General features: G+C 40.0%; 2 protein-coding genes and 1 pseudogene across 3 annotated transcripts; 1 reads left to right on the top strand and 2 right to left on the bottom strand.

The window, feature by feature from the left end:
- Positions 1-2,771: 2,771 nt before the first annotated feature.
- Positions 2,772-13,146, top strand: FAM8A1 (family with sequence similarity 8 member A1). The gene is made up of 5 exons (XM_028107473.2): positions 2,772-3,541; positions 4,752-4,872; positions 6,474-6,597; positions 7,112-7,251; positions 9,613-13,146. Exons 1-5 carry the CDS (start codon positions 2,827-2,829, stop codon positions 9,755-9,757), a joined length of 1,245 nt encoding a protein of 414 aa, XP_027963274.1. The 5' UTR covers positions 2,772-2,826; the 3' UTR covers positions 9,758-13,146.
- Positions 13,147-15,326: 2,180 nt separating this feature from the next.
- NUP153 (nucleoporin 153) lies at positions 15,327-88,759 on the bottom strand. Of its 2 annotated transcripts, none has more exons than XM_028107349.2 (22): positions 88,151-88,759; positions 75,229-75,454; positions 64,342-64,590; positions 64,085-64,224; positions 63,875-64,003; positions 57,302-57,418; positions 57,164-57,208; positions 56,997-57,053; positions 54,638-54,784; positions 51,174-51,226; positions 50,794-50,920; positions 43,124-43,261; positions 42,256-42,354; positions 41,169-41,259; positions 36,098-36,223; positions 33,118-33,735; positions 30,165-30,359; positions 26,184-27,068; positions 23,517-23,858; positions 22,603-22,875; positions 17,417-17,588; positions 15,327-16,693 (listed from the first exon to the last, which is right to left on the bottom strand). In XM_028107349.2, exons 1-22 carry the CDS (start codon positions 88,259-88,261, stop codon positions 16,609-16,611), a joined length of 4,425 nt encoding a protein of 1,474 aa, XP_027963150.1. In that variant the 5' UTR covers positions 88,262-88,759; the 3' UTR covers positions 15,327-16,608. The 2 variants fall into 2 exon arrangements, with proteins under 2 accessions (XP_027963150.1, XP_027963151.1); XM_028107350.2 differs by lacking the exon at positions 88,151-88,759 and adding an exon at positions 87,775-87,855.
- Positions 88,760-107,255: 18,496 nt separating this feature from the next.
- LOC114212536 (ATP synthase peripheral stalk subunit d, mitochondrial pseudogene) lies at positions 107,256-107,843 on the bottom strand (annotated as a pseudogene).
- Between the last annotated feature and the right edge of the window lie 10,769 nt (positions 107,844-118,612).

Raw genomic sequence — 118,612 nt, forward strand, 5'->3', positions numbered from 1 at the left:
CTGTTGTGTTTGTTTACTCCTGTGTTCCTCCAAGTTTTCTTTTCAGATATTTTTTTTTTTAATTTCTAATTCTTCCCCAAGTTCTATTACTTCATTTCTGAGTTCTTCTTACTCTGATTTATTTTGCTCTTTCATTTCTTTTATCATTTTAACATCTTTACAATTTTGATCCGATTTTTTTTGGCACTGACACTGTGCATGTTTTGCAATTGTGGTTTGACCTCATCCTCTTATATTTTGGGGTCTGTGGTATTACCTTTCAATTAGTTTTGCTGTAAATGTTTCATGCATTTTTGGTTCCACTATCTAGTCTGTTTCTTTGTAGGAATCCAGGGAGATTCAAAATTCACGTACTACCACCTTTCTAGAATCCATTTATATTTCTGAGTCATAAATACTTCTCTTTCTACATCCCTGAGACTTCAGTCCTTAGCTGAATGTCATGGAAAGGGGCTGGGGTTGATCAGTATGTTATTTGGATTGGCACAGGGCATTACATCACATCTTCATTCTTAACCAATTTTTTTTTAAAGATTTTATTTATTTATTTGAGAGAGAGAATGAGATAGAGAGAGAGCACGAGAGGGAAGAGGGTCAGAGGGAGAAGCAGACTCCCCGCCGAGCAGGGAGCCCGATGCGGGATTCGATCCTGGGACTCGAGGATCATGACCTGAGCCGAAGGCAGTCGCTTAACCAACTGAGCTACCCAGGCGCCCACATCTTCATTCTTGAGTGATTGTTTACTTGGTTATAACATTCTAGGTTGTAATTTCTCCTCAGTACTATATATATTCACTCTACTCTCTTCAGCACCTATTTTTACTTTTGGGAAACTTGGCTTCCAGGCTGAATGTCACTTCTTTGTCAACAGTTTATGTTTTGATACTATTAAGATCACTAAACTTTTCTCTGCTTAAATCCATCATGATGTATATGTTATTTTCTCAAGACTCGATATTCTTTCTCTCTAAAGCGTGACCTTTATATGCTTTAGATTTAGAATAATAAAGCCATTATTGCTTTGAATTTTGCCTCTCTTCTCTGTTTTGGGATGCCTATTAGATGTCCTGTTGAATATTCTCATATTATGTAGAACCCCTGAATTTGTTGATTTACATAGGCAAAAAAATTTTTTGTTCATGTCAGTTAGAATTCTTTTTTTAAATCACTGAAACAGAAACACTTTCCTCAAAAGGAAAGGAAAAAGAAACCAACAAAGAGGTGATTCCTGAAGTAATCACCTGTAACCAGATAGCCTTCAAAGCTAACCAACCCTCAACTTTTTTAGTTATGCAAGTCAATAAATTCACTTACTTTTTTCTCTCTTAAATCAGTTACAAGCCAACCGCAACCAAGAGTCCTGCTTACTATAAATGTCTACTATGTGGGTGGCACTGTGCCAGGTGCTACATAATCAATGACATTCAAAACAAAGTCCATGCCTGTAATAACTGCAATATTTCACACTCATTCCATATCATCTTCATTTCTTCCTGCTTCTCCTGCCACCCCACTCCCAGAACCTTCCAAACTTGGAATGCTTATTTGTTTAAATGTTACAACTTCCTCACAATTCTTAAAACCAAATTTGTTAAGGGCAACCTTGCTAGCTATAGACCCCCACGATGCTTCCCTTATTTTGGATTCTTATTATACTCATATTGTCTTAGATAGGTCTTCAAGCGTTTCATGAAACGTCCTTTAATCATATGAACTACTGAACTTCTTAAAGGCAAAAGTCACACCTTTTACTATTCTAGTTCCCAGAGAGAGGTCAAGAATGATTCTGGACATCGCTAGTAACAAGTGCAACCACAGTACTTAGCCCCTGAAGGTCTTCTGTATGGTACCGCGATACAAAAACATACTCCTATCACTTCATCAACTTTATGACATACGGAAGTATAGTAAAATATAAAAATATAAGGTGCTAATATAGTTCAGAGCGAGGGGAAATCATGCCTGGGCCGGAGCATTCAGACAAGGCTCCAAAGCCCTGGGATACGTACAGGCCTTGCCTTAACAGAAAATAAAGGAACAGACACCAAGGGCTGAGATGACGGCGTGAGGAAAGGCAGTTTTGCTAGAGCCTACAGCGGTGGAAAGCAAGATGTTAGCGACACAGATAAGGACAGAGTCTAGATCTTAAATCAACATAATCCCTGTAATCCCTCTTCCCGTCTTTTACACTGAAAATCCCTGCAGCTGAGCCATACTATCTTGATGTACGGCTCTGTGTAATTTGGTTATTAATTTCTTATCCCCTTAAAGGGACAGGTCTTGTGTCAGTCTCTTGAGTACATATGGCCAAGGACTAATTAACTGGAATGAAGGCAGGCGGAAATAAGCAACGAGCCCTGTGCCTGGGGACCCAACCAGTCGCGACTCGGTAATAGAAACCTGGGACCCGGGATCTCTCTCGGAAATCCTCTTCCTCCATCCGCAATTTCTCCTGGGACAGCCTGAGTCCACCTCCCAGGGGATGATGTGGGGAAGCCACGGGCCTTAGACTTCATTACGACCGTGAGAGGTGGCGGGGGGAGCGGGCAGCGTGGTCCCAACGACCGACAAGCCAAGGGCTCCCGGGAGCCGAGACCCCGAACGCGCGCCGCCCGCGCCGGAGCACGCAGCCCTGTCTTCCACGCCCCCCCATCCCCCGCTCCGCCCCGCGGCCGGCGACGCCGGGGAGAGGCGGGGTTTCCGCTTCCGGTGGCGGATTGTTGACGCCTGCGGCTGCTGCGGTGGCGACCGGGCCGTTGGGGAGGGGCTAGTGGGGCCTGGAGACGGCGCAGTGACAGGAGCGCCGAGGCTGCTGCTGAGGCGACGATGGCAGAGGGGCCGGAGGAAGTCCGAGGCCGCCCTCCTGGGCAGGACGACGGCGGAGGGGACCCCGAGCCCGTCCCTTCCCTGAGAGGCTCTCCCGCCGCCGCCCTACGCCCCCGGGACGGGCCGCAGGCGGAACCCCAGGCCCCGGGCCGGCCCCCCGCTCCGGGCCTCGCACCCCCCGCGGCCGCCGCTGAGGAGTCGGAGCCGCCCGGCGAGCCCGGGAAGCGCGGGGAGACGGGCCTCGGCTCCAGTGCGGGGCTGCAGGAGCCGGCAGGCGGCGAGGCGCCCGAGGCCGCCGCGCCGCGAGACAGGCCGGTGCGGCTGAGCGCCCGCGAGTATTCCCGGCAGGTGCACGAGTGGCTGTGGCAGTCCTACTGCGGCTACCTCACCTGGCACAGCGGCCTGGCCGCCTTCCCCGCCTATTGCAGCCCCCAGCCGCCCCCGCCGAGCTACCCCTCGGGCGGTGGCGCCCCCGCCCCCCAGGCCGCGGCGCCGCCGCCCCTCCAGCTGGGCTATTACAACCCCTTCTACTTCCTGAGCGCCGCGGCCGCCGGGCCTGACCTGGGAGCGGCCACCGGCATCACCCCCGCTGCTCCGGTCGCGGGCCTGGGAGGCCGGGCTCCGCACGCGCAGGGATCCGGCCGGGCAACCCCGGGGACCAGGGTGGGATCCGGCGCCCCTTCGCGAACCCCGAGCGAGACCGGGCGGCAGGCAGGTGAGAAGCGCGACGGAGAGGTGAGGCGGGGCGGAGCGGAAGGGTCTCAGGGGAGCTCCCTACCAGGTAGAGCAGCTACACTCTCTACTTCTGTAACCATGCCGCTGCGCAGATGGGGTGTTTCTCTGCGTCCTTCAGCTGTCGTTGGCCCAGGCCTTAAATTCTCCAAAGTGTGCGGCGAGGCTGTGCGGTTTCTTTTTCCTTTAGACCTGGCCCTCCGAACCGATCCCCTTACTCCTGGGACTAGTCGTCTCCACGTGTGAGGACATCGTTGCCCATCAGGCTAGCCTCTTGATCTCCATGCTGTGGAGACGGAGACCCAGAGCTTCCCCCTCACGTGGCAAACGCACTCTGACGGCCGGTTCGGCGTGGGGGCTGCCGGTAGTGCCGGGCATAATCCAGACGTGGATTTACTATGGATGATAGGATATATGATGATATATAATAGTATCTGTAGCATAGAATTGATAGGATAATTACACGTTATATATTAGGAACAATGCAACTGCCGGATGGAAAAGGAGATTTACGTGAAAGCAGGTGGAGTTAGGAACCTTTGAGCCCTAAGTGAATGTTCTTTGTAATATTGTCTGTTTACTTCTGGATGGGAATTAGAATATTTTGTTCTAGTTGCGCTTTTTAGTTTATTACACTTTTTGTTTACTTTGTTCAGCCACATATACGAGACAAGAACTAGTTTTCCTGTATTTGATCCCCTTCAGAACTTAAGAGGTCAGATTGATAATCATTGTGGATTTATTACGTAGAAAAGCAAGACAAACTAAGTGAAGAGGCGGTAAAATGAGGAACACAGGTTATTTACTTTGTACTAGTAATTGTCTATACTTAACCTTGGTTTTTCCTAAAAAATGTTTAATTTTGTGTCGTAGGCTTGTGATCACCCGGATACGTTTTTGAGTCCCTAGTGAAATGTATTGAGTGCTTTAAATAATTTAATATCTGTGAAATCATTTTTTAAACCGTAATTGGGTGAAAGCAAGCTTTAAACTGTTCAGTAAATAGTGGAATAAATACCATGTACTATTGATGGAGTCAATACCAGTAATTGTTGCACAGTTTTAACTTCTCTTTTTATTAGCAAGTTATACCTTCTCTTTGTGTTCTCCATTTATTACCTAGCTTGGGTTCCAAGGCTTATGTGAAATGAGTAGTTTTCCTAACTTTTTTTTTTTTTTTTTTTAATTTACAGGCAGAGAGTATGTTATTCCATCCTTGGCCCACAGATTTATGGCAGAGATGGTGGATTTCTTTATTCTCTTCTTTATAAAAGCAACCATTGTCTTAAGTATTATGCACCTCAGTGGAATAAAGTAAGTTAAGGCTATTTGCAGAAAGGTTTTAATGTGTACTGTATAGAGATCTTGTTTTCTGAAGTTCTCTTCATGCCTGCAAATGGACAGTGTGCCAGTGTCACGATTTCTCCTATCGGGAGCTCCTATAAGGACTTGGGCATATTTTATTTCTTTGTTTTAAGAAATAAATACAAAAAAAGAGAAAAACAAGTTGTGAAAGATCTGTGGGAATCTCACCTATCAGAAGTAGGTAAACGTTTGATTTTTTTGATTCAACCATTTTGTTAGACTAGGCGTTAATTTCCCTCTCACTATCCTGTTCGGAGTAAAAACAAAAACAGAGAGAGCTTTGGGTAGATGAACTGTTGATAATCAATTAGACGGGCATTTCCAAATGGGATTGCTTACACAACGAGGCAAGTCCCAAGTGAACTGCAAAGTGAGCTGTTTATTTGAATAATCCTCCTTTCATATTGATAATTATATAGCAGTTATCACTCGCTAAGCCCTTTCTATATGCTGAGTGCTGAGCTCACTTCATATGGATTCTTTTAATTGTACCACCAGTATGAGATGTAGAGGGTAATACCTCCTTTTTGTAGATTGAAGTTAGGGTTTACTTCAAGAAGTTAAGTTCAGAATTTATAAGTCAAAGGTCATAAGTGTCGGTGTCAAGATACAAACCCTTTGGTGAAATTTCAGGGCCTTTGCCAGGAACCCTAGTTTTACTGCGATTCCTCCCTGTGTCTCCCTTTCTCTCCCACCCCCCACACAGCCAACCAGGTACCAGCTCCTTACTTTTAGGCTCCTGAATAGCCTTCAACTCAGAACATTTCCCTTTTACTGTTTCATCGTCACTGCTTCTTCCTAGTCCAGTGATTGTCATCTCTCTTCTGGATCATAGCAAAAGTCTTCTAACTGGTGTCTCGGTCTCCCATCTCCTGTTCTATCTCAGTCCAGTCTCTGATCTAAAACCAAAGAGATCATAAATTCTGATTCTGCCCCTCTCCCACCTTAAAACTCTTCAGTGATTTCTTAACTGCCGTCGGGATAAAGTCTTGTCTTCATATCATTTAACAGATGCTCTTATTTCTTAATTGCTATGACCTTCTATACTTAATATTTGAGCCATGCCATACTGCTTACAGCTTCCATCACAGCCTCGTTCCAAGCCTTTCTCTCGTGCTAGTCTCTCCCTCCTGAAACTTCCCCCTTCTTAGTCTGGCTAACTTCTCTTCATCCACAAGATGGGATGGAGAGGGAAGGCTTCATTCCCTAGGTTAAATGTACCTGGTGTGTGTTTCCCTACTATCCTGCGGTTCTCTATCATCACCATCATCCCACTTTATTATTACTTAGTTGTTGTGCTTTGTCTAGTAGGTAAGAGTCTCCATGAAAGCAGAGATCAGGTTGAGTCCCCGGGGCTAGTACAGTGCCTGCTCACGATAGTGCTGCTTATTTGTTGAACAAGCTAATGAATGTTTTGTGAAACTAAATGGGTGGAAACCTAAAGATTAGTTTAGAATTTCAGTTAAAGTTTGTGACACTAATGGAAGAAATATCAATGCAATTGCTCTGTTAACTAATTCTTTATGTCCCAAAACTATTGTTTTGTGTAGGGATATCTCCAAGTTTGCTATGCATTATATAATAGAAGAAATAGATGAAGACACATCAATGGAAGATTTGCAGAAAATGATGATTGTGGCTCTCATATACAGATTGTTAGTTTGTTTCTATGAGGTAAGCTGCTGACTCAGCAAATATTCAAGTTTAACAATCTAATTTTAGATGATCAGCCCAACACAAAAAGTAATGGAAATTTATAAGTATTCATGTTTTTGTCAAATACCTCTGTGTTTTAATTTTTTCCAAATGTTCTTTGACATAATATTCTTCAAGTTAAAAAGTAGAACTTTCTGAGTGGTGACATTTTACAATTTCTTTGTACTATATTTCAGTCTTGTGGTCTAAAAATACACTTGTAAGTTGTTGTGGAACTTGAAATGTATTTTTCCATAGAAACAACTTGCTTAAAAAAAAAAGTGGGTCACAGAGAAATACTGTGGTAGACGTCTGGTGTATTGAGGGCATAAGAGACCTGCAGAGAAGGCTTACAGCGTTAACGTGTCAGTATTCTCTGAGATTCTTTCAACTTGAAAATTTTAAAACATGAATAACATGGCAAAAAAACTTCTCTTTAAAATTGGTAGAGTTGAGCTAGTGAATTATTTTTAAACTCTCCCTCTTTCCTTAGATAATTTGCATTTGGGGAGCAGGTGGAGCGACCCCAGGGAAGTTCCTGCTGGGCCTTCGAGTGGTGACGTGTGATACATCTGTGCTTATCGCGCCGAGTCGGGTTCTAGTGATTCCTTCCTCAAATGTGAGCATCACAACGTAAGTTCTTTTCTTGGCTTAATTTACTACATACTTATGGAAATAGTAAGTTTTAAGTGTAGAATTCAATATTATTCAGAAGTGATACCATTTGATATAGTATTTTTAGGATATTGGTATTTTTTTCTTCATGGCATGTAATAGACTTACCTTTGTTAACTTTAAAACTGAAAAGTTTGAGGTTTTCTTTTTTTTTTTTTTTTTTTTTTTACAGTACATCATTAATTTTTGACGTGGTGATCCATGATTCATTATTTACATATAACACCCAGTGCTCCATGCAGTACGTGCCCTCCTTAATACCCATCACCGGGCTAACCCATCCCCCCTCCCCCCTCCCCTCTCGAACCCTCAGTTGGTTTCTCAGAGTCCAGAGTCCATCGTCTCTCGTGGTTCGTCTCCCCCTCCGATTTCCCCCCCTTCATGTTTCCCTTCCTTCTCCTAATGTCCTCCACGCTGTTCCTTATGTTCCACAAATAAGTGAAACCATATGATAACTGACTTTCTCTGCTTGACTTACTTCACTTAGCATCATCTCCTCCAGTCCCATCCATGTTGATGTAAAAGTTGAGTATTCATCCTCTGTGACGGCTGAGTAATGTTCCATTGTATATTTGGAGCACTGAGGTTTTCAGTTGTTATAGAACTGTAGACCCCTCTTTAGTATACAATTTCAAGATAATCATTTTATAGAATAAAAGTCGTGAGAGGGTTTGGGCGGTGGTGCGGTCTGTATCAGCGCTTCGGTGCTCCATACCCAGTTCGATTATTGTCTGAATTGGTGGCTCTTGGGCCAGTTACTAATCTGCCTTGAGTCTCCAGCTTCTGTTTGGTAATAATACATGTCATTATCCCATCCTAAATGGGCAGTAAGAGTTTGGGCAGATACGCATGCATGCACCCGGCTCCGGCTCTTAAGCGATACGAGAGAGCTTGTCATGCTGCAGTACTCAGGGCTGGCTGTTGGCGTCTGGCTCTGTGGGGAGGTACAAATAGTGATAATGGGAGTTAAGTAGGTGGCAGTTAGTTGAGCAAAACAAGATACTGGCTGGAATGCTGCCTGAATGATTCAGAGCTGGGTCGTTAGAGAAAGAAATCTGAGAGACTCTGGAGACCTCGATTTTGCAGTTATCCTCAAATTTCCTTACAGTTTTGTGATTATTATAATCCTGGTTGCTACTTTTTTTTTTTTTTTAAGATTTTATTTATTTGACAGAGAGAGACGCAGTGAGAGAAGGAACACAAGCAGGGGGAGTGGGAGAGGGAGAAGCAGGCTTCCTGCCCAGCAGGGAGCCCGATGTGGGGCTCGATCACAGGGCCCTGGGATCATGACCTGAGCCAAAGGCAGGCGCTTAACGACTGAGCCACCCAGGCGCCCCTCCTGGTTGCTACTTTTAATGAGAGTCAATAAGGGCTGTTTATTGAGCACCTCTTATATAACAGGCCTTGTTTAAAACAATACGTATTGGGCGCCTGGGTGGCTCAGTTGGTTAAGCGACTGCCTTCGGCTCAGGTCATGATCCCGGAGTCCCGGGATCGAGTCCTGCATCGGGCTCCCTGCTCGGCAGGGAGTCTGCTTCTCCCTCTGACCCTCTTCCCTCTCGTGCTATCTCTCAATCTCTCTCTCTCAAATAAATAAATAAAATCTTTTAAAAAAAATAAAAATAAAACAATACATATTACCTAATAAGATAGGTACCATCGGTACCATTATCCCCTTTTTACGGTTGTGGAGCACGAGTGAGTGGTTGAAAATGGATCTGAAACCAACTAGTCTGCATTCAGAGCCACACTCAGCCACAGTGCTTTTTTTGTAGCCTTTCTGTGTGCGGAGAGGCAGAAATCTAACACTGGTAGGATAATTCTCCATTCTGAGCTACGGTTGGAAGCTTTTTAAAGCTTTCTTTAATCACAGCATCCCACAAAGAAAGAATACACAGTAATTTAAACTGTTAGAGCTTCACAGAAGGTAGAAAAGGGGACTACAGTAAGCATATTAGTGTAGAAGGTACTAAACACGAGTGACTATACAAAAGGTAAGTAAAGGGAACAGTTATTCTTTTAGCAAAATATCCGAGAAAATACTGTAAACCTTTAATTCACATTCTAGGAAATATTCATTAGTGCTTTTCATATGGAGGTTCTTTAGTCTTACTCTTACGTTGATGATATCTTTAGAACAATCCCAGGTGGTTTGATCAGAATATAATGCTACTTGAAAGTAACTCAGATATTGAAGGTAAAAACTCTCAATACTTTGAATGTATGTTTTAAATATATATTTTGAACTTGGTAGGATAGTATTAATCTCTAAGTGGTTGGTATATAATTTATCTGGTATTTTTTGCCTTAATTTTTTAGGTCTACTATACGAGCTTTGATCAAGAATTTTTCTATTGCTTCTTTTTTCCCGGCTTTCATCACATTGCTGTTTTTTCAGCATAATCGAACAGCCTATGACATTGTAGCAGGAACCATTGTGGTAAAGAGAAATGGGGTCAGATGATGCCCCAAAAAGCCCTGAATTTCATCCTCTCTGGAATAACGACAAGACTAAATTATGTATCAAGGCCATCGGTATCCCTGGGTTACACTAATTGATGATTTAGAAATTAAAGCAGTCACTCCAGTGTGATGCAGGTGACTATTCAGAAAGTATTGATTTTACTTGAATGCCAAAGAACTTTTCCAGAAGAAAAACCTGTTAAATTCAAGTGTTAAAAATTTTTAGATCGAAAAGAAGGCAAGTGGTTTTATAATCAACAACGGACAATACATACTTTCTTAAGATCTAAGGCTTTAGGATTTGCTGAAAGCATTTTCAGCTGTGAAATCTCCAGATGAAACTTTTAAGAAATTTATTTTGGTTTATCCCAAAATGATGGAAAAAGTCCAGTTGTGTTTTGTAAACACATTAACTCATCATTTAGTTAACACTTCTTGGGGAAATTGTTGTTTTTGCTTTTGGGGAGAAAGAGTGGGAACACAAATTTGGTAATCCATTTGTCTCCCGTCCTAGGAGGAGATGAGTTAGCAAGCTGCAAGAGTGGGGGCAGATGAGGCAGGCCTAGCAGTTCCCTCACCGGAAGTTTTCAGATCCGTACTGCAGTGTATTGTGGGAATGATGTCACTTCACAAGTATTGTTACTGTTTGAACATGTATTTGGGGGCAAGTTTTGCATGATGAAAAAGCATTAAGTGTTATTGCTATATTATCATTGATTATTTTTAAAGAAAAGGTAAGTTAGTGATTGCTTTGGGGGGGGAACCTAAATTTTCACCATAAATTTAAGTTGAAATTCATGTGCAAGTGTTTTTAGTGCCCTAAATCAAACTGTAAGTATGTGGGGGGAAAGGACTTCATCGGATCATTGCATATTTACTGTAGAACAATATTGCCAGTATGTGTGCAGCATGAGGAAAAGTGTTAGTGCTATTCAGTGTCCTGAATGTACCTTCTATTTCTACACCAGGTAGTCACATGCTAGCTAGTTTCCTTTTATATTTTATATAGTTCCATGACTTTTGAAACATCAAGGAGGTAAATATAATCTTAGTATTTCATGATAAAATACTAGTAGCCTGTGAAATATTAGCGTTTTTCCCATTATGAACTATTCTCTCTAAAACAAGGACAAGTACCATTTCCAGACATTTTTCTAAATTCTTTGGGGCAAAAGCTTATTTTGGGCCTGCCGGGGATGATGTTTTGACGGAATTGTTAAGTAACGTAACACTTTGTGTATGGCCATTTTAATTTATTCTTCTACTGAAGCAAAGCTTAGTGTTTTAAATGTGTGTGCATGCTTTTGTTAAATGGCCCAGTTAACAGTGTTGAGATATACCTGAAAAGTTTTATTTCTTAGGCATTTTTGCCAACCCTGACATTGTTTTCCCAAAAAACACTAAACTGTCTTGGACACTTTGTAATTAGATTGCTTAAAAGATCAATCTGGACTTTATTTTTGGTCTTTAATAGCAAATGCAAGACATGTCTATTAATCACTATCAGTTTTTAAAGTGGGTTTTTCTTTGACTTGAAAACTGAAAATATTCACATTTGATGGCTATAGAAACCTTAACAGTGTCCTTATTAATACCTTTTTATTGTAAAATTTCAAAAACCATGTTTTTCAAAATAATTTTATATTAAATCCAACGTCACTGAAAGCCTAAGTGTGTCAAAGTACTCAACAGATCATTCACTTGTAGCCCCTGGGAAGATATTTAAAGTGTTATGGCCCTTCGCAGTAGACAGGCACATTAGGAAAGGTTACATAAACTTACCACTTAGTAGTGTACACATTAGCATTAGTGGATACACTATTTTTGCGACTGATGGGGAATTCAAGTTGAAGTGTCCGTCAGCCATGTAGCTCTGGAATAGATCTTTAATGTAGAATTTCCTCTCAGATAATTGGAAGGTTCACCATCTAGGCTATTGTTATTTATATAGCCAAACAAAAGCAAATAAGTAGCCCAATTTAATTTCTTAGAATATTGCACATTTGCTCTATCAGTTATTCAGAATCCCATCTGTGTGTAGGTTCATTTAGATCCATCTAAGGATCCAAGTTATATAGCCCTATAAAATATAAGTATTATTACTACTTTGCCTTTACAACAAAATGCAAGTGTGTTTGTATTTTGAATTCGGCACTTAGGAAAAGAGAGTTTGATTTCCAAATCATTGGGAAGGAAATGACAAAACAATGGGGAAGAAGGGAGAGTCACTTTTTTTCTCTTAGGGTTGTGAGGGGTGGAGCCTCCGTCTTTTCAAAAACACTTTTCTGTTTAGTATATTTCATTTATAGAAATGCTGATTTTCCGTGTCAAAGTGTAATTCCCATGCTGAAGCTCTAGCCTAAAAAGGCAAAAAGAAAGTTGTTTTCATAGTACTACAAACATTATTTATCACTTTTACAAGATAAGTAACAAGGGAACAAAAATTAGAAGTCAAGCCAAGTAAAAAGACTGTTGCAGTGAATGCGCCCTGAATAAAACCACAGAGCAGGCAGTTAGCGTGGCATCTAGGGAACCTCGGGCCCCAGGACTACGGGGGGTCAGCTCGAGCGGCTGGGGCAGCTTGAGAAAGTCGGACGCACTCATGTCCATGCCGGGCTTAGGGAAGTCAGCGGGAGGATGGCAAGCCTTGATTTTTAGACTAAGCTGTGACTATAAAAATAAAGCAAGCACTTTTGGGGATAGTAAGGCTTTAAAGTCTTGCCTAGCTGCTGCTTGTGTCACACTGGTTCAGAAGTCATTTCTTTCCACCTAAACATTTCCCTTCCAGTTTTATCCAGATATTTAGGATTAGAAAAAAAGAAAAATTATACTTGAGGGCCCCTTTATCTAAATTGTAACACTAAGTCTCTAGTGCTGATTGCTTCAGATGACAAGTAGAAGTTGTTTTAACTCTGCTTTCAAAGGACTTGTTCCCTTAGGTGACTTGTGTGGGGGTCGCCTACGCATCAGTATTTCCAGCAAAATGAAAGGAGTTGAAACTACTTGCTACTTGGGAGTAGTGGGCTTTTTGAGAGAGAGAGAGAGGGGGTTATTAAATGTTTTCATTCCACACTTAGCCCTATTAAAACAGGCCGTTGTTTTCTTTTGAAGAACAGGCCCAAATAACAGCAGTCAGTATTCCTGAAATCTGACAAGTACTTGCCGTTCCCCATCCCCTGTACCAAAGGCCAAAATCTTTCCAATATGTGCTTGTCTGGGTGACGTTCCTCATTCCAAACTATGTATGTATATATCCTCGCAGTTCATTACAGTAGGGCTTGACCCACAAACAGTATCTGATGGCCTGCCTATAAATAAAATTCATTCTATTTTTAATAATTTGTATGCCACCAATTTGTATTCTTTGTCTCAATAAATACTTGGTCACCAGTGCTTTTGTTTTTTGACTGTTAATTTGAAATCTGCTCTGCAATCTCGTGCTTAAGGGAACCCTTGCTTCCAAATACAATTTTCTAGCGTTCCCCGCCTTTAGGAGAATGGCAGTCAACTAGAGTGCTTTCAGAAATAGAGGTCTAACCCTCCCCCAAAAAAGTCTACCTTTTGGGGTATATTCTTTAAGCAAGTCACTCAAAAGTTACCCATAGGCGACTCTGCTTAATGTTAAACTAATCCTGTCCTTAAAGTGGTTAACCATCCCAACTATTATGCAAGATACTAAGGACCCATCTTACACATGGGAAACCAGAAGTTCAAAGTCTCCTAGCTGGTAAATGACTGAGCTGGGCAATTTAAACCTAGTTCGGATCTTACAAGCATTTCCTGTTCTAGAGGAGGAAGACAGGAAACAAAACAGGTTCCTCAAGAAGAACACAGATAATAAACTAAATGTAGCTAAACAATGGCCTAGTCTGAGTTCTACAATGTGCTGTTCTGAGCCCAGGCACAAACTTCACGTTTCTGGAACTACGAACTACAGTGGATTAAGGGGTGCCCCATAGTACTAGTAAATTCAGTGGGCCTGTGTTGCTAGACCCAATACACTCATTTTCTCAATTTTACTATACGAAATGTCAGTTTCCATTAAGCACACAGGCTAACCTTTGTAAAATTTCCATTGAGTTTCAAACTTTAAATAGGCCCAGGAGACAAATGATGTCATGGGGATGAGAAGGACAACAGTAAGTAGTCAATAATTTTATAATCCCATATGGTGACCACACTTACGGTGGTGAGCACTGAGTAATGTACAGAATTGAATCACCCTGTATGCCTATAACTGTTAAAACATGGTGTAGGTCATCAATACTTGAATAATGAAAATTTTTTAATTAGCATTATTTGAAACTAAAGTGTTGGACTAATTTACAGCCTGGTTACAAACTTAAAATTATTCCAGCACTTTAATTTCAAATAATAAAGTCCTAAGTACATGAATAATTTCACGAGAGAATTTGTAACAAGCATTATTAAGCAGCTAGCTTGAAGACATTTTTCAATGGTCTAAATTATACTTTTTAATGCCCCAAATCATAAATTACTCAAAACACAACCTAGCACCTGAAGTGGCATCCTCATGCCTGGACCTCAGGCATTCGAAGTCTTCCAGCAGGAGAAGTGGGCTGGCTTTCTTTCCGTGATACCTCCCCTTCTTGCACAAACTGCCCTGTTTTCACTTGAGGGAACGTGGAACCGAGGCCCGCCCAAGACCGCGGTTACAGCCACAGAGACTGGCTGAGAAGTGTGTCTGCGGCCGGAGCCAGTCCACGGGGGCGATCCCTCTGCCGTGCCCCGACTGGGGATGGGCGGGGCGGGCAGGGTTGCGGATGGAGCTGCGCTCATGACTGTCTTCTGGAGACACCACCGCAGCGCACGAATGAAGGCTGTGGGACATGGAAAATCCAAGTTCCAAGTCCGGATTACAGCTCTGCAGACTGCAGCTTTGGGGCCAGATTTCATTTTTAAGCCACCTTAAGTATGATTTAAAGTCACTTGTTTTGAAGAATACTAAGTAAATATTTCTAACACATTTCTTATGAAAATCTTCCCCAGAGTAGAAAGCCTAATATTCCCGTTCATATGGGCCCAGAGAATGATAATGAACGAACCCGCCATTTACTTAGGCATGAACATCTCAGCATTAAAACCAGATTTCCAGCATTCATCATCATTTGCCCCCAAACAGGCCTGTGTCAAATGTGTATTATTAATAAAGTGAGAATTATAGAATGTCTCCCCCCACAAACCAGCATCTGATAATGGCCTAAGATGCTTTCAATATGAAAAATATCTTTTCAAAATTGGAAACATACAAAGAAAGCTCATTTTGAAGTTCTGAATTTGGACTTCAACCAGAAGTTTGGCAAAATAAAAGTCCGTGCAAAATAATTCTGTGCTCAAATTAAGTATAAAAATCAGCAAATGCTGTCCCAACAGGTCTTTTATGGACGACAGAAGAGATCTAGTTAGAAAAAATTTGGTCAAAGAATCCAAAAGGATTCCATACAAAAGAACCATGAAGTTTTTGTAGGCTGCTCTGGGCATGTGTCTCCAAGACTCGATCAATAAACACTGTCTAGTCGCCTCTCAAGGAAGATACAGATACAAATAGAAATGGTTACGTGTGTTTATTTTCAACTTTTAAAAAGGTATGTCAATTTATATGCAAAGTAGGCGTGATTCCTAGCACCAGACAAAAAAGCAGGGTACCTTCTCTATGTTTTACGTTCAGACACTTCCCCCTTCACTTAGGAGTTGTCCAAATCACTTAAATGTATTCTTTGGAATTTCTCTGACTGGCCATGGCAAACCTTTACAAAAAAAGGTTCCCTTCCATTAACACTGGTACCTTCATTATAAGTTAACACTAGAACAAAAAATATTTCATAATTTTTTATTGATGGCATTTATCCCATGGTTTAACATGTTAATTATACTGTAATAAACATGGCTTTAATATTAAACTTTTCCTTATTATCCAAAGTCACCACAGTCCATTTCAGTAAATATAAAAATATATGCTTAATACTTTGTACAATACTGGTTTTTGGTCCAAACAAAACTGGATCAGAAAAGCCAATAAATTCACTTTAAGAATCCCCAATTTTTTTTTAAAGATTTCCAAATGGATTTAGGCAACTTTGAATAATGGGATTTACATAATAAAATCTGAGACAAGACTAAACAAAGAACAAACAAATTTTCTAACACAAAATTAAAATTTCAAGTTCACAGATTTATGTTATGCCAAAAAAGTACAGAAACAAAATTGTATTTACACAAGTTTCATAATAAAATAATGAAAAAGGCAAGACAGGTGATAGGAGAATGAAAATATAGAAATAGCATATAATTATTAAATGGAGAACGCACTAGATCTAATAAGTCCTTAGCGTGGACCATTCTTTAATCAGGCTTCCTCTATCAGAAAATTTTAGTGCACAGTACACCCAACTCACTCACTTCACACATACACCAGCACAAACTCAGCATAGAAATCACTCACTTCCACATTCTCTAATCTATACAGAATTCCTCCGGTATGACTACAATTCCCACGCGTTCCCCAAGCGCGGACCGGCGCACCGCACGGCAGCCGGGGAGCGGGCTCTGACCCGGGGACCCGCCCGCCGACGCCGCATCAGGGAATAATGTGCTGGATCCTCTTTCTGCTGAAGAATCAGTCACCAATCTAGCTATTTTTTTTTTTTTTTTTTTTTTAAAGGGAGTGGGAGACTCAGGGCAGGGCTTCTGTAAAGAAAAAGGAGGGAGTCCCAGACGTAGAGAAGGCCTCGGGCAGCTCTGGCTTGAGGCGGCCCTCGCCCCGTCCGCTCCGGAAGCCGAGCAGCAGGGCCCCGGCCGCCGCGGAGCGCGGTGTGCGACGCACCGCCGCCTTCATTTGCGGCGCCTGACGGCAGTCTTTATCTTGCGGCCAGAAACGGAAGTTCCAGAAGAAGAGAACACATTTTTCCCGTTTGACCTGTGGAAAATAAAGACTGCATTCCGTGACCAGGTGCCCGGGAGATTTGAGAATCACCACAATCCTACCTGCGACCGGCGTCGGGGGGCATGGGGGGGAGGGTCGGGGCCGTGGGAGGCCGTGGGGGGGCCGTGGGGGGCCGTCGGGGGCCGTGGGGAGGCCGTGGGGGGGCCGTCGGGGCCGTGGGGAGGCCGTGGGGGGGGGCATCAGGGGCCGTGGGGGGGCCGTCGGGGTCGTGGGGAGGCCGTGGGGGGGGGCATCAGGGGCCGTGGGGGGGGCGTCGGGGCCGTGGGGGGGCCGTCGGGGGCCGTGGGGGGGCCGTCGGGGCCGTGGGGGGGCCGTCGGGGCCGTGGGGGGGCATCAGGGGCCGTGGGGGGGCATCAGGGGCCGTGGGGGGGGCCGTCGGGGCCGTGGGGGGGCCATGGGGGGGATCAGGGGCCGTGAGGGAGGCGTGGGGGGCCGTGGGGGGACCGTCGGGGGGCCGTGGGGGGCACCGTAAAAGTGAACTCAGGCCGCCAGCACGCGTGCGCGCCCCACCGGCCGCCGCGCCGAGGCCCAGCTCCTGCACAACTGCGCTGCGGGCAACCGACGCGGGAGAACATCCGGGTCTCGGCGCAGCTACACCGCACCCCTCCGGGACGCAAGAACACCACCGTCGCTCTGCGGCCCGCGCGCGCAGCCCCACCGTGCTGGGGCCCCCGTCCCCACGAGCCGCTGTCTCACCCCACTGTAAACGTCGCCGCAGACTGCGGAAACGGGAAGCCCGCTGAGCCGGAAGGCTGCGCCGAGGCCGCAGCGGGGCTGGGATTCGCCCTGAACGTGAATACTCCCGACGGGCTGGTGCTCGTGAAGTTGAAATTGGTGGTGCTGCCGCTGCCGAACTGGAAAACCGAACCTGTGGGTAGTTAAAGCAGAAAAACTTCACTGCGGGCAAGAGGGCAGTTTTTCTAGTAAGGGCTCTGACCTTTACATACAAAAACGTGGGAAGGATTCAGCTCTCTTATAATCATTTAATATAAAGAAAGAATTTTCTCCACTGACATACACAACATACTTAAAACACCCTTGGACAAGTGACCCAACTTACCCATGACCAAGGAGGAAAGAGCAGAAGAGACTTCCGGTTCAAGGCAGTGGAATCAACACACACATTTAGCGCTTACTTCAAAAATTATCTTAAAATAATAGTAAAGGGATTTTTACAAAGCCGGGGGAGAGAGGAGACAACAACAAAATGGAGACGCTGGGAGGCTGACTGGAACCAAGTACTAAGCTAGCAGCAGGGAAAGCACAGACGCAGTTCCATTTACACTAAACATACCCAAAGGCTTGGGTGCCAGGGGCCTCTGGAAGGGAGAATGAAGGTGTGACTATAAAAAACAAAACAAAAAAAACAAACAAACAAAAAAAGGAGGGGGATGGGAGAATGTCTGTATAAGAAGCAGGCACCCAGATCACTCCCATCCCAGTACCAAACAAGATGGTAGTTCTCTACCCCAACAGAACAGAACCTCAGTCTCTGCAGGGGTCTCTGGACAAGGGGATCACACACAAAGGCAAGGGCATCCTATCAAAACTAGAAGGGTTAAAAGTTGATGTAATGAGCAGGGAGAGCTGCAGCCTTCCTCCGTGACGAGCATGCGCAATCAGAAGTAGGAGTACCCTCCAGGCACGACCAGACTGGGAATAACCTCTGGGGAACCTGACCTTCTAGAAGGAAACACCTACTGATACTAACATCCAGGCCCTCCCAAGTGAGCAGGCCCGTCAGGTAAACCTACTGTGAGATTCAAGATCTATGAGCCTATCCATGCACAAAGAATTGTCAAGTGGTACTTAGGTGTCCCATGCTCATAAAATTATGAGTTGAACGGGAAAAAATATTTGCAGACCATATATCTGATAAAGAGCTGATATCCAAAATATGTAAATTAACTTCTACAACTTGATAGTCAAAAAAAAACAACCTGATTTAAAAATGGACAAAGGACTTGACCAGACATGTCTCCAAAGATGAACAAACAGGCCGACACACACATGAAAGGACGCTCAACATCACTCATCACTGGGCACATGCAGATCAGAACCACAATGAGGTGCCACCTCACACCTGTTAGAAGGGCTAAAAATCAAAAAGACAAGCGATAACAGGTCGGCGAGCACGTAAAGAAAAGGAACCCTGTGCTCTGTTGGTGGAAATGCAAACTGGTGCAACTAGAAAACAGTATGGAGGCGCCTCAAAAAAATTAAAAATAGAAATACCCTATGATCCAGCAGTCCCATTCTAGGTATTTCTCCAAAAGATTTGAAATCAGGATCTCGAAGAGATATCTGGACTCTCGAGTTCACCGCAGCATTATTTATAACAGCCAAGACGTGGACACAACCTAAATGTCCACTGACAGATGAAGAGATGAAAACAACGTATATATTACACACAATGGAATACTATTCAGCCTTTAAAATGAATCATGCCAAGTGAAATAAGCCAGTCACAGGACAAGTACTGCAGGATTTCTCTTATATGAGAAACCTAAAATAGCCAAACCATAGAAGCATAGAGAAGGGCAGCTGCTGGTGTGTGTGTGTGTGTGTGTGTGTGTGTGTGCGCGTGTGTGTGTGCATGCGCGTGCGCGCACGCGCGTGCGCATGAGAGAGAGAGAAATGAAAGGAATGGAGAGGTGCTCTTCATCGGGTATGAAGTGTAGTTACACAAGATGAGGGAGTACTAGCAATTAGTACGACAGGGCGCCTGTAGTTAACAACACTGTATTATACGCTTAATTTGCTGAAAGGATGGATCTCATGTTAATTCTTACAATTAAAAAAAAAACAACTGTGAGTAGATAGCCAAGAAGCACCAAACATTTGAGGAAAGTATTTCATAAGAAACACCAAGACTCAAACAATAATAGAGAAAAGCAATTTGTAGAAAATGGACTAGAACGATAGCTTAAAGGGGAAAAAATGAAAACCCACACCTCATCATTAATATCCTCAAGAGAGCAACAGGTAACAATTCTGAAACAAGAACAGAAGGATATATAAAAAGGACAGATCCGCAGAACAAAAAAGAACATTTGAAATTAGCAAAAGTAAAATCTTGACCAAGGGGAAGTAAAAGATAAATGTAAGAAATCTTCCCAGAAAGGACAAAAAGGAAAAAAGAACAGAAGTTAAAGAGTGAGGCACAAAAATCTTCAAAGAAGTAATTCCAGAAAGTTCCCAAGAATGGACGTTCACAAAAGGACAGACTAAATTCCTCACTGTCAGTGGGTAAAAACGGATCCAGATCAAGGAACATCCTCCTGGTAAGTCAGAACACTGGAGGCAAAAGAAAAGATCCAGTGAGATTCCAGAAAGAAGAAATGGGTCCAAAAGCAAAGATCAAGAAAGACTTCCAGAGCAACTCTGAGGGAGCCAGAAAGTCCAGCATGCAGAAATCCTTTCAAAACTATGAAAATTATTTCCAATCTAAATCTGTATTCAACCGAAATCTTACCAAACACAGGCACAGAATAAAGATACTTCCAGAAATGTAAGGTCTCAAAATTTTCTTCCCTGAGGACTTAAGAAACCACTCGAAGATCTGCTCTATCAAAACAAAGGAATAAAAAAGAACAAGACACTGACATCATCCAGGAAAGAGAGGAAGCTAAGGGCAATCCCAAGAGAATGGTAAAAAGTGGTACCAAGACCACAGTTAAATAGCAGGCCTAGAAAGCCTGGTAAAAGGAACAGGTCAGATGATTCTGTGAAAAATTTCCTTCAAGATACTAAATAACAAGCAGGCAATGTATTTGAAAATACTGAGAAGCGATCTCTAAGGAAGGGAGAAGAGCTAAAGTTGTAACTAAAGATAGGTACAAAGAAATTATTAACACAGAGAGGGATCACTGATGCCGGAGAAAACAGAATTCTGTATAGAAAAGAAAAGCACACTATACCACACAGCATCTGCATCCTGGACACACTCATCTGAGCACACAATGGCCACTCGAGGAGGGGAGACAGGAGGAGGGAAATGGCACCTGTGTGAAAAGCTACACTCTGCAATTCACGTGCTGAGAAGAATCAATAAATCTTGATTAAAATGGTTTACATCCCAGCGGAAATTCTGCTCCCTGTACTGACAAAATACTAATATCCAGAATACATAAAAATATTCCTGCACATCAGTAAGCAAAAGTGAAACCACCAAACGGCCAAAAAAAAAAAAAAATCCTTATAGAAACAATTAACAGAAAATGAAATCCAGCAGAATCCAAATATGAGAATCCTCATACACCACAGTAAGATCTGAATGGGCACAATCCATCAGAACAAGCTTGCATTATTTTCTGGAGTATAAGATATGCACGCATACCTTTTAATTTGGCAAGCCCTCTCCTGGGTATATACCCTAGAAGAATATGCATGTGTGCCCCAAGCACATACACAAGAATAAGCAGAGGTGCATTTCTTTTTTTTTTTTTTTTAGTTTTATTTATTTATTTGACAGAGAGAGACACAGCAAGAGAGGGAACACAAAATTCAGAAACATGCTATCTGCAGACAAGCAGACCCAAGGTGCAGACACCAGGAGAGGGAGAAGCAGACTCCCCGCAGAGCAGGGAGCCCGATGCGAGGCTCGATCCCAGGACCCTGGGACCATGACCTGAGCCAAAGGCAAACGCTTAACAACTGAGCCACCCAGGCGCCCTGCAAAGGTGAATTTCCTAATTGCTAAACACAACTCCAACACATTCATCAACAGTGTATGGATAAATTGTGCTATGTTCATAAACTGACTTACTCTACAGCAGTGAAAATGAACAAACAGTACGCAATAACATGGAGGAACTTTACAAGTAAGAGTAAAAGATGCAAGAAGAGAGAGACTGAATACAGTGAGATTTCCATTTATATATAGTTAAAAATAAGGCAAAACGTTATTTTGTCGAGCTTCACGTATCAGCAGTTAACTTTAAATAAAACCCCAGACACATTAGACTAAGGAAAGAGAGGCACGTGAGCAAACAGGGAGCAGGGGGGGCTGCTGGCGGTGGGCTAGCCACACGTCTGCTCCAACACCACACTGCTCAGTTCTGTCCCATGCTTTTCTATAGGAAGTCATATTTTACAGTTAGAAAAGTACACATCCTACAGTTTTGAGGAAATATACCCTCATAGTACAATGTGATTAGCCATATTAAACATACACACACACACACACACACACACACACACACACACACACACACGAACGTTCGTTTAAAAATGCAAGTCAAGCATCATCAAACAAAGTGTCCTGGGCGCCTGGGCAGTTTTGGCCCAGGAGAGAACTGGAGCGGGGGCATAACCTCCTGAAGTAAATCCAATCACAACGAGGATTAGAAAATGCGGGCTGAAATCTAGGCTGGAGTGCTCCAGAACTCAGATGGGGGGAAATGGGAGTGAATCAGTGCTGCACCTCAAAGAGAAAGAAATAACTACATTTTAATCACATGCTTTAATGCCTTAAAGTGCTTTACTGTATGAAAGTTGGGAATGTTGTTTCTAGGGAAGTCCGAGCATTTACTTTTCTATTCCGAGTACAATAGACATTTAAAGAAATAATAAGACAGGGGGCGCCTGGGTGGCTCAGTCAGTTAAGCCTCTGCCCTGGGCTCAGGGATGGAGCCCCAGGTCAGACTCCCTGCTCAGCGGGGAGTCTGCTTCTCCCTCTCCCTCTGCCGCTCCCCCCGCTTGTGTGTGCTCCCTCTCTCTCAAATAAATAAAATCTTAAAAAAAAATAAAATAAAGAAATAAGACATAGGCATGGTTTCAAAATTCAGAAACATGCTATCTGCAGACAAGCAGAGCCAAGGTACAGACACCAGGCTACTTGCAGACAAGCAGACCCGAGGTACAGAGCAGAGCACACTCACCGGAACTCGGAGCTGCCGCAGAGCCAAACGCAGACTGCCTGGGCTGCGGTCCGAACGCAGGAGGCTGGCTACTGCTTGACACAGTCCCAAAGGTAGGCGGTGCGGGCTGAGATGCCGCAGAAAACAGCGCTGCTGCCGGGGACAGAGCTCCAAACCCCGGGGGATTAGGCTGGCTGGCACCTTGACTCTGTCCAAATGTCGGAGTTTGGTTAACCCCAAATGCTGGACTGGCAGATGGTGCTGAAGGCCCAGTGCCAAATACAAAGGAGGATCCTAGAGGCCCAGAGAAATATTGGTGTCACTTAATAGCTACCATGAGATAAACCCCAAGAAACATCTATAAACTCAGCAGCAAACTTCAAGCTTCTTTTCGGACATTTACCTTGCTGAACAGATCCCATCAAGGCACGGTATGAATAATATTTAAGAATATAATTCTTTCCATTATTTAGTGAAACCATATAGAATTCACATCAACAAAATGGTCTTTAGCAAGAGTCCCCACCTTCGCAGCCAGATTTTTTCAGGTAGACGGACTGATCTAAGAAGCCCCGCAACCTCTCAGCAGATGATCTACCACACCGCAGAGACCGGCTAGCACTGTCCTCACGTATATGCTACGTACTGGGGACGCGTGTCGGATGAAGAAGTCCCCAGTTTCTGGTTACCTAACAACCTAACATCTCAAAAAGAACACTTGGAAAAACTAAAGATGACACTGAGACTAGAGAAATTCCTCCCAAGAGTTACTTATATTAAACCGAACCCAATATACACATGATTCCACGCAGTGCACGGTTACAACACCCTGCGTAAAGCCGGCCTAGCGGCGCCGGGCCGTTCTCTGGTCACCTGCTACGTTACCTGCAGAGACGCCCAGCCAGCACATGCACGTCTCTCCTCTGTCACCGTACCTGCAGAGCTGGATGTGGTCGTAGCTCCGAAGCTGAAGCCAGAGGCCGTGGTGCTGTTGCTGCCGGCTCCCGGCCCAAAGACGAACGGGGTGACGGCCGCACTCGACGTGGTCGCTGGTTTGCTCTCTGGAGAAAACAGCAAAGACTGAGGCGCACCTGATTCGGCCGAGTTCCCGAAGGCAGAGCTGGCCCCGGGGTTGCTGGCCTGTCCAAACACAAAGGCGGGCGCGGGCGCGCTGGAGGCGGTGGGGCTTCGGAACACAGCCCCCGCGGCGGCCGGTGCGCTGCCTGTGGGAGCGCCGCTGCTCAGGAAGGCGAACGCCGGCTTCGCTGCCCCTGGATCTGCAGACATGAACGACAGGACACACAAGACCTCTGAGCGCAAGCAACCACAAAGCACTCTCTGCTACGCTGCAGTCTAGTCATTCGTGAGAACACAGAATACTCACGTCTTGTTAAATACATTCATGTAGCACACGGACATGTTCTATCATATTTTGAGGTGAGCCAATATATCCGTCTTTTCTTTTATGGCACCTTAGATCAGGCAACTTTCAGCATTCAGATTAGTAAGAACAAAAAGTATCCCTCAATCCCACACATCGAACTGGAGCTACGTCTGGATAACTGTTCAGATAGCGGAAGACCGCTCACCTCTCGAGTTTGCGACCGGCGTTAGCAGGTTCCTAGTCCCCCCAACTGCATCACTGGCTGCCCGGTGCAGCCTCCACGTATTCATGTGCAACTCCACACTTAGGACATGGTAAATTTCCACATCTGTGTGCATCTGTTCCCTCTACAGTTACTGTTCCTAGAGTGTTGAATTACCATGGCTTTGCAGTTCAGTTTGACGTTAGCGGAGCAAACCTTTTTGTGTGCCTGCCCTTCCCTGCAAAACTGCTGGGGCATTTGCCCTTCCAGGTGCATTTTAACTTGAGCTTAGCTTGTCACACCCCACAAAAGTTCCTCTCTAAACGGAAACGGGAGGCTTCCAGCTCTGGAAGGCGTCAGTCACAGGACAAAAGGCCCAGCCCTGGGAAGACCGTCTGCAGGGCTGTCCTGGCCCTGTGCGGGGACAGAGGGAGCGACCCCGGCAGTGGGCCCAGCGGGTCACATGCAGCAGCGCAATCATTACGCTACACACCTGAAGCTAACGTGATGGGTGTGTCAACCACACTCAACTAGACACAAACCTGAGACGATGCTGGGGGTGCTGGGAGGGAGAATGCGCTCACTCAGGAACAGGTATGAAAAGAGGTCATTTGTCCAGCTATTTCTTGCTGATTTAGAGGAAAGCTACTGGTTTTTATATGGTGAGCCTGAAACCACCCACCTTCCTGAAGACACTTTTTTTTTTTTTTAACCGTCCCAACGATGTCTCAGTTCCAATACTGTCTCTAGACAGGCTGCTCGCAATATGATATGGGCATTAGTGTGATTTACAGAAAGTGGAGCATGTTGGCTCACTTTCAAGTTGGTTAACGGGAGGTTAAGAAAAGTGTAGTGATACCATGATTACATCTGATTAGACCCAACCTTATTTTTTATTCCTTTCCAAATCGTATATAATTTAGTATTTCTTTTTTTTTTTTTTTTTGGTGGATGTTTTGAATGTCCAGACAGACAACAGACAAAAAAACATCCACTGAATTCCATTCTTTTTTTTTTTTAGGTTAATTTTTCATTTCGTGTTTCCAATGTATTATTCTGAAGTATTCGTGGGTGTTCTATTTTTTTGCCTGTCTGAAAACATCTCTATTTTGAATTCAACTGGATATAAAATTGTAGGATCAAGACCATTTTCACTTTGAGGACACTGCTCTACTGTTTCAAGCACAAACTCAAAGTCTGATGGCAACCAGCTTTCTCTCTCTGAAAGCATTCAGGATTTTGGCTTTGGTGTCCTAAAATCTCACTGGTCTTTGCCAGTGAGTAGGCCATTTCCATTTTTAAGGCCAGGGTCTTTCTCTACACATCGGAAACGGTCTTCTGTCACCACTTTGATATTTCGTCCACCCTGCTCTCATCTGCTATGTGCTCCTCCTGCAATGGCACTTGTGAGCTAGCTGGACTCAGTCTCCCTGCACTTCTGCACCGGGCTCTAGGAAATCCCAGTTCACTAATCCATCATCTATGTTTTTTCTGCTCCTCAACCCACATAATGATTTTATTTCACCAACCACATTTTTAAGTTTTTTAAATGCTTTCATTTTTCCTTCAGGATATTAGTTTTCATAATTGCCTATTTCAGGGACTAGTTATATTTGTTGTCTATGCTCCTTAAATGCCTGATGATGACTGGTTATTAGCTCTATTTGTGAATGAAGGCCTGTACATAAAGACTGAGTTAGAAAATATTTCATGAGCTTACGAAGGCAGGCCTATTCTCCTGAATAGTATGCCAATTCCAATTTTAAGAGCTCAAACAGAAGGGAGAAACATGGACAGATGCGCAACCCCGTGGGCTTGCCATCAGAGCTGTAGAAAACATCATCAACTCGGGGGTTTGGAGCAGTGAAAACTGAAAATCCTATGTCCTTTCCAGAGAGTTGTTACCGGTCTCTCTCAACTCTGTTCAGTGTAAACCATTCCCTGACCTGCTGCATTTGTCCACAGATCGGAGACGCCTTGTTAATAAAAAAAAAAAAAAAAAAGTTTAATACTTACCAGCCGTAGTATTGGTTGGAGTTCCAAATGTGAAAGTGGCTTTTGTTGGCTGTTCCGATTCCTTCTCAGATGGTTTTGCCATACTGAAACTAAAGGTGGACTTTGAAGAACTCTCATCTTTGGTTTGCTCTGAATTTCCAAAGGAAAACACTGATTGACACTTTGGCTCTTCACTGTCAGCTTTCTTGCCAAACACTAGAGAAGTAGAAGTGACCGGCTCTTGCTGTTTCTCTTCTGTCCTTCCCAACACAAACAATGAGGCAGACGGCAGAGGGGTGGGTTCTATGCTGCCAAAAGTGAACACTCCTTTGGCGGCAGGCATTTCTTCTTTTTTGGCTTCTGACGTCTTACATGTGAAAGGAGCCACTGAAACACTCTTGGTTTCTAGGGTTCCAAAGCTGAAGCTGCTCTTGTTCTCAGAGGTCACTGCGGTGTTGGTAGCAGCAGATGTGGGGTTAATAACACTGGTACCAAAGCTGAAGCCTGCAGATGAAGATTTAGGTGGTTCCTCTTTCTTCTCTTCCTGCCCAAGGTTAGACACCCCAAATTGAAACGGAGCTAACGAAGCTGTAGTACTTAAACCCGAAGGAAGTCCAAACTTAAAATCATTATCATTTTTATTGTCTTTTTTAGCTTCTTCAGGTTTAGACTCAGACGAAACTCCAAACTTAAAATCTCCTATTGGTTTAGGAAATTTGAAGCCCTCACTCATGGAGTTTGGAGACTCAGAATCTGAAGACACTCCTATTTTGAAGCCTCCCTGATCTCCAAACTTAAAATTTCCAGTGCTTGTTAAAGTCTGAGAAGGCCCCGAAGAGGATGGTGGGATACCAAATTTGAAGGATGAGGCTGCAGGGTTCGAAGACGAGGAAGATGTGCCAAAGCCTTCAAAATATAAAAGACACTAAATTAATGTTACCCTCTCAAACAAAATGTACCCCTGAAGAACAGAGAGACAAAGGAATAACTCTGGAGGGGCGCCTGGGTGGCTCAGTCGGTGAAGCGTCTGCCTTCAGCTCAGCTCATGATCCCGGGGTCCTGGGATCGAGCCCCACATCGGGCTCCCTGCTCAGCGGGGAGCCTGCTTCTCCCTCTGCCTGCCGCACCACCTGCTTGTGCTCTCTCAAGTAAGTAAATAAAACCTAAAAAGGAGTAACTCTGGAAAGCCTAACTTGAAGCGTGTCAGCCATGTCCGTGACCATGAAGGAGCAGCCCAACGGTCGGCAGGAGCCCTCCACCTCACTCCACCCAACTAGCCCCACATGCCGTTTTCAGTCCGTGATACTGGCAGAGATCAAGCAAACCTCATAGAGCAGTGCTGGTGAGGGCTCTAGGACTAACAGACACTTTATACAGGTAGATGTGTATATGAGCATACAATTTGTGGAAGGCAACTGTCAGTATTTACTAAAAATCACAAACACATGTATCCTTTGACCCAGCAATTCTACAGCTAAGTCTTTATATTTGTTTTATTTATTTATTTAATTTTTTAAAGAAAAGCAGACAGCCACAGGTAGTCATCTGGATACATCTGGAGTCTTGCAAGTTTGACTACCCTCCGTTCTCCTACGAATGGACCTTGAGAGCTTGTCTGGAGGTTCCAGCAGGGGAGCGCAGCTACTCGTACACCCCTGACCGGAGGAGGGCCCTCCTCTGCCTGGGAAGGCCGTCCTCTTCGACCAGAGCCCGCAGCTTCAGGAGGGACATACGTGGAGCCGTGAGCGAGGAAGGGGACACCGCCTGGCCAGCCAGATCAGGGTAATCCGTCCTGGTGACCAGGGGGGTGAGAGAGGTCACAGCCAGATCGCCCTCACACCCTAAGTCTTTATTTTACTATAAAGTAAAATAAAAGTAAAAAGTATTTTACTCTAAAGTAAAATAAAATAAAAAACGTTATTTTAAAGATAAACTCACAGACATGCAAAATGCCATATGCAATCCCAAGCAGCTGTGAACAAAGATGTGTCCAAGCAAGCCATGGTAAAATCAAGGGGGCAAAAAGGCAGTAGGATATACAACATTTTCTAATAAAATAGAGGGAAACAAGAATATACAGGTAAGAGTATATTTGCTTATCATGTTCATAAAAAAATAACTCTAAGTTCTAAGAAACTAACCACAGTTCTTCCCTCTGGTGGGGGAGGAAGGATGGAAAATGAACCAGTGGGGACAAGAGATAGACTTTTCACTATGAATCCTGTCATAATTAGAGTTTGAAATCTTGTGAATAAAGTTCATTATCAAACACTAAAAAAAAAATCTTTAGCATCAAAGTACCAGAAGAACTGCGTGAGCAGAAGCAGTACTTAGAAAGACAAACAATACTATGTTGACAAGATCAAAGTCTTGGTTTCATAATGCTTTTCTGTAGCTGAGTAAACTAGAAATGAACAGGCATCACTGGAGTGCTGAGATATTTGTCCATTACCCTGCTTACCCACGTAGAAAGACAAATGATAGCCATGCTTTAAAAGCCCGCTTACCTTCAAATTTCCCCCCTTTAATGATGACCCATTCCTTTCTTTCCCTAAGAAACATAACAAAAATTATCAGAATCTCAGGAGCAAGCAGTACTCCACATGGTCTGTAAATACCTTAAGTGATATTAGACAGAAAGCTAAAACTGAAGGGGCTAAAGACAATTAACTCGTTACCACCTCTGCCTCAAAGGCTCAGATTTGAAGGTATGGTGATTATAGCACAACAGGGAGAGAACACGGAAGAAGGATCACAAGGTCAACAGCTACACAACGACCTCAAATGGACTGGAAAATAGTGATCTAAGACACCCAAATGCAGTGTTTGGGGTCTTATTTATTTATTTATTGTATCTATTTGAGACAGAGTTTGAGCATGAGCGCCTGGAGGGAGGGGCAGAGAGGCGGGGGGGGGGGGACAGAGGGAGGGAGAATCTCAAGCAAACTCCACGTTGAGTGCGGAGCCCAACATGGGGCTAGATCTCACCACCCTGAGCGAAACCACGAGTCAGACACTCAACCGACTGAGCCACCCAGACACGCCCCAAATGCAGTGTTTTTCAAACCAGTTGTGTCCCTTTAGCCATGTAATTAATTTAGTGGGTTGCAACCAGCATTTTTCTTCTAAAACGAAAAAGAACAGAAATAGGGTAACTTAAACATACTAAAAAGTATTGGTTTGTGATACTTTTTGTTCAATCATATAGACAAATACCCTGTGCATGTGATAGGTCACAATGCAAAAGTTTACTGATTGGTTTCCAGTCAAAAGAGTCTGAAAGCCACTAGTCTAAGATATGGTTACAAGCTGATAAAGCTCGGCATTCTTTCTTTAGTGCCCTCACGGTCTGACCTTTATGACCTCCTCCCTTACCGATTAAAATCTTTCTCACCTCTCCCTGTTCCTTCAGATCTAAAATTTCTGCTCTTTCCCAGCTTGATCAACCTTTTGACAGAAATGTACCTCATATGAAATACTAAGTCATAAAGGACTACGGAGACTTGGAAAATCTGGCCTCCAGCGACAGTTTGGCAAAAATTGTTTTTAGAGATTCTTCCTTTGTATTTACGAAACAAAATTATCAAGAGAGTTCTTTTTCTGGGACATTCTCTGGGAAAGCAAAGCCCAAATCTAGCTTACTTACAATAAGGTTCTCAGGGCGTAAATTCCCACTCAGATTAAGAGGAAATTCATCTAAATGCCAAAGGTTTGTTAACAGTTAGAAACAAGTATCTGCAACTCTCTCAGACTCAACACAAGAGAGAACAGTCCCTTGCCAGCTGCAAGAAGAAGAAAAAAAAAAAAACCTCACTGCTGACCAGGAAATCACCCATCTTTACAGTAACTCAGATGTGAGCTAACGGTGTCCAGAACGAGATCTCATTTTATGTGAATTTTCAATAGAGAATGAACAATTTAAAAACTGAAGCTGTTTATTTATACAACTGAGTATTTCACTTTAAAACGGCAGTACAAGGAGGCACTGCCCCGATGCCTTACCTTTAAACTCAGATTCTGTGCCTGGCTTTGCGCTTTCACACGCCACACATTTGGTAGCGTCTGCTTTATTCTGTACCAGGCACACGTCACAGTCCCAGCTGCCCTCGGGTTTCTTGAACTTATCTAACCCCAGGCAGCTTCCAGAAGACAGAGAGACGGGGACAGTGCTGCTACCTGAAGCAGGTACCGGACTTCCTAAAAAACAGCAAGGAAACACGTACAAATTCTAATTCACATTATGTCAATATCTTAAGGCATCACTAAGTCTAAACATTCAATTAGTGTTTCCTATTAAGACAGATAAAGTGCCAGAAATATCAACTTTACACTGTTAAGAACAGTATAAAAAGCTCAGATTTCTTTTAATCTTACAAACAAGCAGCTCACACTCACCTTGCCTAGTGATGAGCTCTCTCTTAACCCGAAGTTTGAATAATCATGGTTTAAAAAAAAAAAAACACATGCTCAGAAATCAGAGACTAAAAGACTAAAACGTTCTTAAGAATCTTTATCAAATCTCTTCAAACAGCACAGCATTTTAAAATCCAAGATATAAATTGTAGGCAATATCCTAACACATAAAATACATAGCCACAGACCACGTTAATTGCAAGATTTCAAAGCCCAGCTCTGCCTTTGAAATGATCATTTTTGCACAAAAGTTCATGGCAGTGGTTAACAGACATTTATTAAGCACCATAATATACCATGGTTCTAAGGACGTAAAGATGAATGAAATGCTGCTTAACTTCTAAAAGTGCTAACGGTCTAAAAAGGGGGAAAGTAAAACATAAATGCATAATAGCACCATCACCAAGATGGAAAGTGATAAATGAGAATAGAAGGAAGAGCTGACTGTGGGGCAGGAGAACGGATTCACAGAGGTGCCATTTAAATCTGCCAAGTTTGTGGGGAGCAGAGGGGGCATGGGAAGGACGGCTCCACGAAGCCATCACGAAGTGAGTGTGTGACGAGGGGAGCCATTCGTTCCGGCATCCCCACCCGCTGGCACCTGTTGCCTCTCCCAGCCACCTGGTGTCTGTTCTACCATTAGGTTCTCCTCCAACTTGCCAAGAAAATTACTCCCTGAGGCTCCATCTTCGTTCCACTGTCCTCACAAGTCTCACCACCAACAAAACCGCTTCCTGAGCCGTAACTGTGGCCCGCAGCTCTGCGCTCTCCTCCCCAGCCGGTCAGCGTGGCTACATGCCGCCTCCTCCCTCACATGTTCTCCTAGCAGTTTCGTTCCCTTTTTCTGAGCCTCCTACTGCTACCCTGTGTCAAGTGGCCCTCAGCTCTTGCTGGATTAACAGTCTTCTCACTGAGACCTCCACTCTTGTTCCCCGAAGTCCATTCTTCTAAGCAGCAACCAGTGCCACATAGTTTTGGGTTTTCCTCTCTGGTTCCTCCTTTACAAGATTAACTGTTCCAAAGTTTCATTCCTGCCACTCCCTGAAGTTAACAGAGCTCAGTCTTAGGCCATCTCCTCTATTCCCACGACTCCCTCACTTTACATCGCCTCTACTCCCATGCCTTATTTGAAAACTATAGCCTAATGATGCCCAAATTTGTATTTCCAGCCCAGAGAGCCCATTACAGGATATCCAAAGGCCTCGCATGTATGTGTCAACTTCACAGCTTCAAATCCACAGGGAGTCAACTGTACATTATTCAACATCCTGATTTGACTCCATTAGTATCCGAAGCCATTACCTTTGCCCACAGTACTACTGATACAATTTCCTCATCTGTCCTCTGGTCTCCCTTCAACTTTTGCTATCTTCAAATCTACCCTCCAAAAAGCCACCAAGCAATTTGTCAAACATACAAATTGTACTGTATCACTCCTCTGCTTAAAATAATGGTTGATCATTTACAGGATGAAGTCAGATTTCTTTAATAAATGTATGAGCTTCCTTTATTTGTGGCTAACAATTTACTCCCTAACTTTTCTTCTAATCAACTCAGAAGTAATTCTAGCTTCTTGTATGATCAAAAACTTGCTTTTTGGGGGAGGAGGGGGGTGAATGCCAGATGGAAAAAGAAAAGTTATTTCAGAATGAAGATTCTGAAATCTTATTCTTGTGGAGATGTCCAGTAAGAACTAGGAATATGGCTCACCCCTTGTGTTCAGACATAGAGTATACGGCTAACAAATCAAGAACTTTCCATTGCAGACCTAAAACTACATATCCATGAATAATGCAATAAAAAAGGAAGTATAATTCCCAGCGTATTCATAAAAGGTTTTATTTAGCACCCCTATTACCGTATATCTATACCAAATAATTCTATAATATTATTACAAAAACAGCAAAGAGTCATTTCCAGTTGTGAATCTCAGTAACTTTTTCAAATTTGAACAGAGAAACAGGAAAAACTCAAACCCGACTCCATTTTTCTCACTGCCAGGTTAGAATTTTTTCATTAACGATTCAGTAATTTACTATGATGGCAATATCTCCGGCAGAGAGCACATAGGTATCACCATTAATATTCGGCCATAGCCTTTTCATAAGGCAGTACTGTCTACCCCTTAGTGAAACCTTCTCTGGAAATGACCATGTGCCATCCTCATTTCTAAGAGGAAAAGAGATGAAGTGGTATCTCGTTCTGGAGAAGTCTGAGAAAAACTGTCCCTTCTAAGTTCTTTCAGCATCTGTAGTAGTCAACTTTGAAAATGATCGTGAAGATCAAGAAGTTTCTATTGATAAAAATGTATGTCAAGAAAGAGGTGCAACTATATATTGGGCTGTTTAATGCACCGCCTCAGATAACATGGAGATCCAGCCCCAGGCAAGTCATTTTTACCTCAAGACGGCTTAGAAAAACTAAGATGTATGAGGAAATGCTCATCCTGCCATATTACATTGAGGTGGTTCTTAGCAGACAATAAATTTAAATGTCCTACTAAAATAATGAAAAACATTTTCCCAAAGAGCCATACACGTACCTGGTTTCTCAGACACACAGGACACACATTTACTGTCTTCTCCATTATTAAAAACACAGCACACTGGACACTCCCAAGATCCCACGGGCCTTTTAAACTGATCTGCAAACCCTAAGGCGGCCGTGGTCACAGTGCAGGTGGCAGATGAAGCAGCCACAGTCACAGCGCTCTCTGAAGCCGCGGGCAACGTAAGGACTCGCTTAACACCAGTCCCAGGCTTCGGGGTTTCACAAGCCACGCATTTTATCGCCTCGGGTTTATTCTGCACTAAGCAGGTATCACAATCCCAAGTGCCTACTGCTGGTTTAAATTTGTCTCCGAAACCTGTCCCTGACACGGGAAGAGTTGATTTGTCACTTTTACTTGGTGCTCCAATTGCAGTTTGTTTAGCAGTCTCTTTTGGCGGCAATTTTGTTGCTTGACAGGCTATGCACTTGCTGTCTGTAACTTTGTTCTGGAGTAGACAAGTATCGCACTGCCACGATGGTCTGGCTTTTAAACTTTCCCCAAACCCGATGCCACTAGAAGAAAAGCTACTTATTGCTGGTCTTGTATAAACGACTGGGCTTGTGGTGGTAGGCTGAGAAGCAAGAGAATCTGCCTTTGGTGACGTGAAACCTATAATGAGGGAAAGAGGAGAGTGTAAACAAAAAAAAAGTAAGGGAAGCTTTCTAATCAGAACATGAACTGAAATGCTATTACTGGGAGAGCACATACTTATACACATTTATGCGGTTACTAAAATCCAATGTGGACTACTTATAAATAGAGTTTTGGGTTTTTTTTACCTAAGCAGTATTTATTAATCACATAATTAATAAGTGACACTTTGGTCCTTGTTAAAATTCTACAAAAGAGGTTTTGTTTATAGTACATTACCTTCTCCCTCTAGGAATTTCTACTTACTGTAATTCACCCACTATCTAATTTGAGGCTTTAACTGGTAGTAACTTACCGACATACACCACCGCCACCCGTGTTTGCCACACTCTGCCTCGCCGCAACCCCAATGTACAGTATGTTCACAGCCTTCCTCCCTCGACTATTTTTTCTTTCAGGTGTTCCCTTGGCTAAGCCAAATGTCTTCAACATCTATAATCTTTCAATTTTGTCCAGTTATAATCCACTATTGTGGTACCCTCTACTTTCAGTAAAAATCAGCAGAGCTGCATAGGTATGCAATATTGGACAGATATCCTTCCCAAAGTACAGTGGGAGTTGTAAGGACTGGTTTTAATTATACAAAGCTCATACAGAACTTTAAAACAGTAATGGTTCAATGAGAAATATGATGAAAAATTCCAACAGAGATGAACCAAACCATCTGGTAAGGCCTAGAAATACAGAAAGGAAGACCCAGTCTACCCTAGTGGAGGATGAGCTCATGCTACTCAAAGATGCCCATGGAACGTTACCAAACTCTAATTCAAAAAAACTGCCTCAAGTAGTTCTCCAATATAATCACAGAACCTTTCACATTGTAAATATACTTTTTGTAACCACCAAAGGTGTACTTAAGACAATTAAGGTATTCACACAGAATCATGGAATAACAGGAGTTGAAAAAAATCTTTGTACTACCAAAACTGCTGTCACTGAATTCAATCGATTCACTCCAACTTTACTCGTGGGAATAACCTTCCAATCCTTTACTTTGGACCAAGTAACCTTTGTTTTACATATACCAACAAACTCAGTGACCTGTTTTTCCAGCTTTTAACACAAAAGGAAAATAAAATTGGAGGGTAAGAAGATACAGAAGACTGTATTTAGAGATTTTCTAGGCTACAATTAATCCAACCTCGAGCTAGTTTTATTTTTAGCAAAAAGGCAAAACCTACATACTTCAGTTACTCCCACTGGTCTAAAATGTACTATCTTTTTAATGATTAATTTGAGTCACTAAGTTTGGTGCAATTTTAACAGTAACCATCTTAAGGTGTTACAGATTTCTTTTCCTTCCCCTTTCGCAGGTTTTCCTAATTTTCCCCAAAAGAACATAGGACTCCTCCGAATTCTTGCTATTTAAAGAAAATTGAAAGGGAGGAGACCTGGGCATCATGAATGCAGAGTATAACTTAAATGAAGATCAACTGTAGGAATGCAATGCCTCTCTACGACTCAGTTAATTCTAGCCCAGGCACTCTGGAGCTCTGCCCCAAGTGTGCCAAATTGTCTAAGTTACTGGGACTCCTGGAGGCAGTATACTCATCTCTAAAATGAGAAAGCCAGACCAAAGAAACCCAATCCTCCTAAATCTTGTTGTAGAAGCCACCCTTATCTGGAAATTCTTACTCAATTAGACATGAACATGTCTATCTGCTCAATAAATCTAAATTCTCTCTGAGCAACCATATCACCTTATAAACATTTTTACGGTCCTATAGCAGACATCACAATTGCATTGTGGCTGTCCTCCGATTTTCAAACTGAAATCTTACTCCTATTTGTGTACCTCCAATCACTGCCTTCAAGTTATTTCTATGAGCTCTCAAACCTTGTTTCAAGCGAGCACTGTCCCTTGCACATGCCTATGTTACAATCGGCAAATGTTTTCTTTCTTTCATTGCTCAGAAAGAACTGGGCAATGACCTGAGAACAAAGCAGTTCAACATTCTCATCAGAGAAAGCTATGTCCAAGTATATCATCAGGTTTCTTTACATTTTTCTTTTCCAAACTGGCCTATCTCTACTAAAAAGCAACTCATTTTCTCCTTCTACACTTCCTTCTTTTTCTCCTGCTATACTTGCCTCTTAAGAGATTTCATATTAGGACAGTCCTTGAATTCCAAAGAAGGAGAGTTTCTAAGATATTTACTCCAAAAGAATTACATCTGACTATGTCTATTTTCAAGTGAATGCCCTATCAAACTAGCCATAATTTTCTAAAAACCTAAAGTATACCACAGACAACATTAAAATAGGGCCACAAATTTGTAATTAAGATTTTAGAGTATTTTCGAAGGCAGCTGTTTCTTACCGGGGCTTTTGAGAACATCTAGGACACTTCCTTCTTTCAGGGTTTTTGCAGGTCTAACAGGGCCCTCACAATCTTCATCTGGCTTCTTCTTACAGCTTGTACTATTCACTGCACTGATATCTTGAGCTGCAATTTTTTTTAATTGTAAAAGACATGCCAAGAAAAAGCATTGGAGTTAAATGTATGAAAAAGATCTTTCAAAGCCAATTTGGACCAACTTTTAAAATATCATGAAAGTCACTGTAATTCAAAGATAATGAACAAATTTACTTAAAAGTACAGGGTTAACCATTATAAGTAGAGATACTATTCCCCATTCTGTACACTGTACATTTTTCTCCTCCAAAAGGGCAAAAAGTATAAACTATAATTGTTACCCAATGAATTAACTGGTAATTGAGGAAATCAGACTGAAACACTGGAGAGGAGATGGCAACTGGAGCAAGCTCACAAACCGCATGAAATGTGTTTCTGATTACACAACAATTTACAATATTCATCAAAAAAACCTTAACAATAAATTCCCAACTGAGCCAGTTACTTCATTTCTAGAAATTCATCCTATTATTGAAAGTATCCTTCAGTTTTCAGATGCCTGGGTGGCTCAGTTGGTTAAGCGGCTGCCTTCAGCTCAGGTCATGATCCCAGAGTCCTGGAATCAAGTCCCGCATCCGGCTCTCTGCTCAGCAGGGAGTCTGCTTCTCCCTCTGCCTCTTCCCTCTGCTCATGTTCTCGCTCTCTCAAATAAATAAATAAAATCTTTTTTAAAAAAAGAAAAGAAAGTATCCTTCAGTTTTCATACTGAAAACCTGGATGATAGATGCTCACTAAGGGACTGACAACATCAATCAGAGAACCCATACTGTGCAGCCACAAAAATCATCCTTAAATGCAGAGTTACAGGTAAAGACTTTAGAAATAGAAAGTCCAGAAGACTGTGAATAATACATCAAAAGAGTAATGGTAGCTGCTAGTGATGACTGCTACTTATTGCTGCTTCTTTTTAGGTTTCCTAAACTTTCCAAGATAAACATATCCTTATACTTAAAATAAGAAATCTATATTTTGAGTATGATAATAGCTGTGTGGTTCCATTTCTAAACGAGAAGGTTTTTACAGATGAAGTAAATTCAATACAACCTAACAGGTATGTTTCTATGCATGGGAGGGGAAGGGGGAATGAGAGAAAGGGAAATAAAATTGGTCATCAAATGCTAAGCATTGGGGCGCCTGGGTGGCTCAGTCGTTAAGAGTCTGCCTTCAGCTCAGGTCATGATCCCAGGGTCCTGGAATCAAGCCCCGCATCAGGCTCCCTCCTCTGTGGAAAGCCTGCTTCTCCCTCTCCCATGCCCTGCTTGTGTTCCCTCTCTCGTTATGTCTCTGTAAGCTAAATAAAATCTTTAAAAATAAATAAATAAAATAAAATAATATAAAATGCTAATAAAATATAAAATGCTAAGCACTGGGTAAAGAGTACATGGGAATTCAGTGTACTATTTCTGAAAATGTTTGAAATTTTCCATAATAAAATATAAATAACCAGGTTTTTCTGGAATGTTTGCCAATTTAAAAGGAGTGGGTCAAGTAGTTTCAAAAAAATCCTATCTACCCCCACATCTCATGTCATAAACAAAAATTAACCCAAAATGGATCAACGATCTAAAACGTGAGAACTGGGGCGTCGGGGTGGCTCAGTTGTTAAGCGTCTGCCTTCAGCTCAGGTCATGATCCCAGGGTCCTGGGATCAAGGCCCGCATCAGGCTCCCTGCTCAGTGGGAAGCCTGCTTCTCCCTCTCCCACTCCCCCTGCTGTGTTCCTTCTCTCATTGTGTCTCTGTCAAATAAATAAATAAAATCTTTAAAAAAAAAAAAAAGTGAGAACTAAAACCATAAAACTCTTAGAAAACCGAGAAGGTATATTTTCATGACCATGGATTTAGCAATGAATTCTTAAGATATGACATCAAAAGCATAAGCAAAGAAAAAAACTGAATACTACCACATTAAAAAACTTTGTGAATCTAAGGACATTATCAAAAAAGCGAAGACACTCTACTGAATGAGAGAAATTATTTGCAAATCATATATCTGATAAGGATCTAGTATCCACACTACATAAAAATGCTTACATCTCAGCAACAGAAAGATAAACCAACTTAAAAATGGGCAAAGGACTTGAATACACATTTCTCCCAAGATAAAAGACCAAGAAGCACATGAAAATATGCTTGACACCATTAGTCATTAGAGAAATGCAAGTCAAAACCACAATGGAAGCATCACTTCATACCCAGTAGGATGGCTATAAACAAAAAATGAAAAATAAGCATGGTGAGAATGTGGAGAAATTAGAATCCTCATACACTGCTAGTGGGAGTGTAAAAGGAGTCAGAGGCTGAGAAAAACAGCTTTGTGGTTCCTCAAAAAATTAGAGGTACATAGAACTACCATTTGACTATTTCTAGGTATATATCCCAGAGCACTGAAACTAGTATTCGAACAAATACATGTAAGCGAATATTCATACCAGCACTATGCACAACAGTGAAAAGCTGCAAACAGCCCAAATGTCTGTAAATGGACGAAGAGAAAAACTACCGCATATCCATACAATGGAATGTTATTCAGCCATAAAAGGAGTGAAGTACTGAGGCGCCTAGCTGGCTCAGTCGGTAGAGCACGGAACTCTTAAACTCAAGATCATGAGTTTAAGCCCCATGTTGGGCATGGAGCCTACTTAAAATAAGAAACAAATAGTAAATTTTTTAAAAATAAAGAAAAAAAAGGCAGCAAAGTACTGATACATACTGTAACATACATGAACCTTGAAAACAGTAAGTAAAAGAAGCTAGATACAAAAAGTCACATTGTATGATTCCAGAATAGGTACACGCACAGAAACAAAACACTGACTGGTGGTTGCCAGGACCTGGGGGAAGAGAAATGCGGAAGGACTGTTTAGGAGATATACGTCTCCTCTGCAGGAAGGGGGATAGAACTGTTTTGGAACTAAACACCACTGAGTTTGTTCCCTTTAAAATGGTTCATTTTGCCTTACATCAATTTCATCTCGGTAACAAAAATATACAAGAAACAAAACACTGTGCCTACCTCTTATACTAACTGTGTCAAAACAAAACATATGTGGGACACCTGGGTGGCTCAGTCAGTTAAGCAACTGCCTTTGGCTCAGGTCATGATCCCAGAGTCCTGGGTTCGAGTCCCACATCGGGCTCCCTGCTCAGAGGGGAACCTGCTTCTCTCTCCTTGCTTGTGCTCTCTGCCGCTATCTCTCTCTCTCTCTCAAATAAATAAATAAAGTCTTTAAAAAAAAAAGGCAAAATAAAACATACGCTTGTAGCACTTTGTCATGGTCTATCCTCCTTTAGAATCAAAACTGACATGCTTTTAGTAACTTAAGGTAAATTTTAAAGATACCCTGCAGTGTACTCAAATTGATGGAAAAAGAAGATAATGGAAAAATTAGCTCCTGCCACCAAGTAATTAATCATGACTTACACATTTTCAATCAGCTTCTTAACGACACAAGTGGTGAGAATCATTCCCACAATTCTATGTATGCCACTCCTAAAAAATGCCTTAAAAATCTGGATAATATCCACAGATGTGATGAACACAAAAGTTTTAACAAATTACTGCTCATCCAGTTCCCATTAGTAATGCATTAGTAAAAACTGGGAAGGATTTTCATGCCTTTCTTCATAACCAGGCATGAAAATGGTAATTGGCAAAAGCTTATTCCTCTATGAATTCATAGTAACATTAAAGAAAAAAAAAATCTTGTGATAAAAAGTACACCTGAAATGTGCTTGTTACTTCTTTCTCTTACATAAGGCTGTTTTAATCAATAAAAAACAGCACTACAAACATACCAAATTCTTATTTTGTGCCACTCTCATAATCTATGCTCTTATCTTCTGGCTCAACCAAAGCTAGAACATCTAGCTTCTAGGTCCTAGCTCTTTGGTTTTTGTTGTTGTTTTTTATTCTATCCTTTGAGGGAGGTTCTAGCTTTTTGGGGGGCGGGGGGAGTGGGTTGTAGTGTTTTGTTTTGTTAATTCCAAAACTGAGATTGAAAAAACAAAACAAAACAAAACAAAAACCCACAAAACTGAAATAGTCAGACACTTCTGGATAGGGCAAAAGAACTTAACTGATATCTCAGCCTATAAAACCCCACTCCCACCCACACCCCCCACACCTCAATAGACACTGCTGTCAATCCATGATACCCAGGTCACCCCATTTAAAATCACTCAATGTCTTCCTACTACATTCAGATTAAAATCCAATTCTTTAGTGCAACATTCAAGAATTTTTAGAATTTAAAGCTACTTTTTAACTTCATGACAAATTACCTACAGATCTCAAAGAATATCATGCTTTTTTCTCTAATTCCTGTACCCTTGCATTTGCTGTTTATCTTTTGAGTAAAATGCCCTTGCTCAAAAATTCCTGACCTGAGTAACTTAGCCCAGATGATTCTCCACTTCCTAAACAAAAAACACTTGAAAGAAAACCACCACTATCAGAACAAAATGCTAGGATTTAATTATCTGATGACTCCTTTCTTTCCCTCAATTACACCCATTCCTTGAGTTCAGAAATTATGTATCACTATCGGCAGAGGCCAGCATAACCCTTACACATAAAAATGTTTGTGAACTGAACACTAAACCTAGAGATGGAGTCCACAGCAATTATAACTTCACCTCAATAACAATGTAGACAACCCTTCAATTTCTTATGAGATTTCATTTATAACAAGCTCACTTTATTTTAATTAAACAAAGATGACGGATATATGTGCTGCCATGACTATCCCTGTCATAATGAAATTGTAACATTTCCATTTAGTGAGCTAAGTACTTCTGAGAAGAGAGACTAAAAATACTGTCAAGGATTTATATTAGCTCCTATTTGCTTTTTAGAGCTAATTTCATTCAAATAAGAGCATTTACAAGAATTGCTAAAGATTAAAGAATGTGAAATACTAATCTAATGTAATGCAACTATTTTTATGTAAAAACTTGTGAGAAATTTTCACTTACCTGAACTACTACTTGTAATTGGTTCTGAAATACTACTACAGCCAGAAAGTTCTGCTGTTTTTGCAACAGGCACACTGAATGTAAATCCAATCTGTAAAGAAAAAAAATGTATCCTTTAAGAGTCTATTTAGTTTTAAATGAATATCAAATAGCTTTTTCCTATTCCAAGTAAAAAAAAATACACTGAATTTCATGTATTCCAGGTTTTCATATTTTATAATCTCTAAAACTGATGCTTCTTAGAATGAATGGTATGTCCTATCAAACAGCATTTTACATTTCTTAGGCATTTTTTCATTCCAATCAGTACATAAAATTACGTGCCCCTAAAGCTCATTTCTGGATTTCTAAATACCATTTTCTAATAAAAAGTATGAGACTTTATGGACAATGGGCAGGTTTCAGGCATGCGGGAGGGAAATTACAAAATGATCTGGAATATCCATCTGTGACAGAAAACAAGAGCACAATGAAAAAGAAAAGGCAACATGTAAAACTGATATACATGCCAAAGATGCATGGGATAACCTGAACATTAACCTTATTCTCCCCAAAATATTTAACTTAAAAGAAACAAATACATACTCTGAGGTATAAAAACTAAAACTTCTCCAGATTAAAAGCAATTCAAGAAACATGTTAACCAAATGCAATGCCATTTAGATGATTAGGTCTTGATCTTAATTGGATGTAGGCCCAAGAGAAACAAAATAGTATTAAAGGACAGTCTAGGGCAAAGGGGAAATCTGAATATGGCCTACATTATTATTATATCATGTTAAATTTCATGGATATGATAACTATACTGCAGGTATGCAGAGGAATGTCCTTTTTCTTAGGGAACATATGGATGTAAGGGTATCATATGGATGTAAGGTATCTTAACTTTCAAATGGTCATGAGGAAATATATATGCTTATATGTATATACAGGTACTGGAAAATAAACAGGTGTTGTTCACTCATTCCAGTTTTCTGTACACTGAAATTTTTTTAAGTTGAAAGAAAAACAATGCTATTTCTTACCACCAATGGCATCTTGGTTTTGATAAAAAATAAATCTGAAACATTCCTTGCTTGCTACTTACAGATGATGGAGGTAGTACATCTGCCTCAGTAGATTTTACAATTGGAGATGAAAATCGAAACATGGGGCTGCCAGTGCTGTTTGGAGAGGTCATTTGTACCTGGTTTTCCAAATTATTAAAATATAAAAAACTTTTTAGAGAAAGAAATTGACAATAAAATAGACCTTAATTTAAGCAAATTAATCATTTCAAAGAAGCCAAACACAATTTCCTTTTAGATTTAAAAATCACTTGTTAAGGGGTGCCTGGCTGGCTCAGTCAGTTGAGCATAATGACTCTTGATCTTGGGGTTCTAAGTTCCAGGCCCACGTTGGGCGTAGAGATTACTTAAAAATAAAAATCTTTAAAAATAAATAAAAATAAAGATTAATTGCTAAATTGTAAACTTCTGAAAAATAAACTGTAAACTGCCATAAAATCTGGCTTCTCATTGGGAGAGGAGTGTACTCTATCTCAGAGGTGAGTATCTGTCTAAAGGAGAAAAATACCATCTATAAGAATACATTCAGAAAAAGTAAAAGCCAGGGTGAAAGCATAAAACAGGAGCAGTTAATCCTACCTGAGAAATAAAAACAATAACCCCATTCTCACCAAAAAAAAAAAAAAGCATCTTAATCAGAAACAATGTTTGGAAACAAACTTAAAATCATTAGTCTCTAAGGCACGGAATCAGAATTAAAGAGCACGCCATTATAATGTATCCATTTATAATGTACATTTAAAAAAGCAAAACACCGTTTCAATTTTTTCTCTTCTTATTCTGAGTTATTAATTTCCAGAGTGGGAACTTATCACTGCTTTCAACAGAGTATTAGATTTCTTAAAATAAAGAACAAAAATCACCTCTATTTGTACAACGGTTCTGTACCTTGTTTGTTAATGATTGCGAAGGACTAATGGGTGATGGAGAGGACGTTGTGATCACAGAGGAACTAAAATTGAAGGTAGGCAGTGAAGAACTGGTGATGGGTAGAGAGATTTTCGGCAATACTGGTACTTCCATTTCCTAAAACACAACATGTTTCATAATGATAGATTTCATCTTTCATGTTACTGTTCTATCCCTACTGATTTTCAGGAAGAACTGCTACAGTTACAGGTAAACTAAGGACAGGGCAAAGGTAACACCATACTGTGTTAACAGTGTGGGCTCTTGAATCAAAAGAATTGAAAAGATCTGAAACCCAGCTTTCTCACCAGACACGGTGGCTTGGTGAACCTAACTGCCCTCAGTACCAGTTTCTACGGCTGAAAATGAGAAAAAGAAAAAAAAAAAAAAAAGCACACCATAGTTGTAGTATTAATATAAAACATAAAGTTATATATGGGCTCGGCATACAGAACAAGCATTTAATAAACATCAGTACTGGTGAGTTTGGTGAAATGCCTTGGTTTTTTTATTCCAATATAGCAAAGACCACCCCAAGTCTCAAACCAGGTTAAGGGCAAACAAAGAGACTTCCACTTCTACTAATGGAATAGTTTGTTACCTGACCAATGACCTGACAGATAACAATTATAAACTCTGAACAGAAGAGAAAGAGACAACCATCTGAAAACACTGGAGAGCAACCAGAAGTAAGCAGGAACTGCAGAGATAAAAAACGCTTAGAAGAAGAAAGGGGCACTGAGTGAGTTTCCTGTACTCTGTGAGTTGGTGCCCCTGCTAGTTGAAATTCTGAGAGAAAATGGCAAATCTGTTCATGGAGGAATCAGAGGACGGACTAAGTGACCACAGCAGCTAGAAAATGAGGGGGAAATGCAGGAATGAGGAGCATATAAATCTGCATGTAAACTGTCCAAATTTCTAGCAGACGTGTAAGCTGCTCCTGTGTAAGGCAGACAACAAGCAGCCAACTTAGACTGAAGAGCTCCAGATTCCGCCCACAAGTGGGAGAGAGTGGCACTTCAGGTAAGTTCCCCGCCAGCTAAAACTGAGTATTTCAAATGGGTGTCGTTCATGGTACATCAATCACACCTCTGTAAAGTCAAGCCCTCTCCCCAAAGGAAAAATAAAGATGCTTTCAGATAAAAGAAAACTAAGACTATCTGTTGCCATAAAACCTGCTCTACAAGTTCTCCAGGGTGAAGGGATATGATACCAAATGGAACTCAAGTTTCTGGAAGAAATGAACACAAAACACTTTCATTCCTCTTAATTTCTTAAAAATACATACAACTGTATAAAGCGAAAATTATATGCTATATAATTTTTTATAGCCTATCTAATTTTAATACAAATGACAAGTATAATCTAAAATACCAAGGTAAATCAAACTATAAAGTTGCAAGAGTCTTCAACTTTACAGGTAGTGGTATAATATGAACACAAAGTAGAATGTGAAACTTAAGGACACATATCATAATCCCAAGAGGAACCACTAAGTAACATGAAGAGGTAGAGATAAAGACCAAATAATTAAAACGTAGTTCTAACAAATATTCAATTAACAAAAAGACAACTTTCAAAAGGAACAAAAGAAACAAAAAACAAATGGGAAAACCAGAAAACAAGAGGAAAATGGAGACCTAATCCAACTATATAAATAATTACATTAATTATAAATATTCCAATTAAAAAGCAAAAAATAGGGCGCCTGGGTGGCTCAGTCGTTAAGCATCTGCCTTTGGCTCAGGTCATGATCCCAGGGTCCTGGGATCGAGTCCCACATCGGGCTCCCTGCTCGGCGGGAAGCCTGCTTCTCCTTCTCCCACTCCCCCTGCTTGTGTTCCTGCTCTCGCTGTATCTCTGTCAAATAAATAAATAAAATCTTTAAAAAAAAAAAAAAAGGCAAAAAATAGAAGGCAAGACTCATCCATATATAGTCTACAAGAAACTCACTTAAAAAGATACAGGTTAAAAGCCAATGGATGGGAAAAGATACAACCTGCAATTCGTAAGCCTAAGAAGGTTTATTCTACCAACAGAGTGGCAGGCTATAGTAATACCAGATATAGATTTTCAAGACAAAGAATACTTCCAGAGACTTTTTTAAAAGAAGAACATTTAGTAATTTAAAAGAGGCAACTGAGGAACCATGATGTGAAAGGCATACGCTTTAATGAGGGCTTTAAAATATGTAAAGCAAAAACTGACATAAAGGGAAAAGACAAGTTCACCAAATGAAAGTGGACAATTTTAACTCCTACTTCTCAACTTAATAGACTAAACAGACACACCCCACACCCTGAAAAAACAGTCAGCAAAGACAAAAGATCTAAGAAATACTATCAGTCATCTGACACCTTATATTACACTATACCCGAAAACCGTAAAATACAGGCTTTAAGATTCATCAGGCAGACCATATGCTGGGCTACAAAACAAGTCTCAATACATTTCAAAACATTAATATCACAACTAAACACAGTTCTAAATAATCCACAGATCACATAAGAAATCAAAAAGGAAATCAGAAAGATACATGAAACACTACTATAAATCTTCTAGAAGAAAACGTAGAATTACTTTGCGGCCTGGGGATAGACAAAGGTTTCTTAGGACAGAAAGAACAGTAAAAATAACTGAAAACAAATGGGGCGCCTGGTTTGCTCAGTGGGAAGAGCATGGGCTCCTGATCTCGGGGTTGTAAATTCAAGCCCCACATTGGAGGCAGAGATTGCTTAAAAATAAAATCTTTAAAAAATAAAATAATTTTTTAAAAAAGATAAATTCAGGGGTGCCTGGGTGGCTCAGATGGTGAAGCATCTGCCTCTGGCTCAGTTCATGATCCCAGGGTCCTGGGATTGAGCCCTGTATCTGGCTCCCTGCTCAGTGGGGAGCCTGCTTCTCCCTCTCCCTCTGCCATTCCCTCTGCTTGTGCTCTCTGGCTCCATCTCGCTGGTAAATAAATAAATAAAATCTTTAAAAAGAAAAGGTAAATTCAAACTTCATCTAGGACATCTGCTGATCAAAAGATACTGTTTAAAAATGAATATGCAAGCCAGACTGAGAGAAAATACTTATAAGACATGTATCTGACAAAGTACTTGGATCCAAAATTTATAAAGAACTCCTACAACTCAGTAAGAAAACCCAATTTTTATTTATTTATTTATTTTTGAAAACCCAATTTTTAAAAGGGTGTAAGACTTGAAGGATACCTCAAAAAGGAGGTAGTAAGCACACAGCCCATAAGCATATATTCAAGAACACAACATTACTGTTATCAGGGAAATGCAAATTAAAATTATAATGAAATAGCACCATATACAAAGCAGAAAGGATAAAATTAAAAAGATGACAACTATTAATAAGGATGAAGAGTGAAAGAAATGCTCATATACTGTTGATGAGTGTAAAACACTACATTCATTTTGGAAAATAGTTTGGCAGTTTCCTTTCAAGTTAAACACATATGGGGGGGGGGGGCCTGGCTGGCTCAGTTGAAAAAGCATGCAACTCTTGATCATGAGTTCAAGCTCCACGCTGAGTGCAGAGATTACTTAAATAAATAAATAAATAGATAGATAGATAGATAGATAGATAGATAGATAGATAGACAGATAAATCTTTTAAAAAAAAGTTAAACACATATCATACAACCTAGCTCCTCCATTTTCAGGCTATTTACCCCAAGAGAAATAAACACATGTCTACAAAGCGCTACAATAATGTTCATAGCAGCTTTATTCATAACAGCCAGGCACAAAAGAACACACATACTGGACAACTGTACTGATAAGTTCCAGAACAAGCTACACCAATACAGGACAGAAAAATGAGAATAGTGAATGCCTCTGAACTAGGAGGTGATGAGTACTGACTGGGAAGGAGCATGAGTGAACTTTCTAGAGCAACAGAAATGTCTGACACTTTGAAGAGGGTCTGGGTTACACAGGTGTAACCATTTGTAAAATTCATTAAATGGTACACCTAAGAATTTTACATTTTACATGTAAAACAACAAATATTTGACTTTGGTTTGTGCTATGTATGCTGAAATATTTGGGGGTGAAGTATATAGAGTATATAAATGTCTTCAACTTACTTTGGGAAATGCACCCAAAAAGTAGGATATACACTTGATAAAGCAAATATAACAAAATATTAGAATCTAAGTGTTAGGTATATGTGTGTTCATTGCACAATTCCTTCAGTATTTCAATACAGGTTTGAAACTTATCCTAGTCAAATTTGGGGGAGGGGAGAGGAAGCGAACAAAAATGCACTGGCTCTTTCCATAGGGAAGTTTCATCTGACCGCCAATCCTCAGTCTTACTTTTCTTCCCTTTAGACCCTTACAACACCTGGGCACATCAACGGAATAACCTGTATCTTCCTTATGCCAACTCATTATGCCACAGACTTGGCCATACTGGTTCTTTGTATCAACTGACCTTGAGCCAATTCTAAATGTGAAACCTATTCACCAAAATTTCGACTTAGTTGATCAGAAGTGGGTCCCACAAATCTATGAGAAAGTTAAAAATTATAATTGGATGCTTCCAGGTACTTCAAGTTGAGCACAACAATCACCAAATATGTGACTTACTATATATAACCTTTGTTATCTCTACATGGGTTATCTCACATGAGGAAGACACTACTGTTATAGGTGAGGAAGCTAAGGCAGGGAGATATATGGTCTAAGATCATACAGCCATTAAATGGCAGGCATCCCAAAGACACAAGCTCAATCTATTCTTCTTATCATCATTTTACAGGTAAGCTACGGTACGAAGGAATTAATTTGACTAACATCACTCACAGCTAGTAAGTAGCAGGCCTGTACCTGACATGACAATATCAAGCAATTAAATCTCCCCAAGTCAGTCATATTATATACTCATCTGTTCTGTATCATAAGCTTTTTCATTATCAAAACCAAACTGGTACCATAGTAGAGGCAAAATGCCAAATGTTTAGCGACTAACACACAATCCTTACAAATTCTGAGATCTGACAAGAAATGAGAGCTAAACCATTCTTCTATCTCATAATGCAAAATGGGTTATTTACAATATAAAGTTGTTAACCTGAATGTTTAAGTGACTCAAAATATACCACAATATATACTAAATATATACCAAAATATAATCTCTGCTACATAACAAGAGTACTTGAAATTAGCACAATGCATTTACACTCCATTAAAAATAAAATTTCTTCCATTTGACCTATCCCAAAAGCCCATTAAAATACCAACAAAAATGAATATTCCAGCCGTTATCAAAAGTTCCCATTATCTATAACTGAATTAAGAACAACCAGTGGTCTAAACATATTTGTTATCAGAAACAAAAACAGCACTTAATACAAAATAAATAAGAAAAAGCATCTACCCAAAACCTCTTCTACCAAGATTAAAAAAACACAGGGTAGGCAGAAATTTGGGGCAGCCACCCATTGGTACCTCTTTCCTCAGAAACGTGGAGACTCTAACTCCAGTGTGGAACAGAACTAGGGACAGGAGTTGGGTGAGGCATCCTGGGATGCAAAGTTGGCAGTTGGCAGTTGGCCAGAATGGAGAGGGGGTCCAGAGAAGGGAGGAAGTGATAAAGAGGTCTGGAAAGTTAGACTTTCATAAAGCTCCTCACAGTATGCCAAGTAGTAAGAGCAAAAGTAAATCAATAAATTTTCACCCCCCTCCCAATGTCTTGATATAGCAAAGTCACATAAACACATATCTGTAAGACAGCCAAAACTGAGCTACAGATAGCAACCTGAACTTGAGCTAAAGATCTTAGGAATATATTCTTAAAAGTCGAAACTGAAGGGAAATAAGCAAAATTCACAAATCTGTTATCTGACAAACACCAAACCAAGATGTTTTCCTCACATAGGGATAAACTTTAAAAAGCTAGAGACACAAATTTTACTGAGAAATATAAAAGCTCATCTAAAAAGCAGGCTATATAATGAACTATATTACTCAGGTACTAATTTCCTTATGTATACAAAGCAAGACAACCCATTCCTTAAAGGTAATTTAATCAAGTCTACATAAAGAATTTCAATAAAAGAAAATCGGTTTGCTAAGAAAGCTACCAAAATTTCCTCTACTGTATCATTAATGGCATTCAAGACTTTTTCTTTCAAGACAGTAGAATACATTAACACATTCCTTTCCTTCACAACACTCCAGCAGGAGAGCAACAAGTAGAACCTCTAGACCAGTACCGGAGCCGAGCCCCCAGCACAATGTCATCTACCACGAGACAGGCAAAGGGGACAGAAAGCCCAAGCTGCTAAAGCAGTCGTGGTTCTGGTGCCTTCAGAGAGGCACAACTCCAAAACTGCTCAACAAGAAAGGGAGAGATGAAGGAAATGAAAACAAAAGACTGCATACTCTAAATAAACTTGGAAAGCATACCAACAGACAAGAAGGAAAGCAAGACTAACTCGGACAATAATTCCAACCAAAACGTGACTTAGAGTCAACAGAAATTTATAGAAGATCTCCTATTTAAAAATCTAAAAATTCCTAAAAAAAACAAATGAAATTTTAATTAGAAACAACAAATGAAGGCATTATGTATCAAAACTTAAATGGTCCAGTTAGGCTGAAATTCACTTGTAAAAAGACTGAAAGAAGGCCTGCATTAAACTCAAAGTAGTTAGAAAATAGAGCAGCCTATTAATTTAACCAATCTTCATATTAGTCCTTATCTTTTTCAAACTTTCATTTTCAGAATATATGCAGAAATCTTCCAAAAAAAAAGAAATCTTCCAAATGAAAGAAATAATCCAATAAAAAAATGGATAAAGGAAGAGAAACCCCAAATGACTAAGAAACTCACAAGAGGGCTCCCTCCCTTGTAAACAGGAAGTGCAAAATAAAACTTCAATGGCCTAACACTTCACACCCTTCACCTTGGCAAAAACTTAAAAGAAAAAAAAAAAAAATCAAGTACCCATAAGGAAAAAGAAAAAGCATATCCACCCACAGTCATGTGGAAGGAAGTGTTTACACTACCTTCAGGAGCAAAAGGGCAACATCTAATACGTTTGTTTCATCCCCTAGAACCCAACAATGCCATCCCAGAGAAAAAGCCTAGAGAACATGCTGCCTGTGCCGAAGCAGAAGTGCATCGACATTCACCTCAGCACGTATTAGGAATCAACCCACATGCACCCTGTGGAACGGGGTGGTAAATTTTCAGACTGGACAAATCTGTAACAGTGAAGTTATACAACTTGAATCATCTTTCACAACACTGATAAATTTCACAAATAATATGAAGAAAATGGCAAGTGAGAAGAGCACACACAGTGTTAATCCACTGAACAGGCAAATACTATAATATTCCAAAGGTCAAATCATTTCAATTGTAATTCTCTTATGAAGAATTACAGCTTTTTCGTGGCACCTATGGAATTTTAGGTCCTAGGTTAGGTTTTCTGTGTTGTCACAGTGAAGGGGATATCAAACACACATACATGCACACGCACTCACACCAGGAAGGGACTGCTCCAATGGCAGATTAGTCATTCTTGTGCTGGGTCTCCCCAGGCCCCAGTCCTCGGGTCTCCCCTCACCACCACCACACCAAAGCTTTCAACAAACTTCAAGAATATGAAGGATAGAACCCTACCTCCTCCTCTGGAGGCTTGGATGCAACAAAGCGCGTTCTCTCTCGTCTCATCTTGCCGCCTCCACTACCTACTCCAGAAGATAAACCATTGGCTGCAGACATACTGAAATTTGGGTAAGAAAAGCCACTAGGCAAAGAAAAAGAAAATTAAAACAAATGATATATTACTCTGGTCCATAACTGGTTAACCAACCGAACACCTAAAAATTAGAACTGCTAACAAGAAAAGAAATACACAGCTGAATGTGATTTTTAAAAGCAGACAGATTTGTGTGCATCAAGTTTGTTTTTCAACCTTCTTAATCTTCAAAAAAACATATATAAATCAAACAGACTTTACAAATGAAATATAAAAGAAGCTTTAGCTATAAAGACATTACCTTTCTCGTTGTTCTCTAGTTTGTCCTGGTGTCACAGGTTTTTCATATCCAATCTAGAGCAAGATGAGCACACCAAATTTACATGCATGCCTCCTTCTTCGTTTTAATTTTCTTAATACCTCCCTTCTGTCCATCCATTTTAATATTTGAAATCAGGAATTTGATGGGTTTTTAGTTAGTGAATCCTAAAACTTGCGACTTATATCCTGCTTTCTGAATGGTAACTGAATTACAGCATGATTATAGACATAAAAGGTCACTGAGCACACTGCCCTTTCAACCAAAAGGTAGTAAGTATACAAAATTAATATACTTTCAAACCACAAAAATACTTTTACTCATCTCTCATTATGGCCTATTAAAGGTGTAAGCAAATTTATAAGGATATTCTCTCTGAAATGATTCTCTGCAATTTAAGTTCCTCCATTAAAAGGGTATCACAGCTCTTTGGCAAAATAGCAAAATACAGGGCAGGGACCAGAAACTTACAGAATGAGCCTGTTTTTTTTTTTTTTTTTTTTTAGTATTTTTTATTTATTTGAGAGAGAGAGAGAGCACGGGAGGGGAAGAGGGAAAGAGCCTCAAGCAGACTGCCCTCGGATTGCAGAGCCCTGCTAACAGTTCAATCCTACGACCTTGAGATCCTGACTTGAGCCAAGACCAAGAGTTGGACGCTTAACCGACTGAACCACTCAGACACTCCCCGGGCCTTGATTCTTTTGTATCAAAAAGCAACTAAGTGTTCAAAAACTGAAGGGAAAATCAAGGTCACAGGAGACATTCAAAGGCCAAATGCGACAATATGAACATCAAAATAAATAATGCCAATAAAGAATTATAATCTATAGAATGTGAGAAATAAAGTTGACTTATAAAACACTTACATAGATAGGTACATAAAAGAAAAAAAACTTCTCTAGGAGCATGTCAACTAATAAATGTAGAAACAACGGTGGAGTTAGAAAACCACCCTTTGGCAATCTATAAACAATAGATTTAGGCAAAAATCACCAATAATGCTAACTACTAAAAGGATATTTATCCTGTCGAAGTCATCTACCCACAAGATACTTATTAATTACAAAAGATTAAAAAAATAGTAACTTTACACTGGAGAAATCCTACTACCACCTTAATAATCACACTGCTAATAATGAGATGAATTGTAGCAGGTACTTCTTGACACGACAGACTGAGAAGAGCTCAGCATCTAGTCTTTGATATTATTACCAAAGTAAGTAACTGGGGGGCCCCTGGGGGGCTCAGTCGGTTAAGCACCCGACTCTTGGTTTGAGCTCAGGTCATGATCTCAGGGTCGTTGAGATCAAGCCCCATGTCAGGCTCCGCACTCAGTGCACAGTCTGCTTGAGATTCTCTCCTCTTCCTCCAACCCTCCTCGTGCTTGCACACACTCTAAAATAAAAAATAAAATAAAAAGGACCTAACTGGAATCTAATTATGAGGAAACATTAGACATTTCCAAATTGCAGGACATTCTACACAGTAACTTATTTCTACTTTAGAAATATCAATGTTATGAAATACAAAAACAAAAAACCCTAAGGAACTGTTCTAGACTAAGGGAGATGAAGAGACATGAAAACTAAATGCAGGGGCACGTGAGTGGTTCAGTAGGTCAAGTGTCTGCCTCTGTCTCAGGTCATGATCCCAGGGTCCTGGGATCAAGCCCCACGTTGGGCTCCCTGCTCATCCGGGAGTCTGCTTGTCCCTCTCCCTCTGCCCTGCTCATGCTTGCTTGCACTCTCTCTCTCTCTGTCTCTCAAATAAATAAAATCTTAAAAAAAAGAAAGAAAGAAAGAAAGAAAGAAAGAAAACTAAATGCATACATAATCTTGAATTTTTTTCTTCTGGGACAACTGGCAACATCTAAACAAAATCTGTACATTAGATAATAGTATTGTACAATATTAAGTATCTGGTTTTGATAATTATTCTGCATTTATTACACATTACGGGAATTCCCTATCTCTAAGAAATACACAGTAAAGTTAGAACAAATATAGTAAACTCTGAAGTCTTATAATTGCTCTTACAAAGTCTGTAAGTCCAAAGTTATATTCAAAGTATTTTTTAAATTTTAAATAAAGCAAATATGACAAAGTGTTAATGACTGGTGAATCAAGGAATAATGGGTAAATACTGTACTATTCCCTCAACTTTAGTTTGAAAGTTTTTAATAAATTAGGTTATGAAGATCAAACGAGATTAAATATAAGTAAAAGCATAAATAGTAAAGATACTATGTAAATATAATAAATACAATAAAATACACTTTAGCTAAATAGCACAAGAAAACAAACAAACCCAAACATGGGACATTTTAAGACAACTATCCTGGTCTCTTCAAAAACCAATTTTGCCTAGCAATTCTGCTCTTAGGTACAAATCCCAGAAAAATAACAACATATGACTACAAAATACCTGTACACAAACATTCACAGCAGTATTATTCATTACAGTCAAAAAGTAAAAATAACCCAAATGTCCCTCAACTGATGAAAGGATAAACAAAATCTTGTATATCCAAACAACGAAATATTATTCAGCCACATAAAAAGGAATAAAGTTCTGATGAACACTATGACATGGATGAACCTCGGAAACATTATGCCAAGTGAAATAAGTCAGTCACAAAGGACCACATATTTTAAAACTCCATTTATATGAAATGTCCAGAATAAGCACATCCAGAGAGATCAGTGGTTGCTTAGGGCTGGAGAGGAAGGGCTGAGGAGTGACTACTCACAGGTATTAGATTTTGGGAGGGTGGGGAGAATGGTGAGGACAATGTTCTAAAACTGACTATGGTGATGACTAAACAACTCTGAATATACTAAAAACCACTGCACCACTGTACTCTTCAAATAGGTGAATGGTACAGTATGTGAATTATATCTCAATAAAGCAGTTACTTTAAAACAACAACAATGTGGTGAAGGTCAAGGCTTGCGATCTAGAAAGACAAAACCAAAGCAATGTGTGAAATTTGCTTGGATTCTGATTCAAAAAAGCAACTATAAAGAACACTGGAGTGTGGTCTAGATATTATACAATATTAGGAAGAAACAAACATTAATTTCTTCAGATATGATAATATAGAAGAAAGTACTTAGGAATTGCACAAAGTACTTAGGGATGAACAGATATGTGACATCTTGTTTTCAAACAGTTCAACAATAATACAAACAAAACACACAGATAAAGCAATTCTGGCAAAATTATTTAATCTAAACCATGAGCACATACTAGTGTTACTAGTAAATACTAATTTAGGATTTGATCAAGGTACTAGCCATTTGAAAGGCATACCAATTTGTAATCACTAACACAAACTTTATGCATTATCTAGTTGTTAGACTGGAATAGTAGAGTACTTGCATCTTATTTATTCTTACTCATTTTAATTAATATTCAAAGACGAGTGAAAATAAACACATACTCACACTGTGCTTTTTATCTATTCTTTGATTGGTCTTCCTTAATTCACCAGACGGGGTCAGAGATGGTTTAAAATAAACAGTTCGATTTGCTGCTATGGAAACTGGCTTTGGGGTCATGAGTCTCTGAACAGGGGGATACTGAGAGTCCACCTTATAGGTAATCAGAAATCAAAAACAAACCTTTATTTTCATATATGTATCAGTGACACATATCTAAAAATTATTTGGCAATAGTTAATGTCACCTAGAGACCATGAATACTTCTTAGAGAAATACGCAGAGAGCTCAAATACTAAAAGGAAAAACTGATAGTAATAGAATAGTAATAGAATCAAATAAATCATATATTTATAAACCTATATATAAACTTCCAAATGGTTTCATAGACTATTTTATTCTAGACTGAATGACTTTTCACATATATGTACACATGTACAAAATGGAAACTATATTCAAAACTGTTCTACAAATCTAAGCTTTTACAGGTTGAATTTTAAATACAGAAACTAAAACTGATTTTGCCACATTTTCCCCAAATTACTTTTTAGATATCCTTCAACTGGAAATAAGATTATTTTTAAACTAGCTATGAAAATAATTGGGAAAAATGAGCAAACTTCTCTCCAAGTTAATTTTCCTCTATTGTTATTTAAAAACTAAGGCAAAAGTCTGTTAATTAACAGTAAAACTCTGTTAAGAATTCCAAATTTTAGGGGGGTAAATCGGAGGGGGAGACAAACCATGAGAGATGATGGACTCTGAAAAACAAACTGAGGGTTCTAGAGGGGAGCGGGGTGGGGGGATGGGTTAACCTGGTGATGGGTATTAAAGAGGGCACATTCTGCATAGAGCACTGGGTGTTATGCACAAACAATGAATCATGGAACACTACATCAAAAACTAATGATGTAATGTATGGTGATTAACATAACAAGAAAAAATTTAAAGGAGAAAAAAAGAATTCCAAATCCTAAAATAAACTGGCATTATTATCTAAGCACACAAGTGTTTTGTCAACAGTCTTTTGCAACAAGGAAACACAGTAAAAGTTCTGTTGGTGTAAGAGGACTATAAAGCCAAGAACTTCTACTCTGTCCAAAGACCGTAACACTGTGAATACAGTCCTTTCACTCTGCAGCAGCTGTGAACAACACTGGTTTCCAAGGCAGAGCCTCTGTGTACTAGCTCTTCCCTAACCCCTCCATCACAACTGTGATCTTACAACTCAATGAGAGTCTATTTTGTAGACTGTTCTGATAACATCTGTGAAACATGAACTACAATATTGTATTCTGGCCTTTATATAGCCTAACACCCATTAATAAAATTCTATTGATACTATACTCAACCTTTAATAAAACTTTAATCAATGAGAACTTGTATTATGGCACAGCTTTTTACATTTACTTCTCTCTTTTTTTGTACATTTACTTCTTTTTAAACAATCTAATATAAAACAGGAGTTTGAGAAAAGCAACTAATGCCATAAATTAATCCCATCACAGTGGCTAATAACAGATTCCCTCTTGCCTGATTACAAACATCTAGGTAATTTTAAAAATTGTAAAGCAACACTATCTGCCCAAAACCCCTCAGTATTAGCCTTCTGCAAAATTTCAGTAAAAATAATTATAATTTACCAATATCTCACATACAATTACGTCAGAAAATTATGATCATGTCAGTTACGTCTGGGGGAAACTGGTGTTGCAATAAATGCTTTCACAAGTAAGGATCTGGGAATCTGCTTCCCTGAAGGACACTTAACTAACCACAAGTATAACTAACAAAAAATAGACCTCTTTAACTCTATCAAGCATTTTATTGTTCCCACAGTAACCTCCAGAGCTAATTTTAACCAAATAGAACACACTAAAAGTGTTATCAAGATACTATAACTTATATTTTGTACTAGTTCCCATACCTTGGAACAGTGTTTTGGCTGACTAATGAAAGATCTAGCAATTTGAAATTCTATTACACACAATGGATTTGACATGTTTGTTAAATGAGTAAAGTTTACAATGTTCAGTGAGGGTTTTAGTTCACTGAACTTCTACAATTACAAAGCACTTCAAGCACTGTTTACTCCTACTTTTAACGGAAGGTAAGAGTTACTCACTGACTACCAAGATGCTGAAGACGGAAATGCCAAATAACCAAAAAATATTGACTGAGCATTTACTGCACTTACAGCACTGTGCTAAGGCAGGCCCTCATAAGAAGCTACAATGTCCAAGTAAAACAATCTTATCTTTCAAACATGTTCCCTAATGACTATCAAATTCAATTTGTTCATTTACTAATTTAAAAATAAATACAACAAAACTGCGGAAACTTTAATAAAATGCAAAAGTTTTACCCTTTCCCTTTTGGTCTGAAAGTCTGCAGTGGTATCTATTCCACTCCTATCCAGAGGCTAAAAAAGTAAAAATATTATTAGAATAGATTGGAAATTTTGAAAAATATGACTTTCATCACCAATATATAAAAATATATCTCTAAAAAAAGGTTTAAAAGTCAACTTACAGAATTCAAGGGAGAAGAAACAATAGATGGAATTCTTTTTGCATCCTGTTAATATTGAAACAGTAACAAAATTAAGATTTTTCAAGAAACTCAAATTTTGTCACACATACGCATCTAATTGTGATTCTAAAAATTTACCGCTAGAGGGCTTGACATCTTCTCTAATGACTGCAATATTCGCCGAGCTGTTGAACTGGTCACACCATAGGATTGTGCATTGAGCTGCTTAGCTTTCATCTGTCTTTTGACTGGTGCCTATAAAGAAAACACTGTATGATTTTTTTGGATGGTAACTCTAAAGCACATATTTCAGGAAATGAAAAAATTTAGAAAACAAAATGGATATCCAAAGAGAAATAGGATTAATGTGGTAATAGCAATTATCTCTAGGTGGTGTCATTAAGCATTAAGTTCAACTTTTTTTCTTTATACCCTTACTGAAAAGCCAATTAAGCATTAAGTTCAACTTTTTTTCTTTATACCTTTACTTTTACAATCAGAAACAAACAGGATAGCACACATCATGCTACACATCTGCAGCTATGTTAAATGGGTAAAGTGAGATCACTGGTATAAAGTTTTGGCATTACCTTGAGCCATTTATCCCTGATATTTATTTATTTTTAAAGATTTTATTTATTTGACAGAGAGAGACACAGCGAGAGAGGGAACACAAGCAGGGAGAGTGGGAGAGGGAGCAGCAGGCTTCCTGTGGAGCGGAGCTCGATCCCAGAGCCCTGGGATCATGACCTGAGTCAAGGGCAGAGGCTTAATGACTAAGCCACCCAGGCGCCCCTAAAACAGGTCTTCTTTGTAGCAGCTAGGCCCTGCCACCACTGTGCTTGGCTGACTTCACAAATCTCTTGTAACCTGTAGCTTCCCCATCCCTCCTCTGGCTCTCCTCTCCTGCTAAACTTTGTTTCCTGGCAGTAATTAAAACCTTCTGCCACTGCCATAGCTACTGCTGCTGCTGGAATCACCACAGCCACCTTGGTTTCGTGGTTTGGCAAAGTATTGGCCTCCACCACCATAGGGACCAGAGCTTCTGCCTCCAAAATTTCCTTTCATGGGCCCAAAATTTGAGGACTGACTGTTGTAACTGCCAAAACCATTATAGCTTCCGCCACCTCCGAAGCTGCTTCCATCACGACCAAGTCCGTCACAGCCATCCCCACGGCCACCATGTCCACCACCACCTCGACTGCCACCAAGGCCACCTCGACCACTGAAGTTCCCTCCACGACCAAAGTTGTCATTCCCACCAAAACCACCTCCACGACCACCACCAAGTTTCCAGAACCACTTCGACCTCTTTGGCTGGATGAAGCACTAGCCTTCTCTTGCTTAGATAGGGCTTCCCTTACTTCACAGCTGTGGCCATTCACAGTATGGTATTTTTGAATGACAATCTCGTCTACAGAGTCATGGTCATCAAATGTTACAAAAGCAAAACCTCTCTTTTTGCCACTGCCTTGGTCAGTCATGATCTCGATCACTTCAATTTTCCCATACTGTTCAAAATAATCTCTTAGATGATGTTCTTCAGTGTCTTCTTTAATGCCACCAACAAAAATAAAAATCTTTTTCACAGTTAAGTGGGCATCAGGTCTTTGAGAATCTTCCCTGAGATGCCCTCTTTGGTTCCACAACTCTTCCATCCACCTTGTGTAGCCCTGCATTCACAGCTGCATCCACCTCCTCCACCGTGGCATACGTGACAAACCCAAAGCCTCTGGAGCACTTGGTGTTTGGATCTCTCATTACCACACAGTCCATAAGCATTCCCCATTGCTCAAAATGGCTCCTCAGACTCTCATCGGTTGTTTCAAAGCTCAAACCTCCGATGAAGAGCTTCTGCAGCTGTTCAGGCTCTTTGGGAGACTCTGACTTAGACATGACGGCAGGCAGTGGGAGGGAAGACTTTAACGATGCTTACTCGGCGGCGTCCACAGGCAGAAAGCGGAAATTTAAATTTTTAAACTAACTCATTTCTCAAATATTGACATAAGAAAAATTTTAAACACTCAGGCTATTTCTTCATGACCTTTAACTTTCTTAAAATTGGAGTTAAGGATAACACCTTATAAAGAATAGTTAAGCACCCTTTAATATGCAAGCAATGCTTACAAATTCCAATTAAAACACTTTCTTTTCTCAAGAGTGCATTACAACAATCCAATAACCAAGCGACTACCACAAAACAATTTGGCAATGCTTGATATATATAAAGATATTATCACAATCGAAACAACCCAGTTTCTACAAATAGCTCATAATGTCTGAAAAATTGAACCATAATAACTACTTTATAAATAATGTTTCTCTGATACCAAACATTGATGACATTTTCAGAGTAGCTACAATATTCTCCATTAGTTTTACTAAGAACTTGATGCCCATTAAGGATTGCTATTGAGGCCAAAAGCTTTGGCAAACATGAGGCAACATTAAAACCCTCTAGGAAAATACGATAGTCTGTTCTGTCACTGGATTCTACTGGCTACTGGCCACTCAGGGCCTCAATTCACTAATCAATAAAATGGAACTGAATTAGAGAATCTTTATTTTATCTCCCAGCTCTAACACTCTAGGAAAGGAGTAATAGATTCATCCCAAATGTCAATGATAAAACATTTAGAAGCCTGTGCTGAGGAGGATTTTAAGGGTATGTCATGACTTAGCATTAAAAAGTATAAGATTCAATGTAAGAAAGAAAGGAAGAAATAGCAAGAATATACTCTGACTTGGACTATTCTATGAATCATAGGCTTGCATCACCTTATCTTCTACTAACATGCTTAACTATTATTTTAACTTTAAAAAAATGTTTAAAGGAGTAATATCCAGTTTAAGCTCTAGAAAAAGCTCCCTGTGTAACTTCAACATCCAGTTAACACTTTCTGAAATAACAAAATATTGCCCTTCATGAACACTTTCAGAAATAAAACTCCTAATTACTGTTAACTATATACATGAAATCATCCTCTAATTAGGAAAGAAACTAAAAACAAGACAAAATCTTAAAATATACTTGTTTCTATGTCCTTGCTGTTTGTTACGGACTATCGTCTTCCCACAGACTCCCCTCCCCAAAGCCCACATACTGTAAGTATAATTACTTCTCCATCTTTAAACTGTCAAAATCTGTAAAAGCACAATAACATACACAACAAAACAATTTTTATGAGCTTCAAAAAACTCTTTTAAGGTAAAACATAGAATGGTGGAATTCACCTTGAATTTATTTTTTAAAGTTATCAATTTCTACTTGTTCTTTGCTAATACATATGCAAATACAACTGATTTTGTATATTGACCTTGTATCCTGTGATCTTGCTAAACTCACAAGTTCTGATAACTTTTTTTTTTTTTTGTATTTCTTAGGCTTTTTTTCCTACACAGATAAGCACAATGTCTATGCCTTTCATTTCTTTCTTGATGGCTAGGACCTGCAGTATAGCATTACACAGTAGCAGCGCGAGCAGACATCCTTGTTCTCTTCCTGACCTGAGGAGAGTATTCAATCTTTCACCATTAGTATGGCACTAGCTGAAGATCTTCTATAGATACCATTTAACAGGCTGAGGAGATCCCCATTTATTCCTTGGGCTACAGAAAATTTTTATCACGCACGGACACTAAATCTTGTCAAACGTGCTTTATGCATCTGTGGAGATGTTCATGTGCTTTTTACTCTTTAGTTTGTTTACATGGTAGATCACATTAATTTTCAAATGTTGAGCCAACCTTGCATTCCTGGGATAAACCCTACTTGATCATGAAATAGTATCCTTTTTATATATGCTAGATTCAATTTGCAAATATCTGCAGAGAAGGTTTGGGTCTGTAATTCATTAGAAATACTGGTCTGTGGCTTTCTTGTAATGCCTCTGTCTGGTTTCAGTATCAGGGTAATGTTGGCCTCATAAATACAATGGGAAGAGTACCCTCCCATTATATGGAAAAGTTTGTGAAGAATTGGTATTCTTTCTTAAATGTTTGGTAGAATTCACCAATGAAGTTATCTGAGCCTGATGTTTTCTTTGCTGGAAGGTATCTTAACTACATATTCAATTTACTGAATAGACTATTTGGGCTATTGTATCTTAGCTAGTATCAAATAACATGAAATACTTAGGTATAAATCTAACAAAATATGTGCAAGCTCTGTGTGATGAATACTACAAAACACTGATAAAAGAAATTTCAAAAAGACAAATAAATGGAGAGCCATGCTGTGTTCAAGAATTGGGAGATTCAAGTTTATTAAGATGTATATTCTCCCCAAAATTCATCTTTATACCCAATGCAATCCTAATCAAAATTCCAGTAAATTGCAGAAACTGGTAATGTGATTCTAAAATTATGAAAAAGCAAAAGATCTAGGAAAGCCAAAACAAACTTGTAAAGGAACCAAGTTGGAGGACTCACATTCGTGATTTCAAGATTACTGTGAAGCTATAGTAATCAAGAGAGCTTAGAGTTCGCGAAAGGATACACAGAAATAGAAAATAATAAAAAGTCAAGATAATAATGCCATCTGCCATAAATGTATCATTTGTAATAGTCAAGCCATATTCATATTAATGAATAATAAAAAGTCAAGCCACATATATGGTCAAGTGATTTTCAAACAAAGATGCAAAGGCAAAGCAATGTAGAATGTATAAACTTTCTCGGTACTAGAAAAATTGGACACCCCTTATGTTAAAAAAAAAAAATCTTGATCCCTACCTCATGACATGATACATAAAAATTAACACAAAACAGGGGCGCCTGGATGTGGCTCAGTCGTTAAGCGTCTGCCTTGGGCTCAGGTCATGATCCCAGGGTCCTGGGATTGAGCCCCGCATCGGGCTCCCTGCTCAGCAGGAAGCCTGCTTCTCCCTCTCCCACTCCCCCTGCTTGTGTTCCCTCTCTCACTGTGTCTCTGTCAAATAAATAAATAAAATCTTAAAAAAAAAATTAAAACACAACAGATCACAAGACTAAATTAAAACCTAAAACTATAAAGCCTCTAGAAAACATAGAAGTCTGTGACCCTAGCTTAGGCAAATATGTCATACTACACCAAAAGCACGAACCATATAAGGAAAAATAAAACATACTGAATGCCAACAAAAGTAAAAAACTTCTCTTCAAAAGCCTTAAGCCAGGGAATGGGAGAAGAGGTTTGCACAACATATACCTAATAAAGGACTTAATAAAGGAATAACATACTCTCTCAAAACTCATTAGTAAAAAAAACAACCCTATTAAAAAATGGGCAAAGGGAACCTGGGTAATTCAGCTGGTTGAGTGTCTGACTCTTGTTGGCTCAGGTCATGATCTCCAGGTCATGAGATCAAGCCCCACACTGGGCTCCTGGCTCAGCTGGGAGTCTGCTTGAGAGTCTCTCCCTCCGCCCCTCCCCCGCTTCACGTGCGTTCACACTCTCTCTAAAAATAAATAAATCTTTTTTTTGTGAGATTTTATTTATTTATTTGACAGAGAGAGACACAGTGAGAAAAGGAACACAAACAAGGGGAATGGGAGAGGGAGAAGCAGGCTTCCCGCGGAGCAGGGAGCCCAATGCGGAGCTCAATCCCAGGACCCTGAGATCATGATCTGAGCAGAAGGCACTTAACCAACTGAGCCACCCAGGCGCTCCAATAAATAAACCTTTAAAACAAAAAATGGGAAAAAGATTTGAACAGATGTTTCACTAAAAATGATACATTTATGGCAGAGAGGCACACAAAATGATGCTCAGTTTCATAAATAAAAACCACAGTAATGTGGAGTTACCACTACATGCCTATTAGAATGGCTAAAATAAAAAAAAACAAAAAACAAAGAACTGATGACAAGTGCTGCCCAGAACATTCACTGCTGAGAATGCAAAGTGGTACCAGCCATTCTGGAAATCAGTGTGGCAATTTATTATAAAGTTTAATGTATACTTACCCCATAAGACCCAGCAGCCAACTTCTAGGTATTTACCCAACAGAAATGAAAATTTATGTTCACACAAAATGTTCATAACCACTTTAATCACAACTGCCCCAAATCAGAAACAACCCAAGTGTCCTTTCACAAGTGAATGAATAAACAAATTACACCTCAGCAATAAAAGGAACTACTGATAAAGGCAAAAATATGTATTAATCTCAGATGCATTACACTAAGTAGAACAACCATATTCAAAAGGCTAGAAACTGTACTGATTAAATTTAAATGACATTCTGGAAACATCAAAACTACAGGGAAAGAAAACAGATTGGTGGTTGCCAGAGGGTGGAAAGCAGAAAGAGGGGTCAACTACAGAGAGACATAAGGTAACACTTGGGGTGATGGAAATGTTTATTCAATACTTTGCAGAGTGGGTACACAACTGTATGTATTCTGTTAAAATTCAATTACTCTAATAAGGGTAAATTTTACTATACATAATTTACACCTCAATTTTTTTAAAAAAGAAATATTAACTCCTAAATTAATTCCTGAAGCACAGACGCATATAACACACTCAAAAATGTAATGAATAAATATTCACTTAGGTCTAAAATAATGTTCAGACAGTCCCTAAATGAAAAGAATGTTTCTAATCCAGTTCTATTACTTTACCAAAAAAATAACCGAGCCACAACTCCATTTGAGGTCCATCAGTTACTTGTCAATTATTATTATTATTATTTTTAGGTTCCCAGTCCTTCTCCTATTCAAACCAACCTGATATGGTGTGTTTCGTAGTTTAGGCTGTCTTACAGCAGCTGCTGCCCCACCATACGTTGTTTTTCCAGGATAAAAAGGAGAATCTCCAAGCTGACTTGTTTTAAGGACTGAAGAATTCCCAAGTGACTGCACAGAAACACAACAATAAATTATGAGCAATAAACACTCAAACCTAATGTGATTAAATCAAATTGTATTAGTACTCACAGGGGAAAGTGTTCCAAAGGCAGATAAGTTGAATGCTGGTTTTTTTGAGCTGGTGGCAGTGTGCTGTGAGAGTGAGGGAGTACGTTCAGCCTCTGGGGACCACAGAGGTGGCAATGAAGTGTTCTTTGTAACAGCTACATCTGAAACAAAAATATTCACTGCATAGTAAGAGCACTAATTACAAGAGAATGGAAATTACAAGTCAGAAAAAAACCTATCCCATGAAATTTAACTTCGCTACCAAATACCAAGAATACCTTTATCAGAAGCTCTTGAAGAAAAACCACTGGTAGTTGAGATGTTATCATCATCATGCTGAGAGGTAGAATCTTTAATTTCCTTTACAAGGGAAAATCCAGAACTGCCAATTGGGAATGCCGAAGATGTGGAGGGCTGACAGTGTAATGCAGGAGATTCCAACATGGAGAAATTCATATGGCTCCGATGAAGAGAAGGCCTTGTTAATACATCTGGGTAATTTGAAGAAGTACTAGTTGTTGAGGGTTCTTAAAAAAAAAAAGCATTAATATTATGAAAATACAGCTTAGAAAAATACAATATCACAACAAAATGGTGTTTAAAAAAACATATATAATAAATATAGCTTCAATGCAAGTCACTGAAGCCTCCCATGATAAGCCCAATTTATGCTATTCTTTAGCCAAACAAGGTTTCATCTAACCACAATGAACTTACTTAACCTAGTATCAAACCATGTTTCAGGGTTCACATACAACTTCTAAAAGTGCATGGTCCTTTATTTTCCTTGAATTGGTATTATAAAACTTGCTCGTAAAAAATAAAATCAAAGAAGCTATATAAGAAAGTCATGAAACAAAAAGGATGTCTGGTTCCTCCAGACATAACCACTATTAAATATGTATATCCTCCCAGATATTTTATGTGCATACATAAATGTTTTCCCTAATTATATAATCACACCATGAATCCAGTTCTAGGACTTGTTTTTCTGTTTACCAATATAATTGTCTCTATATATAAAGCATTCCCTTTAAAGACCACATTGTATTTTATCATAGTCACTGATTATATTTATGTGATTATTTTCCCAATGCTCCATCAAACAAATATGCACTGATATCTGCATACTTTTCAGAGTATTCTTTTGGATTAATCCATGGTTCTCTAAGAATATGACAGAAACATGAAGACAAATTATTAAACACTTTTAAGCTATCCACAAAAATATCTGATTCTGTAAGCCTAAATTGGGCCCCTAAAGATGCCTAAGTATCCAAGGTATGAGATTCAATGGGATGAACATTGATATGTGAAACTGCTGTCTGGACTGGATCAGAGCATGTGCTCATTTCTGCTTATGAGACATACTATGATCCTGTCAAGTTAAACTCCCACAAACAGCAAATGACAGTGGACATTTCCACCATCCTCTCTAACACTGGGTATTAACCTTTTCTGATTTCTGTCAATCTACTATGTCAAATGGCATCATTTTATTTGCATTTACTTAAATGAGAGGGATATTGAGCATTCTTCTCTATATTCATTGGTCATTTATATTTCTTCTTCTATTAACTGCTTACTGATACAGTCCCTCTTACTATTAAGCTTAGTAAAATCTAATTTTTGATCAGTAAGATACTGTGATATGATCTGAAATATTACAACTAATTTTTCACCATTGGTTGAACCTATTCATTTTGTTGATGGTGTCTTTTGCAGTACAAAAAATAACCTGTACCTTGTTTACAAAGACTTTTACCAAGACTATAAGAAATTTAAAATTTTGCTCATTTTTTTGGTACTGTACCATTACTTTTATGTCAATATCATGTTTAATCTTGAGTGCACCTGGAATCAGTTATGATGTAGTAGTGAACGAATGATTCAGCTTCATTGTTTTCCAAGTGGTTAGCCTGTTCATATTCTAAAATAACCTTCTTAAATAAGCTATCTTTTAATCACTGATAGAGAAGCCACCACTACCACAATACTAAATTCCAAAGGCTTTTCACTCCTTTCCTGATTATCTGTACCAGTACAATAATGTTTTACCTACTCTAACTTTGGAACACATTTAGTAACTATAAAAGTTACTCCAACCTACCCCCCCCATTCCCTTTATTCTTTTTCAGAATCTCTGTTCATCTTCAGGTATATTTTCAAGAACTTTAAAATCATTTGTCAAGTTTACAAAAGACTTAACAGTTAGGCTGGAGTAACTGGGCCTCCAGACTAGCCCTTCTGCTATAATTTAAATAGTTATTAAACTGGACAAAACATGAGATATCTTTCAGACAACAGAAAACAGCACTCAAAAATAGAAAAACTCAAGATAAATAGAAAACTCAAAAAGTGAGCCCTATCACTACCCCACTCTCTACCTAGGTATATTTTCGGACCTGGAAGAGAAAACTGGAGTCCAAGCAGAACATGACAGGCAGAAATCAGAATGGGGCACTGGACTGTAGAAAACTGGTTAGGGCGGGGCCTTCAGAAGTCCAAATGGGAGCATCCAGAGAATGAATGGGCTATCCATGCACAGAGTAAGACCATCTAAGGCTCTACCAAATACCAGCTGCTACAGAGTTGAGAAAACAGACACCAGGAGGTAAGCAATGCTAGGGGGCAAGAAGCAGTGCTAAGCACACAGAAGCTACAGTGTGGCCAAAACTTAGATATCTCTTTTATAAGCACCTCCTTAAAATCCATGGCATTCACCTAAGATGTTGGAAACGCTTCCCCTTGAGACTAGGGATGATGTCCTAGGACAAGACCTACAGCAGACTCATCCTAAAAGCCAGAGGGGAAACAGTTTGGAGGCTAAGTCCTACCACTTCAGGGAAATTAAACACCTTGGACCTTCCAGAGATACACATTAACAAAACATAAATCTAAGTTTACAAAGTTCAAAATCATCATTTAATAACAACTGCCTGATCAAACAAGAATCAATACTCCTCACGGGAAGATAACAGCATCCAGAATGTTTACATATATTATTCAAAATGACAATATTTAGGCAGAAACTATTTGATATAACAAAAATGCGATCAATAGTGAGGGGAAAAAACAGTCAATAGGAATTGAATATAAGATAGCCAATTTAACCTTAACAAAGGCTTTAAAATAAGTATTTTAGGGGTGCCTGGGGGGCACAGCCGGCTGAGCATTTAACTCTTGGTTTCAGCTCAGGTTGGGATCTCAGGGTTGTAAGATCCAGCCCCATGTTGGGCTCTGCGCTCAGTGGGGAGTCTGCTTGAGATTCTCTCCCTCTGCCCATCCCCCTTGTGCTCTCTAAATAAATCTTAAAAAAATAAAATAAAAATAAGTAAGTTCCTAACAGACTCGTTAAAATTGATCTGGATCACACTAAAGCTAAAAGATTTTTTTTTTTTAATTTTATTTATTTGAGAGAGGGCATGAGTGGGGGAGGGGCAGAGGGAAAAGCAGACTCCCTGGAGCAAGGAGCCCCGATGTGTGGGGCTCCATCCCAGGACCCAGAGATCATGACCTGAGCCAAAGGCAGATGCTTAACTGACTGAGCCACCCAGGTGCCCCCAGTTAAAAGATTTTAAAAAGGGAAGTGCTATCATGCCCAGCATTGTTTTACTACTGACTTTTCCTTTTGTTCAGGTCTCCGTTATGTCCCTCAGCAGAACTCAAAAGAATTTCTTCTTCTAGAGTACTATACACTCCTTGTTAATTTATTTCTATATATTTTGTTGTGTAAGTGGGATCCTTTCTTCCTTCATACTTTCTAACTGGTTACTGCTTAAATAAGAGTTATTGGGTTTTTTTCCTATATTAACTTCGTGATTAATTTCTCAATTCTCTTATTCTAATAAGTTTTGTTTTATTTTGTTTTTTTAATCAATTGGCTTAGGTTTTCTGGGTATTAATGGCAAGGAAGGATCATTTTGCCTCCTTCTTCCCAGTACTTATACATATACATACATCCTCTATAATTACATCTTTAATATCTAGAAGTAGTGATGATGGGCTTCCAATTTATACCTGATAATGGGAATGTTTCTAATGTTTCACCATAACATGTGATTCTGGCCTTTGGATGACTAACATGTTAAGGAAGTGGTGGTCTCCAATTTCTAAATGAAATAAAGAAGAATGGACTTAAAGTTCTAGCAAATGCCTATTAAGTATCTACCAGAAAAGAAAAAAAAATTGTAAGATTGTTTCACCTATAAATTTGCTAAATTATATTAATAAGTCCCTCATGATGAATGATTCCTTACACCCCAAAATTAACTCTTCCCAGTAAGAAGATGCTGCTATTCTTTAATGTGCTGCTGGACTGTATTTGCTACTCTGTAATTTTCTTCCCAAAAGTATGTCTTCAAAAATACTTAACAGCGTAAGAAATACAAAACAATTCTGGATTAGTTTCAAGGTATTCTTATGCAAAAAATAAGATGCAGATAAAAACACTTAACTAGGACTAGGAGGAAACATCAACTTAATAAAAGCCATATATGAAAAACTCACAGCTAACATCAAACCCAGTGGTGAGAGACCAAGATTCTCCTCTAAAATCAGGAACAAGACAAGGATTCCTGCTCTACCCACTTCTTTTTAACTGAGTACTGGAAGCTCTGGCCAGAGTTGTAAGGCAAGCAGAAGAAAGATATCCAAATTGGAAAGGAAGAAGTAAAATATCCCTATTCACAAATGATATAGCTTATATGGAGAAACTCCTAAGTATTACACACACACACACACACACACACACACACCCGCAGGAATAAACAAATTCAGCAAAGTAGCAGATTACAAAATCAATACACAAAAATGAGTTGTGTTTCTATACACTAACAATGTGCATTCTGAAAAGTAAAATAAGAAAACAATTCCAGGGGTGGCTGGGTGGCTCAGTGGGTTAAATGTCTGCCTTCAGCTCAGGTCATGATCCTGGAGGCCCCGGGATCGAGCCCCGCATTGGATTCCCCCACCCTGCTCAGCTCAGTGGGGAGTCTGCCTCTCCCTCTGCCCCTCACCCCACTCTCCTGCTCTCTCTCACTCTCTCTAATAAGTAAATAAAATCTTAAAAAAAAAAAAGTTCCATTAACAATAGCATCGGAAAGAATAAAACACTTAGAAATTAACCAAAAGAGGGGTGCCTGGGGGGCTCAGTCGGTTAAGCGTCTGCCTTCAGCTCTGGTCCTGATCCCAGGGTCCTGGGATCAAGCCCCGCATCAGGCTCCCTGCTCAGCCAGGAGCCTGCTTCTCCCTCTCCCTCTGCTGCTCCCCCTGCTTGTGCTCTCTCACTTGCTCTCTTTTTCTGTCAAATAAATAAAATCTTAAAAAAAAAAAATCACTATTCATGAAAAACCATATTTTAAAAATTCAATAGAACATTTAAACTGTTTTATATGTAGTAATTTCTTATCAAGCTCACTCAAGTTAAGACAGCTACTGGCTAGAGTCTGAAAATCTACCAGTATTAACAGTTAAGCTTATATTATTTCAATTTTTCTGCAGTCAGGACACAAATACATAAAGATTAAAATGTTTCTTAGGGTATTTAGTATTCTAATTTTGTAGTATATTAGATCATAAAACTGGTTTTTACTTATCTCATTCTCTCATCCCCACATCAGTTTATCCTATAGGATAAAAGGGGACAATTTTCTAGCTATCAACAGACATCTGCTAAATCTAGTCTACACAGAAACTACAAAGGAAAAAGAAATCTACTATGACCTACTTCTACTTGAAGGTATGATGCTAACAGCAATGGTACTTTTTAGTACTTACAGAGCTTCTTTACCCCCAAAACCAAGCCCAAAAGACACAGTTTGGGATAAGACTAAACAAGGCCATGTCATCTACAGATTTATATCAGCCACAAATGCTCAGTTTCTAAGAGTATACCTATAATCACATGGTATCAATTAGACAAAGCAGTCTACAACTTCAATCTACTGTTGACTAGTGTACTAGATATGCCATTGTTGAGTCTTTCAGAGGCCTGAACTCGTAACTGACTCAATGAAACCTGTACATTATTTCAGATTCCACTAACCTAGCAGAAGAAATCCAGACACCCAAAGGCTCACCATCATTAAGACAGTCAACACAACGAAGTACGCAGATAACAGATTTTAAATGGGCCACAGATTCCGTAAATGTCCTTACTGCCCTGTACTATTTGAAGAATGCACAATACCCTCCAGCTCCAGTTACTATTAATATAAAAGTTATACTGGTAAAATTAATATTGAGGAAACAACATTCAGGACTGCTTTAAGCTTTCAATTATTTTAAGCTTTCTATAATTTGACACCACTTTAAGAGCAGATAGGTCTAAGTTGTTTTTTGAGAATGCACTGTCAAATTTAAATGTCATGTTTCAGAGTAAACAGTTCTTTATCTAGTAAGATAATATTCATCACACTGGGGAGTTATCAGTGGTACTTTAAATCACACATTATGGGATTACAACTACTGAATAATACAATAAATACTGTGAGAAAAGAACTACCTGGAACTAACAAAGTTTAAGATAGGAGCAGGATTGGGGCACGTGGGTGGCTCAGCTGGTTAAAGGTCTGCCTTTGGCTCAGGTCATGATCCACAGCCCCTCATCGGGTTCCCTGCTCAGGGGCAGAGACTGCTTTTCCCTCTTTCTCTGCCCCTCCCCACAGCTCGTGCTGTCTCTTTCACAAATACATAAAATCTTTAAAAAAAAAAAAAAAAGATAGGAGCAGGGTTCAGATCTAAGATAAGAATGAGGTGGGAAATGCTATCAAGTTCCTGAAATTAGTATCAAGAAGCGGCTCACAATTTGTTTCTACATAATTAGAGGAGTTAGGGTGGGAAAGTGGGTAAGTGTGGGAAGAGAAAACAAGATCAGTCATAAGTTAGTTGTCTTTAGAGCTGGGTAATGGGTATATGGGGGTTTCATTGCACTATCCTCCTTACTTGTGAGTCTGATATAAACTTAATCACATAATGAATAAAATCCAAGTTGGAACTGACCTTGGCACACCACTAAATTAATTCCATTATTTTGATGAAAATACAAACACACACAAAAAAGAACGTTATAGATATAAAATGAGAAACACTCCATTTATCTCGCACCTGAACTAAATTAATTCAAGTTAGTTAATCCTCAAAAGCACGCTCATTAAGATGGAAAAGAGTGTCAGTCACTGTGGATATAGGCCGGAACTGGAAGTCTCTAATGAAAAGAGAACCTGGGGGTCCCCTTCAATGCCCATGAAAAAAAAAAGGACATGGAGGCAATCAGCGTAGACCTACTAGATAAAGCCTCAAGGCGGTTGTTGGTAATGTACCTGAAAGAAATCTGTCTCAAGTATAAATATTAGAACCTCTTAAGTTATTCTAATAAAAAATAAGCAAACATTTAAAGACTAAGCCAGGGCGCCTGGGTGGCTCAGTCATTAAGCAGCTGCCTTTGGCTCAGGTCATGATCCCAGAGTCCTAGGATCGAGTCCCACATCAGGCTCTCTGCTCAGCAGAAGGCTGCTTCTCCCTCTCCCACTCCCCCTGCTTGTGTTCCTGCTCTCTCGTCTTTGTCTCTGTCAAATAAATAAATAAAATCTTTTAAAAAAATAAATAAAGACTAAGCCAAATCGAGTATTACTAAGAAAACAGGTAAGCAGTTTGTCCACACTGGGAGTCATTTTTTTCAGGCCTATTTCATTGTCACTAGATTTCATGACAAGCCAATCAGGCAGGAAAAGACGTTACTATGTCCACCAAAATTAACAGGCCATACACTCACGTTGATTATTTAGGCAAGACAAGACTTCAACACAGCGTTAGAAAACTTTTATAATTACAAATAAGCTGAAACGTAGTGAAAGAAAATATACATATGTATATACAGAAACATATGGAGAAATAAACCGGACTTCATCAAAATTAAAAACTTTTGTGCTTCAAGGGACACCATCAAGAAAGTAAAAAAGACAATCCACAGAGGGGGGAAAATATTTGCAAACCCTACACTGATAAGGGACTTATATCCAGAATATATAAAGACCTCTTCCAATTCAACAATAGAAAGACAAATAACCCAATTAAAAATGGAAAAAGGAGATGCGAATAGCCATTTCTCCAAAGATACACAACCAATGAGCATATGGTATGATGCTCCGTATTATTAGTCATCCAAGAAATGCAAATCAAAACCACAAGATACCACACTTCAACCCACTAGAAGAGCTATAATAAAAAAAATTAAAGGGGTGCCTGGCTGGGTCAGTCAAAGGAACATGCGGCTCTTGATCTCAGGGTCATGAGTTCAAGCCCCATGTTAGGTGCAGAGATTACAAGAAATAAAAAATAAACTTTAAAAAAAATTTAAAAATGGAAAATATTGGTGAGGGTGTGAAGAAATTGTAATCGTCATACACTGTGGGTGGGAAGGCAAGATGGTACAGCCACTTTGGAAAACAATTATTCCTCACAATGTTAAAATTACCATGTGACCTAGCAATTCTACTCCTAGGTATACACACAAGAAAAAACATAGTCACACAAAACCTTGCACATGAATATTCATGGCGGCAGTATTCATAATGTTCAAGAAGTGGAAAAACCCAAATGTCCATTAACTAATGAATGGATAAACAGAATGTAGTTTTATCCATACCATGGAATATTGCCTGGCAATAAAAAGAAATGAAGTTCTGATGCATGCCACGACATGATGAACCTTGAAAACATGCTAAGTAAGCCAGTCACAAAGGACCACATATTCTGTGACTCCATTTATATGAAATGTCCAGTCTAGGCAAATCTACAGAGAGACAAAGACAAATCAGTGGTTGCCTGGGATGGGGAATGACTACTAATGGGTGTAGGATTTGGGGGTGGTGATAAGGATGGTGATGAAAACGTCCTAAAACTGACTGTGGTGATGGCTGAACAACTGTGAATATATTTAAAGCCACTGAATTGAATACTTTTATCTTTTTAAATTTTGGAATATAGGTTCACACACAACATCACATCAGTTCCCGGTGTACAACATAGTGATTCCGCAAGTTTATACATTATGCTGTGCTCACAAGTGTAGCCCCCATCTGTCCCCATACAACACTATCACAGTACCACTGACTGTATTTCCCTATGATGTGCCTGTCATCCCCGTGATTTACTCCGTAATTTTTTTTTTAAAGATTTTATTTATTTATTTGAGAGAGAGAGAATGAGAGACAGAGAGCACAAGAGGGAAGAGGGTCAGAGGGAGAAGCAGACTCCCTGCTAAGCAGGGAGCCCGATGCGGGACTCGATCCCGGGACTCCAGGATCATAACCTGAGCCGAAGGCAGTCGCTTAACCAACTGAGCCACCCAGGCGCGCCCCTACTCCATAATTAGAAGCCTGTATCTCCCGCCCAACTTTACCTATTTGCCAACCTCCCTACACCCTCCCCTCTGGAAACCATCAGTTTGTTTGTTCTTTGTATTTATAATTCTGATCCTGCTTTCTGTTTATTCAACTGTTTGTTTAGATTCCACATGACTGAAATCATATGGTTTTGTCTTTCTCATTTCTCTGACTTATTTCATTTAGCACAACACCCTCTAGGTCCATCCACGTTGTTGGAAATGGCAAGATCTCATCCTTTTTTATGGTCACGTACTATTCCAGTGTGTGTGTTCCACATCTTCCTCACCCATTCGTCTTATCGATGGACACTTAGATTGCTTCCATATCTTGGCTGTTATAAACAATGCTGTAATAAACACAGCAGTGCATTTATCTTTTTAGATTAGTGTTTTCTTTTTCTTTAAATACCCAGTAGTGGAATTATTGGATCATATGGTAATTCTATTTTTAGTTTTCTGAGGAACCTCCACCTCCACAATGTTTTCCACAGTGGCTGTACCAATTTACACTCCCACCAACAGTGTACAAGGTTTCCTTTTTCTCCAAATTCTTGCCAACACTTACTTGCCTTTTTGATTTTAGCCATTTTGACAGGTTTAAAGTGATCTCATAGTGTTGTGATTTTCATTTCTCTGATGAGTGATGTTGAGCATCTTTTCATATGTCTGTTGGCTATCTTTAGAGCTTCTTTGGAAAAATGTCTACCCAGATCCTATGTCCATTTTTTAATTGGAATGTTTGTGGAGTTTTCTGGTGTTGAATTGATGAAGTTCTTTATATATTTTGGACATTAACCCCTTACTGGATGTATCATTTGCAAATATCTTCTCCCATTCAAGTAGGTTACCTTTTGGTTTTGTTGACTGTTTCCTTCGCTGTGCAAAGGCTTTTTATTTTGATGTAGTCCCAACAGTTTATTTTTGCTTTTGTTTCCCTTGCCTCAGGAGACATATCTAGAAAAATGTTGCTATGGTTGATGTCAGAGAAATTACTGCCTATCCTCTCTTCTAGGATTTTTACGGTTGTTGATCTCACATTTAGATCTTTAATCCCTTTTGAGTTTATTTTTGTGTATGGTGTTAGAAAGTGGTCCAGTTTCATTCTTTTACACTGAACTGTACACTTTAAACGGGTATGTGAACTATATATCAAGAAAGCTGTAAAAACTATATACAGTGAAACGACAGAGTAATATTTCCAAATATGCCATATTCATGGGTTATACTGAAGCTACTGAATATTTGTAAACCCCATCAAAATGCTGTAAGAGGATCCAAAAACGTTCAAGCTGTTAAAATGCAGAAGCACTTAATTCTAAGACCAATGACCCAGCTGAGCTTGCTGCAGAAAGGGCAGGAGCCAAATGCGGTTATGCTACACCTAAATTCTAGTGTTGGGGGAGGCATTAGCACAGCTTCATTGTAACAATTAACACTTATACAGTGTTCCCTTAGTGCCAGGACCCGTCAGAAGGGCTTCACATCTACTTTTCTCAAAACAATTTATGAGGATACTGAGGAGAAAATAGACTCTCTTGTCCAAAAAGCCACATGACAGTTGATGGTCTGAAAATTCAAAACCCAAGTCTAACCCTAGAGCTTGCATTCTTAACTGATATGTCAATCTCCCTTACTAAACAAAAAGCTGATAAATAACTCATTTGAACCTGAGCATCACCCTCCTCCTACACGGTTTAGGTACTCCCCAATGAGATCTACAACAGCAAGGTAATATAAAGAGATATCACACATAACAAAATGTTCACACTCTATGTACCTTCTGTATGACTGACTGTTGGCTCAGGAGTGATTCTCCCATCATGAATGTTAGGGCTCTCCTCATCGGCATATACCAGATGATCATCTTCTCTATTTTCTGGCCACTGTGGTACCTCTCTTGTGTCTGTTGAGCAGCTGCATACATCTTCATTCTTGTTGAAGTATCTTTGTAGCCATCCTGGCACAATATTCTTAACAGATTCTGTAACCCTGCTAAGAATGCCCTGTTGGAAGAAGAGATACATAAGGCAGTTTTAGAAATTTATCTTTTTAAATATGTACCTAATTACAGAAAGCCACATCAAGCAAAACATGACTACTTCCAACAAAGTTTCCTGAAGTTCAGTTATTTGAGTTAATGCTGACATGATGGTTATTTTACAAATGCTATAGACATTACGAAATTCCTACTTTTTTCTTTCTTCCATATGCAGACATCCATGAGTCAATAACTGCCCCAAATGGCCCCATACTCTAACCCTTAAAAACTCCTACAAACCATCAAATAAGCCATATACTTTTTAGATTGAGTAATAAGATAATGCACTAAAATATTATAATCCCAGAGTAAAGGCATCTATTTTGATTCTAGCATATTAAAAGAAGTAACGCTTCCTTTCCAACCAGGGCCCGGCAGAATGGCTCCTGCAAAGAAGGGTGGCAAGAAGGGCCGTTCTGCCATCAAGAAGGTAGTAACCAGAGAATACACTATCAATATCCACAAGTGTATCCACAGAGTGGGCTTCAAAAAGCGTGCCCCTCAGGCACTCAAAGAGATCCGGAAATGTGCCATGAAGGAGATGGGAACTCCAGATGTGCACATCGACACCAGGCTCCACAAACTTGTCTGGACCAAAGGAATAAGGAATGGTCCATAACCATACCCATGTGCCGTTGTCCAGAAAATGTAACGAGGGCGAAGTTTCACCAAACAAACTCTATGTGTTGGTTACCTATGTACCTGTCACCACTTTCAAAAATCTAGTTAATGTGGATGAGAACTAATCGCTGATTGTCAAATAAAGGTATAAAACTGCAAAAAAAAAAAAAAAGCAACATAAACAATACCTTCAACAGCTTCCTCAAGCAATTATTTTCTTGCACATTAAGAAAAAAATTGGACAAATAAAAATGAGGTTTTTAAAGATATATAACAATCCAACATAATAAACTCAATAAATAACCTAAGATTTTTTTGATGGGAAAATTCTGTTACATCAAATGTTGTCTGAAGATCTAAGGAATTAATTTTATTATGACAACTATTAAAGGGAGGGGAAAAAATGTGGTGCAACTATCAGTACTATTAACATTTATTGCAGCTTTGCTATGTGCCAGGCACTAAGTAACTTACCTAAGGTACAAACACAACCACTAAGGTTTATCTAGGGATAAAATAAGGGAAGGGCTTTGGGATTGGTAGGAGCTAGGATAAAGTTTGAGTACATCCCTGTACTTTGATTTACTCTAGGGAAAACAACAACATCCACTCCAACCTGAGAGAGAATTATAAGAAGATCAAACGAAATAATGTGAAAGCACTTCACAATTTCCAAAATATAACAGTAACATACTAATAATTTTATTACTAATGAGGAAGAAAAAAAAAATAGCAGAAACAAACAGGGGAGATAAGCAAGTTTAAGCAATGATTTCCTTCATAAAGTAGCATTAGTAGAATTTCAAAGAAAGAATCACAGGAGGGAAAACATGAATTGGCAGGTACAAAAAACAGTTAAAAATCAAGGCAGAATATATAAATCTACTCCGAAAGCTAACCCAAGACAAAGAGACCTTGAAATATCCTGTCAACAGAAAAGATGGAACACACTTCTAATACTGGCACTTGAATAGTATTTTCTCCACTATTTGAAAGGTGTAGGTAACAACTGGGAAATATGTAATTATTTTTCCACCTAGTCTCCAAACAGAAATTTTGAACCACAATGACGTAAGCTCTCCAGCAACATAGAAAGCCAGCAGCCCTATAAAAAAGACTCCCTACTGAAAAGCACAAATTCACTGTTCCCCTCTCAATGCTAATGTTACACAGTATTAGTTCCTTTGGAAAGAAAGATTAATATAACTACATCCATGATTTAGTATTTATAAAAAGATACATACAATATTATTATTTATTTTTACTTGTTATTTACACTTAAATATTTATTTACCCCCTCCCTATATATTTCAAAGACTGAAAAGTGCTTACAAGATATAACATTTTTTTTTTTTTTAAGAATTTATTTATTTGACAGACTGAGACACAGCGAGAGAGGGAACACAAGTAGGGGGAGTGGGAAACAGAGAAGCAGGCTTCCCGCTGAACAGGGAGGCCGATGCGAGGCTCGATCCTAGGACTCTGGGATCATGACCTGAGCCAAAGGCAGATAGATGCTCAAGGACTGAGCCACCCAGGCGCCCCTACAAGATATAACATTATTTAAATAAGACTTGAAAAAAAGTAACTTGATAAGAAGCGGTAAGTTAGCTTGAGCATGATAGCAAGAATTTAAGGTAAAATAAGTTTTTTTGTGAACTTTTAAGGTGTTAGGCTACTAAAAATACCAGAGATTCCCTGTGATCCCTGCTCACTTAAGGGGGCAAGTCTAGGGTGCCTGGGTGACTCAGGTCATGATCCCAGGGTCCTACGATTGAGCCTCAGATTGGAGGGGGGGGGGTCCCTGCTCAGCAGGGAGTCCGCTTCTCCCTCTCCCTTTGCCCCTCCCCCCTGCTCTCGCTCACTCGCTCTCTCAAATGAATAAATGAAAAATCTTTAGGGGCGCCTGGGTGGTTCAGTCGGTTAAGCTCCTGCCTTTGGCTCAGGTCATGATCCCAGGGTCCTGGGATGGAGCCCCACATCGGGCTCCCTGCTCAGAGGGGAGCCTGCTTCTCCCTCTGCCCCTCTCCCTGCTTGTGCTTGCTCTCTCTCTCTGGTAAATAAATCCTTAAAAAAAAAAAAAAAAGGAGGGGGCGAGTACAGAGCAACTTAAAATTAACACCATACTTCACTAAAGGTCACTTATGGGGCAGCATTAGGTATTGTGCAGAATAATCAGTAAACAAAACTGAATAGTCAAAATGGATAAAATAAAGCTCACTCACTAAAGTTCATGAGCTTTGCTTGGATCCTTCTCTTTTCTAAACTAAAATGTAACCAATGTATCTGATCACAGCCCACAGCTGCTCTAGTACAAGGAAAGTACTGCGAGAGAGGAGTTACTGGTGGCATAAGGAAGGGTAGCATGAAGATCCTGACAGTAAAAAGAAAGAACAGGTGTTAAAACTGACCTGGAACCATTATAAAAAAAACCAACATCCCTAACTTCAGGATACCTCTTAGGGTAAATGACCCTAAGGCAACCACAAAAATTAAGCTCAGTGGACTCGCATGTAATGGTTCCCAAAGTGTGGTCCCTTTATGGGTAATGTCAGCATCCTCTCAAGCCCTCTCCAAGCCCGACTAAACTCAGAAAAGCGGGGCTCACCTGTTTTAACAAACTTTCTGGAGTGGTTCCTATGTATGCTAAAGTTTGAGAACGACCAATCTAGTCAAAGACATTAGGAAATTAGATGCATTTCAGGAAACTACATTTTAGGGAAAACGTCCCTCTGTAAGAGGGAAATAAAAATTATACTTAAGTCCTAAGATCTGGAAAACATATGTATGTGGAACACTAGTCAGACAGTAATTAAAATACATTGTAAGATACTCTAAAATTACTCAAAAAAACAAATCTTACAGTGAGTGGACTGTGCTGAATATAATGCAGCTTATACAAGTATTTTCCCAGTGATCCCCAAACTTTAGCCATGGTTTTTACCTGCACTATTATTAATGGTTTTCTTTCTATCCATTCATTACTCTCAATAAATTTAGCTCTTCCTACACAGTAAAATCTATCAAATCACAGATCTGATGCTGCATTGGTCTTCACTTGCTCTTCCCTCACTCCATCCTTGACAGGCCATCCAACCAAACTGGCTTCTTACCAGAAGGTAGGACTGGCCCCTAAGATACCAGGGGATACTAGAGATAATGGAAGGCAGGAAAGAGAAGTCGTTCTTGTGCTTCCTCTCTTATCAAAGGCCCCATCTCTAAAACCCTGCTCCAGCCAGGTGGCCATTCCTCTACTCCAGCTACACCATTTCTTCCTTATCCTTCCAGTCCTGGAAAGAGTAGCAGCTTCCCACTACTGCTAATTTCTGGGCATCTTGCTATCCAGTATCTACTCCTTTAACCACCAGCATATCTCTATGTAGACTCTTTCTTTGTTTCTTGCAGGGTCCCTAACTGATAAAGCAGTGCTATTTGCTAATTTTTTTTCCTAATGAACATGAAAATTAAAGAGTCAGTCCATGTAGCTTTAACAAAGGAACACACATACAACACTTGGGGAAGCACTCATACTTACTCAAAAGTTACATCCAATCTTTATCTCTGTAAAATACTTTAGAATCTTGTCTAACTTACAAAGGTAAGCACAGACATTACTTTGTTCATTCTATCAATACTTACTAATCACACACTACATGTCAGGCAAGGAACAGTGGGGCGAAAGCAGAAACAAGTTCCTGCTCTCTGGGAGCAAACACACCAGTAAATGTAATATGAACACATAATATAGCGATTCAATGCTATGAACAAAAATAAAGCAGCAGAGCAAAATGGGATGGTTATTTTATACAAGCAAAGATCTAGCCATGCAAATTTCTAGTGAACTATTATAGACTGAGAGAACAAAAATTGCGAAGTCTTAAATATAGGACTGTCCTTGGCACATGCTAAGGTTCTGGTAACCTTATTAATAAATACAAAATCTAATAAGTCTTAAAAAACTACTGAAACCTTTTATAACTCTTTAATCATATGTGTGTGAATCTGTGTAATCCTTTGTTCTGTAGCTTATATACCTATCTAGTCACTATAAAAGGACTAAAACAGCAGATCTCAAATTAAAGTCTTCAAATCAGCAGCATTGGTGTCACCTTTGAGCAAGTGAGAAATGCAAATTTGTTTTAAGAAGCTCTTGAGGTGATTCTCACACAAATTAAAGTTTGAGAACCAGTGTACTAAAATCATCTAAAACTCAGTGACCTGTTTCCCAATTAAGGCCATTGGTAAACGTTAACTGTCGTACAAGCTTAACTACAATATAAAGTTTTACCTAATCAAATCTTTAAAAAAGGCTGGGGGCGGGGGGGGGGGGCGCCTGGGTGGCTCAGTCATTAAGCATCTGCCTTCAGCTCAGGTCATGATCCTGGGATCAAGCCCCACATCAGGCTCCCTGCTCCGCAGGAAGCCTGCTTCTCCCTCTCCCACTCCCCCTGCTTGTGTTCCCTCTCTTGCTGTGTCTCTGCCAAATAAATAAATAAATAAAATCTTTAAAAACAAAAGTTTTACCTAAAAGACCACCCTATTTCCATGATTATCTTATTATCAAATACATCATACCGTTATATCAATTTTTTAAATACCTACTTTATAATATCAACTCTGAAAATCAAACCAGCAGTTTGATTCAAAAGGCTTACTTTTGAATCTATTTCCAATGTAAAAGACTTATTTAACACACTTCATTATAGTAAATAACCAACTACCAGATGTTAGAATTTTTAAAAACTGATAGGGAAAATAGAAATCTGATTATGCACAGAACTGGGTAGACTATAAAGAGATAAGGGACTTTGTCTATCAAATAGACTTGGAGAGATACCTCCCTGCCCAGCAATTTTTTTTTTTTAAGAGTTCTGAAGTACCAAAGGATACATCAGCCACTAAACGGAAAAGTGAGAAAGAATGAAGAAACTAGAAAAGGGGAAAAGCTCCTCTGATGCTATTACTAAAGAAGGTCTACATTTTCAGGAGTTCTTGAGAGAAAATGTTTCAGGTCTTTATGGGATGAGGCAAATCAGCTTCCTATATGGACCTGAAGAAGAACCACTTAACCCTGACGGGGCACCTGGGTGGCTCAATCGTTAAGCGTCTGCCTTCGGCTTAGGTCATGATCCTAGGGTCCTGGGATCGAGCCCCGCATTGGGCTCCCTTGCTCCTCGGGAAGCCTGCTTGTCCCTCTCCCACTCCCCCTGCTTGTGTTCCCTCTCTCGCTGTCTGCCAAATAAATAAATAAAAATAAAAAAAAAAAAACTTGACTGGGAAAGAGACATACACGGAGTAAAGGTCTACTACGGTGTGAATATTTAAGTCCTACTTTACCAGATTAACTTCTCTAACTTTCTGAGGCTTCAGTGGTAAGCAAAACTGCCACCATTATAACTTGATGTCAGTTTTCCACAGAAAACCTTCTCTGATCCTCCAAGTCTGGGACAGGCACCCCCTGTACTTCCTACACGATGGCAATCTGTCAAGCAGGATGGTAAGCAGTCTGTCCATCAGCTCCACTAGAGCATCACCTCTGTGAGGACAGGCACGGTTCTGTACAGCGCACAGATCAGCTGTTTTAATTTATCTACAACTGCAATAAAAAAAAAAAATTTATCCACAACTGCACTGCTCAATCAATTTCTTATGCCCACAAAGGAATATTCTGTGACAAATTGCTAAAAAGGACTTCAGCAAATCTAGAATTCAAAAATAAGTAATACATTTTCTTGGTGTAATAGTTTCACCTTAAGAAAATATCATTTTGTTGCCACAATAATAGCCCTTCCTCCAAAAAACAACTTGTGAAACCTATCCAAGAGTGCGGGAAAATGGAACCATCCCTCTGGAATGACAAATTAACACAAAGCCAACTAAATGAAGAAAAGCAGAAAGGTAGCCAAAGAAAGCAAAATTAATGAAGGGCTTAGGAAAATCAACAAAACAAATGGGGCATTAAAATTTTTAAAATACTCCTTATAACCCTAAAGCAAAGTCTACACTAGGTAATCATAAATAATGAAGTTAATTTTAAGGATTAAGAGTGAATCTTTAAATGTGGACTAGTTAAACTGAGTCTTTTCTTTCTTTCCAAGAACTAAGGGTTCTTCGTTTGCCAAAACATGGCAAAAAAAAAAAAAGTCAAAAATGCCACTGATATTACAATAAATAATCTGGGGACCGGAAGTAAATCCAATTCAACACTAAATACATATTAAGCACATTCAATGTGTAAGACACTGCGACTATATTAACTTTTCAAATTACTTTTAACCAGCCAAGGATTAATGAAAGAGGGTGGAGGAGGGACAAGGCTCTTCCACAATTCTAACTCAGAACTCATTAAGAAAAAAAAAAAAAGACATTATTTCTTGTGTATCTCTTCACCAATTTGTAATTTCAGAATTATGAGACATCTCTCCTACATGGCCAACTCCTTACCATGAGTATATGGTCTTCCCTCTCCTTGTATAAGGCTATTTCTATTAGTTTTTAGTTTTCTTGACTTCTGTTCAACTCGCTTTTCTCCACATTATCCTCTATTAAATAGTAGCATTCAGATTATAAAATCTCCTTTCTCAAATAACTTCACTGGATCTCTAACTATAAATATCAAATATAACCTGTCTTCAGTTCTTTTTTTAAAGATTTAATGTGAGAGAGAGAGAGAGAGAGAGCGAGAGCGTGCGCGAGCAGGAGCCAGACAGCACAGGTCAGAGAGGGGCAGAGGGAGAGGGAGAAGGAGGCTCCCCGCTAAGCAGGGAGGCTAGATCCCAGGACCCTGGGATCATGACCTGAGCTGAAGGCAGACGCTTAACCGACTGAGCCACCCAGGCACCCCAATTTATCTTCCATTTTGATTTCTATCTGCTCTTTTGGCTGCCTTTATGTTGAGACCTGTCACTTCCTTTTCTTCCAGGGTTCTGTGCACACTCCCCCCTGAACTCCTCTCGTTACCCACTGAACTCCCATGTCACTAGGTTCTCCTTTCCAAACTTTTCTGAAAGTCTTACTTCATAGTTTCCCTAATCAGTTTTCCCCCTTGCTCCCTCCAAACCCAAATGAAGAGTAAGGGCTAAGAACCCAAGACTTCACATGAGACTTAAAAAATATCTAATTATAAAAACATCTTAAATGCTAAAGAGTAAAAATCTAGATGCCATCATAATCTTTCAGTTATTGCTAGTTTTAGAATATATCTACTCTAACATTAATTTTAACAATCATCTGTATTATAACTTTAACACACAACTATTTCCATGAGTGAAAAAAGTAATGAAGTATACAAATTCTAACATGGTTATATTGAATCTGGTTTCAATAATCTGAATTTAACTTCCAAATTTAAGCTACTCTGTCATATTTTACCACCTACAGACAGTCATTCAGCAGTCAAGGTTCCCCTATCCACAGTCCAAATCCTGCTAGCCACTTAAAATCCATACTTTTCATTTATCTGCTCAACCTCAAGAGATGAAGCCAAAAAAAACATGAGCATAAAAACTGTGCTGGCTAAAAAGATTTTAAACTACAACTGGCCACAAATTTCAACCTCCTTCAAAACTCTGTCCTAATGCAGTAAGGAGAAACATGACCTGGCTTAGTCTCTTATTTTTAGTTATCCATATTATAGAGCTGGTATTAATAGATAATTAAAAGTAATCTAACAAGGACAATAAAAGGAACCCCTAAATCCTTTCAAACTAGCCATAGGAGACCAAATAAAGCCCAAAGCAGTAATCTACTAAAAGTTACCTATAAGATATTGTCACGGGGCGCGTGGGTGGCTCAGTCATTAAGCGTCTGCCTTCAGCTCAGGTCATGATCCCAGGGTCCTGGGATCGAGCCCCACATCGGGCTCTCTGCTCAGCGGGAAGTCTGCTTCTCCCTCTCCCACTCCCCCTGCTTATGTTCCCTCTCTCGCTGTCTCTCTCTCTCTCTGTCAAATAAATAAATAAATAAATCTTAAAAAAAAAGGTTGTATTTAGGGCACCTGGGTGGCTCAGTTGGTTAAGCAACTGCCTTCGGCTCAGGTTGTGATCCTGGGGTCCTGGGATTGAGCCCCGCATCGGGCTCCCTGCTCAGTGGGGAGACTGCTTCTCCCTCTCCCTGCCACTCCCCACTGCTTGTGCTCTCTCTCTCAAATAAATAAAATCTTTAAAAACAAACAAAAGGTTGTATTTAATCACAACAGTTTCAAATGAGTCCTTACTATACATATGCCAGGTCCTCTTATAAGAGATTTACTCATCTCATTTAACTCTCACAACAATTTCCATTTTACAGACGCATAAATTAAGCAGAGAGAATTTAAGTAACTTCTCTAAGTCCTGGCAGAACAGGATTCAAACCTGGATGCTCTAATTCCATTATAGTACATTTTTTCCCTACCAACTATTCCCAGTTCTGTTTCCACTGATAGTATTTAACATCTAAAATAAAGCAAATGGGGCACCTGGGTGGCTCAGTCGTTGAGTACCTGACTCTCGGTTCCGGCTCAGGTCCTGATCTCAGGGTCATGAGAGCAAGCCACAAGTTGGGCTCCGTGCACAACGCAGAATCTGCTTGAGATTCTCTCTCCCTCTCCCTCTGCCCCTCCCGCTCGTGCTCACTTGCTCTCTAAAATAAATAAATAATAAATAAATCTTTAAAAAATAATAAGATAAAATAAAGCAAATAAAGATAAAAGTAAAGGCAGAACCACTTAATGACTTCTGGAATGACTTAGGTATTCCATGTCTAAATTATCATTCCATTACAAAACTGAGAATACTTTTTCCCCCATCAGATCCCAAGTGGGACATACTGGAAGAAAGTATCATATAGAAACTACCAAACAAAAAATCCCAAACTATCACATAAATCAGGGTTGGGCAAACCATGGTCTGTGGGCCAGATTCAGCCCTCAGCCTGTTTTTATACAAGCCTCAGGCTAAGAATGATTTTTACATTTTTTAAAGGGTTGTAAAAACAAAACAACGAACTTGTGGCAACAAAGCCTAAAATATTTACTATCTGGCCCTTTACAAAAAAAAGTTTGCAGACTCCTAATCTAAGCTACTCAATAAAGAGGTTCCCTCCTTTTTCTAAAATAGCTAAATGCAAAAACCGACTTGGTATAAGACAAACTACATCCAAGCAGATAAAATGAGTGGATTCCCTCAGCTCCAAACCAGAAGACAAAAACCCCTTAAACACACCCCCCAAAGAAAGGACAAAAACAAGTAATTCCCTCTCACCAGGAGGTGGCAGTAGACTCTTTCCCAGGCAAGGTTTTGGTTTCCCCAGCAAGGTTTTGGTTTCCCCACGGGCTCAAGTTTTTTGTGGTGACTATTAAGAAAAGCTTAATAGCCAGAGCTGACTTCCTGGGCCTGACAATCTGCACAAGAAATGGGAAAGGAAACTGAAGGGGTGACAAAAACCGCATCTTTGGTGACCTGTTCATTCCCAACTAGAAAAATGATACCATTTCCTAAAGGCATCTGGGCTGAGTTAGAAGGCAAGTGAAAATGATCGACTTACATTATTCAGGGCTGTTCTTCATTTTTGCTTCTACAATTCTTTAAGTTACTACCCTTCAGTTAGTTGAGTAAGACAATGGATTTCTGTTTCCAAACTTCAAGAAAGATGGCATTTTAAAGATGAGAAGTTAAAAGGAAAAAATGTAATCTTTAGATGTATCTCAGCAGAGCTAAACCAGAAGTCAAAACAGGAAATTACAAGTCAGTAGAACACACGCAAAAGTTGCAGGTACTGCATGACTGCACAAGCTAATTGGCCTGACAGGCAATGGCAAACATCCATGAACTAACAGGGCCAGACCTCTCATTCTTATTCCAACCCTCTACTACACAGCAAAAAACTTCATTTTTGCCCAGAAACCCATGGACACTTAATCAAGTAACATTAGTGTAAAACATGCCATGTCATGAAGCTCCTTGCTATTCATGATGACTCAGCAGCTGCTACAAAACATAGAGGTGACAAACCTAAGACAGTAGACAGCAAGCAGGTAGTCTTTTAAGTCCACAAAAGTTCCAGCAAGGACTAAAGACAGTTTTTATTTTAAGGTTTTAAAGACTGAACATTTTTTTGGTATACTCCTGGATACTTTGGTAGTTTCTGCTAACATTAAGTAACACTGGCAGGGTTGATCAAGAAACCCCAAACATCTTTAATCACAATCCAAAAGCTAAAATGTATTTTCTTCTTCAGTTAAATGGCTAGGACAGAAAGCTAAAAGTATTCTAGATGGGGAGAAATGATAAATTATCAAACTCTAAAGCAAAACTAAACAGCCTAAAATCATATCAGCTCTAAGACAACTGGGATCATAGGTATTATGATGTTAAGGCATCATCTCCCCAAAATTAGATTTTTATGTAAGTACATTTAAAAATAAGCTGTGATTGTAACTTTTGCCACCTGGAATATATTAGCTCCTTTCCAATCTCTGTCCAGACCATACAATATATGTATTTAAAACATTTCGCTTTTTATATAGTAACTTTCTTTTAAGAAGATCTAAGAAAGCAAAGACATTTATTCTTCAGGAGAAACAGAAAGCATGTGTGTCTAACTTCCATTCTACAAAAGGATTAGGTTAAATGGCCAGGCGTGTGACCTGAATTCTAATCTTAAATTTGCCTCTAAGTACCCCCTGGTTCCTCACAAAGAAATCTGAAAACCAATCATTTTCTGTATATATCTGGAGGAAAACGTAATGTCAAGACTTCTAACCATTAGCAGAGAGCTACTTAATATTGTAAATCACCATTTTTACCATTAAAGAAAAATTTCCCCCAAATTTCTACTTTAAAAGTTTTTTTAATGATACAATTTAACACCATCACCAAACATGTTATTCAAAAACCATCACCATCCAGAATAAAGCAATCTAGGAATTCTACCTTTAACAGGATGCAACAAGTTATCAGACCTTTTTGCTATACTTTTGTTTTTTAACAAGTTTAAGACACAGACTTCCTGCACCTTTGTCTGATAAGTTTTGTAAGTGACTTTTATTAAAATAAATTTTTAACAGTTTCCTATTCAATTCCCATAGCAAACAAGTAAGAGGTTTTTAAAAATCGGATTTTCTCAAAATCAAATGTCTCATTTACAATTAGGATAAACTCGTTTTCATAATTTCAAACACCCATGAGTGCACAAGGTGGTTAATGATAAGACCGCCAACATTCCTGGGTGTCAAAAGTACCTAAACTTCTAGAATACACCCCGTAATATTAAAATATTTCGTGCATGAGATCAGGACTGGAGTCCCGGTCAACTGTGCATAATAGCCAATTCTAGCCTCCAAAATAAAATGGGGTGGGGGGGAGGATAGAAGGAAAGAGGGAAGAGCCTCGCAGCGGAGAAAAGACGTAAGGGGTGGAGAGGGACTTTCAAAATGCCCCAGGGCCTAGGTAACTATAACCCGGTTATGGGTGGGGGGGGGGCGGAATCTAAGCAGATGCTCTCAGATCGAAGGACACCGGCAGGGGAGACGCGAAATTAATAAGATGAAACAAAGTTATTCCACTTTCTGTGTAACAGCGCCCCATCCTCACCCCCGGTGCCTCGGAAGCAGACTGCCGGGGGACAGCCCCCTCCCCACACAAACTGAAACGCGGGAGACTAGAAAACAGCAAGCATACGAACCTCCAGCCACATCTTCTTTCTCCCTCGAGAGAACGTGAGTAATACGCTCAAACCCCCCAGTCCCCGCCAAAAACGAAAGAAATGCGCGCATCGTAGGCCTAGAATTTCCGTTCCCGCCCTACGCCCGCCTGGGGAAGCCCCTGTCCCAGAAGGCTGGGGGGGAGGCGGCCCGAACCACACGTGTGTGCCGCAAAGACGGGCCTGTCTCAGCCCACTTCCCGTCGCCACCCCAGCGGCCTGAGATCCCGCCGCCTGGCTCGGGCCTTTCCGCAGGCCCTACCGTCCGCTCCACGTGGGGCGCCAGGGCCCCTCACCGCCTGTTCCCACCCGCTGAGTTCCCGACCCGCTGAGACACCACCACGTCGGGGTCCCGTACCTGGTGCTGTTGTCGCCCCTGCTGGTAAGGCTTAATTGGCCCCTGGTGGCAACGCCGCGTCCGGATCTTGCCGCCACCGCCCCCTCCTATTCCTCCGGCTCCCGAGGCCATGGCGGAGCCTCCGCTGCTTCCCGCTTCGGGGCGGGTAAGGGGGCGGGAGAGGCAGAGGTGGCGGCCTTAGAGCCCCCCCCGCCCGGCCCCAGCCCAAAAGTCCGCCTTCGCTGCCCACACACCGGAGCACAGGCACACCAGGAGCCGCGAGGTTTCGAGCAGGAGTGGAGAGAAAATGCGCGCTGGCAGCAGGGAAGGCGGTGGCGGCGAGAGAGGCCGAGGAGCTGGCTCCGGTCCGGCAGCCTCCCGCGGACCCCCGCCTCTGTGTATGTCACGGTCTCTATGGAGATCCCCCGCAGAGGACAGAGAGAGCCGCTCCAGGCGCTGCTTAGGCCTAACTCGATCGCCGGCTGATGGGGATTCTTCCGTCGCCCTAGCTGTAGCTGCCGCAGTTGAAGCCGCCGGCGCCGCCCGCCTACCCCTCCCCTCTGCGCACAGCGCCCGCCCCGCCGTCGTCGTCGTCGTCGTCCCTGCAGTCGCCGCCGCTATTGCGCCTATTGCCGCTGCTAAGGCCGCCGCCGCGGTCGCGAGCCAGAACGCCGTCACTCGTCAGCGCCCGACGCGCTTGCATCATCACGCTGCGACCGAATGATAGGCCAAGAGCAAGGGAGGGCCGGTCAAGCCCGCGCTCTCGGCCGCGCGGCACGCTGGGAAGAGTAGTTCAGCGGAAGAACCCGAGTTCTCGGAAAGGAGGACGCGGAAGGAGATCCGCGGATCCGCGCAGAGGCACAAAGCCCGGAGCTCCATTCTTTTTACTGCACTTAGCCGTAAACTTAGACTTTGAAAGAGGCGTTCAACGTAAAAACAGTAACCTCCTTTCCTTCTACTTTCCCATCGGTTGGTAAAGCGGGCAGACAGTAAAATCAAAAACAGGAGCTAATACGGAGCAATTTTTTTTTAAAGGTTGAAAAACAACGTCCGAGATCTTTAAGCCTAAAGATGAATTAGAAAATGAGTTTCATTAATGTCCCATTAACATGTAAGGGCTTTGCTATCAAACAGGAGGGCTGGAATTCTGGCTCCATCATTCTCTAGCTTGACCTTGGATAAGTCAAAACTTTCTGAGCTTTGGCTTCTTCCTCTCTAAAATGGGAACCCCAAAATCCACGGTATAGAGCTGTTGTGATCATTTCTGTAGAGTACTTAGTACCTGTCCTGGTATACAAGAAATGCAATAAATGGTTAAAATTATTACCCACGCAGTCAGCTCACATTAGAGGTAAGTGGTAGGTTACCGGTCATAAAAGTATACATATATTTGCTCCGAATAGAAAGCATTATATTTAGGAAAGTAAGTAAGCTAGGATCAAAGGCTGAACCCACAAAGAATAGAGATTGTAGGAATTGACCGTTAGAAAGGGTTTGGTGGTCACATGGTCCAGCCCTTCCATTCAACTGATAGGACTGGGGTTCAGAGAATTCAGGTGGCACCTTCAAGCCCAGCAGTCAAAGCCACGACTATAACTCAATGTTTAAGAGTTGAAACAAGTGCACAAATTAGTAGGGGGAAAAAATCTGCTGAAAAAACAACAACAAAAAACCACACACAGGGTTAGTGTTCCATTTGAGACAATTGATTTTAAAGCTTAATAATAGCTTTGGACTCAGATTTAATTTCAAATCTATCACTTACTAGCTGTGTAGCCTTGGGGAAGTTACTGATCCTCTTTCTAAGCTTCAGTTTCCTCATCTGCAAATAGAATGAACATTTACCTCAACAGGGTGGTGGTTCTGATGAAAGCATTAATGTATATATAACTTGTAATAACTGCTTAGAGAGAAAGCATGTAATATCCAGCTATCAGATACGAATTAACTCTAAGACATTCATACCATCTTCACCACCAAACTGTGCAATTCAAATCACTCTAATAATCATGTAAGTCAGATTGTGAAACCAAACTTCCAGTACCTTGGATTTTGTAGTACCTTTCAGCACCTAAGGAAACGTGCTGTATCAGGCATAAGTTTATAGAGCAAATGGCTTTCAGTGGTACCTCTGACAATAATCACCAAGACTATAAAAAGTTGCTAAATATGACAGACAAAGTTAATTTACTTCCTCTTCTGTTTCCTGATCCTCCTCCCTCCATGCCCGGGCTCCACCAGTAACTCCCCCCTAGACCCCTCAGGTATACATAACTCTTTCCCCTGAAGCACCTCAACCTTTTTAAATACAATTGTTTCTCTTTCACAGTTCTTAGCTAGGTATTTGCTAATAAGCTAACTCATGGGGAAGATCTGTATCTGAATCTTTTTTTTTTTAAGATTTTATTTATTTATTTACTTATTTGACAGAGAGAGACAGAGCAAGAGAGGGAACCCAAGCAGGGGGAGTGGGAGAGGGAAAAGCAGGCTTCCCGCTGAGCAGGGAGCCCGATGCAGGGCTCCACCCCAGAACCCTGGGATCATGACCTGAGCCAAAGGCAGACGCTTAATGACTGAGCCACCCAGGCACCCCTGTACCTGAATCTTTCATCCGGCTGCATACATAGAAGATGAAACTGTAGCCCTACCTCATTTTCCCTTTTCACCCTACCAGATTCAGAATTTCCAGCACAGGAGAGTGAACTGGCTGGGACTCAAAAATCATCCCTTTCTTGGTGGTTTGTTATTTGATGTGTGTGTGGGACAGCCTTCATATCCAAGCTTTGAAAAGGACATGCAAAAGAGCTGGGCCAAACTAAGACAAACTTCAGAATAGAAAACTGGTAGGAATTGGGGCGCCTGGGTGGCTCAGTCAGTTAAGCATCTGCATTCAGCTCAGGTCATGATCCCAGGGTCCTGGGACTGAGCCCCACATTGGGCTCCCTGCTCAGCGAGGAGTCTGCTTCTCCCGCTGCCACTCTCTCACTCTGTCTCTCAAAAAAAAAAAAAAAATCTTGGGGCAGCTGGGTGGCTCAGTTGGTTAAGTGACTGCATTCGGCTCAGGTCATGATCCTGGAGTCCCGGGATTGAGTCCCGCATCGGGCTCCCTGCTCAGCAGGGAGTCTGCTTCTCCCTCTGAACCTCCCCCCCTCATGCTCTCTCTCTATCTCATTCTCTCTCTCAAATAAATAAATAAAATTTTTTAAAAAAATCTTAAAAGAAAATTGGTAGGAATTGAGGAAGTATGGAAAAATCCACCTCCCCTTTAGCCTTGATCTCAATTATTTACCCCATTTTATAGTTATTTCTTTGAAGTAAAACAGTATTTAAGGGAAGAATAATACATTATTCCCACATTCCACATTCATGTTACTGCGTTATTGGAAATGTTACCAGGCTTAACAGCAGAGAAGAAATAAAAGGCAAGAAGAAATTCACATTCAAAACTTCCTACAGCCTAATTTTACCCTGAAATAGTATCAGCCTCACTGTGGGATGAAGTAACTTCTTGTGCATAGTTTGGGATTCAAAAATAACATTGTTTCTATGCTGAAATTCAGTTTGGAGTTATAAATCACCAAACTTAAGAGTTCCTCATACATTTTTGGTACAGGACTCATTCTTCAGTTAGGAATTACTAGTAATAGAATGGATTTTAATAAAGCTATTCTGATTATAAAATTTAAACAATCTGCCCGCATTCGAACATACAAATGAACATTTCTCCAACAGATACTATATATAAATTGGAAAAAAGTATCAAATGACATGGAACAGTAATAGGGATTCTTGAAATCATTCCAGCCATAGTAGGAATTAACACGAAGGGAATAATTATTATTTAGTACTTATAATTAGTCAATTCCTATAGATGATCATTTTAATCCCTAAAAAACCAGTAAGATTCTGTAGTTCACAGAATTGGATGATATCACTCATAAGTTTTGTGTTATGAACTAGCTATCTTTTTTATTCATTCTTTTCCTTATTATTAATTTCTATTCCCATCAATCTTTAGACCTCTGAGAAGTGATCTTAAGTTTTGGGTTGTTTCAATGAGTGTATTTTAATAGAAACTCATTTCTCCCCTACTAGGTTTTAAACTCCATGAAGACAAGGATTTTTTTTTTCTCACTTCCATATCCTGAACACATAGAACAGTGTTGATACGTAGCAGTCACTGTGTATAATACTACAGCTAATCACTACCAATGTCGACTTTCTATTTTATTGTAATAAATTATATACTGATGAATACAGCTAAACTGCTTTATATAATCCTTCTGAGTTTGTACATATTTGTTTTCTATACTGCATAACAAATTATTTCTCAAATTAATTTATTTATTCAATGATAAAGCATTCAACAGCATCATGAACAAATCCCTATGATAATGTTATAGAGAGATTCTCGTGTAATCCTAACAATCCTTAGAGGAACTTTTACAAATAAGGAAACTGGGCACTGAGGGAATAAAAAATATTTTTTTAATTATTTTTAACATAATGGCAGAGTCAATATTTGAATGATTTCTCCTCCTGCTAACTCCAAAGCCCATGCTTTTGCGCTCACTCTGTCATTTTTTAGCCAGTTTAGAAACCTATCTACCACTTAAAACTTTTTTCTTTGAAAAGATGATTTTCCACTTTAATGGAGACTAGCATACCTTAGAAACCTCTCTCTCTCTCCGATGGCCTCTACACTGACTAAAATGTTTAGATACTCGTTCTGTCTTACTGCATAGTGAGAATGGACATTTGCCAACTTTATGGTACGACAGCACTGGAAAGACCAGACTCAAATATCTGGCTTAGGATCACATGGGAATGCAAGGACCCTCCTCGTGGCGTGGGGACATGAGGATATGCAGTAGGATGGGAGTGAAGAATAGATCAGCTGGGCCATTTGGGTGGAAGGGACATCCTACATTAGGCTTCCAAATTCAGAGAGAAGCCACATTAGCAAGATCAACAGAATTCAAAGTATATCATAAAAAAAGAATACGTGAAGGATAAGGAGAAAAACTAACAGCTATTTATATTCAGACCAAGTAGCAGAACCTCAGACAAAACACAGGAATTCCTTCCCAATAACCAAGTTTTCAACAAAGATTAGCCCAACTTCACTTTTCTTAAACCTGGACCCAGTTTTTTCAACCAAAATGGTTGGTTAAATTGGGAGAGATCTCAATCTATGAAAAGCCTGTTATAACTAGGGCCCCTGCCTCGCCCCCCAAAAAAACTTTTTTATCTTCCCCCCATACAATATGGTAACTGTCTGACAACTATGAAAGAGCACAGGGAGAGGCTGCTCACCCTGCTCTACAAGATAAAAACTATCCACTCATTTCAAATGAAATACAATTTAGTCTAAGGCCAATCTGGATTGAAAAACAGCCTTTATATATTCTTCAAAAGGTAGTCAGTTCTGGCCAAGGGAGTATTTAGAGATGAGAATTATAAGAAGTTAGAAAATTATGTTTATTTTATCTTAACATAAAATGAAGTATCCACTGTAATGTCTATTGAAGCAAATTATTATTTTTTTGAGAGTAGTTTTGGGTAGATCTCTATGATCTTCACACATTTTCATGTGCTAATTATTACCAAGCATTTCATTATATAGAAAAATAAAGTGAAATTCATTTCTTTTTTTTAATTCATTATACACTTCAGTCTCAACTGGAGAAAATCCAAAGTGGGGTTGGGATTCTAGAAAATTACTGGGTTTTTGTCTGTTTGTATTTGAAGGAAGAGGGGCCATAACATTGGGAAGATATTTAAAGATGCACCTCATTATGCTCTCATTAACTTACTGTGTTCTCTGTCTTTGGGGAATAAAGTAATACTTAAGACTAAATGAACTAACTAATATCAAATTTTGATTAACTACATATATCACTTAATTCTAACATGCCATATAAGATTTTTTCCTCTTCCTACTTACATCAATGTATACTAGCCTTTGGCATATACGTGTTTACATATATTCTATTATAGTTTAAGGCATATTTTAAACTTAACAATTCTAAATAGAAATCCAGTTCTATTGGATTCAATAATAACCAAATTCAGGAAGACCAGTTCCATCCTAACAAGATAGTTAATGAATTAGCTAGGATTAAACATTTTTGGCTAATATTCAAATATACACTAGTATAAGTATAAACAATTGAGACCAAGGCTAAAGGGAGATGTGGATAGTTATAAATCATTTATAAACATAATCTAAATATTAAAAAACATTTACTGAGGACCTACTATCTGGTGGTTTCTAGTATATGTCAATGTACCAAACAGTAAAACAACCTCTGTTCACATGGGGCATTACACTTTATCATTTTGAGTTCTCTTAAAGTTTACTGCATTATGGTCTATTAGCCCCTAGAACATGACCCTAATAACTCACCCTCAAAATTCTACATTCTAGATTCTAAACACATGCTACTAGATTCATCCTATACAATAAATCTACTGGCTTGATTTCATTTTTAAAAATATAATTAACCAGTTACATTAAAAAACTGAACTCATCATTAAGGTTGCCAGCTATGTACAACTATAATGTTTGCAAAACTCAATTTGCTTGCACTAAGCTTTTTCATTTTTTCTTTCTTTTTTTCTTAAAGCATTTGTAGAGAATGCTTGAATTTATCAGACTTCAATTCATTATGATGTTTCTTTTCAAGAGCATTCTGTGAATTAACATGTTAACAACCCTAACATACACATCATCTCACCACCACAAGAAAGGCACAACCTACCCAGTTGAAATGTGTCTTTTGGCCTCTTGCTACTCATGGACTAGCAGCACCAGTCCCCCAGGAACTTGTAAAGGGTCTCTGCCCATCCCAGGCCTTCTCAATCAGAATCTGCATTTTAACAAGATATCCAGGTGACTCATATGCACATGACATTTGAGAATTAACCATGCCACCGGAATTTATAAAGCACATCTGAAATGTTAAGGGCCTGAAACTAAACATTAGTTATGAAATATACCTGTGCATAGATATTTAAAGAACATTTTGCTAATTCCCAAATATCCTTATTTGTACGAGTTTTCTTTTTAGCCTTAACTCGTGAGAAACAAAGGACATGGATGTAGAATAAAATATCTCATAATCCAAGAAGCTAGGAGCTGAGAAAAGAAATATCAGACTACCTCCTTAGAAGTGCTATGACTTTCCTCTTTCCAAAGCACTCACAAAATTACTGTCAAGGTAGAAAAGCAAGCAGGAACAAACTCTAAGAGCAAATATTCACAGTACTGGGTTGGCATCCAACATCTAAAATGCAAGCAAAGAAGCCAGGCAGCTTGGAGTAAAATGTATAGATTTCACCTTTCCTAAACTGTAACAGAAATAACAGCTTTCAACTTGACAAATCATAAAAACAACTCAGAAGATTACCTACCTCTAATAGCTTGAGCTCTTAAATAAGTGCTATGAAGTCAATACAATATTCTGATGCAGTATTTTCTCCAAAAATTATTTCTGGAAAAAATTAATAATAATGGACCCTTTAGTCTAAAGATTTTCTGCACCTGCTCATCAAAACTATTCTTCCCACACACACCTAGAGTTTTTTCCTCCTACAATAAGGAAGGCATAAAACATGAAATACAAGAAATAAATCATTTTTAAAAAACTCACCTACACCGTCCCTCCTGGAAGCCAAACATAAATACATTTGCTCATTTGAACACTTACAGATGAAGGCATCAAGGTAATGAGTTATCCAAAGTTTCTATAAAGAGCAGGCTTAGGAATTCCCCCTTCCTCATTAATCTACAACAACCAACAATTTAAGAGTTGATGAACCAGCAGCTTATAGAGCATGTAGATTTTTTCCTCTTATTTAACATTTGGTACGTTTCACCTTACTCCAGAGCAAGCAGAAACAAAATTAAACATATTTTTCTTTTTATTTTCATTGGCTTCTTTTTCCAAAGGAAGCTAGATAGCTACCTGAAATGAAGTTCTGGATTTAACACATCCTTATTCTCCATTATCATAGGTAGCAGAGTTGATTTAATGGTTAGTTGATAAGCTGATTTTTAAGCCAGTGTGTATATAACCCGTGGCCTATGACCTCAACATATCTCACCTTGTTTGGATCCATTATATAGACAATAGAATATCGTGGGCTATGAAAAATACGGTTCTTCAAATCCAAAAACCAAAAAGAACTTTTCAAATATTCTCCAAAGCAGATGCGAGTGAAGTTATACTTACTATTCTACATTCAATACTAAGTAGGCAGTATTGCCATGCAAACAAAAGCAACTCCACAGACATTGAGCAAAGTCTACTTAAACACACCACCCCCCGTGAGGGAAAACCACCTCGCACGTGAAGGTTTAAGTTCATGCATCGAATTAAAACATCAAAGCAGACCATCAGTCTCCGTAGAGGCCCGAACCAAGCAACAAACAGCTTCTGCCAGCCACAATTAAATCCAAGCCATAACTTAGACGCTTTAAATTAGTAACAGTTAAACCAGCTCTTTTTCACTTGCTTGCTCATAAAATCTTGCCCCCGCTGTGAGTCAGCAGTGACTCATAAGCACTTCCTACAAGAAGCACCTGTTTTTAGGCCCATCCCTTGCAACCGAAGTGCTGAGATGAGTGATCTTAGCTTAATGCTTGCTAATATGGAAGTATCATTCCTCAGCTCTCTGCTACTAGATAATGCCAGTCAGAGCGCTGCAGTGACTACAAACAGGTAACGGTCTGCAGCTGGCTGGTAAGGAGACCAATCTATAAAAGGGCACTAGGAGTTGCCAAGATTGGGAAGGAAAAGCCATTTTTCTGTTTTCACTGTTGGCCATTGCGAATATGCCTCTCCTTTAACTCCTTATCCCTATGGGCTGACCCTTCTGCAGCCAGGCTTCCTCAGGTACCAGCATCTTCCTTCTCTTAAGGTCTGGTTTGGGTTTACAAACAAAAGGGAGTGGACTTTTCCCCTTCATTTGGTCCATCGCTAACTTTAGAACTGGATCCTTTGAAAAGTATTAAAAACTGAAATGGAAAAAAGGAATCCAATAGTTCTTAGAAGCTATCTGTCCTCATTTCAAGCTAAGGAAAAGAAAAGTCCAGTGGCCGGTTCCATGTCGTCTAAACAAGACAGGTCAGATCGTTTGTTTAGATTTTTCAGCAACTTTCTTTGAACACTCCCTATCCACGTGAGCAATATAGGCAAAGGGGAGATGTTTAAGGAGTGCCATAAGAGGAAAGAGGGGGCACTGAGAGAAGGGGAGAGCAAGTGCTAAATTCTGACAAATAGTCACAACTAGCCATTTCTGAAAACTCGTTGAAACTTCTGCCAGGTCCACAGCTGACCCGAACTCACCTTTGGTGTGTTCACTCTCCATAGGTCAGTCTTCTGAGTCCAGATTGGCTCCTTGCTGACCCAACTTCAAAAGCTATAAAATAAAGGAAGGGAAAATGACGGATACCTCGCAGGAATCATGCTGCAGAGCGGCAGAGTATCACTTACTAGCACCCTAAATAATGAAGGACTAATGAATAATACATTCGAAAGAAAAGACCCTCCTTATGGCCACTTCAGGGTTTCCTAACATTTCATATCCTGAGTACCAGGCACAAATTGGAGAAGTGTTTATTGATTGGATGAGTTCATATTCAGAGGATTTGCAATTCGTTTTTTCCCCTCAACAACTTTTATGTTATGGAATTTTTTTTCTGTGTGTTTCAAAAATACTTTAAAATGAAATTAGTTAAAATAATCTTTTATTGTTAAACCACCTTTAATCTCCCTCTTTTCCTTTTAAATACAATTTACTGCAGACCATGTACTAACTGCAGTGTCAGAGATAAACAGAAAAAAAAATCGCTTTTCCACAATCAGATGCAAATGGTGCTTCCCCCTGAGGGATTATACAAAAAGAGGAAGTGTGAATCAAAGAGACAAAGATATATACTTTAAACTTTGGGATACTATTCAACAAATATTTATTTTATCCTGGAGCACATGTTCTGCAGGTAGAAACACGATGATGATTTATGTCCCACCATTTAGGGACAGGTAGAAATGGTTGTACTGTTACTTTATTTTTAAGTATTTTGAATATAGGGGCGCCTGGGTGGCTCAGTCAGTTAAGCATCTGCCTTTGCCTCAGGTCATGATCTCAGGGTCCTAGGATAGAGCCCGCATCCGGCTCCCTGCTCAGCAGAGAGTCTGCTTCTCCCTCTTTTTTTTTTTTTTTTAAAGATTTTATTTATTTATTTGACAGAGAGAGACACAGCGAGAGAGGGAACACACGCAGGGGGAGCGGGAGAGGGAGAAGCAAGCCTCCCACCAAGCAGGGAGCCCGACGCGGGGCTCGATCCCAGGACCCCGGGACCATGACCTGAGCCAAAGGCAGACGCTCAACGACTGAGCCACCCAGGCGCCCCCTGCTTCTCCCTCTTTCTACTTCTCCCCCTGCTTGTGCTCTCACTCTGTCTCAAATTGATAAATAAAAAATCTTAAGTATTTTGAATATGTACTTATGCAGATAAATTTCCTTTGGGAAATATGTATTACATAAATCGTTTTAAGTTTATGTTCTCCATTTTAAACACCTTGTCAGGCAGATAAAAGCTTCACATTGACCAGCATTGTCCCCACAACCCTGGCTCACTGGAATTGTGATCAGGACATTCAACCAAGGGACTTGGGTACAATTTGAGGGTGCCATTGCTTTCTTTAGATGTACATAAATTCTAAAAACTTTAAAAGAAGTTACAGTAGGGGCACCTGGCTGGCTCTTGAGCATGTGACTCTTGATCTTAGGGGTGTGAGTACAAGCCCCACATTGGGTGTAGAGATTACTTAAAAATAAAATCTTTTTTAAGAAATGTATACTCTAGGGACGCCTGGGTGGCTCAATTGGTTAACCTTCTGCCTTTACTCAGGTCATGATCCCAGAGTCCTGGGATCTAGTCCCACATCAGGCTCCTTGCTCAGCGGGGAGCCTGCTTCTCTCTCTCTCTCAGAATAGATGGGTAAAATCTTTAAAAAATATAAATAAATAAAATTTTTTTAAAAATGTATACTCTAGACAGAGATACATAGGCTGAAGGTTGCTATAGGACCAATACTGTCCCCAAATAACCGCAGTATCAAAGAAGGGTCTTTCGGAAGCAAGGAAGAGAGCAAGGAATATGATTTAAAGTCTCCTACACTCATATTTACTAACTAAGTGAAATGATAGCACTCTGGAGTATCCACTATATGCCACACACCTCGCTGGGTGCTTTCTATGCATTATCATTCATCCTTACAAGTCTTAAAGGGAGTAATCTGAAAGAGAAGGGTTATGTAGTTTACACAAAGTCATGCACCAGGAATGAGCTCTGAACACAGGTCTAACTGATTTCCAAACCTGTACCTTTTTCATTAAACCAAGAGGCGTTCTAGAACTTCCCACAGGCAGGCAAACGGAAGGACTGGAGCCTGAGCTGTTTAGGGAAGCTGTTGAGCCCACTGACATCCTGCCTCTTCTCCCAGAGGTATGCCCAGCTGTTTCTCAGCAAGGCCTTGGCAGGATTTCTGTCGTACATTGGGATTCTGCTAACCAGATCAAGGTACTTTGGCACATGTCTTAGGGGGTCCCAGACTCCTAGAAGTGAGTTCCCTTCTTTGCAGTGTTGCTGGAGAACACATAAGACCACCAGTTAAATTTGAATTTCAGATAAACAATAATTTTTTAATATAAGTATGTCCCCAATACTGCAAATATTGCATGGGACAACTTATTTGCTAAATCTGGCCACCCTATTTCTTTGCCCTATTTTGAGATGTCTTAAATTAGATCAGAGATAATGCGTGTATACTGGAGTGACTTACAGCTCTATACACGATCTTCAGGTTGGAATGAAGATATCCTGGCTATTGATTGGATCTCAGAAACTCAACTGTAAGCACATCACACCCTCCCCCTCCAGCACACACACCTACTCCAAGCTGTTAAATGGTTTATCATGGAATGCCACCATAATTCACTTGATTAGTAACATCTAGTGCAGCCGACTTGAATCTTGTGTTCACAACTCAGGGATACGAGAAATTTAAATTTATACTTAATTCAACAGAATTTGTTTCAAAACCCCAAAAACAAACCCAGTCAAGTCAGGTCTTACCATGGCCCCCCTCTTTTCCCAGAACTGTTCCTAGGGCTCATGTAGTTCTAGGGGGAGGGAGGGGGGACTAGTTCTTGATGTTGTCTATCCATGCAAATTCTGGCCCCTTCGATTCACCTGTTGTGTTTTTTTTTTCCCTGTTCTCCTCAGGTGCAGGCATCATCCTGCAACAACTGTACCATCCTAAGACTCCAAACACTTCCGAAGCCCTTGAAGGCCCCACATGCCTCAATGCCCAGTGTAGCCTTTCCTCTTTGGGTCCTTCAGCACTGCTGGACTTCTGCCTTTGAAAAGTGAAGCCTTTGCGCTTTGCCATTGAATCTTATGGACTAGCTCTGGCTTTGCTGTCTCCCCAGGGCCCTCGCCCACTAGAGGATGCAAAGACACCTGTATCCTCTTGTCTCTGGGCACACCACCCCCCCATATCCTCTCTGCTTAGACAGTCTTTCTCAATCTTTTTCTAGGGATGGCTCCATCCTCCTCGACACCCCCACCCTCCAGCTCTCCAACCTTTCTCTTGTGCATCTAATTCCCTTAAGGATGTTAGGTTTTTGGAAGATCCTGGAAGGTTACTTCCTTTTCACCCTGGCTTATTCTTCCCCTGAGGCAATGAATACAAGCAATTAGGTGCTTGAGGAGGAGAGAGGGTAAGGAGAATGGTAGAGTAAGTTAACCAATTAATTTTAAACATTCCTGGACCTTTTTTTTTTTAACACAGAAGTATATATTTCAAGATTTTATTTTTATTTATTTGAGAGAGAGAGAATGAGAGAGAGAGCACACGAGAGGGGGGAGGGTCAGAGAGAGAAGCAGACTCCCCGCTGAGCAGGGAGCCCGATGTGGGACTCAATCCAGGGACTCCAGGATCATGACCTGAGCTGAAGGCAGTCCTTTTTTTTTTTCAAAGCTAGGCTAACAAATTAGATCCTGATTTGTTCAGGCGTAAACTTTGCCTTTCCACAGTAGTCCACAAATTCTGGCATCAGCATCAGATGGGAAACATTTAAAACATGGATTGTCAGGCCCCACCCCCAGACCTACAGAATCTCTGGGGTGGAACTAGGAACATGAATTTGAACAAACTCTTTTTTTTTTTTAAAGATTTTATTTATTTATTGGACAGAGAGAGACAGCGAGAGCAGGAACACAAGCAGGGGGAGTGGGAGAGGGAGAAGCAGGCTTCCTGCTGAGCAGGGAGCCTGATGTGGGACTCGATCCCAGGACCCTGGGATCATGACCTGAGCCGAAGGCAGACGCTTAACGACTGAGCCACCCAGGCGCCCATGAATTTGAACAAACTCTTAATCATTTTTCTTACATACTCAGTTGCGCTGGTCCTCTGACCTCTTCTTTCCTACACTTTCCTCTTTCTTTCCCTTTCATTCTTACCCCTAGAATGCGATAGCTGGTTAAAGATTCCTTGCACGGAACCAAAATCTAGTGCGGAATTCTGTATCCATCTTTCAAAGGGGAGGTCACCTGGGGTCCAAGAGGACGCTCATGTGTCCTGTCATCTCTTCTCCAGCTTTTATCCCACTTTTCTCAGACATTGGTGTCCTGTCCAGGTTCCAAGAAAATCTGAGTCTAAAATGGGACCACGCCAAAAGTGTATCTTCATCCTGTGTCAAAGGCAAAACTGATTGCCGGAGACCTAAATGCTGCTTGGTTCTTATGAAGTATCATCAGTACATCTAAGCAATTCAGTTTTTCATGGCTTGGGGATACTTCCAAGAAGAATTCTACTTCCAGAAGAATGGCCTAAGTGAGTAAGATACTAGTCCCAAAGTAGACAAATTATGAAGTAAGATTTTTTTTTTTTTTATTAAGTAATCTCTATGCCCAATGTGGAGCTCAAACTCACAACCCGGAGACCAAGAGTCGCATGCCAGCTAGACACCCAGGAAGTAGGATTTTTAAAATTGCTTGCATCGGTTTGTTTGAACACCTTAATTAATTTGAGAGAACAGTTCACCTTTTTTTTTTTTTTAAGGAAAAAAAAGTGAATATGGCTAGGTAGGTAGGAGACATTAGGCTGGCAATATCATTGGCCTATTATACTCCAAAATGAGGTTAGGAGTGCTGAGCTAAATTGGAGCTTTTAAATGATGATGTCCTAGGGAGTGATAACAGACACACCAGGAGAAAATCACAAGTAATGGTAGGAAAGACTCACCCCCTGGGATGGTTGTTGATATTTATAAAAGTCAGCTAGGTTTATTGACTTGTCTCAACAAAAAGTCATGTGTGTTATTATGACATCAGAATACTACTCCACATCAAATAACAGAGTAAAGGACCTGAAAAATGAGGGAGGGAGGCAGGATGAACAGGAGGCAGAGAAGGGAGTAGCCTAAGCAACTCCCAATAGTTGGGGGGGGGCGGCTAGGAAAGTAAATTTACACTTAATATCTCACTCCAGATTTCCAGTATTGAGAAATACATGTTTCCCTTTAAAGATGGTTAAGCAGGAGTATCTCTTCTAAGTTGATCAATCAGGAAATGTTATAACAGATGCCAACTGTCCACAGAGCACTCACCCACTGCAAATAAAGGGGACCAGGGGGGTTTGGCTGGCTCAGTGGGTGGAACGCGCGGCTCTTCGATCTTGGGATCGTGAGTTTGAGGCCCACCTCGGGTGTAGAGATTCCTTAAAAATAAAATCTTTTAAAAAATAAAGGAAATGAGTTTTCCTCCACACGATGTCCTTTTTCCCTGAAGGGATGATACAGAGATGGAGATAGGGACCAAAAATACCAGAGGGCACAGGTTGAAAGGAACCACAGAGTTCTGCCAGACCAGCCCCACAACGAAGGTAGCAGCTCTTTCTCCAATTCTTGCAAGCGCCCAGGACTGGGTGGGCTTTCTCCTCCCCAGAAATGGAGGCGGTGCTTCCGGAGGCTTCCACTTCCGGTGGAGAGTGGACCCAGGGGCCACAGCTGTTCTCCCTGAGGAGTTGGGCAGCTGGCTGCTCCTCGGTGAGCTCCGGAGCCGGGACGGACCTGATCCTGAGGGAAACTTCTCGGCAAGTCCTGCCAACATTGCTCTTTTGCCTGAAGAGGTGATCTCCCCACAACACGCGTGCCATTTTGTGTGTTTCTTTCCTTTTATTTTTTTTAAGATTTTATTGATTTATTTGAGAGAGAGAGACAAAGCGAGAGAGCGAGCACAAGCAGGGGGAGTGGGAGAGGGAGAAGCAGGCTTCCCGCCGAGCAGGGAGCCCGATGCGGGGCTCGATCCCAGGACCCCGGGATCATGACCTGAGCCGAAGGCAGACGCTTCACTGACTGAGCCACCCAGGCGCCCCATTTTGTGTGTTTCTAAACAAAGACTTTGTTCTTTGGGGTGGCTGGTAGAGTGGCAAGTCGTTTTTATCCCATTGTTATTAATTCACTCATCTAGTACATTTTCTCGAGTTACTGTGGTTTCGTTACAGGAAACCGAGGCCTGGTGAGCACAGGCTATATACGCAGCTTTGCGACTTAGTGATAGATTAATTTCCTGACTTCCAAGTCTAGGGCGTTTTGCACTACTCGGTGTGTTTTTATTTCGTCTTCATTGAATTATTTTTTAAAAGATTTTATTTATTCATTTGAGAGAGAGGGAGAGAGACAGAGCGCCCCCATGAGTGAGCAGGGAGGGGCAGAGGGCAGGGAGCGAGAATCTGGAGCCGACTGAGCACAGAGCCCAATGCAGGGCTCCATCGCACAACTGCGAGACCACGACCTGAGCCCAAACCAAGAGTCGGTGCCCAACCGACTGAGCCGCCCAGGTGCTCCCATTGAATGATTTTTAAAAAATCTTATTGTTCCTTCTTAATGTTCATCTCTTATTTCTCTCTCATGAGTGGCAACAAAGGATTGGCAGCACCAGGAAGACGGAGGTGTGGAGAGGACAAAAGAGAAAGGTGTATTGAAATTTTACAATGTACCAGGCTCACGAGGCTCACTGGTGGCATCGCATTGCTTTTCACAACCATCCTGTGAAGTATGTGGCATTGCTCCAATTTTGCAGATAAGGAAATTGAGAGGTCAGGTGTCTTGTGTAAGTTCACTTGACGAGCTGTCAAATATTTGAGACTGTTCTGAATCTTTCTGACTCCAAAGTCATTAAATTATACTGCCTCCCATGCCTCAAGCAGAACAAATTTGATGTCTAAATGGCTGCTTAACTCCAATTAGCTCTGCCCAGATTTTTCACATACTTTAAGGGAGAACCTTTATATTGGCCCTTGATCCTGAGTTTAATTGACCAGAAGACATTAATGTTCCCATGTAAACAGTTACTCATTAAAGTAACTCAGAATATCCACATGCATTATTACCTTGATCCAAAAATAACCGAAGGCAATTACTTGAACAAAGGTGTTATTGTGTTTCCGGCACAAGTGATGGGGAAGAGATGACTAGAGTCCTATGGTCTCTGACCTCCTGGGACAGCTCTGATTGTTTCAAAATTTATGTTGTGAAAGTTAAATTATTTGCCCTGAGCGCTTTCATTCATTTGCTTCTACACTGAGAGTTGTGTACAATTCAAATTCCTTTTCTATGACAGTGCTTCAAATTATTGGCAGTGGCTTTCAAGTTTTCCTAGGGTTTACATTGGAAGTGTGGTATAGAGAGAGCTGAGTCAACAACTTCCGGTTAAACAAGGCAGATTACTCATACTCTTCCGTGTCCTTTCCGCCCCAAACCCAACACACGTGACAGCAATGAACTAATAATGAACTAATAAAGGTATTAACCCACTAGAAAGAAGAAAGGCAAAGAAGACAACAGTGGACAAAAGATTTTATCACAGTTTTGGGAGTAGGCAAGGAAATAGGAAAGTGATAACTCACTTAGCAAGTCAGAGAAAACTATAACCCAAGGACCTGGAGAGAGAATTTCTGACACAATGTGGAGAGTACTTCCTGGAGGCTCCCAGCCTTGTGGAAAGCTGGAGAGAGGCCCATGGCTGAGAATGAGATCGGTTCAGAGTCCAGGTGTACACAAACTGATCCCCAGTTCTTCAATTCCACCCTGGGCAACCAGGGGATGCTGTTGCCTCCCACCTACACAGGAGTCTAGAGGCTTATTGTCTAGAGAAATTGAACAAGGAGGCATCAACTTTGTGCAGTGAATAAGTGTGCAGGTATAAGTGAACACTTTTTTTTTAATGTATCATTTGTTGATTTAACCCCTTAGATTTGAAAGTAATCATTTAACCAGATTTTTTTAAAGATCTTATTTATTTGAGAGAGAGCACACAAGCAGAGGGAGTGACAGAAGGAGAGGGAGAAGCAGACTCCCTGCTGAGCAGGGAGCCCAACTTGGGGCTTGATCCCAGGACAACCGGAGCCAAAGGCAGATGCTTAACCGACTGGGCCGTCCAGGTGACCCTAAGTGAACATCTTCTAATGGAACATGGGATGGGAACCGGTCCCTTCCCTGCTTTATGCCTAAAACACTGCAACTTCCTATGCTGGCCTGCTCACATGCTACTGGGAGAGCCTCTTTGGAAAAAAAAAATCTTGGAAAAAATAAGGTGAGTTTAGACGATTTGCATGTATTGTAATTACATATTTAGATTTGTTTTTATCTTATTTTATTCATTCCATTTACCCCCCTTTTTCTATGCTGCTTTTCCCCTTCATTCTTGCCTTCTAATGGATCGATGATTTTGTTATTCTTGCCTTTCCTTCCCTTCTATTGGTTTGTCAGCTGCAACATTCTCTCTCTCTCTTTCCAATTCCTTCTTTCTTTCCTCCCTCTCTCCCTCCCTCCCTTCATTCCTTCTGTGGTTAAACTTTAACATGAATTCTCTGAATTGATCAATATCTCTATCCTCCTCCAAAACCATGCAGGTGCTATGGAATGCTTTCTCGCTGATGACTTCTCTGTTGACCACATTCTAGTTGCACGTCATTTTTATACTCCCACACAAGTTGTGTTCTGTTGATGCTTGCTTAGATTTAACCAGATATGGACCAATTTTGTCGCTCACCACTCTTTCTTGGCTCTTATTTCTTCCTTCTGAGTTTAATTCCCTTCTTGAAGTACTTCCTTTAATAGTCTTTTGTAAAAATTTATTTTGAGAGAGAGAGAGAGTGCATGCAAGAGTAGGGAGTAGGGGCAGAGGGAAAGAATCTCAAGCAGACTCCTTGCTGAGCAGGAAGCCTGTTGTGGGGCTCAGTCTCACATCACTGAGATCATGACCTGAGCCAAAATCGGGTTGGATGCTTAACCAACTGAGCCACCCAGGCACCCCTCCTTTAATAGTCTTTTAAGTGGGATAGTCTATAGGTGATAAATTCTTTGTCTTTGCCTAAAATGTTATTACTTGCCCTCATTCTTGAATTACCAACTAACTGGAAACTGTAGTATAAGTTCACTGGTCTCAGAATTTTGGAGCTATTCCACTGTTCTCTGACTTCTGTTGGTATGTTTAAGAAGTCTGCTAGAAATCTAATTGTCATTAATTCGTAGTTAATATCTGTTCTCTCTGAATGTTCTTTTTTTTTAGAATTATAAAATGTATTTTATTTTTTATTTTTGTTGTTGGTAAGTTCTTTTATATATCTCTGGTGTTCTGCAATTTCATAGAATATTCTAATTGTTGCTTCCTTCCTTCCTTCCTTCCTTCCTTCCTTTTCTTCTTTCTTTCTTTCTCTTTTTCTTTTAGTTATCTGTGTAGGGACTTATTGTACTTCCTGAATCTGAGGATTCATGTCATTCATCAGTCATCAGTTCTGGAAAAATTTCATCAATTATATCTTTTCCCTTTGCCTCTTCCTTATCTTTGTGTGCTTCTTTCCCTTGGGACTCAGATGTACATCTGACTTTCTCTTTTTATCCTTTATCTGCCTTAACCTCTATTCCATTTTCCATCTCTTTATCTCCATGCAATGTTTTAAGTAATTTTCTCTTCCATATTTATCTTTCCTTCTTCCGCAGTATCTGTCTTGCTGTGAATACACCCATTCACTTTTTTTTTTTTTTTTACCGTATCATTATTTTTAATGTCCAGCATTTACAACATGAGGGCCAGAGCTTTCTCCCCAACTCAAGTTTATAAATTCTCAATTGGCTTGTGAGGCCAATAGGGATACTTCTTCTTGTCTAATCTGGTTTCTGGGAAGACTTCATTCAGGTCCTCAGTGGTCATCTGATCAAATGGAATTATGTTCCTCATCTTCTCCAGCTCTTTTTCATATTCCTCAATCCTGGCCTTTGAGAGAGACAAAAACTCGGCACAACTTTTCACATCTTCTTTTTCTTCAGCATCCACCTGAACAGTATATTTATCCTCTGGCACAGGAACCTTCAGGGCATTAAACTTCTTCTCAAAGTCATCTACCAAACCAGCCTTTGCCACATTGGCCTTGTAGTAAGCCCAGTCGATAGCAGGTGGTTTCTCAGGGAGAGTAGCCAATCTGGAGGTAAGTGTCTCATTCCAGGATTTCAGGGAGTTAGCAATGGCCTTCTGGTTTCGGGGTATGATCTCCCCAAAAGCTACCCAGTCAATGGTTTTTAGAGCAAGTTTTCGCGCAGCCATCTTGAGATCCTTCACCGACCCCGGCAGCCTAGAGTCCACAGCCTACACCCATTCACTTTTTAATTTAAATTTTCATTTCTTCAAGTTCTTTGTTCTTTCTAATATGTCTATTCTTTTTTTATATTATTTTATATTTCAAGTGTTCTTTAATTTCTTTTAATTATTTAAGACATAGTTATTTTATAGTTCAAGAATTCTGTATCTCCAGAAGAGACTCTTAAGTGTAGAGAACAAACTGAGGGTTGCTGGAGGGGAGGTGAATAGGGGGGTGGGCTAAATGGGTGATGGGTATTAAGGGAGGTCACTTGCTGTGAAGAGCACTGGGTGTTATATGTAAGTGGTGAATCACTAAATTCTACTCTTTTTTTTTTTAAAGGTTTTATTTTATTTATTAGAGAGCAAGCGAGAGAGAAACAGCATGAGAGGGGAGAGGGTCAGAGGGAGAAGCAGGCTCCCCGCTGAGCCAGGAGCCCGATGTGGGACTTGATCCCAGGACCCTGGGATCATGACCTGAGCCGAAGGCAGTCGCTTAACCAACTGAGCCACCCAGGCGCCCTAAATTCTACTCTTGAAGTTAATACTATGCATATATGTTAACTAGAATTGAAATAAAAACTTGAAACATTAAAAAAAGAATTCTATATCTTTAATTCTTGAGAATTCAATCCTACTGCTCTTGTATCTGCTAGCTCTCTATCCTGCTGTTTACTTTGGTGGTTTTTAGTTTTTTATTGTGAGCTCATCTTTAGCAGGGCTTTATTTGTGAATGTCCTCATGGCGTGGGTTGAGGGTTTGTCCCACCAAAGAGATTTTAGATTTGTTTTATCTAGGTGTTCCAGGGGTTCACCACTCCAGGACCACTATTTTTTTTTTTAAGATTTTATTTATTTTAGAGAGAGAGAGAGAGAGCATGCGTGTGGGGGCAGGGAGAGGGGCTGAAGGAGAATCTCAAGCAGACTCCTTGCTGAGTGCGGAGCCTGATGTAGGGCTCAGTCTCATGACCCTGAGATCATGACCTGAGCCAAAATTAAGAGTCGTATGCTTAATCAACTGAGCCACCCAGGCGCCCCTCCAGGACCACTATTTATGTTAATTTCTTAGCATTTGAATTCTTAGTGCATGATGGAAGTAAAAATTCAAACCCTGGCAGGTACACGGTTACAAATTCTTAAGGGAAACTCCTTTGTCCCCCATAGCCATACCTGCCAACACACACATATATGAATAGTTTACAACACTTCATGCCAGTGCATGGATTTTTTCTTTTAGTTTATCCCCCCCTTTTTTTTTTGGACAATGTAGCGTTTCAAACATCCCCCCTTTATTCAGGGATCTCAGTTCCAATTCTTTACCTCAAATGGGCCAATGCCTTGTCTCATGGGCATTAAAACTCAGTTTTTAGGTCTTGAGGTAAGAATGGATTATCTCTGTCCCCATTAACCCACTTGTTTTTGGTTTCCAGTTCCTAATTGTTTTTCTTCTCTCTACCTCAGGCTTTCCCTTACTGTTTTGGAATGCAGATATTCATTTCAGAGGATGTTTATAATCCAAATGTCTGCATTTTCTGAGAGTTTTAATATTATGTTGTTTACCATTAGCAAAAACTGATAATTCTCTTCATTTCTTATGCACAGCCATTTAGTCATCTTCTAATGTCTAAAATCTGGTTCACTCCAGTCAAGCCTACTGATTCTCATCTTTCTATCTCAACTAGCTCAATAAAACATCTTTTAAACAAACAAAAAAATTCCTCTTCACTACCCACTACATCAGAAAAAGGATTCTAAATTTAAAAGTGTAATCCTATGAAAATTACCAGGACACTAAAAAAAAAAAAAAGAACTTGCCCTAACCAATTTTAAAATGTGCTATAGATCTACTATAATTACACATTATAGTATCAGTTGAAAATATAAATAAATCACTGAAGCAAAACACACAGAAATCTTTTCTTTCCAAAAACCAATGAATGGTCTCATGTACCCTTTGGCAAAGCTGATAAATTAACTGTTGTGGCCCAATGATTGATTTCATTACTCATTTTTATCCTGATTCTTTCATGGATTGGCTGAATGGAAATGCATTCTATTGTTGCATTTTTAGGACCCTTGCCTCCAATGAATCTTGATTAAAGAGCAAATCAGTAGCATTAATATAAAATCTACACCAACGAGCTATTTTCTTAAAATTAAAAATGTCAAAATTTTACATACATCTAACATCTTTACAAAACCCTGTGCTAAATGTGGGGCACAGGAAGGGTAGTGGTATGTAAATATGGAAAAGGAACAAAGTTTAATTGGCAAGCTAAGCATGGAAACAGGATTATGATGCAAAATACACTAAAAACTTTTTTTTTTTAAGATTTTATTTATTTGACAGAGCACAAGCAGAGAGAGAGAGAGGGAGAAGCAGGCTCCCACGTGGGACTTGATCCCAGGACCCTGGGATCATGACCTGGGCCGAAGGCAGCCATTTAACCAACTGAGCCACCCAGGCGTCCCACACTAAAAACTTTTGAGAGTAAACCTGAATACTAAAAAAAGCACAAAGAGGGGTGCCTGAGTGGCTCAGTCGTTAAGCGTCTGCCTTTCACTCAGGTCATGGTCCCAGGGTCCTGGGATCGAGCCCCGCATCGGGCTCCCTGATCAGCAGGAAGCCTGCTTCTCCCTCTCCCACTCCCCCGCTTGTGTTCCCTCTCTTGCTATGTCTCTGTCAAATAAATAAATAAAATCTTTAAAAGAAAATAAAAAAAATTTTTAAAGCACAAAGACAGAAAGGTGAAGGGGATCAGGGAAAGCTGTTCTGAGTAGTTGATTTTGAACTAGTCCTTGAAAAAATGAGGACAATCTTGGTGTAAGAGGGCGAACACTTAAACTGATGAAAGAGCATAAGCCTTGGAGCTATAGACAAGCATAGTTTGAACAGGTATTAAAGATGATAGTGCAGTGAGCCTGGAGCAAGGGCATGATTGTAAGAAGCAGACCCAAAAAGGTGGTTTGAAGTCAGATCAAGCCCGATTACCATGGTTCAACTGGAGGAGCTTAGCTGGGGGGTCAAACTTCAGACTGGTGCTGCCATTCACATTCACTCTGATCTTGAGATGTTTTCTCAAATCTCTTTTCTTCTGTAAAATGGACTTGATAATGTTTATCATACTGATTGTTCCAAGGATAGAAATGGGATAATACATATAAAAGACATGCTACAGAGTGGGCATTTAACATTCTTTGAGCAGAAGTGCTAACTCTGCTGTCTATATGATGAATGGGAGAAGTACAAGGTTAGAAGCAGGGAGAATTGGTATTTTTAAAATTTTTATTTTCGGGCGCCTGGGTGGCTCAGTCGTTAAGCGTCTGCCTTCGGCTCAGGTCATGATCCCAGGGTCCTGGGATCGAGTCCCACATCGGGCTCCCTGCTCAGCGGGAAGCCTGCCTCTCCCTCTCCCACTCCCTCTGCTTGTGTTCCCTCTCTCACTGTGTCTCTCTCTGTCAAATAAATAAATCTTTAAAAAAAAATTTTTTTTGTTTTCTCCTGCTTCATTAAAATATAATTTACATATAACAGTGTATAAGTGTAAGGTGTACAACATAATGATTTGATATATGTATATATTGCAAAATGGTTACCACAAAAATTTAACACATCCATCACATCATATACATTTTCTTTTTTTTTTTTTCTAAGATTTTATTTATTTTTCAACAGAGAGACAGCGAGATAGGGAACACAAATAAGGGGAGTGGGAGAGGGAGAAGCAGACTCCCCGCCGAACAGGGAGCCCAATGCGGGGCTCGATCCCAGGACCCTGGGATCATGACCTGAGCAGAAGGCAGACGCCCAACGGCTGAGCCACCCAGGCGCCCCATATACATTTTCTTATAAGAACTTTTAAAATATGCTCTCTTAGCAATTTTCATATATAAAATACAGTATTGTTAACATAGTCATCATACTGTATATTACATCTCCAGAACTTATTTATCTTCTAACCGGAAGTTTGTACCTTTTGAGTATGTTCACTCATTTCCCCCACCCGCTATCCTTCACCTGTGGCAATTACCAATCTATTCTCTGTTTCTTTGTGTTTGGATTTTTCAGATCCCTCATATAAGTGAGATCATATGGTATTTGCCTTTCTTTGTCTGACTTACTTCACTTAGTGTGATGTCCTCAAGGTTCATCCATGTTGTTGCAAATGGGAAGATTTCCTTTTTTATGGCTGAATAATATTCCATTGTATATATACGCATTTTCTTTCTTTTTCTTTCCTTTCTTCTTTCCTTCTTTTTTTCACATTTTCTTTAATCATCCATTGATGGGCACTTAGCTTGTTTCTGTGTCTTGGCTATTGTAAACAATGCTACAATGAACATGGGGGTAAAGATATCCCTTCAAGATAGTGATTTCACTTCCTTCTGGTATATACCCAGAAACGGGGTTGCTGAATCATATGGCAGCTCTACTTTTAATTTTTTGAGGAAATTCTATACTGTTTTCCATATTGGTGGTACCAATTTACATTCCCACCAACAGCACACCAGGGTTCCCTTTTCTCTACATCCTTGCCAGCATTTGTTATTCCTTGTTTTTTGTTTTTGTTTTTGTTTATAATAGCCATTTTAACAGATGTGAGGTGATATCTTATTGTGGTTTTGGTTTGAATTTCCCTGATGATTAGTGATGCTGAGCACCTTTTCATGAACCTGTGGTCCTTGTGTATATCTTCTTTGGAAAAATGTCTTTTCGGGTCCTTGGTCCATTTTTTATTTAGATTGTTTTTTTGCTACTGAATTGTATGAATTCCTCATACATTTTGGATATTAATTCCTTATCAGATATGTGGTTTGCAAATATTTTCTTCCATTCTATTTCATTTTGCTGATCATTTCTTTTGCTCTACAGAAGCTTTTCAGTTTGATGTAGTTCCACTTCTTTAATTTTGGTTTTGTTGCCTGTGATTTGGGTGCTTCCTGGTCCATAAGAGGAGACCCAGTCCCCCATGTCTTGGGATAAGACATGAGCAAAACCATTAGAAGCTAAGATAACTTGAGAGAGAATTTGAGACTGCCTAGGCTGATGCTCTGCTGCTCCCTGTTGGTGCCCTCCCAGCCTTGCTTTGGTAGGACAGAGGGAATGGATAGATGGTCTCCAGAAAGCATTCAGCTGGTCCTTCTTGTGGCATAGATGATTTTCTGAAAGACCCTATGAGTGATGCAGAAGACAGTTTGGAGTTAAGAGTCACTGTGACTGTCTAGGCTTCACCATACAAAGGCACAGTGCTGTGTGGTGGACAGGGGCTGTGTGGTGGACAGCCCAGATATGGGAGTAGGAAAGGCTGGGTCTCGAAAGTACCGGTGCAAGGCCAGCAGGGAAACCTGGTCAGCAGAGGGAGTTTGCCAATTTCCTGGGAGAAGCTGTCCTGCAGTAAGTTTCTCGGGAGACCGACCATTACTGACATCAGTGGTGGATAAAGCCAGGACAGAGGGCTGTGCCCCAAAATTAGGTGGGGGAAGGTACTCCTCAACCAGGGGTCAGCACAAGACAGCAGAAGACAACAAATTACAGGTCCCTACTCTGGCTGACAGGATGAGACCCATCCCGGGGAGACCCATCTTGGGAGCCAAGGTGCTCAGGAGACAGACCAAAGGGAGGTGGAAAGAGCCCCAGTGCTGACTTTGAGCTGATGGAAGAGTAATTTTAAACAGGAAGAAGCTATCCAGGAATCCTTTCCTACATATCTGTACCATTTTTTTGTTAGCTAATTTTTAATTTTTGTTAACCTGTTTTCCTTTTTAAAATGTTCTTTTAAAAATTCATTTTATATTTTTTCATTAGTTTCATGTGTAGAATTTAGTAATTCATCACTTACATACAACACCCAGTGCTCATCTCAGCAAGTAATTAATTCTCCTTAATGCCCATCACCCATTTAGCCCATCCCCCTCCTGCAACCCTCAGTTTGTTCTCTATAAAGAGTCTGTTTTAATTTTGCCTCTCTTTTTTTTCTTTCCCCTTTGTTCATCTGTTTTGTTTCTTAAATTCCACACGTGAGTAAAATCATATGGTATTTGTCTTTCTTTGACTGACTTATTTCTCTTAGCATAATACTCTCTAGTTCCATCAACATCGTTGCAAATAACAAGATTTCATTCTTTTCGATGGCTGAGTAATATTCCATTATGTATACATGCCACATCTTTATCCGTTCCTCAGTCTATGGACATCTGGGGTCTTTCCATCATTTGGCTATTGTTGATAATGTTGCTATAAACACTGGGTAAATAACTAGTACTGCAATTGCTGATCTTAAGGTAGTTCTATTTTTAACTTTTTGAGGAACCTCCATACTGTTTTCCAGAGTGGCTGCACCAGTTTGCATTCCCACCAACAGTGCAGGAGGGTTCCCCTTTCTCCACATCTTTGCCAACATGCTGTTTCCTGTGTTGTTAATTTTAGCCATTCTGACAGATGTGAGGTGATATCTCATTGTAGTTTTGTATTTCCCTGATGATCATTGATGTTGAACATCTTTTCATGTGTCTGTTGGCCATCTGTATGTCTTCTTTGGAAAAATGTCTGTTCATGTCTTCTGCCCATTTTTTAAACTGTATTAATTTGTTTTTTGCCTGTTGAGTTTTACATGTTCTTTATATATTTTGGAAACTAACACTTTATCAGATATGTCATTTGCAAATTTCTCCATTCCAAAGGTTGCCTTTTAGTTTTGTTGTTTCCTTTGCTGTGCAGAAGCTTTTTATCTTAAGTCCCAATAGTTCATTTTTGCTTTTGTTACCTTTGCCTCCATAGACCTATAGTTAGAAGTTGCTATGGCCGATGGCAAAGGGGTTACCGTCTGTGTTCTCCTCTAGGACTTTGTTGGCCTACTGTCTCATATTTAGGTCTTTCATCCCTTTTGAGTTTATTCCTGTGTATGGTGTAAGAAAGTGGTCCGGTATCATTTTTTTGCATGTTGCTGTCCAGTTTCCCCAACACCACTTGTTGAAGAGATTTTTTTCCATTGAATATTCTTTCCTACTTTGTCAAAGATTAGTTGACCTTATAGTTGTGGGTCCATTTCTGGGTTTTCTATTATGTTCCGCTGATCTAGGTGTTTGTTTTTGTGCCAGTACCATCCTGTCTTGATGACTACAGCTTTGTAATATAACTTGAAGTCTGGAATTGTGATGCCTCCAGATTTGCTTTTCTTTTTCAAGATTGCTTTGGCTCTTCAGGATCTTTTGTGGTTCCATACAAATTTTAGGATTGCTTGTTCTAGCTCTGTGAGAGATGCTGGTGATATTTTGATAGGGATTGCATTAAATGTGTAGATTGGTTTGGGTAATATGGACTTTTAGCAATATTCGTTCTTCCAATCCATGAGCATGGAGTGTTTTTCCATTTCTTTGTGTCATCTTCAATTTCTTCCATCAGTATTTTATAGTTTTCAGAGTATAGATCTTTTACCTCTTTGCTTAGGTTTATTCCTAGGAATCTTATGGGTTTGGTGCAATTGTAAATGGGACTGATTCCTTGATTTCTTTTTCTACAGCTTCATTATTGGTAGATAATAGAAATGCAGCCTATTTCTGTACATTGATTTTTATCCTGTGACTTTACTGAATTTGTGTATCAGTTTTAGCAATTTTTTGGTGGAGTCTTTCAGGTTTTTTACATAGAGTAATATGTTGTCTGCAAGGAGTGAAAGCTTGAGTTCTTTCTTGCTGATTTGGATGCCTTTTATTTCTTTTTGTTGTCTGATTGTTATGGGTAGGACTTTCAGTACTATGTTAAATATCAGTGGTGAGAGTGGACATCCCTTTCTTGTTCCTGACCATAGAGGAAATGCTCTCAGTTTTTCCCCATTGAGGATATTATCTGTGAGTTTCTTGTATATGGCCTTTATGATGTTGAGTTATGTTCCTTTTATGCCTATTTTGTTGAGGGTTTTTATCAAGAATGGGTGATGTACTTTGTCAAGAGCTTTTTCTGCATCTAGTGAGAAGATCATATGGCTTTTGTACTTTCTTCTATTAATGTGGTGTATCATGTTGATTGATTTGCAAATATGAACCACCCTTGCAACCCAGGAGTAAATCCCACTTGGTTGTGGTGAATGATTCTTTTAATGGACTGTTGGATTCGATTTGCTAATATTTTGTTGAGAATTTTTGCATCCATGTTCATCAGGGTTATTGACCTGTGGTTCTCTTTTTAGTGGTGTCTTTATCTGGTTTTTGTATCAGGGTAACGCTGGATGTATAGAAGGAAACTGGAAGTGTTCCTTCCTTTCCTATTTTCTGGAATAGTTTGAGAAGAACATGTATTAGATCTTTTTTTTTTTAAGATTTTATTTATTTATTTGACAGAGAGAGACACAGCGAGAGAGGGAACACAAGCAGGGGGAGTGGGAAAGGGAGAAGCAGGCTTCCCGCCGGGCAGGGAGCCCGATGTGGGGCTCGATCCCAGGACCCTGGGATCATGACCCGAGCAGAAGGCAGATGCCCAACAACTGAGCCACCCAGGCGCCCCTGTATTAGCTCTTCTTTAAATGTTTGGTAGAATTCCCCTACAAAGCCATCTGGCCCTGGACTTTTGTTTGTTGGGAGATTTTTGATTACTGATTCAGTTTCTTTGCTGGTTATCAGTCTGTTCAAATTTTCTATTTCTTCCTCAGTTTTGGTAGGTTATATCTTCCTAGGAATTTATCCATTTCTTCCAGATTGCCCAACTTGTTGGCATATAATTTTTTATAATATTCTGTAATAATTGTATTTCTGTGATGTTGGTTGTAATTTCTTCTCTTTCATTTGTGAATTTATTTGGGTCCTTTGTCTTTTCTTTTTGATATGTCTGGCTAAGGTTTATCAATTTTATTAATTTTTTTCAAAGAACCAGCTCCTGGTTTCATTGATCTGTTCTACTGGGGTTTTTTGTTTGTTTCTAAATCATTTATTTCTGCCCTAATCTTTATTATTTCCTTTCTTCTGCTGGCTTTAGGGTTTGTTGTTCTTTTTCTCACTCCTTTAGGTATAAGGTTAGGTTGTGTATTTGGAATTTTTCTTGCTTCTTGAGGTAGGTTTGTACTGCTCTATACTTCCCTCTTGTGACCATGACCACTTTTGCTGCATCCCAAAGGTTTTGGACTGTTGTGTTTTAATTTTCCTTTGTTTCCATGTATTTTTTTTATTTCTTCTTTAATTTTCTGGCTGACCCATTCATTCTATAGTAGGATGTTTTTTAACCTCCAAGTTTTTTCTTGTGGTTGACTTCAAGTTTCATTGTGTTGGAAATATGCATTGGAAAATATGTTGGAAATATGGTTGGAAAATATGCATGGTATGATCTCAATCTCTTTGTACTTGTTGAGGCCTGATTTGTGACCTCGTACGTGATTCTAGATAATGTTCCATGTGCACTTGAAAAGAATGTGTATTCTGCTACTTTAGGATGGAATGTTCTGAATATATCTGTTAAGTCCATCTGGTCCAGTGTGTCATTCGAAGCCATTGTTTACTTGTTGATTTTCTGCTTAGATCATCTGTCCATTGATGTAAGTGGGGTGTTAAAGTCCCTTAATATTATTGTATTATTATCAATGACTTCCTTTTTGTTTGTTATTGTTTTATATATTTGGGTGCTCCCAAGTTGGGGGCATAAATATTTACAATTGTTAGATCTTCTTGTTGGATAGACCCCTTTATTATGATATAGTGCCCTTCTTCATCTCTTGTTACAGTCTTTGGTTTAAAATCTAGCTTGTCTGATATAAGTATTGCTACTCCAGCTTTCTTTTGATGTCCACTTGCATGGTAAATGTTTCTCCATCCCATCAGTTTCAATCTGCTGGTGTCTTTAGGTCTAAAATGAGTCTCTTGTAGGAAGCCTAGACATGTGTCAGTTTTTTATTTTTTTTAAAGATTTTATTTATTTGACAGACACAGAGAGAGCAGGAACACAAGCAGGGGGAGTGGAAGAGGGAGAAGCAGGCTTCCGTTGAGCAAGGAGCCCGATGTGGGGCTCAATCTCAGGACCCTGGGATCATGACCTGACCCGAAGGCAGACACTTAACGACTGAGCCACCCAGGTGCCCTGACATGTGTCAGTTTTTAATCCATTCTAACACCCTTTTGATTGGAGCATTTAGTCCATTTATATTCAGAGTAATTACTGATAGATATGAATTTAGTGCCATTTTATTACTGTTTTGTCACTGTTTCTGGAGATTTTCTCTGTTTCTTTCTAGTCTGTTGCTTTTGGTCTTTCTTCCCCAGAGTCCCCTTTAATATTTCCTGTAGAGCCGGTTTAGTGGCCAGAAACTTAGTTTTTGTCTGGGAAATTTTTATCTCTCCTTCTATGCTGAATTATAGCTTTGCTGGATAGAGTATTCTTGGCTACAGATTTTTCCCATTCATAACGTTGACTATATCATGCCACTCCACTCTGGCCTGCCAAGTTTCTGTGGAAAGGTCTGCTGCTAACCTTATTTGTCTTCCCTCATAAGTTAGGGACTTCTTCTGTCTTGCTGCTTTTAGGATTTTTTCTTTATCTCTAAATTTTTGCAAATGTAACTACAGTATGTTTTGGTGTTGGCCTGCTTTTGTTGATTTTGATAGGAGTTCTCTGTGCCTCCTGGTTTTGGAGGTCTGTTTCCTTCCCCAGATTAGGGAAGTTCTCAGCTATAATTTCCTCAAATAAACCTTCTGCCCCCTTTTCTCTCTTCTTCTGAGACTCCTGTGATACAAATGTTACTGGGTTTCATGGAGTCACTGAGTTCCCTAAGTCTACTTCCGTGATATGAG

Source organism: Eumetopias jubatus, unplaced genomic scaffold (genome assembly GCF_037043125.1).
Source record: "Eumetopias jubatus isolate StellerSeaLion01/CBP00866 unplaced genomic scaffold, mEumJub1_p1.0 scaffold_6, whole genome shotgun sequence".
Classification (NCBI taxonomy): Eukaryota; Metazoa; Chordata; class Mammalia; order Carnivora; family Otariidae; genus Eumetopias; species Eumetopias jubatus.

Excerpts from the sequence above, each read along its gene's own strand:
- NUP153 (XM_028107349.2), bottom strand. The coding sequence starts at position 88,261 with ATGGCCTCGGGAGCCGGAGGAATAGGAGGGGGCGGTGGCGGCAAGATC. Across the intron at positions 57,209-57,301 it reads AGATGTCAAGCCCTCTAGCG|GATGCAAAAAGAATTCCATC; the intron begins GTAAATTTTTAG and ends CAATATTAACAG. Across the intron at positions 41,260-42,255 it reads ATGTACTACCTCCATCATCT|ATTGGATTTACATTCAGTGT; the intron begins GTAAGTAGCAAG and ends TTTTCTTTACAG.
- FAM8A1 (XM_028107473.2), top strand. The coding sequence starts at position 2,827 with ATGGCAGAGGGGCCGGAGGAAGTCCGAGGCCGCCCTCCTGGGCAGGAC. Across the intron at positions 4,873-6,473 it reads ATGCACCTCAGTGGAATAAA|GGATATCTCCAAGTTTGCTA; the intron begins GTAAGTTAAGGC and ends TGTTTTGTGTAG. Across the intron at positions 6,598-7,111 it reads TGTTAGTTTGTTTCTATGAG|ATAATTTGCATTTGGGGAGC; the intron begins GTAAGCTGCTGA and ends CTCTTTCCTTAG.